Source organism: Scomber japonicus, chromosome 20, assembly GCF_027409825.1.
Source record: "Scomber japonicus isolate fScoJap1 chromosome 20, fScoJap1.pri, whole genome shotgun sequence".
NCBI lineage: Eukaryota > Metazoa > Chordata > Actinopteri > Scombriformes > Scombridae > Scomber > Scomber japonicus.
The window spans coordinates 7,778,758-7,888,771 of record NC_070597.1 but is presented as its reverse complement, the minus strand read 5'-3'; the positions used below and the strand labels follow the sequence as shown (position 1 = coordinate 7,888,771).

At 41.4% G+C, this 110,014-nt stretch overlaps 5 protein-coding genes across 16 annotated transcripts; 3 read left to right on the top strand and 2 right to left on the bottom strand.

The window, feature by feature from the left end:
* Nucleotides 1-1,004: 1,004 nt before the first annotated feature.
* LOC128381050 (calcium/calmodulin-dependent protein kinase type II subunit gamma-like) lies at nt 1,005-40,187 on the bottom strand. 10 transcript variants are annotated; one of them, XM_053340989.1, is made up of 23 exons: nt 39,969-40,187; nt 37,672-37,766; nt 30,106-30,165; nt 25,694-25,748; nt 25,428-25,493; nt 23,423-23,495; nt 21,933-22,035; nt 20,396-20,479; nt 19,828-19,922; nt 18,803-18,925; nt 18,552-18,635; nt 17,354-17,396; nt 16,475-16,537; nt 13,549-13,589; nt 12,667-12,750; nt 11,210-11,254; nt 11,022-11,076; nt 10,721-10,801; nt 8,123-8,263; nt 6,306-6,381; nt 6,031-6,125; nt 4,953-5,189; nt 1,005-3,689 (listed from the first exon to the last, which is right to left on the bottom strand). In XM_053340989.1, exons 1-22 carry the CDS (start codon nt 40,031-40,033, stop codon nt 4,957-4,959), a joined length of 1,860 nt encoding a protein of 619 aa, XP_053196964.1. In that variant the 5' UTR covers nt 40,034-40,187; the 3' UTR covers nt 1,005-3,689; nt 4,953-4,956. The 10 variants fall into 10 exon arrangements, with proteins under 10 accessions (XP_053196964.1, XP_053196965.1, XP_053196968.1 ...); XM_053340990.1 differs by having other exon boundaries at nt 11,031-11,076; XM_053340993.1 differs by lacking the exon at nt 8,123-8,263.
* Nucleotides 40,188-45,855: 5,668 nt separating this feature from the next.
* On the top strand, nt 45,856-51,325 carry LOC128381887 (NLR family CARD domain-containing protein 3-like). The gene is made up of 9 exons (XM_053341907.1): nt 45,856-45,901; nt 46,123-46,272; nt 46,362-46,415; nt 46,525-48,307; nt 49,387-49,548; nt 49,665-49,838; nt 49,963-50,130; nt 50,268-50,314; nt 50,410-51,325. Exons 1-9 carry the CDS (start codon nt 45,856-45,858, stop codon nt 50,928-50,930), a joined length of 3,105 nt encoding a protein of 1,034 aa, XP_053197882.1. The 3' UTR covers nt 50,931-51,325.
* Nucleotides 51,326-54,017: 2,692 nt separating this feature from the next.
* On the bottom strand, nt 54,018-72,295 carry sec24c (SEC24 homolog C, COPII coat complex component). Of its 2 annotated transcripts, XM_053340984.1 has the most exons (24): nt 72,162-72,295; nt 69,570-69,748; nt 68,583-68,663; nt 67,666-67,792; nt 65,849-66,018; nt 64,991-65,725; nt 64,765-64,907; nt 62,637-62,745; nt 62,334-62,461; nt 60,988-61,126; nt 60,756-60,871; nt 60,011-60,135; nt 59,473-59,664; nt 59,277-59,370; nt 58,885-59,001; nt 58,156-58,326; nt 57,809-57,905; nt 57,562-57,707; nt 57,266-57,404; nt 56,720-56,838; nt 56,208-56,387; nt 55,261-55,446; nt 54,409-54,498; nt 54,018-54,288 (listed from the first exon to the last, which is right to left on the bottom strand). In XM_053340984.1, exons 2-24 carry the CDS (start codon nt 69,727-69,729, stop codon nt 54,148-54,150), a joined length of 3,705 nt encoding a protein of 1,234 aa, XP_053196959.1. In that variant the 5' UTR covers nt 69,730-69,748; nt 72,162-72,295; the 3' UTR covers nt 54,018-54,147. The 2 variants fall into 2 exon arrangements, with proteins under 2 accessions (XP_053196959.1, XP_053196958.1); XM_053340983.1 differs by lacking the exon at nt 68,583-68,663.
* A 3,160-nt stretch (nt 72,296-75,455) lies between these two features.
* synpo2lb (synaptopodin 2-like b) lies at nt 75,456-86,562 on the top strand. Its single transcript, XM_053340985.1, has 7 exons — nt 75,456-75,557; nt 78,882-79,051; nt 79,156-79,440; nt 79,929-80,317; nt 83,515-84,970; nt 85,163-86,270; nt 86,301-86,562. The coding sequence occupies exons 1-7, from the start codon at nt 75,456-75,458 to the stop codon at nt 86,487-86,489; spliced, it is 3,699 nt and encodes a 1,232-aa protein (XP_053196960.1). The 3' UTR covers nt 86,490-86,562.
* A 4,251-nt stretch (nt 86,563-90,813) lies between these two features.
* On the top strand, nt 90,814-100,937 carry myoz1b (myozenin 1b). 2 transcript variants are annotated; one of them, XM_053341005.1, is made up of 6 exons: nt 90,814-90,941; nt 93,893-93,979; nt 98,212-98,378; nt 98,465-98,531; nt 98,650-98,836; nt 100,316-100,937. In XM_053341005.1, the coding sequence occupies exons 2-6, from the start codon at nt 93,895-93,897 to the stop codon at nt 100,548-100,550; spliced, it is 741 nt and encodes a 246-aa protein (XP_053196980.1). In that variant the 5' UTR covers nt 90,814-90,941; nt 93,893-93,894; the 3' UTR covers nt 100,551-100,937. The 2 variants fall into 2 exon arrangements, with proteins under 2 accessions (XP_053196980.1, XP_053196979.1); XM_053341004.1 differs by having other exon boundaries at nt 98,462-98,531.
* Nucleotides 100,938-110,014: the final 9,077 nt, after the last annotated feature.

Genomic DNA, 110,014 nt, shown 5'->3' with positions numbered 1-110,014 from the left:
TGCAGTTCTTTATACATCCATCCAGGACATAGAGACAGAGGAGACAGACAGTGATATAACCTTGTTGCTATACTGTGAGTCATGACCTCACACCCTGGCTGGGGGCAACACACTCACTGCCCAAAAGCATCATGAAACAGCTAAATAAGAATATAGACAAAGAGCAGACATACACTACCACAACCTTCAAGTGATGATTAAGGAAGGATTGTACATTGCTTTATTTTTTTCTTTTTGGAAAATCCTGTATAGTGTGCCTTTAATGGCCTGAAGGCTACGCAGGGTTATTTATTTATTTAGTTTAACCTAATTTGTTATGTGATGACAGACAAGTATGGAGGGCAAATATTTTGCCAGCTGTGACGCCGGAAGGTGTTCAGAGCATCGGGCCAACCACAGAAACATGTTGTGGTTTCATTGTGGGAGGATCCAGAGCCGGTTTATTTCACTCGGCTCAAATGAAAACCAGCATCTTTATGTCAAATGTCATTGAAGACACGCTAGTTTCCTTTCCTATAATCGGATATGAGTCTACATGAGCACATATTCAGCATGACTAATGAATGTTGCAGTGTTATATAATCAGTAACGTGTGCTGCATCTCTATTCCCTCCAAATTTGGTGATTTCAGGTTGAGACTGCTGCTGATTAAAAGAGTCTCAAAATCTGAAAAAGCAGAGTGATCAGGCCAAAAAACAGGTTTGTTATGTATCCCCTGGAAGTTGTTTTGGGGATACAATTTCTCCCAGACAGCAGGTATGCAGCAGCTGACAAATGTGAAGACCCATCAGTCCAGAAACTGGTGTTAAAAGCACCTTGGGTAAACAAAAAGCGGTTTTGGCAAGTCGTTAGTTCCGGGAATGGATGGAGCATATTTCAAGGGAGTAGATGCCATTCCAATTAGGTAATTATTGGCAAAGAGACAAAATGTTTCCAAAATGACAAAAAACTATATTTAACACAGAGAGATGGTGACAAAAATAAATGAGTCAAGAGAGGAAAACCAGTGCTGAAATAGTATTTTTATTAAATACTTTCAAGATCCAAGTTTGAAGAATAACAAAGCTATGATGAAGACCAACTAACACTCAGACAAACACTTGATAGTCGTCAATTCATGGTTGTATTTCATTGTACATCATGATCATGCAAAAAAACTCCAGCATCCATGTGAAGGCTGGGGGAGAAAGCGCAGCCCAATATTATATCATTACAACGCAGGGAAAAAACGGTAACATCGAGGGCCTCATACCAAGCTACGGCTCCTGAATCCATTTTTTTTTTTTAAATTAATTTTTTTTTTTTTTTTTTTTTTTTTAATTTTGCGTTTTTTAAAATATTTTTCATGTCACCTATTCAACATTCTGGATGGAGGAAATTTTTATTTCAAAAGATGCAAATATCATATATTAACACTAGCTCCATCCTTATTCAGGTAGGTACATGGTAGAAATGCGTAACTGAAACATGCATATAACTAGGTCTCCCGCTCTGGTTCAACAGTGTAGGTCACAGAAACCTGCACACCCACACCAACTCATCCTCTCTGGCTTTCAAAACTCCTGTCAACTGAGCAGGCACGATTTAAAACCACCAAGGGTAGATTACATTTATAAATAATTTAGTCCTGATCAATCCATGATCATTCAATCTGTAATTTTGTGTTGTCTTACTCCCTCTTTTCCCTTTTTTGTTTCTTATTCTTCTGTTGTTTTTTTTTTTAAATATTCCTATGTGCGAGGGAGAGTGCAGAACTCCAGCTTGGCAGATCGGCATATTACCAAACGACAAGTTAACAGCAACAGCGACGACAACAAATAAAACTTAAACCAGTAACACGGGAAACAGAGAAACAACAGAGAGAGGTACAAATAAACATCTCAAGAGCAAGAACTCGTGGGGAACATGGGAGGGGGGGTAACCGGGGTTTAAGATACGACTGTCGCGGATGGATGGAGACAATTAAGCAGCACAGCGAGGGTGGCGCCGTGGTCACACAGCAGTGGTGCAGATATGTTACAAAGCCTAAAACACACCACCAGGCGTGTGTGTGTGTGTGCATATGATATGAAGAGACGGCTCACAGCATTGTGGGATCAGGATTTTTAAGGACACTATGATGAAGGTCTTCATATTTAAAAAGTTGGTGGGCAGAGGGGGGGTCAAACTATCTTCAACCTGTTATTTCTTTTTATTCCCCGTCTTCAAAAAAAACAACAACAGTCTTACGGCCATGGGACTAGAGCTGGCAGCCTACACGAGTGTGTATTCATATTTTTTGTCTTATATTTTTCAGTGATCAAGAGCTACCGATATTTTAAGGAAGTATTTTAAGGAGGCAAACGAAACAGGTGTTGGAAAATGTTGCTCCTATATTAGATCGGGGTCACAAGAGGTCATGGGGTGGTTCCCACGCCAGGTGCACAGGATGAGTGTCTCTTAGATACATGTACATATAATACACTTTTCTACATATATCTATACATACACTGTATTTACACAGTGATTATAAACAAACCAGGCCCTTGCAGAAAGCGGAGAAAAGGAGCGGGAAGGTAGGTTAAGGGGAAATGGTTAAAGAGAGAAAAGGGGAGGGAGGGGAAGGACGAATGAGGGAGTGGCGGCGGGCAAACATGCAAAACGCAGACGCCTTTCCCGGCTCGCTCACTCCCTCCACTGCATACAGACACAACAGAACGTGTTAACACGCGCAGATAGCTTTAAACTTGCACAATAAAATCCCTCTTTTAAAAACTCAGCTGCTTTAAAAAGGAGCCTCAAATATAGGGTCAGTCAGACAACAAAACAAAACAAAACAGAAAAAAAAAGGCTCCGGTTATTCACAGGAACGCAAAGGGAACAGGACGCTAAAAACACAACAAAAACGCATCAAATCAGACCCCCCCCCCCGCTCCCACCCTCCCCAAACAACATCATTTCCATTCTCTTGGAAAACAAGCACACAAACAAAAACACAAAACACATAAAAAGCCTAAAGTTCTACACTTTGGTGCTTCATGTTTTTGATATCAGGTTTCTCTCGTCTTCAAGTTCTCTGACTGAGCCCCCACTTGATTTTTGTTTTCCCTCTAACAATTCTGACGGGGGAAATAAAATCTCCCTACATCTTTTACATCAACGTCCGGGTAACAAGCAACAACACCTTCTACCCGGTTAATCCCTAGAATGCCAAAATGTGTCCAAAAATCTCAGCTGCTAACTTCACACTCGTCTTTGTTCCTCCCTTATTAGATAGTGAATATAAATGCTTGGTTGGGTTTTGGTGGTTTCTGGTACATCTAGTCATAATTTACACAGTATATTCATAACTCATACTCATAAACTGTCACAAGTTCAACTGTTAAATCCTCTCCTCCCCCAGGACGTCTCATCTTGCGCGGGCAGAAAAAAGATGGCTGCCAGGGGAGGGATAGAGGGCAAAGACGCGCCCTCCAATCAGGCGCCAGATGCATGCATCATCCCATGGGGGCGGTGTCTTGTGTTCGGCCGGCCCCCAGCAGGTCAAAGGAGGGACAGGATTGGTTGGTATCGTGGAGAGGGATGCGATCTCGCCCGTCCGGGCTCCTGGCACTAGCCAATCCACGCAGAGGACGTGCCTCTTAAACACGCTCGCTGAAAAAAACTGCCCCCCAAAACACACACTCCAGTAGACTGGAGGCTCAGGACCACTGCGGGGAGAAGAGGACGCACATATTAGTTTTTGGCAGATAAACGAGTGGTTACCGCGGCTGGAATTAACCGAGTGCAGTTTAAAGGATGATTTCAATTTAACTTCTATCGCTAAAAATAACTTTGTACTCTCAAAGTTAAATGTGAGATCTGGGAATTAAATGATATTAGGGCTGCAACTAATTAATATTTTAATTTTAGATTAATCTGCTGATTATTTCCTTAATTCACCAATTAATAATTTAGTCAAGCCAAATGTTAAAAAAAGGCATTCACAATTTGTCAGAGGCCATAGTGATGTTGCCAATTTGCAGTCAAAAACACATTAAATGTAATGTTAAATATGATAAAGACAAATAGATGATTACATTTGTGAAGCTGGAAGCAGAAGATTTTCACTTTTGCTTAAAAAGTTAACTGTTCTTTCAGTCTTCAGACAAGACAAGACATGGAAACTCCACCGTAAAAACAAACTGCAGAGTCATTACTGGAAGTGAATAAACATCCACCGCAGTACTGAGATGACAGATCTGCTGGTTAAACTTTGACCAACATCGGTTGCACTAACAAAGTTTTTCTGTGTTAAGAGGGATCATCACCACAGCTGCAGCAGTGTTCACTTCATTTGCTTAGTTGAGATCATTTGACTCAATGGTTTCATCATCTTATCGTTCTGTTTCTGCCTTCATCTTAACTACTTTTTTAGAAATGTCTCTGCTGTTCACTTAGTGAGGAAAATGTTATTTTTACCAACAGAAACAATGGAAAAAATGACACAGTTGAGTTTTAATAAACCAGAATCAGAAGGCTAGACATTAAACAGAAACTGATTGGAGTACAGTAATCAATCAATCAATCAATCAGTAACTATCAGTAATATTTCTAAACAGGGAAGTAAAACAGGCTTATATTGATCCATATGATTAGTTAAGAAAAACACTCTTCAGTAGTATCTGTACGTCTTATTTATTGGTCAAAATTGCAGCTTTAACATTTCAACCTTAAACTGCACTTCAGACGATGTCAAATCCACTAAAATCTTTACTTGTGTTCCTTAATGTTATGTGATTAAAGCATGTTGTAAAGTCATCTGATGGCAGAGGGGTTTTACTTGTAGAAAATTACACAATGCAGCTGAAAATTGGTGCAGTCAAAGTGTTTTTTCTTTTTTTCCAGCAGATTCCTCCCAGAGTCTCAGGTCTGATCCTTGTTTTGTTCCAGTTGTCTGAAACTGTATCTGTGTGTGTGTGTGAGCTGAATACCTGATCACTGTAGTGGTGCAGCAGGAGCTCCTGAGCAGTGGAAGTGAACGTTGAGCCACTTTCCATCGCGGCGATGCCACACCCTGGTCTCCTCTGATTGGCTGGAACGAGGGCGGCCCGTGGAGTCCACAAACTGTGTGAGTCGGATGTAGGCGATGCACGCCGCATCCTCGCCGATCAGGTGAACGTGAGGGTTGAGCAGGGTGGTGTGCACAGGCTTGCTGTTCTTACTCAGCACTGGACCGATGAATAAAGAGACAGAAACTAAGTGTTCACAATCATCCTTAAATACCACACAGGACAAACACCAGTCTGAGCTGATAACAGTATTTAATGTTGTGGATGCTTGAGACAAATGAGAGACGCATGAAGCTACAACTACAATCTGTGTGTATTTTGAAAGCTGCAGTGTTGTGACTAAAGATTATTTGAATTATTGATTTGTGTGTTTAATCATAGAGTCGATTCAATCTTAATGGTGGCCCAAAAAATTGGCATTAACAATGTCTCGGAGTCGATGATGATGTCTTTAATTTGCTTGTTTTGTCTCACAAACAGTATAAAACATTAAGATATTAAATTTGCTGTCAAATGTGACAAGTTGTCACATTAGAAAAGCTTAACCGAAGAACATTTGGCTTTTCGCTTGAAATATGACTGAAACAATCCATTGATTATCCAAATAGCTGCAGATTAATTTTCTTTCAATGAACAAATTGATTAATTGACTCATTATTGCAGGTCTATCCAAATACTAAAATTTGAAACACTCACATGACTGAAAAAAGTAGCAGCTGAAAACACTTGATTCATTGATTACTTGATCAACAACAATGTTGATGATTAACAATCTATGCTATTTTTCAAGGAAAGTCAAAAGATTCGCTAATTTATGATGAGAATAATTAAGAACTATTGCTGACTTTCTGACATTTTATAAAATACAAAATAACGTGGATTTAACTACGCTGGGACATTCAGATGCTCTCAGCCAAAAAGAAATACACATTTACACCTTCTGGTGTCTGCTGTCCTATATTCTAAGCAGATTTAAATTAATGTTCAGGTGAAGACTCACAGTTTTCAAAGTAGAACTTGTGAAAGTCCATGCCCTCCACCAGGTTCCCCAGGGCCTCTGGTTCAAAAGAGGTGAGTCCAGGATCACAAATCCTCCTGAGGAAGAGCAACGAGAAAGAAAAGCAGGTGGAAAAGCAGCAAGAGAGGGAGTAAAGACATTAGAGCAGGGAAACAGTGTATGAGCAAAAACAGAGACAATTCAAATCAATTCTCTTCACATCAAGCAAAAAGCAAAGAATTCCACTGTTTTCATCACACATATGTAGCTGTACTCACGTGTAGGCATCGAAATCTCCATTGTTGATTGCTTCAATCAGTTGCTCGGTTATCTTGATGATCTCCTGTTTACGAGCTACAGAGAGAACGAGAGACAAAGAGACAAACAGATGGTAAATAATAAGCAGAACGAGTAGCTGGTCAGAAGGTGAGAAACAATTAACTATGTGCTGGTTTCTCTTGATGACATTTCCTCTCATCACTTCAGCTCCTGCCTTCCTTCAGGCTCTCTTCGTCTGCGTCTAGACTTAAACACTCGTCTTTAACGTCAACACTCGGCCCGAAGCTGTTCCACCTCGCCACTGTCTGTCGCTCTGCTCATCACCTTCTGTGCGACACACAAACTGACTGAACGCTCTCTACTGCGTGATCACACACTGCCACCAAAACCACACAATCAGTTATGCTTATAAACACCATGAGCTCAGTTTCACATAAATAAACTAAAAGGCCCACTTACTAGCTTTTTCTGAAGCTTTCAACTGCGATTTCCTGTCATAACCACTTCTTAGCATCTCCATGACAACTGACCTACCTCCATAATAAGCGAGGTTTGTTCACTAGGTTATGATTTTTATGACAATATATACTTACATTGTGTTGCATTTATGTCTTGCAATATTCCTTCACACAACTCACACAATTAAAAACAAACAAACAAAGAAGCCAAAATAAAATGTTTCAGTGCTACATATAATAACTCTGCCTTCCTACAAAGGAAAAGTCTGGTGATACTTCAGATTTTTCTTGTTGTCATTTTTCATGAAAAGACTAAAACATCAATGAATTTATCCCACTAACAAGCCTGTGCATCCAAATCCAAATACACTGCAGCGTGTTCCTCTGTTGCTAACGAGCTCCACTGTTGTCTAAAAACCATTAAAACACATAACTGAGCCACACTGTTTGATAGTCTCCTCCATTACAGAGAGTTTATTTTGAGTCAATCCCATATTTTCTGCAGCAGTAAATACTCACTAGAGTGTCAAACATGCATTAATCTGTGGCTGAAAATAGTCCCTCACAAATGCACTATTTACTCCTGTTTGAGTTTGCTAAAAATGACAATCCCTTTCTTAAAAACTCAACTATATCTTTGTAAGCCTTGTTAAAAAAAAAAAAAAGATTGACATCACATTGCTGGTTTTAAACACTGGCCTTATCCTTTAACAAGTCACTTGACCAGGTGATTAGTCCTGAAATCTGGTTTCAGAAACATTTCCAGACCTGACAATGTGTCAAACCAACAGTTATTGGTTAGTGATACATGCAGGGTGATCAGGGTCATTTCAAGATGCTTTTAAATCTTGAAACATAAAAAGGTGCATTATTTCATTATTACTGGTTATTTTGTCGATTAATCGTTTAGTCTGTGGAATGTCAGTGGAAAATGGCCGTTCTCTAATTTCCCAGATTTACAAGATGACGTCTTCAGATGCCTTGTTTTGTCTGAACAACAGTCCAAAGATTTTCCACTTATTTTCATGTTTGACAAAGACAAACATGAAATCATCATATTTGAGAAGCTGCAGCACAATTTTTTTACTGCTGCTGAATCAATCATCAAAATAGTTGCTGATTCATTTCCTGCTGATTAACTGATCGTGGCAGTTCTACTTGAAACTTAAGAAAGTATCTCAAATAAAGACTGTTAACACCTGACTAAAAAACTTGTTACGATGTTATGACTATTTTACAGCCCGTTTTCCTCATTCCTGAGAAAACTGCCATTTCAGGGATGCGAGGTATTAATGTGCAGCAGCTGGTGAGTAGACGGCAGGGAAAGCTGAGGTCAGTTAGTGCAGATGTGTTCTTACTCTGCTTAGTGTTGCTTTTAGCAGCGACAGTGTTGCTCCCTAGTGGAGCGGCAGGCATGGAGGACTGTGAGAGCTCAGAGTCGGGGCAGGAGCTGTTGCCTGTGCTGTTCCATGCCATGCGCTTTACGTCATGCGGTGGAACTGAAACACACAACGAATGGTCAACAGACAAACACACACACACACATACATGTGTGGATGGACAACAGACAGGATGATAGAAATGTACATGTGATCAACCCCAAACGTCATGCAGTTAAAAAAAAAAAAAAAAACTGAACACGACAAATGCGATGAGGGTTAGTGCGCAGTGTAATAGGAAGTAAACAACACTGCAGTTTTATGAAAGACATGCAGATGGGTGACGTGAGGACAGGATGGCAGCTGGAAGCAAGATCAGTGCAGCTCTGATCGTGATGCTGTGTGATGTGGAAGTCACTTAACTGCCTGCTCTGCTCACATCTACTCTACTCTTAATGCTCATATACATTCACAAAGCATCCTCTGATGAACTGCAGCACCCAGTGGAAAGGATCAAAGCCACTGTTTGTTATTAGCTCATGTTATGCCTGTGAGGAAACTTAGCATGTTTAGGAAGGAAGGAAGGGGTGAAGGGAAGAAATAGGGCACAGGAAAGGAGTAGAGAGGAAAAGAGGTGGAGAGGTTTTTTTGTTGGTTTTTTTGGTGCAGGTGTGTCTGACGAGAGGAGTGAGACAAGGACAAGAGACAAGAAGATGAAAGTATAGAAGGGGAGGATGATTTCTCAGGAGATGAGAAGAATGTTGTATTAGAGAGAAATGGATAATACATTACAGAGAAGATGAAATAACACAATGGACAATAATAGAGAGAGCGGAGGAGAAAATGATGAGGAGGACAAAGAGAAACATGATGCTGGATGGTGTGCATGGTTCCAGTAACGTCAGACTGGGAGGCCAGTTTAGGACACACAGCTGCAAGGTAAGCAAGGCTTCCTCCAGCTGGAGTTGTCACATTAGGAGGACGAGGGGGATAGATGCAGTGATCTCCAAGAACACACACACAAACACACGCACGCACACGCACACACACACACACACACACACACATTTCAGGGTTCCCACAGTGGCCCTGATGAAAAAAATTCCACGACTTTTTCATGAGTTTACACAATTGGGTCACAGAGTGTTTGTGGCCTAAAAGATTAGTCCTCACTGTGTGGGTTTTTTTTTTTTTTTTTCATATAAAGTTTGATCTGAGTGAAAGTCAGCTGGTGAAGCTGTTGATAGGTCTTGCTCTTCAGAAGCGAGCAGACAGTATACTGTATAATAGATGTACGCAGCAGGAAATGACTGTCTGCAATCAGTGTGTAAGAGAACTTGTAAAATGCATCCTACTAATGCTCCCTCTGTTAAAAGGGTAATTCTGGCTTATCACAGCTTGGGTCTTATTTTTTGTAGTTTTAACTGATTGGTTAGGACGACATGCCACGGCAAAATTCGGAAGAGCAAGATACAGAAGTTTAAACGGGATATAAACAAATGATTCATTGATCTGCTGGATCGATCAGGACTGATGCTGATGCTTACAAAGCGGATCGGGTGTTGGCTAGAGACAGGATCATTATAAATACAGTTATATTTCCCAGTTGTCATGAAAGTTAGTGTTTCCCTGATACAGTGATTCATACAGTGAAGTGGCTTTTCAGAAGATTTCAAATTTGTTTTTGATTGGATTGGGAGTCTTAATTGCAGATTCCCTGAAATGAGAAAGCCTTATGAACTACTAAACCAGATTATCCTAAACATTTATGTTAGTTATTGGAACACTGTAAAAACATAACTCCAGTATGTATTTTATTTTACAGGTCTTTTTAGTTTCCTACAAATTTCCTAAAAAGTAGCTTCTATTCATTCTTTCTATCAAAGGCAAATTTGGTAGTAGGTGAGAAACTGAGTCACTACACAGTTTTATGTAATATGCTAATATCTAGTCTGACACACAAACACTAAAATGGAAACAATTGTTAAGAATTTAATGTACCAGGGTGTTCTGCAAATTAACAACTATGTTTGTACCCAAATACAACGATTGGACACTTAACAACTAAACCAACACTTTTTACATTTTTCTCAAAATTTGCACCGAATCGCATCAACACCCTCTTTTTGTTTTCCAACCTGGAAGTTTGTTTAAAAAGTTGTCTATTTGCTCTTCTTTCTACCAACGCTGCATTTTAGAAATTAAATTGGTGAGAAGGACAAATTGCCAGAACTAAGAAAATAAGACCAAATTTGTAATAAACTAAAATTATATTTGAAATAAATCAAATTCTACAATGTTCCCTGACTTTCCCAATTAACTTAATTGTCTGATTTTCCCAGAATATAAAATTAAAAACAAACAAAAGTCAATATTCCACAAATTCAAAAACCAGTGGGAACCCTCAAAAAAAGCTTGGTGGATCAGAGTGAGGGAGCTTAAAGATGTAAGACGTCATTGCTGGTGACTACAAAAAAGCCAGGGTGGGAGAAAGGGGTGGGTGGGTGGGTGGGTTGGGGGTGTTAGGTCCTTGCCAGGGGCGACCGTATAGCTTCTGGTTGCCATGGATAAACTTACTGGCAGGTGAACTTTGAGGTGAGGGCAGAAGTGGGGGCATCTCCTCTGTGGCGCTGCTCTGACTCAGCGCTGAACTGTCCGCTAGAACACACACACACACAAAACGCAGCCAGACACACGTTAAAATACATACACACACACACACAACAGGCACACGGGTCAAGAGCGTGACAGACACGTGTAGTATCTCAGCACACCTGCCAGTCACTACAATCAAAAAACGCACACTTCTCTAGATGGGAGACAGAGAAAGTGAGAGCGGATAAGAACAGGAAAAAAAGAGGGTAAAACACTTGAGTACCTTTCCTACCTTTCATTTCCTCCTCATCATTGGTGGCGTTGCTCTCCGTTGATCCCTGGAGCGCAGAGGGATGAAGAGAGAGAGACACTGAAATTAACGAAGCCGGCGTGAAGTCTGAGAGGCCTGAAAGCGGAGCAGCTGGGTAACACGCCGCCTTTCAGACAGACATAACACACCCCGCATCTTACCTTGACTCCATCGGGAGGGTTGTGCACCACTGTGCTCTGAGATTCCTGCGACACACAACACAAAAGTCAGTCGGACACATCGTAATCGTGGACCAGTGCCTTTCAACTGGCTTTTCCACTGAACCTCACACGTCACCTCAGCCATGGGGTCGTGACCCAACAGAACATTTCCTCACTAATGGTTAATTTCTCTCCTAATCTGTCAAGAGCAGCTACGGTTAGGGCTGGGAGATGATTATGTTAATTATCGATTAAATCTGCAGTTTATTCTCTAAATGAACGGCTTCATTGTTTGATCAATAAAATGTCAGGAAAGCGTGAAAAATGCTCATAATCATTTCCCAGCTTCCAAATTTCCCCAAGTTTAGTTTCACAAACAGTCCATAACTCAAAAAAGGTACCAATTTTTCAGAAAGTGAAGAAAACTAGCAAAGTCACATTTGAGAAGCGTAAAACAGTGAATTTTTGTTTTGATTTGCTTAAAATGTTACTTTATCGAAATAGATTAGAAACCAATTAAAAACAAAATTAGTTACTTTGTTAAGTTTTTGTTCAACAAACTATTATCTGATAGAAAACACAGATCTTTCTATATTTTAAATGTGATTTTGCATGTTTGAAAATCTATTGAAAAAAACACTCCCCCAACCCTAGCCATGGCCTACTTTTGGGGTCTCAAATCGACAGTTGAGAAGCACTTCCTCATCACACCAGACTGTGCATTACGTAACCAAACCACTACAAGATGAAATATGTAATGCATGCTATTAAAGCGTGTTAAAATCACAACGTGCCACTACTGGATGACAACACAACAGTCAAGTTTGGCAGTATGGTAAGGGGGTTAATGACAGCAAAATAATCAGGTTAGGGTGAGAAAGATGGTTGAATGAGCTTTAAAAAAAAAAAACTAAAAAAAAAACTTGGATGACAAAGTAAGATGTTAGGATAGATGGTTGCAGGGTGGCGTTTACTTTAGAGAGAAGGTTAAAGGGTAGCTGGTTAAGCACAGGAGGGAGGGATTATGTACAGAGATCATTATAGGTAGCTGAACCAGGACTCTACAGTTCTCTGTGCTGCCATTTAAGAGGCATATAATCATAAAGAGAAGCTCATGCTCCTTAGAAAACTAAACAAGGTGCACATGTGCATCCTGAGATTCAATATTAAGGATGAGCATTTTTAATTATTTCCAAATGAGCGTTTCATATGCTTGATTTAAAATTGAGGACCACATGTGTACCTTGTGGGGTAAAATGGAGGATGGGTACTGCTGGGACAGGGAATGTTACGGTGCAACACCTCCTGGACGGCGGATGAAGGATGACAAGCAACGACTATGACGATGGAGGATGAGGCAAAACGGGCTACTATGCAACTACTGGGGGGCCGAGAGGGGGGGGGGGGGGGGGGGGCGGTTAAGAGGCGGGAACCGACACTGCGGCGGCCTACTGTACCATCTGGGCGTTGGTTGCCATGTTGGTGTCTTTCAGGGCATTGATGGCGCTCACTATACTGTTCTTACTGTTGTTGGTAGAAGGCTGGGACGAGAATGCAGACACTCAGAGTCAACACATACGGTACACAACACACACGCACACATACTCACATAGATGCATTAGAAATATATACGCCTTTTAGGGAATGGGGCTAATGTTGTGCCGAGGCTCCCAGGCTGTTGAGAGCTAACAGGGCAAATGAGAGGGTGAGTGCCACAGAATGGCCTCTAGATCATCCTTTTTACTGCCTCACTAACTCTCTATGCCTCCGCCACTTAACTGCACAGAGAGACCCCTGGGGCAGAGGAGAAAGAGAGGGAGGCAGGAGGCAGGAAGAGAGAGGGGGGAGAGATGCTTAATAGCAGCAGAGAATGATGGAGACTGCTCGGAAAAGAGAACAGCAAAACTCTGACTGAGCTTGACTATAAAGGTGAAGAAAAAAAAACAGTTAAGAAAAGAGTGAGAGAATGAAAGGAGGGACTGATAGTTATAAAAGGGATGTGAATAAAACTAGGAAAGCAACTAAAACAGTCTCAAACTTGTGAATGAGGACTACAGGAATCTGGGGTTCTATAAACACGCCACAAATGATTGAGAAACCCTGGAAAGATAAAACATAACACCTCCACAGAAATGAGGAGGACATTTTAGCCAAAAAACAGAACTCTAATTACTGAATGAAAAAGATATTGCTCAACATAATACGAGGAGGAGAAAGTGAGCTACAGGAAAGAGAAGACAGTGAGAGGAACAGAAAAAGAACAGAAGGCAGGAAAAAGGGGGTCAGCTAACAGAGGAGAGAGGACACAATATAGGAGAGCCATGACGAGAGGACCTTACCTTAGCGGAATCTGACTTCTTGTTGAGTAAACTTTTGCATGCTGTAAAAAAATAAAATAAAATATAAAAGACGATAGAAAGGGAGAGAAACAGGCAGAGAAATGAGTATCATTTGATAAGAGCATCCATGCCAATCCACCCAGTTCTTTATCAGCTTTTATTTAAAAAAAAAAAAAAAAACCCTGCAAATATAGCAAAAATCCAGATCTACAATTCTTCAGATCTACGAAATCCCAAATCCTGACTCACTATGGCAACGTAAGCTTAGATGTTGCCAGAGAGAATAACATGCATTTAATGGATTTCTTGGGCATTTTTTTCTTCCCCCTTGGCTGTACAGTTTGCTACACTCTGCAAAACCCATTCAGATCATAACCCATTCATTGCCACCTGGGGATAAAAACAGAAACCTGAGAGCAAAGTAAACTTCCTCAATCCATTTCCTGTCTGGAAGACCCCAGCAGATCTAAAAAGAGAGTGATGGTCAGACTGAAACTTCCTCCAGGACTGATGGCAATGATCTACGTTAATGTAAATCATTGATTTCCTTTAAGGACCCCGGTCACTTTTCTACTCAGTCTAAAGCTCTCAACTGTCTGTCGTTTCCTTTTTTCTCTTTTTTCCCCCCTTTTCTTTCTACTGACACAAAAACACACACACACAGACACAGAGGTTCCAAAAATCGTATCTTGTGTTTCTTACCTTCCAATAAGAAATGGGAGAGGGGAGAGGGGGAGAGAGGGGAAGGTTGAGAGAGAGGGCTTAGTATTTCAATACAACAGAGTGGAGATAAGGGGCACAGCGTTTAAAGGCAGCAAACAATATCAAGTGACAACTCATGCTCAATAATCTTGGCTGTTGCATCAATATGCAGTATCTAAGCTAGGCCTGGCCATGCAGCATCCAAAAGAGAAAAAAAAAATAAAGAAAAAAATTTCCTTCCCCAACCAGGGGGGAAAAAAAAAGAGAGCTGATTGTTGAGAGCGCAAACATCTGCTCTTCACTTGTACCAGACAGTCAATCAGTGTGCCAATAGTGACAGCATGGGACCACCACGTTCACATGCTCTCTAAATACATCCCTTCCCTCTTGCTCAAGAAAATGATCACCAATAAGATAAGTCAAGATGACCCGCGGTAAGACGGCTGCACCATTCAAGAAATACCAGCTTAGTGATGAAGAGAAAGATGGATTAGAGAGCATGTGAAGGTGCACTGCCTGAGAACATTTTATAAAAAGATATAACCACACAGGACACCCACATGCGAAAGGCAGCAAGGCAAATACCTATTTTAAAAAAAAAAAAACATACAGAAATGCTTCAAACGCACATTTCTCTCACATTTTGCTATAATGTCATTAAAAAGGAACCATCATGAGCAATCTGCCAAGCCTTGCTTCAGCCATTATCTTATACTAAACAAGGTGCAAGGAAGCATTTACAGTATAAAATGCCAGGATTTTTTTTTTTTTTTTTTACAGTGATGAGTGACATCATCAGAGGACTTAAAGCTTTAAAAATGACAAAACAGCTGGACAATTATCAAAAAGGATGAAGGCTGGTCAGTCCAGTCTGGAGCGATGATGTCACACATGATATTTTTACAAAAACTTACAAAACCGGCAACTTGGTCCAGTCTCAGTGAAGAAGCCCGCAATCGGAGGGCTCTAGCTGACAATCAAACCACCACAGACACCCCGAATCTCAGCGCACCAATCACACATAACAGGAGTAACACCTTCCACCGGGGTATGTTCCCTTTTTTTTTAAACTACATTTTACCTTTATTCTACCTAAATTCTACCTAGATCTTAGTTACTTATTACAGAGATTAATTTACACTGTAGAGCAAACAAGATTCTCCTGTCTGAAAAGGTGACGAAGAACCACGTCTGCTCTACACTGTCTATTTCTATGTATACATCCATGGAGCCACCTTCGGAATCGCCGACCGTCACCACCCACCACCACCCGGCAGGACGTGAGCACGGCCTGATTTTAGTACTTTCAAAACAAACACATTCGCCACTCCATTACGTGATGAATATGTCGCTTTGTATCTTACGCACATGGTGAAAGGTTCACTGCCACGTTGGCCTGTGGCATTCCTTTGGGGAGGCAAAGATGATTTTTTTTTTTGAAAAGTACTAAAACAGACCTCAGGAGGGGGGAGATGAGACGAGGGATGCCTTTAACCTCGTGGGATTCATTAGGAAGGCTGCACAATCGTGATTGTTTCAACAGTTGGCTCCAGTAACACGACCGAAGGCAGCACTCCCATCCTCCGTCTCATTCTGAACCTCTCCCACTCCTCAACGTCCGCCTTTCCCCAACCTCCCACCAAACCCCAGGTCTGACGATGGCAGCACGCCAACCCAACTCTTGCCGGCCCCCTGCAGTGTCAGTTCCCGCCCCCAGGATACATGCCCCTCCTCATCCCCTGCCCCACTCCGCCCTGTGTCCATTCGCACAGAGAGAGCACAAGGGTGTATGGGGTCAGCTGGAGGTCAGGATGGAGCTTGCTAGAAGTGACGCTGTAACTAATTTGGGAAATGAAATGGAGTTACAAGGTCACCGCTGAGTGGTGGCGAGGTATGAATGTGAAAAGCACTTTGGAGTGCAAGTTAAATGAATTGATTACCATTAAGTGATGCTGATGACAACTGTGTCCATATAATCTAATGCCTTCGCATAACAGCGAAGACAGCACATGTTCATAAGAGCCTAAATTAAGAAAACTTGTGTGAGCATGTATGCATGTGTGTGTGTGTGTGTGTGTGTATGTGTGTGAATATTGATTAAAATGCTGGAAGAGGCTGCATGCAGGTGTTTGGGTGTGGTAATGAGGGCCCACCCTGTACTATGAACCAAAGAAATAGCTGTGTGTGTAGAGAGGAAGTGGATGGGCGTGTCTCTGGGACGTACCTTCCTGAGCCAGTGAGGCCGTGGAGGAGGCGGCAGCAGCAGAGTTGGTATGCTGCCGGCCCACTATTGGACAGAAATGCTACAGTTGGGAGGGGCTATACAAATTATTCAGGTCTATCTCACGCTGTTCAACCGTGGGCCTAGGAAGCTACAGAGTGTGCTGGCTCCAGTCCAGATATATCTCACAGTTTGATAGAAATGGCCTAAAAGCAAAGATGTGCACCCCTGTGGTTTCCTAGGCCTAGGGTTGAAATCATTAACCATCGACTGACCAATTACTTAGAGGCTGGGAACAAGGCTTCAACGAAAACAAGTCACTCTCAGCAGGCTGAGATTAAAAAAATACACAGTATCTTAGCAGTCACCTGTTTTTATAACACCACACTTGCCCCCAACATAAAAAATCTCATTAAAGACTAGGCTTCCCTCTCTCAAAACATGCAAATGCTCCACGGGCAGCAGAAAAGAAGGACACACACACACACACACACACACACACAAACAAACTCATACATACACACACAAACACACAGGGAGAAATATATTAGCATTGACAAGGACAAAAACTGACGCCCACATATAGTCTGGAACAGTAAATGACAGAATATCACATTTAAGGCTGCTCACACATCAGTGCGCTCATTATCAATACATTATTTCTACCATGACTTGAAGGAGCTTTATGTTTCATATCAGTTTTAATGTTGTAAGCAAGCAAACTCCTGCGCACACACAAAAACATTTTGAAGATGAGTGGGTGCGTGTGTGTGTGTGTGTGATGAGGGGGTTAAAAGAGGTGCAGAGGACTCTATCCGCTCTCCTTCCTCCTCTCCCTCTGCATGTGCTGCGTGGGAGGGTGAGGGTGAAGGGCACACCCACCTGAGAAGTTTCTGGACACCAGCATGGTGGTGAGAATGGCTCCCTGGAGGAGGAGAGGAAGGAGGAGAGAAAAGTGAGGGAGGTATAATGAGTGCTGGGAGAATTGTTTTATTCAACAGGATTTCAGTATTTCTTCTGGGCTCACCGCTCTATATTCATTTCTAATGGGACACTAAAATTTTTATCTTTCTTATATTTTAACAGTGGTTCCTTCACCATAGTGCTGTTGTGTTTAACAGCCAAATTCAGTCAAGGCTGAACGTTCCTTTGTTCTTACTCACACAGTATATAATGATTAAAAAGCTCAGCATGTTGTTTTATTGGACAGATGCATAATTAACTGTAAATCTTCACATCTCCAAGTCCCATAATGTATTATTCTACGCAAATGAATTTAAATGGTGTGACAAAACAGAACAGCTGATACTTCATTAGTCTTTATGTAAGGCTGTGAATGCAAACTACAGCAACTAGAGCTGTGCATCATTTGAGATTTTTCAATACGGTTGCAAATACTGTAACACTGCATTTTTATACTTTACTTATATTAAAATGCTTTTCTATAAAACCATTTTTTTCAATAAACTAAAGTTAGATGAAGTTAAGCAACCATATTAAAACCTTTGGATGAATAAAACAGTCCAAAATGGACACATTTTTGATTACATCAGAAACTCTCTGATCAAAAAATAAACGCATCATTGATGAGATATCTGATGCCAGCTTTTGGTACTTAATAGTTTTTCATAGTTTTTTGCTATAGTACCAAAACAATCTAACGTTCAATAGACAACTCTTAACAGAAACATACATTACAAAGCTTAATACATGACACTTAATCTGTTTTTAAACTACATGCAGAGCTTCAGTGTATGTGATTTATGTTTTCAAATGGTTCAGTCGCTCACCAAAATGGCAGTGTTCTGTATATGACAGATTAGGGCAGCTGATAACTAAGATACCAAAGAATAAAGCTCACATTAAAGTAACATATCGCACTCCCATTTTTAGTAGACCAAAGAACTGCACATGCACGTTCAGAAAGATGGAGGGCTAAGGATAAGCAGGGAGAATAATTGCTTCATAGTGAAAGGAAGCCACAACAAAATAAGTAGCAATATTCTGGACAATAACAAAAGGGGAAGCGGTGATAAATTGAGAAGGATCAACATATAGAAAGGTGATAAATCAAAAGTACCTTGAGTTTTCGGCGAGCATTGAACTTGCGGAGACACTCGACAGTCTCCTGTCTGTGCATCATGGATGCCACTGTAGAACGATGCTGTGGGAAGACAAAATCAGAATTATACATATTAAAAAGTATCAGCGTGTGCATGAATTTACTTGTGCAGTATTATGGCTGTTAATTATATTATTGAGCGACTACTTATTCACACCTACTGTATCAGCACCTTCTTTGATAATGTTGCAATTTAATTGAATACTTACGCAGACCCATGGGTGTTTGAGAGCCTGTTCGGCAGTGATTCTCTTGGCTGGGTTGATAGTCAACATCTGGTTAATCAGGTTCTTTGCCTCAGGAGTCACTGTGTCCCACTCTGGGGAGGGGAACTGAAGAAAAGAGGGAGAAACAAGTCCTGAAGCACTATCCAAGGAGGGTTTCATTAAGGGCAACCAGACCTGGTTGAAGATACTTGAAAGATATTACACAGATACTTCAAGTATTTTCAAGCAGGTCCAGCTGCCCTCAATTCAACCCTACTTGGATAACATGGATGACATGGACAGGCATCTTCCTGAAGGACTTGTTAGAAGTCTGCATCTGCATGATTCTGGCTAATCCACACCATATGGGCACCAGGTATTTAGTTAATTTCTCAACTTTGGACTGATATGAAAACAAAACTGTAGATTTTGGGGGGGCTTAACAGATGCTTCTGCGTCTGGTCTTTAAACATTTTTTTCTTATGAATATATTCACTACAAACAGGTTGTCTGAGACTTTCCTCCTCTCTGGAAACTGCAACAGGACTTGATTACCACAGACTGAGAAAGGATACCCCTTCTCTGATTCTGTCTCTCTCTCCCTCTCTCTCTCTCTCTCTCTCACACACACACACACTTACACACACACACACACACACACCCCTCTGCAATGCGTCAGGGAGGCTCTGATAGGATCAATAGCTTTGGACCAGCTCTCAATTGGACACTATTAAACATTCAAAAACTGCTTAGCAAAACCCTGCAGTGCACCCTTCACAAATATACACCTCACATACACACAGGTTTATTTAGGTCACTTTTGGGGACATTGCACAGACTTACAATGTTTTTTTTGGAGACTTACACCAACACTAACCACTACTCTCCTAATACTAACCCTAACTTAAACCACTGACCCAAAAGTCAGCTTTTTACCAATTAGGGACATGACATTTGTGCCTTCAGTGTTCAGTCTAAAATGTGTCCTCGAAAACATGTAGGTCAGACTCACACACACACACACTTACATCGTATGCCCCAGCTTTGATCTGCTGATAGAGTTTGTGTTGATCTTCATCCCAGAATGGAGGATATCCAACTAACAATATATAGAGAATAACGCCTGACAGAAAACAAGTGGAAAAAGGAGGACCAGAGAGAGATAATGTTACAATAAGGCACATTCATTTCCATTCAAATTAGACAAGGCAAAGCTATTTTATCTATATGACACATTTCACTCCACGCAAACTAAATGTTCTTTAAAATTAAACATTCACACAGTGACAAGTAATACATAGAGAGAAGAATATAATAAAAAAATCAAATGCATGATAATGGAACAATAACAAAAACAACAAACATTCACAAACACGGGGTCAGCTGGAGGTCAGGATATTACTTGTAATACCCAGGTTATTTTAACACTGTTAGTTTTGACTCTGCTATAGGTTGGAGGTTTTCGAATCAACCTGTTGAACTGGTTCATTTGACTGAAGACCAATAGACAGAATCTCGTGTTTGTTTTCCCACCAATGTAGAGTAAGATGCTGACTGAAACAGGTTAATTGCACAATGGTGAGGCTTAAGACTCACCACAAGCCCAAATATCCACAGGTTTGCCATAGGGGTCCTTCCTTAGGACCTCAGGGGAAAGATAGCCAGGGGTACCCGCAAATCCTGCCAGACAGAAAAACCACGACACAATTAACAAGAGTCTTTTATTTCATTTCTGATGAGGTCTATTTCTGTGCGGTTATGTGAATGGTTCGGACGATAGTGACCTGTTTGTCTCCAATGCAACACCAGATTATGACAGTGTAGAGTCACAAGCAAATGCCCATTAATCATCTCGTCCCCGCTGGAAAGCCAGCCAAATATTCGCCACTCGACTGTTTGCCAAGACACAATGACCTAAGCATGAACTGGAATGTGTCCGTGAACCTCTTAAAGGTGCAGTGTGCAGAATTTAGTGACATCTGGCAGGACGGACTTGGCAGAAAAGGAATATAATATTTATGAGTATGTTTTATTTAGTGTATAATCACCTGAAAATAAGAATTGCTGTTTTTTCGTTAGCTTAGAATGCACCCTACATCTACATAGGTAGCAGATCCTCTTCCACAGACCCCTCCATATTGCACTGCCATTTTTCTACAGTAGCCAGAAATAGGCAAACCAAACACTGGCTCCAAGGAGGGCTTTTTGCATTTTTTGCAGCTACCATAGCTAGTCCTACACCAGGCATGTCCAAACTATTCCATAAAGGGCAATGTAGCTACAGGTTTTTCATTCCAACCATGCAGGAGCACACCAGGCTTGACTCATTTAATCAACTGATCTCAGTCTTCAGACAGCTGATTGGTCGATTCATGTGTGCTCTTGATCGGTTGGAACAGAAATCTGCAAGCACAAGGCCCTTTATATGGAATAGTTTATGCAATGCGCACACAAATATTCTCCAATATTCTTTGGCTTTCCAAGTGGGCGTGAAAATGAGTATCCGGGTATTCCTATTTGAGAGACGGTCTATTCAGCAGTGATTCACATGCTTTAAGAGTAGAAACTATTCAGTACTCAACATCTTTACAGACATATGAAAGAGAAACCAATTCAGACGTAATTCATATGCTCAAGTGTAAAAACTATCCAGTGCTAAACACCTAGATAAAAAACAGATGCACGTAATGGTCGAACATGTTTAAAAGGCATACCTACTATGCAGAATTTCTCTAAAAAAACAAAAATGACCCATCTCAATCATCACTTATCACCCACTGGGAGCGTGTGGTGGTGGACCCTGCCCTCTGCCTGTATTTTTTTATTATTCTATATTAATTATTATGTTTCTGGGCATCAACCTTTGGGCAGTGGGTGTGTCACCACCAGCCAACAACAGCCAGTACATTGCTGTGTCTGTCTCTCTCCTCTGCTCTCTGTCTGTGTGACCGAGGGCAGGGTTGAGCTACACACACACACACACACACACACACACACACAGAGAGCAGAGAGGCAACAGCGGACAGGATGTAGTGTGTGCTTTCAACTTTCAATGTTGGTTTACAAACACTGACTGACAAATCCTGCACAGCATGCCTTTAATATGTGCGTGTCACTGTTTGTGTTTTCTTACCAAACCAAGCCTGCTGCTCTCCCTGCACTTCAATAGCAAGGCCAAAGTCTGCCAGCTTCACTGCAGCTCCCTTCATCTTACTGGCCAATAACAGGTTCTCAGGCTGAGAGAGAGAGAGAGACACACACACACACGGTAAAGCAGAATGTAGGACAAGAGATCAAGACAGTGAGAGACAGATAGTGACAGGCGCTCTTCAGTAAAGCTCTTTCTCAGAAATATTTATATTTGACGTATTCGACGCGGCTTGTGTGGGGGTGGGGTAAAGGTGTGAGAAAGTGATGGAGAGACGGGAGAACTAGAGAGAGGATCGGCGGTCGAGAATCTCCACCAAGCCTTATATGGGCATGGGTTCGTAGCCATAGAAACCACTCGGGAGTCATTTAGGCAGCGCTGCAGACTGCATGCTAAATGGAAAGTGTACTTAGCAAGAGGCAGTGTGTGTGGCAGCGTTCTAAATGGCCGTTGTTTGGGCAGTAAGACATAAAGGGCCGCAGTAAAAGCCCACTCAGGATAAAAGGCCAACAAATCAGACAGGCAGCGCTGGAGGTAATAGCGTTATTCTCCGGCACCGAGCGCACACATACACATACAAAAGCCACCCACACATGTCTGAGACGTCCCTTGAGATTGTTTTTTTCCAACACGTTAAAGTCTCTGCATCAAAAGGTACGATTTAATACGTATCATTATTGTCCACCCTATCAGGATTATTATCATCACCTTAAACTAGGTTAAGTGGAAAACTGGCTGTAGCAGAGACGTCCTCTTCCTCTACTCTTTGCATTTGAGCCTATTAGCAATTTGGGGACGAGTCAAGCCCCCCCCCCCCCTTTCCATGGGTGGTGTGATGTCACAAGGGTTGTCCTGGCAACTACCGAGGTTCATCTATGCCTTCACCTCCTCTCTCATAATAGACCACCTTCACAACAGCACGAAACTGTGTGTCCGCGTGTGTGTACATGCGCATATGTGTTGGTCGAGTCCTTGTTTTTTCCTTGCCATAGGTGAGAGACGAACTCTTCCACGTGATCATGACTCACCATCTCTGTGCTCGACATGAGCATCCACGCATGTGTGGTCATGTACACACACACGTCAAGGACAGACAAGCGGACAGATGTGAAAACAGATAGAGGAATAGAGGGTAAAACAGTGGATGGAAGAGGGACACGGGGGAAAAATAAAAAGGGATAGAAGCAGAAATGCAGAGAGAGAGAGAGAGAGAGAGAGAGAGAGAGAGAGAGAGAGAGAGAGAGAGAGAGAGAGAGAGAGAGAGAGAGAGAGAGAGAGAGAGAGAGAGAGAGAGAGAGAGAGAGAGAGAGAGAGAGAGAGAGAGAGAGAGAGAGAGAGAGAGAGAGAGAGAGAGAGAGAGAGAGAGAGAGAGAGAGAGAGAGAGCTGGAGCAACCGAGAGCCATCTGTGTGTTGCCATGGCCACGAGCAGAGGTGTGTGAGTGTGTGGTTGTCACGGCAACGGGCAGCCACTCACCTTGAGGTCTCTGTGCACAATATCATGCTGGTGGATATGATTGACACTCTCCAAGATCTGACTAATGCAATGACTATGGAGAGAGAGAGAGAGAGAGAAAAGGGGACAAACGGAAAGAAAGACGAGTCAGTCGCTACCCTTTGATTACAAAAAAACATCAGGTACACATAACATAATTTGTGCATGATCTGGTTACAAAACTGATGCATTTCATTACAACATTTAGTAGGTATTATTGTTAAGGAAGAACTGACATCACTCTTGTTCACAAAATGATTAATACTATGCAACTAGAACTGTCTATTGGTCACATTTTACAGGTCGTTGAAAGGTTGGTCTAACCAAATGCTGCTTCAGACAACTTTTGTGTGTGAGTGTGTGTGTGTGTGTAGAGTGGGTAAAAAATAAACCTTTAAATTACAAAATGTAGAGCTGAAACAACTTAATTGGATGAACCATTCTAATTGATTATTCATGTGAAATGTTTGCTTGGAGAATGGCTTAAACAGCACCTTGTTACAGCTTCTTAATTGTGAGGATTTGCTGCTTTTATCCGGTTTTTAAATATATTTGGGTTTGAACTGTTGGTTGGAAAAAAGCAATATGAAGACATTACTTTGGACATCTTTAAATTATTATTGGCATTTTTTTCTTACATTTCATGGCTCAAAAAAAAAATATATGGAGAAAATAATCAGTAGATTAATGGTGAAAATCAGCCTAAAAGTAAAAACAGAGAAGTAAAATATTATCCCCTCCATCCAAAGCCAGTGGATGTTGAATTTTATTATAAGTTGCATAGCAAACATTTACTATAACAATAGCTATTCTTTTTCAAAAGCATAATACAGGCACTGTAGTTTAAACAATCAATACTGAGGAACTTGTGTGGGAGGCATACACCACACAGTCAATAAATCTCTGTCCCAGTAGCAATTTTAATAATGGGGGCGTCAATTCAGCTGCCACTAATACCATTGCCATTATTTCTCAATTCTGGCTGGTAAGCATGTTTTCACACTAGCCTGGTGAGTGTGTTGGCTCACGATGGGTCTTGTAAAAATTTCCTACAAGCCAGTACCCAACCACCTTATTAATGTCCTGCACACTGTGGTGTCAGGCTCCACGATCCCACTGTTTGAGGCTCATGCTCATGTCACGTCTCTGGAAAGGCTAATGGGTTAAAGGTCAGCTAGAGAAAGTGTGGCTGAGCCTTAATCCAAGTGGCTTGGTTTCTGTGTGTCTGTGTGTGTGTGTGTGTGTGTAGGGGTTTCTGTGTTTCTAAAGCCCCCCAGTGTGCGTGAACAGACAAAGACCCTTAATCCAATTGTACAACAGACTCCATAAGCTGCACACCACACAGCCACAGGGAAAAAAAAAAAAAGAAAGAACGGGAGCTCGAGAAAGAAGGAAGCAGCAAGGAAGGAGAGAGAGCTTAAATGTCACAATGTCAAGAAAATGTCAGGAAATAGTGAAAAACGCCCGATACATTTTCACAGAGGCCAAGGTGAGATCTTCATATTGCTTCTTTTGTCGAATGAACATAAATCTTAAAAGACAGACATTCAATTTCAAATAAAAAAACAGAGAAAAGCAGCAAATCTTCACAAGTGAGAAGGGCAGAACCAGCATTTTGAATATAACCAACACGATCGATCAACTGATTCTCAAAATTGTTGGTAATTAATGGGCTGCCAATTGACTGATTGAGTAATCAACTAATTGTTTTCAGCACTCTGTAAATGTAGAGCGAGGATAGAGAAGTGACGCATGTGAAATGTACCAGGATGGCCAAAAAGACAGAAGATAGACAAGTATACTGATGCACTTGTTGGCAGAAGTGGTGCATTTGCTGACAAAAATATGAACAAACCAATATTCACCACTGAGTGTGTTTATGCTCCCAGAATGAGGATGAGGTTTCATGTATTAAATGGGATTATGCAGTATGTTTGCAGAAGAGTGTGTGTACATGTATGTTTCAGCTACATATGGAGGTACTTACCTGGCATCAGCCTCACTGTAGTACTCCCTGGCTACAATATCTTCAAAAAGCTCTCCTCCTGTCACCCTGGGAGGCAGAGGGAAAGGGCGGAAAGAAGGAAAAGAAAGGGATGTAGAAAGAGGGGGGAGAAAAAAAAAAAAGGAAGAAAGAAAGAGACAGTGAGAGACAGCGAGGCCAGAGAGAGAAGTTGTTAGCATACACAAACAAACCGCAGTCACGCACATGGATAAAATGTCACAGTGTGTGTGTGTACAGAATATACTCACAGGTCAAAGACTAGGTAATGAAAGCCTTCCTCTGAAATGCTGTCATGGAGTCTCACTGCAAGAGAAAGGGTGAGCAGTGAGACAGAGATATAAATACTGGAGTCTTGCAGATGAACACAGATAAAAGACACAAGGAATTCTTTCTGTTAAACCATCCTCAAAATGAAGACTAGAACGAACAAAAAAATAATAATTAAGGAGAGAAATGGACAAAGGCAGAACTGGAGAAATCACTATCAACTGTGGCTGTGACGTATTGATTTTTTTTCACCCCTCAAGCGGTGATATGACAGCAGCGCAGCTAGTGGTTAGGTGGTTAACCGCCATCTAATTAAAACCCTCAGACAGACACCATGATTACTGAAGCTGAGTGATGGTGTTGGGAGTGGGTTTTGCTTGGAGACAAATTATCAGTAGTTTTTAAAATGAATCTTTAAAACAAACACCACTCGTATGGAGTTTCTATATGATTTGGAGACTGATGCCGCAGCCATAAGTGAGTGGCGGGGGATTGTAGTTTATGATGCATCACGACATGAGTGATATTCCACATGAGAGTAACCTTAGTGACGTGTTAGGAGGTTTTATGTTCTTCAAACTGCCTGTCACATACGCACCTTCATCAATCAACTCATTATGGCTGTTTCTACTTTTACCAGTCCTCCCTGCAATATTCCAATGTATTCGAGACTCTGAAGAGAAGTTAATGTAGGGGTATTTATTCAGAGTATGATCAAATGTATTTATTTATTTTTAATTTAGGGGGGAGGATACAATGACAAGGCCTTGCATATATTGATGTTATTTGGGCAACCTCCGTCAACCTTTTGCTGTGTTAGAAATAAACATGATTTTTAGGCTACATACATTACAAAAGTACATAGAAACTGGCCACCTGTAGCAGCGTCATGGCTAACTACACTGAAGCTTGCATTATGCTTTTTTGTACATCTGAGGCTGTGGATAGCACAACGGCTAGTAGATTAGTAGATTAAATAAAATGGTTTGAGTCTGCAAGTTTCCAAATTGCAAGGATAAAATGACAAGATACACACCAAAGCAGTTTTCATGGTCTACCGCTGCAGCCTCTCATACTGTAATTCCTCACACAGCTGCATGCTGTAATCACATTTTTCTTACCATGTGGAGCTAAAGTGTAAATCCATCTGTAGTAGTTACACAGCTGGGATTACTCTCATCCGTGGACACTTCTAGACTTTCTGAGTCTGGCAGCAACAGGTCCAACTGCAGAAATAGTTTATGCTCTTCCCTCTTCAGAAGAGGAGAGCAGTGAGGAACACCAGGAGTTTCTCTGGAGGTAAAAGCATTACTGTACCTCGACTTTTTTGACAGCTCTGTTACCCTTCTGCCTCCATTCTTCATTTTTCTTTTTTCAGTTGTTTTATCTCCTCTCCTGTACTCAAGCTCAAATAAATAGTTGGCCATTCAAAGTGAAATGACTCACGATCATTCTCGTAATACTACAAGTGATGATCCCTCATTGCACTTGTTTTTTTTAGTTTCCTTACAGCTTCATTCATGTGAACAAACCTGAGTGCATGGATGAATACGTGGGTGGTTCGGTTAGCCAGCAAACTGCCCTGGATATATAGATCTCTATGCAGTTAGCTATAACTGCTACTATGGCTGCTACAGGTGGCTAATTCCTGCCTTTACTTTCATTCAGACTCAGAAACAAATATTTGAAGAAATTCATGTAAACTTCATGTACACTTGACAGCAGAATATGCCTCTATAAAACTGATATAAAAGGCGCAGTCATGAATAAAGAAAAAACATGCTTTTCCATGAAACCGCCTGAATCTTAAGAAATACCATGATACAAATCATTTGGTCAGTAGTTACTGGTGTATTTGGCCAAAATGTTACGTTTGCAAGGAAAACTCTTGCTACCAGTAATGTCATCTAAAAAAAATAATGCAGTGATGACAGTAATGAGTTTAACGTAGTCAGCATGATAATACCACTATACTGCGGTAAAGTGGTAACCATCAAAGCTCGGCTGTCAACTTAACTAATCAGCTTCAGAATGACAAAGCAGGATCCAGACTGCAGGATCCAGACTGCAGGATCCAGACTGCAGGATCCAGACTGCAGGATTCAGGCGTTATAGAAAAAGGGCCTGAGATACAGCTTAGGTTTAGTGTCAGGGGAGCCACAGTTATCGTTATGTAAAATGAATATCAGTTGTATAATAAGATGAAGTAGGATGGCCCTGCAGCAAGAAACAAGAGCGACTGCTTTTTCCTCCTCCTCCCATCTTCTCGCTCTCCCTCCATCTGTCTTCTACTCCTCCTGCTTTCGTCTCTCCATCTGTCTCTTTTTTTTGTGCCCTCTTTTGTCCAAAGTTTGAATGCGGGCGATGCCAAAATGTGTCAAAAAAAAAGAGGCGAAAGGACAAGAAAAGGGAGAAAAATCTATACGGAGTGGGGAAGAGAACAGGGGAAGAAGGCGAGGGGCGAATGAGTGCCTGGGGGGGCAAAGGAAAACTAGGACATGAGAAAAAGAGAAATAAAAAGGAGCGCAGTGGGAAGGTGTCATTGATTTGGTCATTTTCCACCTCTCTGCCCTTTAACTCCCATCTCCTCTGGACATCTCCATTAGAGATGCATAATGTCTATTATTCTTTAATCATCACCGCAATATGAATTTTCAGATGACACAAAATTACATGATGAGACATCTGAATGTTCGAGAGAGTTGCGAAAGCAAAGCACATTTTTCACAAATCTGTCTGACATAGAAAACAGCTAAGACCTGTTCTCGCCAATAAGTGGTGTTTCTGTGTCAGACAACTGCATGACTCAACTGTAGCGACAAGATTCACTACAGTCGACACAAGGCTAGCAGACGTTATGTCCGAAGCTGTTGGCCTCTTGATACCAATTCAAGCAGTAATGTTTAAAAACGCTGCATGGATGAAACCCAGTGATGCCAGACACTATATCTGCTGTACAACACAAACTTCTCTCTATTACTTTGATATTCTACTATATTTACATGACTCCTAGTTTATATATTATGAGTAATATCTTGTGTCATAGCTGCCTATTGCATTTTAAAGTACTCCTCTGGATTAGGTTTCTATATAATATTACAGTCATTTAGAGGGTTTTCAATGCAGTGAGTGCTCAGGAGGGCCCATAGGTGCTCATTTGAATTGATGAATGTATAATCTTTATTTTTCTACATTATCATTACTTAAAATTGTTCAAAGTGACACTTAACATAAACAAATCATACAGGGATGATTTATTTACGATTTAGATGATCAATCATCAACCTTTTTTTAAAAATTCATCTGAAAACATTAGTTATTAGAGTAAATCTGTCACACCAGAAGGGACTCTCGCAAAGTGAAGAAAACAAATAAACGGCTGCAAAACTTTTAACTATGGTAAATATAATACATAAAATAGATCCTGAATAAACATTTTAAGGGTTACCTGTGTCTAATCAGGACAAACCTCCCTTTCTTAAGTCACTTTAAAAAACCCAAATCTCATGTATGGTTTCATCATAATATTGTAGCTTTAACTTTCTTAGGTGACTTAACAATACAACCACAAAATAACACACAGTTTATAAAGGCAAGTGATGAGTTGTAGAATTTACTTCAACCTCTAAATGCTGAAGGAATTACAAGAATTTCCCTGCAAATTTGATGAATGAAATATTGAATATTCTTTTTTTCAGTTTATCCTAAAGATGGCTCAATTTACCCGCTCCTTACCCCTAATCTGGGGCAACCTAAGCTACTTGAGAAGTCATATTTTCCGGTCCCTTTGACATAGATACATTCTTACAATTTCATTTGATCACCCTGAAATAAAAGGATGATGTTTTCATTCTACTTCAGCCTATTTATTCTTAATTAGAGAAGAACAAAATAACTTCACCCCCCCCCCTCTTCTCTAACATGGGGTGCTACCCATTGACTATATGAGAGCCATGCTCCTGTCACGCCAAACATGATCAGCATCATCACTTTTACAAACTGCATAGAATTAGTTAGGTCAAACTTTTTGGGAAATTCACTGACACCCCAATATTAGCATAGCATCAGACTACAATTGTATGCCTTTATTTTTTAAATTATTTTTAATTTTTCATTATTATTATTAGTGGGATGGGGGGGGGGGGGGGGTTAATTATATGTTTTAATGTTTGGGTTTTATTTTTATTTCTCAAATTGCATGTTCTTATGTTTCTGTTTCCAATTCTTACTGTTAAATGTTTTATGTAAAGCACATTGAGTTGCCATTGTGTATGAAATGCGCTATATAAATAAAGTTGCCTTGCCTTGATCAGTGTTGGCACATCCGTGATGGTGTGAAGAATTTTACAGTAATACAGAACTACATATCACACATTCAATCACAGCAACTCACCAATGTTGGGGTGCTTCAGGAGACGGCAGATACGAGCCTCTCTCTCCAGCTTCTGATGGTCTGAGGAGAAAAGAAGTCACAGTTTAAGACGAGTTACATCACATCATGACAGTCAAACTGCTCAGTAGCTCATTTAAACAGCACAATATTATTTTAATTTAGATGAATATATATCGTTACTGCTTTTCATTGGTGGTGCTCGACAAGATAAATGTATAACTCCACATTTAGGATACCATCACTACTGTAGAGAGTGGACAAAATATATGAAACAACTAGTAATTCCATCTTTCTGTAGTACAGCTATATAAAAATGATTCCTGGAGTAGTTTTGAGATTATTCTTTTGGTATTTCACCTTTCTTTGATTGTGACAACAGAGAGACAGACAGAGGTAGGACATGCAGCATAGGTCTCAGGACCAGGGACACTGCAGTTATACAGTTATTGTTTTAAACACTAAGCCAAAAGCCCCAGGTGCTTCAGTTTGGAGAAATTCAAAGTCTAATGTTGGTCATTTTTTTTAAGCAAAATGCCAAAAACTGCTGATTTGAGCTTTTCAGATTGTATTATTTTTTTTGTCATATGATAATAAACTGAAAATATTTGTGTTTTGGACAGTAAATCAGATTAAATAAAACATATAAAGAAGTCACTTTTAACTTTAGAATGGACATTTTTCATAATTTTTTACATTTTATAGGCAGAACAATGAATCAACATTGGAAATAATAGTTAGTTGCAGCCTTCACTATGCTTGTTTTTAATGAGGCTGTCAGAGGTTTCAATTCACGGTTATTGTCAAAACGCCCTTTCAGTCAGTGAAGATTGTCTTCCTGTGTTACCCATGTCCATTTTTATATTGTCCTATGTATGAAAAATGTTCAGTGTTCAGTGAATGCTTGCTGATTGTGATCACTTCTGTAGTTTCCTTTCTAATGATGACTTACTGCTGCACCAGTCACAAATGAAGCCAAATCATGTGAAGCGATGCAGCACGTGAATGCAAATATTTAAAAAGGTATGAGGTTATTTGTATCACAGATAAAGAACAGTTTTGTGTACACAAAGGCAAATATTGTAGGCCAGAGCTCCAACAAATTAAAAACACAATCGCTGAAGCTGTGAGGATACATTTGCCTATGAAAGGTAACAGTCAGCAGGTGCATTTAAGCGGAGCTCTGCTGATTGCATGTATGGTTTTCTTTTAGGTAATTAAGCTGCATGAGAAAATTAATGAGTCTATGTGTTGCAATGTGTGTGTGTGTGTGTGTGTAGCCCAGTTATAAAACATTGCAGTGTTTGCACTTCTGGCTGGGAGTGGAAGCTAGCAAGAACACACACACACACACACACACACACACACACAAACATGGTTGCATTCACACACTAACACACACACCCATATCCAACCCCAAGATCCTTGTTTGAGGGTTTTACTGAATGCTGTAGTATGTGTGTGTGTTTGCACGAGACGTGGGTGTGTAAACCACATGTCACATTTAACTACACTCTCCCATCACTAAGAGGGTGCGGACACCATTGTGCCACAGCCATGCAGCTGATGTCAGAGGTCGCAGGGGGAAACTGAAGTGAAGCTCCAATATGATGACCAGGTGTGTGTATTATCGTTGTGGTGAAGCCAGCACAACCTGAGAGCTCCATGGTGATTGCACCACACAGAGGCATCTCACTAAGATTTGCATTCATTTCCCCAGTGCAGCAACGGCCTCAGATAAAATTCACATGCTGCTGCTGAGCAATCAACTATCACCTCACCCAGCTGTTCTTCTACAAATGCAGTGCAGTATGTACGGGCAAAATATACGAGCACGTTGCTATAAAAAGCAACATCGCTTTAAATTATGACAGCCAGCGATCCCTCCTCCACCTCTCTGCATCCCTCCACGCTGTCATCCACTGTCATATCTACCCTTTCGTCTCATTTTGCCTAACTTGTTGCTACGTTGGTCTAGTTTTAAAGCTGCAGTCAGCTCTTCTGAAGCGGTCTTCTGTTCTCTATAGCTGAAACCATACCTTCCACATCCGCGAGTACGCAAGGGTCCGCTAGGGACTGCATGACATAAATTATATCAGAAGGTGTGCGTGCGCATAGGCTCTGTACAGATATCTGCGTACCTCCAGTTTTTGGTGACTGCAAACTACTGTGCATGTGTGGAACACGCCCTCCGAGCTGACTCAAAAAGCAGTATAAACAGAGCTACTTCACGTCTGTTCGCAGCGGTCCTGTACATGACCATTCAGGAGAGTATCAGTGGCTTAACGTGGTGTTTAACTCTCCACTAGGGCCGAGTTGGTTTCTGGTTTTGCTGGTCCGGTGGTGTACAAGCTTAAACCAGTTTAATTTAATGTGAACCAGCTGAACCGGCATTTGTGATTATGAGACGTCTAAGCGCCTCACGCGGAGTATCTGACACCGATAGCGCAGGCTGCTGCTGTCCACCCAGCGGGACACCAAAGTCAAGCTGGAGGTGGTGGCCTGACCTGGGCTAACAGCTCAGATCTCACCAATAACCCGGATAAACCCTGCAGGGCTGCTTACAGCTTCCAGCAGTCTGGGAGCAGCTTGTGTTTTTAAACCGACCTGTGGTTACGGAGGGAGGTGACTAATCATTTTACCGGCCTGCACAGCAGATAGTTGCCATTGTTACCATAGCATAGCTGTGTCATGCTGTGATGTCAAGTCAACGTCATTTTATTTATCCATAGTTGTTACACAGATAAATCAAGTGATATTGCAATTGACGCGTGATCTCATGAATTCAGCTGCCTTACAAGGTACAGGCAGCGCTCCGCATCTGAAATGCTCCCAGTGCTGCATGACAGGACAAAATCGCATCACAGTCAAAACACAGTCAAAAGTCAAGGTGCGAGCGATCAGATCTCACATCTGTACTGAGAACTCTCCATGTGTGACCGGATCACCCAAGACCCTTTTTAATAGCAGGTGTAAATAAGGCCTTTCTTCTGAAGTTCTCCCTGCAGGTATAGATTTCCCTCATCTGAGAGAAAGCAAGAGAATAAGGGAGACCTGAACCTCATTCTAATTACACCAGTGACGCAGGACAGAGACACCGACGGAGAGAAGGAGGGAGGATTACATGGAATGTCCATTCGCTAGAAGAGGATCACAGCTCCCCAGTGTGTGTGTGTGTGTGTGTGTGTGTGTTTGTGTATAGCCGTCTACCGTGGTGCAGTGTCACTGCAGCACTCACTAATTCATTCAATCTCCTTATTTGTTGGTGCAAGAGTGTGTGGTAGAAGAAGACAGGAAAGAGAGGGCTGGAGGGTAATTACTGGCACTTCCTGCTGCTCTCTAATTGGCCATCTGCTTTGCCATGGGGCGGGCCTATAGCTATCTTACATCACTGACAATCTGACTGAAAGCTTGGGGATCGAGTTCAATCTGTTTTGGGCACGTTTACATCCAAACTGGAAATGGGAAATACTGACAAAATCTAATATTTTGTTTTTGATCTGAATATTTATAATGCACCACCTTAACAGTGACGATATTTACTAGAGCCAATTATAAACCTGCTGCTATCACTTACTTCCTACAGAGAGCTGGACATGGTAACCTCAAATACTCTAGTTTTAGTACAAATACAAACTGATCCATTTCAGTATTGATTAATCTGATAATAATTTTATTCGATTACTCAAAAATGTGACAATAATAGAGAGAGTTGACGTCATGTCTTGATTTGTCCAACCAAAAGTCCTATATCCAAAGATAATCAGTCATATGACAAAGAAAAGCATTAAATCACATTTCATTATGCTAATTTTACATTGACAAATTGATTTAAACTTCTAAATCAAATATATTTGCATATTTATAGATTCTGGAATTTATAATGAAGAAGAAGGAGTAGATGTAATGTTATGGATTTTTTCAAGATAATTGAACTTTTCTTTAATGGATAAACCACTTCAGACACAAATTATAATTCAGAATATTTTATATGCATCTTAAAACTTGCCTGTAGAGGATCTTTAAGTCAGATAACATGAGATATAACAAGGAATACAGCTGGTGCTATCACGTGATAATGACAGTCTGCACATACAGTGACCATATTAACATGGTCGGGTGTATTTGTCAACGATTTATATCAAAGTAACACCCACATCAAGAGAGACACAGTATTTCAGCTTTAATATTATCATTCTCACGATGATTAAAAGAAATATGTTGATTAAATAGATGTTACTTCAATAAGTCACCTTACAAAAACCTGTACGTGTGTTGATCTCATTCATGCTTGTCACCATTTTTCACATTTGTAGGTAGCTGGCTACTTAAATATGAAGACATCCCCAACCGTAGTCCTGATTTACAAAGCTCTGAACAGTCGACTAGCTCTCCAACTGTGTAAAATAACCATCAATTAATGCAACACCAGTCCCATTTAAATCAATGAGTGAACAATTTGAGGTTGAGGCAGCAATTCAGAGGTCTGGATTTAGGCAACCCTTGCTTTAGGCATTAATACTTAAAAAGAACAAGAGGTGAGTAAGAAAGCAACTGAACTTAAGTGGAAATGTAGTTAACTGATAAGCAATAGGACATTATAGAGTAGCACAACATGGGGCAATCATACATCCCCAGATCCAGGGCCAAAGTGTAAGGAAATAAACCCTTGAGGAGGAAAAGTATTAGGATAGTGCATTAAAGTGGAAGGTCTGTCACACCCTGGCTCTCTCTTTTTCTCTCTCTAACACACACACACACACACACACACACACACACAAACAAGCACGCAGTGTTGCAGCAGACAATGCAGCAGACATCCACATTCCGGTCACTTCACTCATCAACAACAAAATAAAAATGTCATTCATTCAAGTTTACCAATAAGCAGTGATTCAACAGTGCTCTGATGCTCACATCACACTAATGGTGAAGACTCACTGGAACATCGGCTCTGTGGGTGTGACAGCGCTCCCGAGGCAAGCTAGATAGTTCCTTGCTTATTTGCAAAAACTGTTTTTCACACAACCTTTGGCATTATCAAACAATTATGTAATAATGTGTGACTGTGTTGCATAGTGCACTTTGTTTCTGATTGTGTCTGCAGTCCTGGGATCTTCCAAACTACTGCACTGATCTTCGCTGCAGATCAACAGCCAGTAAAGACTAAACTCACTGTCCTACCACTATCTCTCTTTTTCTTTATTGCCATTTAAAATTTATCATCAATATATTTGCAGAACTTTCATGTCAATTAATTTGATCAGTTCTTTTGAGTGATTGGAGTTTAGCTGTTCATCAGGTAGTTTGGGACTAATACAGCAAGTGGCTTTTCATGATATTTTGATGCATCTTGCTTTTTGGGTGATTTTTTAAAATGAATTACTAATTTTGATCTTCCAGATCTACAGCCCCTAAAAAAAGCTGTTTGGGTAACTTCACTAATAAATGTATAAAACTGCCAAAGCAAATCTCAACAAAGTAGATTCCTGAACACTTATGACTTTTGATTTTCTACGGTGAGAATTTTGTTTTTGTGCATTGGTACTTTGTACTGTGCTGCCCACTTCCAACCGCCCCCCTCCTCCTCCTCTGTAGGCTGGACTAGCCCACAGCCAACTACCTACATCCATCTCTGACCTCCCATCCTCTCTCACTTCCTTCCTTCCTTCTTTTATTTCCTTCCTCTCCCTCCCTGCCTGCCTCCATGTCCCCCTCCCCCCTCCTCAGATTACTGCAGTGTTTACCAGAGCTTTGAGAGACTTACCCACCAGGCCACGCGTGAGGTCACACTCGCCCCGTCGGGCTAAAAAAAACCCACTCAAATCCTACCAGGCAAGCTGCCTGCTCACGCACTGGCTGCCCCTGTGTGTGTGTGTGTATGTGTGTGTGTGTGTGTGTGTACGTTGTGTTTTGTGTGTGCATGTAGGTGCATGTTGCGTCAGCCAGACGGCCTACCGCAACTCTTCTCTTAGCACAAAATCCTCTTCCTTCGCTCACTGTATCGTGTCTCATTCTCTGTCTCAGTTCACCTTTCTTTCCTGGTGTGGAGTGTCAATGATCTCCTTGCAAGACTATACTGTTTAAAAAAAAAAAAAAAACCTTCTCCTCCTCCTCCCCCTCTCCTGGCCAGCTTTCTTCTTCTTCCCTGGCAAACACGCACACATACACAGGCCTACATTGTACTCCTTTGCCTCTGCAAAGAGCCAACAGTTTTCTGCTGAGCCCTTACTTTTCCTCGGTGGGACATTAATTCCAGGAGCTGCCCTATGTGGACACTTGATGGCAGGGACAGAACAATAACAGCATTACAACACACTCACAGATGCCTCACAATACAGACATGCTCTATTAGTGTAACTCCTTGCTCTCCCTGTCTCTCTTTCACACACACACACACACACACACACACACACACACACACACACACACACACACAAATGCCATCAGACACAGACAACAACAGGGCAAACAGGGAGGCGCCTATGGAATCCGTGGGGTCTTAGTGGTTGATGAGATACATTTAGTATAAGTGGATTAGCCTCAATACAAACCAATCCCCCTTCGCAGAAAGACAAGAGACAGGCAATGAGGGAGAGCAATGAGGAGAGAAAGACAGACACAGAGTAATGAGACAGAGAGAGAAAGAGTGAGTGCAGGAAAGGAGAACAAAGGGAAGCCAGGTGTGTGTGTGTGTGTGTATATATATATACACGTGTGTGAATGTCTGGGGAAGGAGCACAGGCCTAATTTGTCAGATACAAGAAAAGAGAAAGCAATTAAGCATCTCAGTCCGAAGCCAGAGGAGGTTGTGACACACTCACACAAGCTCACGTCATCGTTACAACACGGCACGCCACACCAGTCATTGTGCACGTGGGTGCGGAGCCAATGCAGAGACGCAGCAAAGTAAACGCAACAAATGAAATTTCAGGAGCGGACCGCAGAGCTAAGTGAATACACCGAGACGACAATTAAACTGATAACAGACAAGCAAAAAAATGATCCTTCGTGTCCTGCCAGTCTCATCCATGTACCCTTTTCCATGAATGCGCTTCTTCGAAATTTGGATCAATTCATCGTAGAGCAGTTGTCTAATGACACCACAGAGGAGCGATTGGGAGTTATTCAATATAATGTTTATAAAGAGGGTCATTAAACCATCAAGAGATTGCTGATGAGAACTCCCCGCAGACACGGTGATTGAATAAGAGATTTCCTCTGCTATTGGAATTATGGGACTCCTATTTCTGCGCATACTTTCCAGTGAGGGTGGGAGATACGAAGACGTACACGGTTAGACGAAAGATGGATTTTGCCACTCAAAACAGGGGCAGTTATGTTGCAAAATCAATCAGCTTGAACGGCTTTATGGCAATGTTGAATTCACAGGATTTTACATTGATTTGCCAAGCTACAAGCGGATATTTCCACTTTTTATTATGCTTGAACTGTTTCTCAGTTAAATTTTCATAATCTTACTGATCAATAATGAAGCTCCATTGAAAAAAAAGAAAAAGAAAAACATGCACATATCAGAGTGTGTCAGTGTGCACAGTATTAACATACCTCTTGCAGACAGCTTCTTAGTGTTGATGATTTTTGCAGCATATTCCTGTCCTGATGACTTTTTTACACATCTGCGCACCACTGAAAAAGCTCCCCTAAAAATCAAAAGAACACAAACAACCAAAAGATCAGTTGCATTTTCACACTCTCTGTTACACACACAAACATACAATGTAACAAGTGAAGATGTATCCACGTGTGTGCAGCAGTGGTTGTCTGTGTATTTCCTTTTGACACACACACACACACACACACACACACACACACACACACACACAAACAGTTTACAGTCATTACTATCACAGTATCAGCATATACAAGCTGAAAAGATGAGCAGTCATCAAGCAAACTGGCACCAATAAAACAAGCTTCTCCAGCATGAGTGCTGATATCAGCTCAGGTCTTGGATTATAAATGAAAGGCCACTATACTTTGGCTAATCTTTGATAGGCACTCCTCCTGCCCCCAAAATGAAATTCAGGACTAAGAATGGCCGACATTTAATACATCCACAGTTATAAATCTGCTCAAGCAGAAAAGGAAGTGCATAGTGAGCTAAGCAGTGTGCTCCATATAAAACAACTCCTATTCTGAGGAGTCTCATATTGACCTAGATGAATGCTCCATATTTTCACCTGCTATATCTGCTATGGCGATAGTTCAATTTCTGGAGCATCGCAGAACAAGTAATTATGCATATTCTCACAGCGCCTACATCACAATCTGTGCAACCTGCAGTACACCGGCTCGCTACAGTGTTCCTGAAAGAGGTGGTCCAGCCTTGCACCTCTCTGGATGATATATGGAGGCTTGCTACTTTCGAGAGCCTGCTGCACTCCCGCTCTTGCTCCCACCACTCTGCTCTTAGTTTCAATTATTTACCACTAAATTAGACGTGACAGGTGACAGAAGTACGAGTCAGTGCCTTGACGTTAATAACCTATGGCGAAGCAAAAAAAAAAAGCAAGGGGCAGAAGCATAAGCCGAACCAAGTAGTGGGAATAAGGAGCAGGCAAGCCCAGATTTCTCTATAGAGAATGTGTAGGTGTGTGTATATGTGTATGCGTGTGTTGCATTGGCTGTGCAATCAGTGCCATCGATTACTGTCAATTATTAGGCAGAGAGTGGAAATGGCAGCTGTAAATGAAGGCCGGTGTATCTTTATAAGGCTGATGTCGCCCTGCTGCTGCTGATTTGGGAACATCAGGGGGGAGGGGGGGGTGAAATGCCTTAGCCGGCCAAGAACAACAGATGCTGCTGCTGCCTCTGCTGCCTCTGCTGATGATGAAACAGATGAGGTAGTGGCCCGGTTTTCTTGTCGTCATCAAAATACCGAGAAAACACGTCATTCCCCTCTTGCACACTAAAACGCCAAAACCTGCCAATGTGTGTGGACGATTACCTCCAAACCCACCATCACGACAATGCTTTTATTGATAAGATGATGATGATCATGGGTGCAAGCATAGAGAGAGCAAAAAATAGTGCAAACATTAAATAAAAAAAACAAATAACTTCCTCATTAAGTGAGCCAGGGGTACGTAACGTTACTCAACACGGTTACACAAATCATCTGCAGCTGCTCGAAATAGAGAGAGAGAGAGAGAGTGAGAGAGAGAGGGGGAGAAAGAGAGAGAGAGAAAGAGAGAGAGAGAAAGAGAGAGAGAGAGAAAGTGGTCGGCCTAGTTAGTTAGCTAGCGACCACAGCCTCTGGTCTGCAGAGCCCGCAACGAGAGCTGTCAGAGCCGCAGGCCAGTGAAATGTCACACGGCTACGTCTCCGGCGTCTCTCGGGGCCCCTGCTGACGGATCCAGCAGAGCAGAAAGAAAAAGAAAAAAAAATGTACCGGCTAGCAAAACACGGAAGGGCTTAACAGCTGTTTAATGCACCAACTCTCTCTGTGTGCGCCGTCTATTCATCACCATTAGCGACTAAAAAAAAAAAAAGACGCAACGCTAGTAAATGGGGGCTAACTCGGGCTAGTTTATCAATATCAGCGTGGTAGCTCGGTTGGCTAGTAACTGAGCTTTTTAGAACGCCCCGTTGCTGCGGGAACAGCTAGCCGTTAGCCGCCACTAAATGCACCACGACACCAACTGACAAATTCTAACAAGCCCCCCCGTAACCCTGACAACTCTCTCGGCTATTTAAAAAAGGGTAGCAACCGCACTGCTAGCTGGCTAACTAGAAAATAATGTGAGGCGAGGTTGCGGGGGTGGGGGACAAAAACGACAAGACAAACACGATGCACAGTGTATAAAAAGCGTTGCGACTGCTTTGGCTTTGGCTTTGCTTACTTCCCGAGCTCCTCGTACAGCTGGTACTCGTCGGTGAACCTGGTGGAAGTAGCGGTGGTTGCCATGGTTGGAGCCCGAGCCTCGGGGGTAGGACGGCGGCTGGCTCTCGTGCAAAGGGGGGGGTCCGGGAGGAGGGTAGCCTAGCCTCCGATACACACTGGAGTACCTATCTGACAGGCAAGGCAAGCACAAGGCTGAAGAGGAGAGAGGAGGCGAGCAGGGGACGGAAAGGGAGGGGCTGAGGAGGAGGAGTGATGATGATGGTGTGTGTGTGTGTGTAGTAAAGGGGAGGAATCCTCGCGAGAATAAGCTCGTGCAGCATGAGACCAAGGCCTCTCTAGTTCAATGAAGTCACTGAAAATGGGCTTAAGGCTAAATTTTTTAGCGGGAGGGGGTGCAGTAAATCATAATTAGGTGACATATTGTTTAAGGGTTTAAAGGGATAGGAGCACGCGATGGTGCAGATGACACAACCCCCCCCCCCCCCCCCCCCCTCCAAAAAAGAAAGCTTTGACATCCCAGTTCCTGTCACTTCTTATACCTTCCAAATAGTGCAGATAACATCTCAGCAGCATTTTTTATTTTACTGCACTGGTTGGGATGCACCCAACCCTGGGTCACACCTCACTGCAGCAGCAAGGCAAACTGTGACACACACATTCATATACACACACACACACACACACACACACACACACATTGCATATGTACATACAGATACAGATACACACTCCAGGGATCAATATTGATTAATGCAGGTCTTGCTCTCGACACGGTAGGCCTTCCTGAGCCACAGATTTTGCCTGTGCATTGGAGAGTGTGCAGGAGGAGAGAGATAGTGATGGGCAGGGGAATAATATGACTGCCGGTATCAGGTTTCCTCCGATGAGCATGCACCTATGTTTTTCCACAGTGCGAGGGGCTGTTAGCTTGGCGGCGCTAAAAGATGGTGTCACACAGATCCAGAGTGCCTCACTAAATGTTTAATGTGGCATGAGTGGGAGGCCATCAGAGGACAGGCGGGTGGGGCTGGAGGGAGCCATAGAGCTTGAGAGTTAGAGGCCCTGTGTGTGTGTGTGTGTGTGTGTGTGTGTGTGTGTGCATGTGCGTGTGCGTGCGTGCGTGTGTGTGCGTGTGTGTGCGTGGCTGCCTGCTCAGCTCTCTGGCTCAGAGGTGGCATGGCAAACAGCACATAGACACTGTCAGAGAAAAAGAGAGCAAAAATGGTGATTTCACTTGGAAATCTTTATGCGTGGTTGTCAGCGTGGGAACACACAAAGCTGCAACACTGAAAAGTTCAAATATTATGAGGCCGTATCTGCAAGTGCAGCCTGCTGAATGCGTGATGGAGAGCAGGAAAAGGAGGCCAGCATGTGTATGTGTGTGCATGTGTGTGTGTGTTATGTGGAAGACAAATGAGCACTGCAACGTAGGCTACTGGCCCTCTCCTGCCCTCCTTTCCCTACGTGCTAACCCTGCTGCCTCTCCTCCTCTTCCTCCACCTCCTCAGCCTCCACAGAAGTTATATAATGCTGAACTCCTCAGCCTTTGTTATCTCACACCAACCACACACTACGCCTTGCCTGCTTGATGAGAGACAGAGGAGCAGAGGAGGGAAGAGGAGTGAGAGCACGGGAGGCCGAGAGAAGAGAAAGTGGGATGGTTTCAGCTTAAATCAGCTCTCAATGAGGGAAAGAAAGACAGTCTGTGTGTGATTTTCCATATTGTAATATTATTACTGTCAGACCTGTTGTCATCTTCATTGTTAGCAACCTTCTGGGCCATTATGCTCTATGCACAAGCTAACTATGACTTCACAGTGTCACAGAAAAGAATGCCAGGCATCCATATATGTCAGCCTCCTTCTTAATTCTGCAATGGAAAATAGCACACAAGGGTGGTAACTATTTACTTTGATATCACTTGGTGTTCCCATGCAACGCTGCTGTGAAAAACACTTTGACAAAATGGCACACTGAGGCTCTTGCACCTTGCAATGTGGATCTACCCTGACTGAGAGGAAACTCTAATTACGCAAGCTGATGGCCAGATAATTATGGCCCCACAGTTATTTTAGCCATGTTGAGAAACTGAGTGTGCGCCTCCTCAAGTGCATCTCACAAACTTCCCTTATTCAAACTAGCTGCAGGCAGCAGAGGAAAATTACAGTGTAGCATAACATGTCGCTTGTCTTTTTGAATGGGCTCAGCTGAAGCTAGCAGCCGTACACTCATGCAGGACTTGAAATTATACAATACCATGCCTTATTGGAGCCAAAAGAGGCTTATGTGCAAATCTGCAGAGTCAAAACATCACATTTCTGTTTGTAGCAGACTCCTGTGGCTGACTGAAGCTCTGTTTATACCCAGAATAGACTAATTGTGCAAATCAGAGCTTCAGTAGCTGCGAAATATTTAGGCATGACTTTTCCTTTGTTGTGACTAATGAGGGTGAATATGCCATCTGTTACATCATCACAACGGAGAGGGTGGATGGGGCCAAGAGCTGAGTCATGACACTCTTGTTCTTCTCTGACGACAGCGATATACTGCTTTGAAGAAATAATCTGAAAGGGGGGAAGTGAATGAGTAACACTCTTTTCCTCCTTCAACAGATACCGTTGTGATGCCCTGCAGCACTAAGCTACTGACCTCCAACTGCTCAGCAGTTACAGCAGTGGTTGTGTTGTGTTGGGCTGCACCCAGGCATTAGTGTGTATAGCTGTACACGGAGGAAAGCATGGTGTTGCTGATGAAATGCCAGTGTTCTCCGTCGGCTCGGCCAGGATAAATAAATGATCATGATTTTGGACATCACAGCAAAAATCAGAGATGGCATGTACTCAGCCCCTGTTCAAGATGATTAGTCATTCAGTTTGAAGACTCCGATGAAGGGAAGTAGTAGTTGTAGTTGTGAATGCTGTAGAGGCTCCCTGAAAGCATATCAACAATATCTGTCAAATATGTATAATAACCCACATTTTTCAAGGGGCTCTTATCCTCTTGTGCCTCTGAAAACAAGATCCATCAGCTGTTATTCCAAATTAACAATAACAAATCAAGTCTGTTGTGCAAAATGAGAATTTAACATGAATTAAACATGGCTATAAACAATGCAGGTTTCAGAATTTAAAAAAAAAGTTTTATAAAAAGGGAAATGCATTCAACATATCACTCGTACTTAGACACAAGCAACTTTAACCCATTCCTCCTCCTCTCTTTGTACAGGATTTGCTGAAACATTAAACAATCCCATGTTTTTCTGTGCAATTAATTGATTTATTACAAATGTAATTTATATATTTGCGGCACAAAATCAGAGTGTTAGCTGAAATAATGAAGGTTTTAAGACAGTTTTGATATAGAGCCCCTCTTTCAAGATAGAGCATCAGGATCAGTTATTATTAGCTTAATCAAGTATCCTATTTGGCCTGGTTGGTAGTCCAGCCTTGACCATCACAAATGTTTATTAATTCTTCTTTTTGCTGTTCTTGGGGGGGGTGTAATGCAGTACATGGCTCTCACCACCTGAAGTCAGTCGAGAGCAGTGCTGAACTGAACAACAGCTGCTGACACCAGGAAAAGTGAAACAAGTTAAGGTCATTGTTAGTTGACCTATTATTAGCAGCACCTGCACAAGGAAATGAGGAAGAAACAAGGAGGACTAACTAAATATTTGTGAATATATTGGTTTCAGTGAAAAGAACAAAGGTGAGCAACAGATGTTGCTACTAAATAATTCAAAATGTTCTGAATGATTTTGATACATCTTTATCAGCTAGCAATAGTTTACCTGGATAGATTGTACTATATTCATTAAATTTAGTAATCACTTGTACTTATGATACTGTACTGTATGATGCTTTGTTTAGTCCATATTCAATCAGTTTTGACTTGTATTCAGGTTCATTTGAGCCCCTCTGCATTGTAGGAAACTACAGAAAAGTTTCAGTGCCATAACTTGCTTCCTTGTGTTAACAGAGGTCATCTAGGTCATTCTACTGTATATATAGGTTATATTCAATCTCATCGGTTCGTATTTTTTAAATGAAACATGTGATTCCACCCTTTTGACAAAGTGAAACCATGTGCTTATATTAACTACAATTAATTAGCTGTGTAAAAGTAAAACTTAAATCAATGCGTGATTTACAAATCATGATTTCTGCCTTTCTGCTATTTGAAATATGCCATATTGACATAATCAAGAGTCATTTGAGTATGTAGACAATAACAAAATGATTCTAGTCAGCTACAAAGTGTAAACAGATTAAAACCGGCAACTTAAAGCAGCTGTAATGAATGTTTTGTATATTTTACTAATAAATTGTGACAATATTTTAGTCACAATGCCGTAATTCTGGTAATGATCAGTGTTAAGTCTTCCCTATAAATTTACCCTATAAGCAGTTTGCTTTGATTAATCTTACATACAGTTTATATTGTCAAATCTGTTTTACTAGAAACCATGTGGAAACTTCTATAAGATTTCCTTAAAAAAAAAAAAGTAAAAATGTCCTGTTCTGTACATGGAGGCAATAAATCCAACAGCAAAAATTGGACTTTGCTTCCATCTTCTGTTCAACTAGCACAACTACAGCGAGTAGGATCTGAACTGTAAAAAGAATGCAGTTGTTCACAGGACTGCTGTATTAAATTAATGATGCCATTTGAATGATAATTTATTCTCTTATGTGGAGTAATTCAATATTATAGTAAACAGAGAAGACTGAATAACAAAATGTATGAAAAGCATGAGGAGTAAATGCTCAGTAATGATGAATGTTTAACTTATAATTTGGTCTCGGTCGCTTGTCGAATAAGTATGAAAAGACATTTTTAGTGAGGCAAAAGGGACACCAAAAACAACAATCCTGGATATGAGAAATGTTGACAATTATCTAAAAACTGTTCCCCTGCCAATAAAACTTTAATATACTTTTGAATATAACTGTGATAATACATCCAAGTCAAATAAACTCTTTGCCTTTAGGAGGAGGCATAAAGACTGGAAACAAAGGGAAACAGCTAGCCTGGATTAGGGTTGCTTGCCTAGTTATCACCCTCTAATGTGTTGTTTTCTTTAATTAACTGGAGATTTTAAATGGGGAAGGATCAGTTCATCTTAAAATTTCTGTTTGGATTTGCAGTTTATTTAAAATGATGCTGGTCCTTAAGTAGTATATATGAAATCCTGATATCCTGATGCATTAATGTGTGTGTTGACATGCATGTAACACACTTCCTGTAATGAATGTAAAATGTTACGATATATCTCTGTAATATATGTTGAAATCCTTATACATTCTGTACAATCTTCCTCTAAAAGTTTTAGTTTTTGATGCAAAATCATAAAAGGTTGATGTTTGTCTGATTTGACAGTAAAGACATTTTTTTTCTACTATTTTCGAAAAGTGAGGTTCATTTTTCAGAAAATGAAACCATTACATGAGTTGGGGTTCATTCAAGGATAATTAAAAAAAACGGCAGAACGTTCAGACAAGAAGAGGAAACCCCAACTTCCTGTTTTTTTTATTCAGGAAGACAGCTTTCTTATGTCTGTGCAAACGTCCCTCTGCTCACAACTAGCTGTTGCCAGTGAGAGAATCAGATAGCAATCACAACTGTTATTGAATTAGGTAAACGTCTACTTCACCTTTGTATGTTGTTTGATTTTAGCTGTAGGCTTGGTTGAACATAGTTAGCCTTGGTTAAACTGTATCTGACTAAAGGTCAATTTCATGCAGTCTATGTTTTCCGCTATTTGACTGTCTGGATGTGAATGACTCGAAGTGTACAGGAACGTTACCCTCTCGTGTCCCAAGACCCCAGATGAAGAATATCAATCAATGGAAACCATGTTACCACGAGGGAGCTGATGAGAAAAAATGGAGCAAAAAGATGCTGCTGATAAAACAGACAATGCCTCTCCAGGTAAGAATGTCAAATTAAGAATAAAAAGTTCATATGACAGGAAATTGTACTCAGTATTGCAATCATTAAAAGTGCAAAAGTACAACTCTATATAAAAGATTTGGTGGTTCAGGTCACTATTAAGTTACTTAATCGCAAGAAATGTCATGATTTTGTAACATTAATACTTCATGTACTGTGTTTTTGTAACAAAAACGGCAGAAACTGACTTTTGTGGTCTCTCTTGGTGTCAGTTCCCTCTATTCAAGCTTGGGTTCATGATTTCCATCCCAGCTATTCCGCTCAGACTGGAGGCAGTGTGGTCGCGCCTTCCATCATCGGCTCTACGGTTGAAGGCAGCATAAACATCAATATCATCTCAATAGCCCAAGGTAGACATATACATTGAGCGAATAAATTTAAATTGGATTCGGGCATTTCTGATGTTTTTCTTCTTTTGTGGGGTCTGTCATCTCTTCAGAAGAAGCATTAAACCGTGACATTGAAGACATCTGTGTGGCTCTACAGCCACAAAGTGAGTCCTTTATATTCCCTCTTTACTTTGATTACATTTGGACATGTGAAATATTGACAGAAAATCTTCATTCTTCAAAATAACCTTCAAATTGCATTGTCTCCTCCAGATAATAAGATTGTAGGATGTCAAAAGAAACTAAAATGTACTCTAAAGAGGAGGTTTGGCCATTTGCATCAAGGGACGGCAAAAGAAGCAAAAAAAATCTCACTCAAAAAGATCTACACAGAACTCTACATCACCGAGGGAGGAAGTGGGGAAGTCAATAAAGAGCATGAGGTGAGACAGATCGAGATGACATCCAGGATGCAGGTGGCCCACGAGAAATCAATCAGCTGCAACGACCTCTATGCTCTACAGGAACAAAACCACCCGATAAGAACTGTGATCACAAGAGGAGTCGCTGGCATCGGAAAAACCGTATCTATCAAAAAATTTACTCTAGACTGGGCTGAGGAGAGAGCAAACACACACCTGGAATTTGTATTTCCCTTCTGTTTCCGAGAGCTGAACCGGATGAAAAAGGAGTGGAGTCTAGTGGAGCTTGTCTGTGCCTTTTACCCTGAAACAAAAGACACAGGAATCTTTAGCAATGGTGGAAACAAAATGCTCTTCATCCTGGATGGCCTGGACGAGAGCCGTCTATCTTTGGACTTCCACAACAGTGAGATAATGCCTGATGTGACACAGCAAACCACCATAGCTGTGCTTCTGACCAACCTCATCAGGGGATCACTGCTTCCTTTGGCACTTGTTTGGATAACATCCCGCCCAGTAGCTTCCAGTCAGATCCCTCTGGAGCACATTGATCTTGTGACAGAAGTCCGCGGGTTCAACAACCCCCAGAAAGACGAGTACTTCAAGAGGAAAATAAGTGATGAGGGCTTAGCAAACAGGGTAATCACACATGTGAAATCCTGCAGGAGTCTCCACATCATGTGCCACATACCAGTTTTCTGTTGTATGGCAGCAACTGTTCTTGAGAAGAAGTTGGCGAAAGCAGACAGCAAAGACACACCAAAGACTCTCACTCAAATGTACATCCACTTCTTGTCCTTGTATGTGGACAGCACGAACAAGAGCCCGCCTGTAAGAAGAGAGTCAAACGCTGACTACATGAGAGATAACCTCATCTCTTTGGGTAAACTGGCCTTTAAAGAGCTGGAGAAAGGTCACCTGATCTTCTATGAGAGCGACCTTAAGCGAAACGGTATAGATGTCGCACAGGCATCGATGTTCTCAGGGGTCTACACAGAGATCTTCAATGAGGAGCTGACACTGGGCGAGGAGAAGATGTTCTGCTTTGTACATCTGAGCGTCCAGGAGTTCTTTGCTGCGTTGTATGTTTTTCTCACATTCAACAACGACAACTTGAACGTCTTGGTCAAGAAGTCATCCGTGTCAAGACGTTTCCCATTCAGAGATTCGTCAGAGCTCATTCTCTACAAAGAAGCAGTGGAAAAGGCTTTGCGGTGCGAGAATGGACATTTTGACATCTTCCTGCGCTTTCTTTTGGGCCTGTCTCTGGAGTCCAATCAGAGACTGTTGAAACATCTTATGACCAACAACAGAACAAACCCAAAGACAAGAACAGAGATCATCAAACACATCAAGGAGAAGATCAAGTCAAGCCCATCCCCGGACAGATGCCTCAATCTGTTTCACTGCCTGAATGAGCTGAACGACCACTCTCTGGTGGAGGAGATTCAGAGCTTTCTCAGCTCAGGAAGTCTGAACAGAGACAAACTCTCACCTTCCCAGTGGGCCACTCTGGTGTTTGTGTTACTGACTTCAGAGGAGGAGTTGAGTGTGTTTGAACTGAGCAACTACACCAGGTCAGAGGAAGCTCTCCTGAGGCTGCTTCCTGTCATGAAAACAGCCAGAGTAGCAAAGTAAGTACTTTGTAAAAGTAGTTATGAAGCTCTACAGCTTTATTTGTCCTAGAAGTTAAAGACTTTTGACTGTGAGGTTTAGATAACTAGGTAACGCCACACTAGATAAATCTGTTTAACTTCTGAACTAGGCCAAGATCACAACTAAGTGTTGTACTTATGACCACACCCACCTGCACAGGGTTTGATAAGAGCATCTTGTCACCAGTTGGCAGTGCAAGCAAGATCAAGGTACAAACAAAGTTAAAGTATAACTGGTTAATTTTTAACCTGATTTATTTCCTGTAAATGTGGCCGCTGTGTGAGCCGCCTACAGCTCCCACAGCTTTCCAAATAAACCTGATTTTTACATTAATCATGTCACTTATTGCTGAGTAAGACCAAAAGTAAACACAGAAACTAATGGCCTGGAATAGTCATTGTTGTTGACTTTAAAGCTTGTCCTAATGCACAGTTTTGAGCAATTCCTCTAATCCCTGCTATGGAGCTGGAGAATGCAAAGTTAGCATCACCCAATGAGCCACAGTAACCACATTTATGGGAAATATGCCATATTGACATAATCAAGAGTCAATTGAGTATGTAGACAGTAACACAATTATTCTAGTCAGCTACAACGTGCAAACAGATTAAAACCTGCAACTTAAAGCAGTTGTAATTAATATTTTTACATTGACAATGGATCAAATCAATTTAATGCCAAAGATATCGCTTGTAGTTACAGATTATCCCCCGACTGTGAGGTTCGCCTCAGTCCTATGGAGTGTTTTAGCATCTTTCAGCTCATTGTTTTGGTTTTCTGGCTCGCAATTGTACTGTTTTGCTGCTAAAAAAGCCAGATATTTCTTTTGGTGTTGGGTAGAAAGTAAAAAACAGAGCTATAAGAAAACAAAATGTAAAAAAATCAGTTTTTCAAGAATGATGATACCTTTTTAAAAAAAAAAATCTGCGTAGGTGCTTTCATGAGATTATAGCCACTTGTCTCGTACTCTAAGCATGGATGGGTGTTCAGCAGTATGTCTGCTCTCAACACAATGGGGCATTTCTCTGACATCGTTCACCTTCCTCTCTTATTGCAGTCTAAATGCATGTTACCTCACTGCAAAGTGCTGTGACAGGTTGGCCAACAGCATCACCTCATCCAAAGTTAGAGAGCTGGACCTGAGTAACAACAACCTGACAGATGCAGGACTGAAGCAGCTCTCTACTGGACTGAAAAACAGCAAACTACAGACATTCAGGTCAAAACTAATTGTATTCTGCTATGTCAAACTATTTAACAGTTATAAGTATAATCTGGTGTCGGTTTTAACATTTTAATTTTTATTTTATTTTATTTTTTGCTTGTTTTGTCTAGACTGAAGAGCTGCAACCTAACAGCAGACAGCTCTGAAGTCCTGGTCTCAGTTATCAGCTCAGCCTCCTGCCAACTGAAAGAGCTGGACCTCACTGACAATGACTTTCTGGATGTTGGAGTCAAAAAGCTCTCTGGTGGATTGGGGAGTCCTCACTGTAAAGTGGAAAAACTCATGTGAGTGAAATTCCATCCCAGATGAATTATTCAACAGTATAGTATCATGCATGCAAACTCATCTGTTGCTGTTGTCATGGGGATTAATTTAATTAAATGTCTGTGTTTTTTTTTTTTTTTTAAGTCTGTCCCTATGCAGAGTGACAGAGGAAGGCTGCATTTTCCTGGGATCTGCTCTAAACTCCTCCCGTCTGAGAGAGCTCGACCTGAGCTACAACCACCCAGGTGACGCAGGCCTGGAGCTGCTGTCCGCCCTGCTGGATGACCCACAATGCAGTCTTGAGAAACTCAGGTAGTTTTGGCATCAATACTCTTCATTGATTTTTCTCAGACAAACAAATTCTCCAAGATAACCTTCTTCCTGCATATTTACCCTTACTTTTTGACACTGTAACGATCAGAAAACTATGCTCTTCTGTCACATTTTAGTGTCGAACAATGTGGTGAATCCAGAGTTCAGCCGGGTCCCAAGAAATGTGAGTGACCAGTGACTTCTTGGTTTCCTTCTTAATTCATAAAACAGCATTGTGTAATGTTCATCACTGATATTCTCAATCTGTTGGTTCATCAGACACCAGTCAACTCACCCTGGACCCAAACACAGCTCACATAGACCTCACTCTGGCCGAAGGGAACAGGAAAGCAACACGGTGGACCAAGCAGCCATATGCAGATCACCCTGAAAGATTCGATTTCTCGAGACAGGTGTTGTGCAAGGAGGGTCTGACAGGACGCTGTTACTGGGAGACGGAGTGGAGCGGAAGAGCTTTAATAGGTGTGGCCTATAGACGAATGTGCAGGAAGGGAGAGGGTGATGAATGCAGGTTAGGCCGAAATAACTCTTCCTGGGGCCTGAACTGCAACAAGGATGGTTACAGAGCTTTTCACAAAGGTGTAAGCATTGTCATAAACATCCCATCCAGCTCCAATAAGGTGGGAGTCTATCTGGACTGGTCAGCAGGGACCGTGTCCTTCTTCAGGGTCTCTTGTGGTGCACTGACTCTCCTCCACACCTTCCACACCACCTTCACCGAACCTGTGTACCCAGGGTTTCATCTTGGCTGGGTGGACTCCACAGTGTACCTATGCTAAACATGATCTTCAGTGGAACCTCATTTTGCCCCTACTTACACTGAAGACTTCTCACATGATGCTGTATTTTCTTTCCTCTACTGCATTTGAGCCTGAAACTTCATTCAAGGATCAGTTCATCCAAACAACAAAAAAAAAAAAAACACAATTTTTTTCATCTATATTAGTCTTTAGCCACATTTTAGGTTTATTTGACCAGATTTTGTGGTATCAGTCCACCCCAATACTGACGCCAGAGGCACAACATTAAGTCTGCAACCAAACAAGTTTTTAAAATCTATCTATTATTATTGATTAATGTGCTATGTATTTTCTTGAGAAATGGATTGTTCGTTTAGTCTATGAATTATTATTTTTTTAAAGTTCAAGGTGACGTCTTTAAATGTCTTTTTTTGTCCAACCAACAGTCCAAAATATTAAATCTACTTGGCATTTTTGCTTAATTTATTAAATTGTCAAAATAGTTGATACATTTAATATACATACAAGTAATAGAGTAATTGTAATTGTTTCAGCTTTACAGAACACACACAAAATTGTTTGGATGACAAGATATCTTACAGTTGAAATATAAATGATCAGTGCTCTCTGGTGCACAAACTATGTAATAGCAACACTCAGGTATCTAAATGATCTTATATATACTTTTTTTGTTGCTTATCACAGATATGGTCAATATATAGTTCTTGCTGAAATTCTGTACAAAGGAGCTCAGTGGAAATTAATTGTGGGGCTTTCAGCATTAAAAACATTTCCTTCCAGCACTATAGCTGTTGTTTTAGAGACTATTTCTTCAATAGAAATGAGTTATAATGGAAAAGTACATTTTGAATTTACGTGATATTAATGTGTACATCAGTCCCATGTGATCATGTGGCCAACTGATCATTTCCCTTTTTCTTTATTGATTATTAGTTGCTATAGCAAATCATGTTTAAAAGAATCAACTTGATTCAACATAATCAACTTTTCTTTTTTTACAGCTACCACAAAACCATTTATTGTGTAGTATTAAAGTAATTTAATCATTTCGAGGATGCCTGATCTTCAAATATAACTCTATTTCTTAAAGCTAATATTGTACAAAGGTATTATGTAACATGTGAGCAATGTCATTACATCTATACAAACCAAGTTAAGTCCATAGTTGAAGCCTGGCATTTCCCATTTTCTCATATTGGACATATGAAACCAAATCTATCCGTGTGACTAGTTTAGTTTTTAAACTAAAGAAAAAACTATTAAGTGATCTAAACAGTGTTTGTACAGCAATATGATGAATGTATTTTGATCCTTTTTTAAAAAGTTTTGTAATTTGTAATAAAGCTTTTCTCCTGTGGAATCACAAAAATAAAAGTTGGATGGGAGAAGCACGATTTTGAGTTTCACTTTTAACAATCATTTTATTAGCAGTCCCAATAGGCAATGAAAAAAAAATCGAAGAAAAATAACGGAACAGAAATTAAGATTACAGTCAAGACGGTGGTTCAATCAAAGTCAGTGAACATAAAGACGGAACAGAGGGCTACACACACACCAAACAAACACAAAAGTCACGTTGTTAAAAAAGGAACAGAAGTGATAAATGAAGAAGACTGAATTGAATCTCATGGTTAGTGTGTGTGTGTGTGTGTGTGTGTTGGCTGATCCCTCTGTTCCTCAAGAGAAATTCACCAGGACCTACCTCACATTCACACAAACACATGCACACACTCACTCTCACACACACTCACACACACATATATCAAAAAGCCAGTCAAGGCGTCCTCCCCTCTTCAGTAAAAGCCATGATTTTTTATATTTAGGCTATTTGTGACAGAGAAACCAACCAGCAACAAACCACAGCTGTTCAGGCAGGTCTTTAAAATTGTTATTTTCTATTAATGCTGTACAAGATTATATATTTTTTTATTTACACACTGAACGATTTAAGTGATGTCTATTTGTCTGCTGTTATTCTGTGCTCATTTCTGTCTGCTGCAAATTGCTTCTTATACAATTTTGAACATCAATATAAAGTCTGCAGCACTTCACTTCAGCATCAGACGATCATTTCTCATCACTGTGATTCTGGCATCAAAACTTCACATGCCTCCTTGACTTTTTTTATTTTATTAGTATTTTTTATTTATTTCACAGTGCTGCATAGACTTTTGACGAATGAGAGCTTCCTCTCAAAACAGAATCACGCCAGCAATTTAAAAATGCACAAACAGCTCATTGTTGCCATATGAGCCAGATGTTCACATTAACAAAGAACTGAAGCCGATTTCAAAAAATCTGGATCAGACTAATTACTGTAATGATAGTTATCAGCCCCAGAAATCATGTGCACCGTTATTTTATTTTTTTTGGACTTCGAAAACAGATTTTTGACTTCCAAGATATTTCTTAAATGCTTGATGCAGATAAAATATGGTCACCAGACTTCCCCCTCCTTTGAGCTGTAATCTTAGGGTTTTAAACTGATGCTCACACCAGAAAATAAAAGACTAGTCCTCTCACATCTGGGAAATAAAAGACTAGTCCTCTCACATCTGGAAAACAAAAAACGCGCACACACACACACAAACACAGATTAAGGATGAGCAGCAAAGGGAGAAGGGAGAGGGGTACTAAGGCCATGATTAAAGGGGAGAAGAGACAGAAAAACAGCATTTATTTATTTAATTCCATTTATGTCTTGGTATGTAGATGTCCTTCACTCTATTGGGATTCAATCATATAAAAGAGTTTGCTATCAGAGGGTCAATTTATGCACCCAAAACAGCCTTTCAGTGCTAGTAATACAGACAGTACACCGACTACAGTCAACATCAGCCGTCTCACTCATTCACTCACTCACTCAGTCTGTTGCATACATAATTGTTCACTTGTGTGTGTATATATATATACATTACCCTCCCTCATCAGTTATTTTTCTCCTGCTATGTTGGAGCAGTAGATTTGAGGCAGAGTAAAGCTCTATTAACATCAGATTCTCTCGCACACACATACACACACACACACACACACACACACAAAACGAGATCTGCCAGCTTGTCTCTGGTGCTGAGCTGACAGACAGCAAGGAGAGCTTTAGTTTATTAGGTAAAAAAAAAAAGAAAAAAGGAAAAAAAAGATAAAGCGCTTTTCTTTCTTTCAACAAGGAAGGGTGTGAAAGGTGACCAGGGAGGGTCAGTGGGGTCATACAGGTGAAGGTGGGAGTCTTGGGGCCCTAGCTGAGAAGCTGGCGGATCTCCTTGTGCATATGACACAAGAAGTCCACGTACGACGCTCCCCCGCTGGCGCTCTTGTCCTCGACCAGGAAGTGCCTGAATATCAGTTCGGTTCTGTCTTCCTGTTTCACCACCATCAGCTGCAAGAAGAGGAGGAGAGAGGTGAGAGTGAGGTGAGAAATAGAGAGGGAATAGATGTGAGAGCCAGGAGGAGGAGGAGGAGGAGGAGGAAGTGAGAATAAGGTGAGGAGATCGCTCACCTTCATGTATCGTGATCTCTGTGCTCTGAAGGAGTCGATGATCTCTCTGAGCCTCTGGGAGAACGGGTTATCCAGCACCGGCAGATTTGTCTGAGAGAAGAAAGCAGTGATGTTCAGAAATGATGGAAACTTCATGATAGACTGTACTGAAAACAACGTTAATACAAATATTCAAATATCATTGTAGGCTACTGTATGTCACAATATAGTAAATGTTTCTAAAAATCACATGACCCTCTCCTTTCCTTCCATCACATCACAAAGAATACCTTGTGGTTCAAAAGAATGAACTGTATTCACTTGTTTGCTTTATGTCATAAAACTCCACACGTGTTAAAAAAAAGACTGGAAACATTATATGGAGAAAAGAATTTTGAAAAAATAATAAGATATCATCACGTGATCATGATACAAATCCACTGAAATTCAATAAACAACAGTAGGGGTAGGGGAAAAAAGGAAACTAAAACAACTAATATTCATGAAAAACTCTAATTTCTGATGACTGTCTCCGTGATCCTTACAGTCCTGACAGGTCACTGAAAAATGGATAGTCATTTTTATCCACTAATAAATTAAGATGAAATATTGTATTTTATTTTTGAAGGATGATTATTGTGTTTTTTATTTATTGTATAACATCAATTGATTACCTCCCCTCCAAACTCATATAGTACTCTGATGAAGGTAAGAGTGTAGAAAAGACAGATGCTACATGAGACAGGGGTTGTGCAGCTTGTTAAATTTGGATGGCCTTCTCTTATAAACACAAACTAGGATTAAGCTGCAGGCGGTGTGCATGTCAGCCAAGTCTAACAAACACTACATGAAAGCAGATCTGTTTCCTCTCACCATGCTCGGGTCGATCTGACTGAAGCTCTGCGTGCCAAAGATGTTGAGCAGCAGCTCTTGCTGCACGCTGGCTCCTACCCACAGGAAGAGGTGAAGGCCCGTCTCCAGGAGGTAAACCCCGCCTTTCGACAGCCTCTCCTCTGAGTTCCTCAATGCCATTGGCAATGAGCCGCATTCCAACTTAGTCTGAAAAGTTTAGGAGAAGTAATAATATTAGATTTATGTATTAGCTGCAGCACCTACTCATCAAACAGTGCATTTAATAAAAGGAACTGTTGTAATGCACACAGTAGTATTTCATTTTCACTCTCTTGAAAGAAGCAAATTTCTTTTTATACGGTGCAATACAACAAATCAGGTATTGAAATAATGCGTTTATTTAAAAAATTGTGACTATGCTTTACTTTCATGCGAGAATTTCAAAACATTCATTGTGATTTAACTATTTGCGCACAGCAATATGTGCTCATGTTGATCAAAATATCCCTGCTGTTTTAAATCATTCATAAAAATCAAATTTGTCAACAATCCCAAAAGGTTTTTTTTTATGTTGTTATGTTTTTATGCAAATTGTTTTCCTTCTCATTGTTTGAACACTGCAGCATGCAAGGTTTGCAGGTTTTAGCTCGTGTGCAGTTTCAGTGAGTCACACTGAACAGTGAGGATGTAAACACTGGTACAGACTTTGATGTGCGTCTGCAGTAAAACCTGAGTTTTTCACACTGAAATTTACAAATGCTTTGAGAGCTGTTACAGATATTTTAAACCTTTTCAAACAAAGACTTCATAAAAAGCCATGATTATGTTGATTTGCTCTGCTTATATTGATTTGCTTAAACAGCCATATTAAGAATTTACAATGTATTGTATGTACATGTATTTATGTACATGTGTACAACACTAAATTACACATTAAATATTAGAGTTAAATGTTGTATGTGTCTCACCAGTGGCAACAGGCGAGGGTAGAAGAAGACGTGAGTCTCTGCGACATCCATGCAGCTGATCAGCTGCCTCAAGTAAGCCCGGTCGTCCAATGAGATGTCAGCTGCCGGCATCAGCACGTCGCTCTTCAGCACACAGTTGAGATAGACCGGTAACAGCTTCATGCACTCTGGAAGGATCAGCTGGAAAACACACATTTTAATTAATTTAAAAAGGATCTATTTTTATAAAATAAAACTAAATCTAAATGGAAGTCTCAGACCGGGGTCCAAAACCAAAATGAGTTGAATAAAGTCTGGATGACAAAATAAAATCTGAATCCAGAAATGTGTCAGAACGGAGAATATTTACAATTATCTGATGCCTCATGTGATGTGTCCTTTAGTTTAGCTAATTTTCCGTTCAAAACTAAATGTATCTTTATGTGCTATGCGAATTGTACACAACCTTTATTTAACACAAGGTAAGTGACAGTGGCTGTAATGTCTGCGGGGTGTATTGATGCTGAAGTTACCTGACCAGCTGACGAGGGGCTTGCACAGTTCTTGCGGTAGCAGGCCAGAATCTGAGCGCACTGGTTAACCAGAGTGTCCCTCACTGCCTTGGTGGGGTTGTTCAGGAGGCCACGGAAAGCTGTCACACACAAACACACATATATCAACGGTGACAGGCACAACAAATTAGTCAACTACCAGGAATTGATTATGTAAAACAGTAAGGGGCAAGTTGTAAGTGATTTATTTAAAATATGTGCAGTAAAGTCTTCTCTTGTGAAAGGTTCATGAAAAATGTTCTGCTTCAAATTTACAAAGCTGCATATTTTCCACTAAGAACAGCTGCAGCTTTCTGCTAATTTGCAGCTTAATAGGAGCAGCTGTGGATAAACCGCCTCGCTTGACAGTATTTTAGAAAATGTTGCACCGTCATTTTCTCCAGTCACACCTTATTCTGAATTTATGAGTATAATGCTGCATGTGTGAATCTGCCTCTGTTGAACCACAGGGCCAGTCATTGAATATTATAATGAAGAAACCATCCTGCTGCGTGAGCTGGTCCTCACCATATTTGGAGAAGAAGTTGATGATTGTGTCAGTCTCACAGTTGCGGTACAGGTCAGCCAGCTGAGAGCAGCAGTTGACCGCCATGTTGTGGATGCGGAGGCGCCTTTTGCCGCTGCAGCTGGTGTACAGCACCGCACACTGCAGGAAAACAATGACATGCATTTTCTATTGTTTACACATGAACTTACACTATTTTAACATCCCAGATTAGGCGACTATATGAACTAAAACTATAAAAATGTGTTCTCTTCTTAAAAAGGATTCTCCTCAAACAATCACACACAAATGTGCAGACCTGCATGAGTGCTCCAGTTTCCTCGCTGAGCTTGTCATCGTGTTTGAACTCGACAGTGATCGCCTTGTCACAGTCCAGACCTGCCAGCTCCACATCTGTGGTGTTACTCATGAAGAAGGAGCCGTAGAAGTCTGTCGCTCGAATGCCTGAGGAGAGGGGAGGGTGACGACGAAGGTGAGACGAAGTTGGTTGTCACATATCTCTCTGTGTGACTGTTTTCTTTTGATAAAGAGAGAGTGACACTCACCTGTGCTAGTTCGCACCCTCATGACAGCGTCAAACCCTACTAGTTTCTGAACGTCTCGTCTGAGGTCGTTCAGGAATCGCTCCTGGTCTGCCTGAGCCTGGGATAAAGAAAACACACAAAAATGACATGTCACATAGTGTTAAATGATGTGGCAGCTGGTGTTTTAACAACACACTTTCAGAGGTAGAATTCATTACATCTTTGTTTATTATCAAAATACTCTGAAGAAAAAAGCTGATGCAGTAATTTCCACACAAAACTTCCTTGAGCAGGTTATCTAAATATAATTACAGAATAAAGTCTGGAGCAGTTCAGAATGACATTGAATGAAGAGAGTTTTTCATCACCTGGAAGTAAGTGTATTTGTAGACTGAACCTCCAGTGGAGACAGGAACCACCCCTAACGTGGCAACGTCCACATACTGGTTGGGGAAGAGGAAGAGGTCGACGCAGCAGCCCTGGGCTACACACTCCTTAGCCAGAGTGTTGTAGAAACCCACCTGGGGCTGAAACAGAGACTGAGGATGACAGAAAAAGAGGGAGTCAATCTTTTTTCTAGAACTAGTGTTACTTCTGTTTTTCAATTTAGTCTCAACCTTGTGTCAAATGTCCTTATTAGCTTTTAATCATATTTAGTCAGCTTAATCCTATTTTCTTTTTAAGTCAGGTTTTAGTTGACTAATCATTTCTGTATTTTAGTCTGATCATAGTCAAAGAAAACTATTTATATATAAGTTAGACACTGAACATTTACGTCAATCTAGTCAAGTCAAAACCAAGTTTTTTGATATTTCAGAGATTTTATCTTATTATTAATAATTCAAGTTTTAATGACGTCAGTGCAGTCTCGTCATCGTCTCGTCATCGTCTCATCTTAGTCATGGAAAAAAAAAAGGTTGTTGACGAACATATTTAATCACTGTTTTTGTTAACAAAATGAACACAGGTTTATTTTAAGACTTTTCCACCCAAAGTGAATGAAAGATATATATAGGTGCTACAACACATACTCAACTCACACAGTGACACTACAAATGTGTATACAATAAAGCACATCTTGCCACACTCCTGTTTACCTTCTCCTTATCTGTCCCAACGAGCTTCTTGTCTTCTCTATTCTTTAGTTTTCCTGGAGCTTCAGCGATGGGCAGAGAGGTGTGAAACACAAACAGCTTCCCTGCACAATCTGCAGCCTGAGAAAGAAACACAAGTATCAGGTATCGGGATGCATTAAGACTCGTCACCTCTTTACTACGAAAATATCCCAGCAGCTGCTCTTTTCTATCAGAAATGTTCTGGCAACAACTTCAATTCAGGAAACTGTGCATCTCCAAAATTTGCTGTGTTAAATGGTAAAATGTTTAAACTAAAGATATATTTCTGGCATTTATTTATTTATTATTTAAATTTGAAATAAATGCATCAAGCCCTGCATAAGTTTTCCAGACTAAGGAAACGACGTGGTTACCTTGAGTGCTTCCAGTCCTGCCTGTATGACGGGTCCAAAGACTGTCTCTGTCTCCCTGGTGTCTGCAAACATCTCTGGAATCTGGTCCAGCAAACTGGAAAACATAAACCATCAGTGTCACCAAACTGGGCCTTAGTGTGTATAAACACCTAATGTGTATGTTAAGGTGTGTGTGTGTGTGTGTGTGTCTGCTAACCTCTCGATAACTAGCCGGCTCTCGTTTACGTTGACCAGGAAGCCGTCTAGCAGTGGAACAAACATGTCCGATACGTCAGACACCACCAACATCTGAGGCTGGGCCAGGCTCGCCTTGACGTTGTAGAAGTGCAAAACCTTGTTGTAGGTGACGAAGCCCACCCGTACCACAGACTCCATTTCTGGGTTCTCTCTGGACACAGAAACAGGAAGAAATGGGAGAATGTTTAACTTTCTTGACTGTTGTTGTTACTTTTAAATAAACTAAGTAATTTCCCACTTTGAGTAGTAAATGTTTTTGCCTTCCTTTTCATCCCTCCTTCCTCCCCGTCTCCCCTCTGATTCCCTTTGCTTCCTTTCTCCTTTACTCTTTGTTTCATTTTGTGTTTTCCCTTCATTTCTATCTTCCTTTCACCCTCCTATCCTTAAAGACTTTCTCCTTTGTCGCTTCAACTTGTCTCTTCTCCTCTCCCTTCACTCTATCTCCACTTATTGCTATTCATCCCTTCCATCCCCTTTGTGTTTATATGTGTGAGTACCTGGGCAGGTAGTCTAAGAGGGTCTTGAGTTCCTGGCAGACAATGTTGACCATGCCGCTCTTAACAGCGTTGTAGGACACGTCAATAAGAAAGATGAAGGCTGGAGGCTGAGGAAGCTTGTTGTTCTGTTGGAGACAGGAAAAATCCACATATGAAGTTCACACCTGTCAACATCAGGCTTTAAAAAAACTAAAAGGACATTTTCTGGGACCCCACTGGAAATACATTTTACACTATGAAAAGCATTTCCTCGCTTCTCTCTCCTTTATCCTGATTCTTTCACTCACTCTGGAAATGTCTTTTTTTTTTTAAAGTCTGATGCTGCTCAGAGTTTTATACAAGGATAAAATGTTCAAATGGAAACTAAAACCAGTGCTCCTAGAAGCTGAAACAGAAAGTGTAGCAGGAAGCCATTCTGAGCACACTGTAATGTGATGCAAGTTGGTGTAAACAAATTTGAGATGTAGGTAAACAGTGTTCTATGTGCATTTAGCTTGCACCACAGCCATGTGTTTAACTGTAAAAATAGAAAAGGGAAATATGGGAGATTAAAAAATTATGAAACAGGAGCACAGCGGAAGGGGAATTAAAAATACGGTACAAACAGAGAAAAAACTGGAGTTGACAAACAATGAACACAACAGCACATGTGATTTATAAAGTAGATATGTGTGCGGTAACAAAAAACAACAACAAACAACGTCCTCAGCCCTCCATATAGATTCATTTCTATCCCAGGACTTACTTTACAGTAGTCAACAGTGGCCTGGAACTCATAGCTGCCCAGTGAAAGCTCTGGTCTGTCATAGCAGTCCACCCTCTTACCAGTGTGGTCCAGATGCTGGAAATAATTTGGAGGAACTGGAGGAGGAGAACAGAGGAACAATAAACAGAGAACATTAATACAGTAAAGTTCATTTGGAAAATCATTCAACGCTGTTATTTGCTCACTGCACATGAACACTGTTGTGTCTCACCCTCTGTGACGCAGCTGCAAAAGCCACACTGGAAGCGGCGTCCTCCCTCTATGAACTGCATGTACGGACACATGTAGGCCTTACAGCGGTTGCAACGGATTGGACCGCCCTCACCGTGGTCCACCAGGTATGGAGGAGTCTGAGAAAAAGATTCAAAAGGAGTGAGAAGGAATTCTTCATCCAGATTTGATTGCAGTGAGCGTGTGTGTTTTACTTATATTACTACACACAGGACAGCAACCCAACCCCACAACTGGAGGCTAGGCGGTGCAGACCCTCGCTAACATGCTACCCAGTGACGCTTTGCACCACTCCCCTGAAAACGTTTTTTTTTTTTTTCCAGAGAAAAAGTTGATTTGTACAGATGTTATCTGCTCAATTTGTGCTTGCTTTTCATTGTAGTTTTAACTTCTTCTTTTGTTCTTGTATCTACAAAGCATAAATAAACTCTACTCTGTCTCTGCTATTACATCCCGGCTCCTGTAGCAGCTCTTTTTCTCCTCTGCTCCCATGGCAGCTCGACTTCCTCTCCTCACCTCTTGCTGTTGCTGTCTCTTGTGTGTTTAGAATGACGAATGATGAGGGAATTGTTGGAGGTTGAGAAATATTTCGAGCTAAACCCTCAAGAGCCACAATCCCATCATTACAAAGACATTGGCAGACAAACATAGTGCCTGGTGAGCTATAGATGTGCTGTTTATGGTCTTCCTGTTGACATGCTGCAGAGTGACGCTTCCTACTGGTGCATCATGTGCATGATATTGCAAACCGCAGTGTGTTTTCAGCTTTAGAATTATACCCTGTCCAGTCCAAATGGATTTTGGTTACAGATGTAATGAGTGATTGAAACAAGGTTATGCAGTCACTCCCATCTGTAATTTTTAGAAAGATTATCCCACTGACATTACAGGCATTCCTGATAACAATTACATATCAGACAGAGCTCTGAAAACTAATCTTTTTACAAATCAGGCTCAGAGTGAAAACTGTCCAACGGTTATGAAAATCGCAGTGGGATATACATCTGCAGCATAGAGCATATGAGGATGAGGAGGGTGAAAGGCAAGAGGACGAGTGATGTTTAGGTCAGATTAAGCCACAATCTATTCTACATAAAAAAGGTTTTTGCTGCAGATTAAATTCTTAGGTAGCCATCAGCATAAATGATAATATGCTTTATATATTATTATTTTCAGAGCTTTCTTTGACAGGCAATTGATTCCACCAGTTGACAACTAAGTGCTATACATATTGCATATTTTCAAATCATTGATCTTCTGTCTTTCGCTGTCTGATACTCTTCCAATGAACACAGTTATGTCTCTGAGGATACTATGTGTGCTCACCTCATCTGGCGGCAGTGTGGCGAGGGGCTTGATGACGGCGGCAAGTGGCACCTGAGACTGCTTGGCCATATCGGCTGTGCAAGGCATATTGTAGGCCGTACAGCGGACAAACCTGGGGCTGGCGTTCCCTGAATACAAACACAATTGTTCCATTGATATCACACAGTCCATTCACCTTCTCACAGCGAGTCTATATTTATGATTTGTGATCTACTTCTAATTTGTGTGTCCAGTTGGAGAAAAAATGAGATTTAAAAAAGGTCAACTTGATGAGCTCTTTTGGTAAAGAAAGTAAAAACCTACCTTGGTCTTTGACCTGAAAGTTGGTGGTGACCAGTGGTGGGGCCTGACCCCTGACCCCTGTAGTAAACGGCTCGGTGCTCTTAGCTTTGTCATCTTCGATTACTTGGATCTATGAAGGAGAGAAGGGGGACAAAAATATCCCAACTTTCATATGTGTTTTCATTGTAAATAAGTGAACATGACACATTTTTCCCCGGGTCTCACAAAGTCTAACAGAGGAGAACATCTAACACCCATGCAAAAGACTTTCACACAAAGCTACACACAAACTGAACCAGTCATCATCTGTAGACATTTTATAGTATTTCAAAATAAATACTTCACAGTCAAGGTGACACATGGTAGATTCATGCTAAAGTTTTTTTTTGTGTGGATTCACAACGACGACAAAAACAAAACTTACAAGACAGAATTAAAATGACATTTCCCGGAAAACAGGCAGGATTTATCCAGGTATGCCATTTATGCGAGGAAGTGTGGGAAACATGCAGCGCACAGAGACGGTTATGAGGGGAAGAAGTCAGAGCTTTTCCATGACTGACAAACTCTGAAAACTAAAAATTACTCTTCAGTTTGTCAAAACAAAGATGGGCTTCCTCTAAATACTGGTCTAACACACAGAAACAGTGAGGTAGGAGTGAAGTGGTGGGGTTGACTAACACGTGGTTATGGGATCCAGTGTGTAGTAATGATAAGTGAGGGGGATTGCCTTAAATGGAAAACTATCTTTGGACAATCTCTTTAATATGGACTCTGATAAAGGTCACAATAACAACCTTTTTTTTTAAAGGTTTTGTTGGCATAGACGCCTTTATTTAGCAGTAGACTGACAGGAAACATGGGAGAGAGAGGGGATGTGACATGCAGCAAAGGACCTCTGATTGGGATTCGAACCGGGGTCGGTTGCGTATGTGGCATGTGCGCTAACCACCTGCGCACCCCACAATAATGTCACTTTTATTTACAGTACGTGCTCATCACAGTCTCTAAGACATAAATATCATTCTGACACATCTTCACCAAAGTTTCGTTTGTACAGAGTATATCAGATACAGACATTTCTCATAGTATTGTTTAAATCCTACTCGATAGGAATAATATTAGTCTAGTTGCCTATATTTCTAAAAGGAGCCCATCTTTCATATCGTGACTATCACTGACTTTGAGAAGTTAGATGATAAGAGGGTGGAGGCGGTGGGGTTAGCGCACGCGAGCGGATAGGACAGAGTGAAGCAGAGGAAAAGGCAGGCAGGCACACAGGAAACTTACTGGGCTGGGGATAGCGTCTGGATCTATTCTATGTCTTGATTTCTGCACAGCCGGCATGTCAGACGCTTGCTTTACATTCAAAAGTTTGTCCAGCAAATTGTGCAAAACAGGACAAAAATACATAAATACAAAAGAGTGAAAGATATAAAAAGGAGTGTGAGAAGAGAAGACTCAGCAAGATCTGTGCTGAGTAGCAGGCAGCATTGTTGTTATTCAGAACAGAAACTGATCAGAAGTATTGATTATAGATTTGTGGTACTGTAGATTATGACAGTCAAGCACAAGTAGATATAGACTAATAATATCAGTAGCCTGTTTGACACACATGCTAAGCAGCTCTACATGTAAAGAAGGTCACACACAAAGTTAAATATTAGACTTTAGGGATGACAGAGTTGGGCAATATCAGGATCATCACAGGGATAGGTTGGATATCATTCAGTGTAACGTGTGAAATGAAACCAATTAATCTTCAGAAGTACAATACTTCTATTCCATCATTTAAAAGTCTAATTGAGAATAAAATCTGTTCTGGCCAGGAAGCAGCATAAAAATATAAAAAACATAACAGGCCAAAGAATACTGTTTACTTTATACATTCTGGTTACAACTGGTTTTCATCAGAATCCAGTTCAATATTAGGATGATATGTAATAATATTGAACTATAGCCCAACCCTAAGACGTGCATGCACACTCATACACATCGCATTCTCACACTCACTCAGGCAAATGCCTTAAAGTCAACTTTCCTCATGAATATAATGATGTGTGGAACAATTAAGGGACAGATATGAAGGGACTGGAAGGCTGTCTTAAACGTGGACACTTGGGAGTTGTTTATGTTTTTATCTGCTCACCGGGCTAGGAATGGCATCTGGGTCGAGTCTTTTCTGTGGGGCCGGAGCCGGAGCCGGTGCTGGTGCAGGAGCTCCATAGTTTGGTTGCCCCGGATAAGGGCCTGCATAGCCGGGCTGAGGGCCCCTCACCTGCCCGAATGCACCTGAAGAGAACAAGAAAACAGCTTAGCAATGGAGAAAACTAACAGCGATCCATTTAGCTTTCCTTTGGTGGCTGTGTCCTCACCGTTCTGCTGAGGAGGGTATCCTCCCTGCATGCCAGGCTGAGGTGGAGGCTGCTGCATAGGACCAGGAGGTCCTGGTGGGCCCTGTGGTCCTGGAGGCATGTGGTTGCTCTGGGCCATGGATGTGGGAGGCATCTGAGCTCTGGGAGGAGGTGGACCAGAGTGGTAGGGGGATGGCTGGGATGGAGGCGGCTGCATTTGGGGTGGCATAGGGCCTGGGTATTGAACAGAGGGGCCTGTAGCTGGAGGAGGACCTGGAGGAGGAAACGACCCAGGCTGAGAGGAAGGGGGGGTTGCTTGAGGTGGGAAGGAGCCCTGGGCAGCAGGAGGTGGGCCGGACATGAAGGCAGGCTGGCTGACAGGAGGTGCTGAGGAGAAGGGGGGCTGTGTCGGGGGGAAGGACTGCTGTGCCTGGGACACAGGTGGAGGAGCAGGAGCTTGACTAGGTGGAGGCACAGGACCCGCGTAGGAGGAAGGAGGAAACTGTTGCTGAGACGAAGGAGGCGGAGGTGCAGAGGAGACAAACTGCTGTTGAGAGGTAGGGGGAAGAGACGAGTTGAATGGCTGTTGAGAGGGAGGTGGGCCTCCGTAGTATTGCTGAGAAGCTGCGGGGCCGCTGGGAGGTGGCGGCTGGGTGGGAGCAGAGGATGCTGCAGGGGGTGAGGCTTGGGTGTAGGAGGGCGGAGGACCACCCGGGAAGGCAGTACTGACAGGAGGCTGTGAGCTGTGAGGTGGAGCTGAGGAGAGATGGACAGAAAGTAAGATTTACAGACTTAAGAGACAGCCACACCACATACCATTCATCAATCACATTAGAGTAAATAACAATGTACTTGAATATAAATCCATCTGAAGTTTACCATATCCGGGCCCCGCTGGTGTAGGGGGTCCAGAAGTGATCTGCATCCCAGTCATCTGGTTGGTGACCTGCTGCATTGAGGCTGGAGGCCCGTAGTGTTGTGGATAGGAGGGGTGCGGGGGCCCTGTCAGGTTCATAGCTCCCTGATTGTATGGCTGAGACACAGCAGGCCTGGAAACACACAAATTATTCAGTGACGTTATGTACACTTGTGTTTTTTTTCCCGGTAAGCTGAAAGTAACCCCATGCAAAGTCTTCGTCATGCTAATCCTTACATGCCTACCCCGATTACAAAAAACATTTTTGCCGTTTACATGACAGTTAAGAAGATAGAAAAGCGTCCATTGTTTCATATTAAGTGCTACCATTTGCAAATCACACTCTTTACGGCAATATTTTTTGTCATTTGGAGTACGTCCATCTTTCGTGTGGATTACATTAATAAATAACTCTTACTAGCTGTTTACTTACTAAGCTTTTATTGCACCTACGTCACGTACTTCACCTGGTTCAGTGTGTGTCTCTCCTCTGCTCTGCAACACACAGAGCTCAGCCCCATGACAGCAAAACGCAGTCGAGACAATGTGTATTTTCCTCATGTATGTGAACTTGATTCATTTCAGCTCAATGTGAGTCTCTACTGTATGTGGTGGCGCAGCTCTCCTCTGCTCTCTGTGGTTCAGTGAGGGAGGGGCTGAGCCACACAGTGCAACAGAGCAGAGACAGTGAACCAAGTGAAGTACTCAGTAAATGCTTTGCAATTATGAAGCTTAAAGAGTAATTTAATCCATGCAATACAAAACGAGAAGCTCATATCTACAAGAGGGTCTACTTCTGTCGTCTGGAGATAGTGTGGGTGTGTGCTGTATTGCGATATGTATCATTTTCTGAATATGACATGACTTATATTAGGGGATTTTGTTCCCATTGTACAGCCCTACAACAAAGCAGCCTCTAAATGTCCACAGCTGAACAGTTGACTTTTTACTATTTTTCAATTCAGACACATTTGGTCTGTCTTCTATCTGTCAACCTGTCTTCTCACTGTGCAGTCAGTCTGCTCTGACATGACGCACACACAACCACACACACACATCTAATACCTGTGGTTCAAAAATAAGGTCGTGGGCAGGGGAGAAATCTCATTAATGACTATGTGTATATATGTGGATTTACAGTAACCTAATTACTGAAGTGCATGTAAACCTACAGAACATGACATGTTACCTGACCATATGTAGTACTAAATACCTAGAGCAACAATAATAAGCTGATTAATCTATTAGCGGGTGGACAGAAAATTAATTGGTAACAATTTTGATAATTATTTGAGTCATTTTGTTCAACAAAAATGCCAAATATTTGCTAGGTGGATGTAAGGTTTTCAAGTTACACTGTTGACGTTTTTCTGTTGACATTTCAAGACATCATCATGAGCACTTTCATCCCAATCTTCTGATATTTTGCAGACAAAACTAATAAGTGATTATAGCCGAAAAACAAACAACAGATTAATCAATAATAAAAATTATTGTAGTAGCATCCCTAACGAGCACTTAATTCAGTTTGCTGAGCTAAGCGTTTCAAGCACAAGCAACTGCTGGCTATTAAAATTAATCATCTGTCTCTACCTGTCTCTCACACTGTGTTTTGAATAATTTGCTTTGGTTTGTTTTCACATGATGGCCTTGGAGAAGCACCAAGTTCTGAGGTTTCAGATAAACTAAATAAATGTCAATCTGGTTCTTATCAAAACAAAAGGATTTCAAAATCGCTTAAAAGATGTCTTAAAAAAACACTAAATAAACAAATAATTACCTGGGTGGTGCCTGTGTCATAGGTGGGGGTCCATTCTGCATGTCCCCCTGACTATGACTGTACTGATTGTACTGCTGAGGGGCTGATACTGGAGGGGGTCCAGAGGTGGGGGTGGGCCTGGCAGGACCTGAAAGGCAGGGACAAAAAAATAAATAAATATTACACACATACCGGGGAAAAACCATAACTCCTACTACAAATAATCCCAAATCCATTCTAATATCAATCTTTCTAATTTGAAGAGATTAGAGCAGCAAGCTTAACATGCCTATAGGCCGCCGTGGCACCCAAACACATTTTTAGAACTAACTGATTACCTTCCCAGATTTTGTCTCTGGGTTTAGGAGCACCGATGATAACATGAAACCCGGTTGGCAAAGCCTGTGTACTAAAAAGGCCAATCAGATTAATGGGACCAATGTTCTGATCATGGCTGGAAATAAACACAAACATATCTGGCAATTTTAGGAAGAGGGTGGGTCAGTCTGTGAAACCTTCTTCATCCTCAACTTCTCTTTGTTTTATTTTTATCCAAGTAGTTTCTGAATGAAAAGTGAGATGTAAAGATTCAAAGAAAAAGTCAAATAAGGCACAGCATATATCCATCTGGAGGCTGGAATCACAATGTGTGTGTAAAAAACATAAAAACTGACAGACAGAGGCAGCGATTGAACTTGAAAGATGTACCTCACATAATAAAAATGTAGTTCATATTTCAAGTTCATACAAAAGTTTGAAAATAAAAAGGTTAGTAACGGTTGCTAACTTTAGGTAGACTTAAAATATCACTGCCTATTGTGCTTTGAGAAAAGGACATGGCAGTATAAATAACGCCTGCAGGTACAAAGAGGATTCGATGATTGCGGAGCATGTGGAGTGTGAAATGAGCAGTAGAAAAAAGGAGAGGAGGCAGTTACCTAAGTCAAGAGGAGAAGAGAGGTCAGAGACTGGGTTGGCTGCCACAGCCTTAGAGGGAAAGCTTGTGAAAGGAGAATAACCTGAAATACAAGAGGGAAAGGAAGCAAATATAGAGAGATGTAGGGAAATGTGTAAAGCCACATGAAGCAATGACAGGGCAGCTGAGATTCAAGATTAGTATGCAAAGGCACAGAGCTTTTCTTACACATACATGAACAATCACATGGCGGGAAGAAAGTGGGACACTCCAAGGTTAAAGCTCTGTGAATGCTTGAAGAGCATCACAGCTGACAAAGTGTCCTCCTCTCTCTTTATTGTATAAGCACGCTGTAAAAATATCCAAACCGGTTTGATATTAAGCCAAATGCCGTACCGGACCAGTAATAGCGAATTTGATGACTAGATGTCGCACATGACTCTGCAGCTCCCGATTTGAATGTAACGAGAGTCTATAAATGAAACAGTCAGGACAACTGAGTGACACATTGTGTTTATATTTCTCACAATGATCACTCAATTCAACTTTTTTTTTCTTGTGATAGTGCGCTGAGTGTAGCTGCAATGTTTCCAGGTGTTAAACAGGAAACATCACAGCTAACACAAAGCAAGGCATCGCTATGCTAATGACGCCAGCCAAGCTAGCTAGCTGCCATGCAGGCTGGTAAGATGATCCATTGAGTCTCTTTGTACTAAAACACAAGCTGCTCTCAGACTGCTGGAACCTATAAGCAGCCTGCATGGGATTTATTTGGGTATTGGTGAGACCTGCAGCGTTAGCCCGGGTTAGTCTTCCTCCTCCAGCTTGGCATTGGAGTCCAGCTGGCTGGACAGCAGCAGCCAGCCCTGTGAGTGTTTCAGTCTCTATGTGAGACGCTTACAAGTCACATAATGACAAAATGCTGGTTGAGTGGGTTCACACAGAACCAATCGGTTTAAGCTGGTATATCAGACCGTCAAAACTGGAAACTGACCCGATCCTACTTTACCTTGTGGCGGAGCTCCAGGCTGGTAGGCTGAAGCAGGGCCGTTGTAAGGTGCGTAGGGAGCAGGGTATCCTCCATCCAGAGGAGCATAGGTGGGCTGACCATAGCCAGGCTGGGGCTGGCCATAAGGAGAGGCCATAGGAGTGTGCTGGTTTACATTCATCCTCAGTTCATCCCTAAATCTGGATAAAATCAGAAACAGTTATTTAATATAGTTAATAAAGACTAAACTAGTTTTCTCGACATTTTACTACTAAAGATGCTTGGAGTGTAAAAGCCTGCGAGATCGAGATGTTTATAATGACAAAGACTGCTGGGATAGCTTTGGGTTACGGCCTTTCCTCAACAGACAGAAATTCAAACAACTGACCTTAGAGAGAGTGCTTGCTGTCAACTCTTTTTTTAATGAAAAAGTGTTGCGCAATTCAGTTTAACATCCTTCAGCCCGTAGGATAGTCTTCTCTTTCCAGCTTTAAACTATTTTATCACCAAGCGCAGAAAGAGAACTGAAAGCAGTCCTAAGACGACATACTTAACCCCCGACTGAGCAGTGTGTCGGCACCACGCACCTGAACTAACAAGCAAGAAAAGCAGTTTTAAGCCCTTCAAGCCTGTACGCCTTTTGCCTCTTCGACTTTCTGCCGTCACACAAAAATCACGCTTAACTTATGGCATTAATGGTTCCTGGTTCAGTCAGCGACAACACCTTTATTGGCTTTTGGTCACACCCACAGAGTGCATCTTAGTCACAAAGTTACACACTGGAATTAACACAAGTCAAAGTTAAAACACACCAAACACTATTTGAATAATTTGAAGCACAGCAGACACAAACCCGACTTGGAAAAGTGCTTCATAGAATATAATAAATACAGTAACATGTTTGAATGCTGATTCTTGATTTAATTTTTTAATAAACACAGGTCAAATTTGTATAGTAAAAGTAAAATTGGGTCAAATTTGACCCTGGACAGTATGTAAGGGTTAAAGGTTGCATTACAATAATATAAGGCAATTTCTGAAGTATTGTAGCTGTTTTATTATATGCTTTTACCCACTTTACCCACTCATTATACCCACATTACTGATGATTGCAAAATTCACTTTGTGTCAACATTTTGTGAAAGCACAAAAAGCCATTCCTACAATACTGTCGTGGGTATTTTGTCAAAAATATTGTGATATTTGATTTTGTCCATAGTTCCAAGCCTTAGTTTCAACCCACAGATGCTATAGTAATATGCTGCAAGTGTTTTGTTTTCCTGGTTGTAAATCCTGCATTACGGTAAAATGATGTAATTGTCTCACACTAACATACTCTTGTAGCTTTTCTATTATTGGCGGCCTTTACCCACTTAGTGATAATATCCACATTACTGATGATTTATCAAAAATCTAATTGTGTGAATATTTTGTGAAAGCACCAATAGTCATCCCCAAAACTGGGTAAAAATATTCTGATGTTTGACTTTGTCCACATTGCCCAGCCCCTAATTTTAAGACCCCCAATAGTAATTCAATGAGCATGATTATTTCAGTATATATCATGTTATCTTCAACTCTGCTAACACAAGCCAAAGTTAAAACACACCAAAAACTATGTCAATAATTTAAAGAACTGCAGACACAAACCACAAGGTCTTCTAACTATTTCTTAGCTATGGGGACACAATTAAATGTTTTCTACTAAGAAGACAGTGTTTATTGAACTCCTGGACTCCAGTATCTATCTAAAATAAAGTGTTCCAGGGTCTTAGCATTGCATTTGAACATCCCAAGAGTGCAATTTGATGGGGTCAAGTATGGTTGTGTCACATGTCATCTTCAACCCAGTGGTGATGTTTACACACTAACCTCGCTTCTGGAGACTGATCTAACCTATATGACAGTGTGATGAGTATCATCTAACAGACTAAACAAGCGGGGCCTTTGAATAATTCAGCAGTGCAGGTGCCACAACGAGAAATACAATCGCTGAAGCCGCACAGCTATGTAGTATGTCGGGCCTACTGAGTGACCCACACCTGCTTGTGCTGCTTCTGTGGCTCGGCTACACAATTAAAAGAACTTCAATAGGCTTTCAAACTAAAAACTCGCAAAGATAAATATCACAGAATAAGATATGTGTTTTTTTGGGAAATAAAATGCCAGTGTGACAAAGTGTGGGGAATCTTTACGAGAGAGTACAACCTCAGTGCCGCATTAGCTCGCAACATGTCAACCAAACCCTCACAAAACACATCACATCGGGTCAACACAAGAAACGACCGAAACATAACATATTTAGATTTAACACACACACAACACGTTCAAGCTGTAGGGAGCTAACTTGAAAAAAACGCTAAGCGGGCAGCAAAGTTGGATAATGATGATGACAGCAGCAGCAGGAGGAGGTTGAAATCAGCTGTGACCAAATCGCCGAAGCTAGGAAGAGTTAGCTTTCACAAGCTAAGCTAATGACTGCCAGTTATTTAGCCGTGCTACAGCTATGAGCATTAGCTTAGCATTAGCATTAGCGTTAGCGTTAAGTTCCCCCTGTCAAACCCCGGGGGTTACCAATATCACAAATGAACCGGTTTCAAACATAAAACATACCTCCAAAGTGATGTAAATGGTAAGGCTCGGGGCAACGCTGTTAAACCCGGCTACCGACAGACTGTGAAGCCGACGTCGTCCCGGGGTGTTTCTCACTAATCCCTTCTCTCTACCAGAAGCGGACGTCCAGCGGAACTGCTGCAGCGCTGTGCCACGTCCACTTCCGGACGACGCGGAGCGACTTCCGCCGCACTCACCTCCACAGTGCTGTGATTGAGGAAAGCCACCTGGATTTGGATGGACTGGATGTGAAGTTTGATACAAAAATATAAATATACTTTTCACTCTTTATTTGGTTCAAATTTCCAATTATATTTCTAAGTACTACAAAGTTAAATGAGAAGTTCACAATTATATTAACCCAGTCAAATTTGACCCATTTTTACATTTGACAGCTGTAAAAACACCTTATACGCATTCATTTTTAGCTGGACTTTTCCTAATGTGACCCACAGTATACAAAATTGGAAATATTTTTTTCCATTTTTTCATTTTTTCAGCTGATACACATTTTTACATATGCAAATGTACAAATTTGACATATTTTTATTACAAATTTTAAAACCTTCAAAACTCAGCATTCAAACCTTGTTGTGTTTATCATATTCAATAAGATGTTCTCCCGGACTATAATATGATTAATAACGAAAGGATTAAACATTTATTAATGACTGATGGGGAATTGGTCTAGAGACGAATTATGCATCAGAATATGAACAGTATGTGAGGGTTAAAACAACAATCAGATGCCGATTTGTCCAATGAAGTTTTTTTTATTCCTGTAAAAATTCCTCTTGTTCATACTGGCTATTAAAAGATTCCCTTAATAATGTGCTGTAAGTTTATGTTGGTCCAAAATCCATCATTTTGTGTCATGTTGTACAATAATAAACTTATATGAGGCGTGAGCAGTATGAATTAGTCATATAAAGTGGATATCCACAACATTTACACTCTTTTTTTAACATAAAGTTCATTCTCTGTTCCCTGTGTGAGTTGCAGTGGAAATATAGGGCTTTTGGCACTGAAAAGACTGTAATGTTGAATGATCTACTTGCTTTGACTAATTTGGATGGCTGAAGCCTCATATTAGTGTCATACAAAACTTTTAAATACATTTTGCAGAGAAGGATGTTTGTGGATTTTGTCCCTCATTACTTACGTACATTGTTGTAAGTGCATTATGAAAGTATCTTCTAATAACAAAACTTAAGGCAAATTTATTTGTATAGCACACTTCAGAAACAAGACAATTCAAAGTGATTTACATAAAACATAAAATACATTAAGACAGGATATAAAAGGAATAAAAATAAAAAGACATTTGAGCAAGAGAAAGCTATTTCAGCATGTTCATTTGGGCACTTGTTTTACGACTTGAAAATTTGTCCTTTAAGGCAGATTGGTCCATATGCAATACTTTAGGCTGTTCCATTTGGCACTTAAAGACACTTAAAATATTATTTACACAGACCAAGCAATATGTTTTACACACTAGCTTTGCCATGAAAACTTTCTGGTTGACTGGATTTCTTGGCCCTTCTAAGTGTGCTCTAGGCTGAGAGCCAATGGATCAAAGATGTCCTCCCAGTCATGTATCAAATAATAATAATTTGACAAGAGGTAGCCATCTGAATTGGGCTAATTATGCCAAAGTGTCAGTACGTGTGGCTGTCTTCCAGCACCATCAAATGGGAGCCAGCTCTGGCCCACACATGACGGCCATATTAGAGCTAAATTTGGCAGTTTGGGCAGAGAATAACCCCCCAGCTTTTGGGACTTGGACTAATTTACTTGAGGCAGAATCTCATGGGACTCACCCCAAATTTGAAATTATTCTAATTTGCTATTCATCACAAAGCTGGCATGAATTTGATCAGGTGATCAGATTAAGGCTGCTAATGGAACACATCTTGGCCATCAAGACATGTGATAGCTGATGCACAGCAGTGTCGTACCCAAAACTGCAGAGGAGTACATACTCTGAAAAAAATTATTTTTTTTATTGGACTATCTCTCTAATGACAAGTCCACCACCACTCCTCCCATCTGTATAGACAGTATATCCAGAGATTCCTAAAATATTTCTTCCCCACCAGAAGAAGTTCTTTTCTTAAGTAAAAGTACCAAATCAGTCATGTAAAAACTATTTATTACAAGTAAAAGTACTGCATGAATAATCTCTCTTAAGTAAAAGTGCATTACACAGGTGTTAGCAGCAAAAACTTCATCCCTCTGATTTATATATAATCATACATGACATCATTACATGTTAGGCAGTCTAGTGGTTTTCCACTGGTTTCCCACTCCAAAGGGTCACCAGATAAATGTGAGGGGTCATGAGATGATTTACGGGAGAGGAAAGAAGATAAAGTTCTGATACAAAAACAGTTTCTGGACTTTTTCTCTAATCTTTGATTTTTTAAATATTGGATCATTTGAACATTTATTGAAATGAAATCATGTGAGAAGTTTAGAGTGAAAAATCACTATTTGGTGGAGCTTTTAACAACTCATAGACATCTGAAATGTGAGCCGACTACACACTGCTTTTTGTAAGACTTCAAAAGCCAAAAAGATTGGAAGCCACTGGTTTCATCTTAAACTATATGTTGTATTTTAAAAGCGTGTCATATTATCCATTACATCATATCTTGAAAGTAACTAAATCTGTAAAATAAATATAGTGGAGTAGAAAGTACAATATTTCCCCCTGAAACGTATAGTGAAGTGGGACTATAAAGAAGCATCAAACGTAAATGAACAATTACCGTAATTCAAAATTCTCCTTAATACAGTACTTGAGTAAATATATTTAGTTACTTTCCACCATTGCTCCTTACACCTGCTATAAGAGTGCTTTGGGGAGATGGAGACAAATCTGTGTTCCGCGGCTGCTAGCCAGGCTGGCTGAGCTGGGTGTTGAAGGGGGGCTAGTGGGGGTGGTTATTTCTGGAAAGCATATCAGCAAGCATCCCCTTCTGTACAGAGTGCTTAAGAGTGACATGGCATGTGTTGAATACAGGAGGATGAACACACATACTCACATCCACACACACACACACACACACTTGTGCCCCTTCTCACCCCCCGATTGCCCACCCTCCGACATAGCATTCCTGTGTAAGCAGATGAAAGCCAGCCACCCCCTGTCTCCTCATGAGTGGAGTGACTTGCCGTGGTCACGGAGAGTAGTGGGGGATACTCTCAGAGTGTGAGGAAGTGAAGAAGGGGAGAGCAACATATATACACCTTCACACACGAACTGTAGCAGGCTGTGAGCTGGGAGCAGGGATGGTAGCGGAGGAGATTGTGGTCTCCCTGTCAGGAGGATCCCCGTGGGGTTTCAGACTGCAGGGAGGAGCAGAGCAGCAAAAACCTCTACAGGTGGCAAAGGTATAGTGGAGCCTGTGTGTGTGTTTGTTACAGAGAAGACACTACTGACAAGGTTGTAACATGAGTAGACAGGTTTAACAGAGACTGCAGCTGTTAATTGCATTCTAAGGCCTTAGTGGTCAGTCTTGTGGTTTGCTATGTTTGTAATTCAAGCTTTGGTTGGAAACTTTACAATCAACGTACAGTCTAAATAAATAAATCTGTAGCTCATTACATTGTTGGAATTAAGAGCTTAAATCTCTGGTGTTCGAGGTATTTGTAGGGGGTGTAAAATAACTTATTAGAAATACTCTTATTAATGTAGTTGTGTACTGTTTTGACACACTTGAACATTTGTGATTATTTTCTATAATTAGTATTCACTGATTTTTATTGGTTTCAGTGTCACTGAAATTACGGCCTGAAATCATAGTGAAATGGTCATTATTAGGATTTCACATTTGCTTTTTCACATGAACCTTTTGTAATTAAACAATTGTTGTAATCAGAAGTCCTATTTCTACTTTTACATGTGTACTTTTGAGCTCAAGAACTGTAACAGCACTATTTTTGGAGTACAGTTTTCTCATACTAATTTAGTTTTGCAGTTGTGATTCAGTTTTGGAAGGAGAACAGAGTGAACATGTTTGGAGGATTGATCTTGACTCAGGTTTCATCAATGCATCCCAGCAGCCGTCATACAGCAGCAAAGATCAGTAGGCGTATCTTTTTAAAAGGTTAACGTACAGCACATGCTTGAGTGTGCTTGTATATATATTCTATATTATAATGATATTGTGTTTACACACACTGTTTGAGCGGCTGTGCAAATGAAGGTGTGTCCGCTCTACTGGGAAGTAGATAATGAACTTCCTTCAGATTTGTCTTTACATACATTTTAGACTTTTAAAACCATATTTAGAAATTTACTTTTACTAAGTTTGGTTCTTCCAAAGGCCTTTTGTGTCTGTGTTTATATTTGTTGACAGATCAGAATGTTCTCTCTAATAAGAAAAGCTATTCTGGACAGGAGGAATGTGACCTCGCTCACACTAAAAAGTTGGCCAGTCATAAGATTAATCATAACCTCTTATTCAAAATGGAGGTGGAGTACGTGGTTGGGCACTAAAGAGCACTCTTTACTCAGGATTTTCAAGCGGATAAGGTCATCTTAATGAGGTTTTGATCAGTGTATGCCTCCTCTCCTTGGTGTATGTGTGTGTGTGTGTGTGTGTGTGTGTGTGTGTGTGTGTGTGTGTGTGTGTGTGTGTGTGGTTGGGCATACCTCAGATAAGCCTGGTTGGGAATGGAGCACAAACTAGAGGATCAGAATAGCTCATTTGAGAGGAGCTGGAAGCAGGGCATGGAAAGAGTTTCACACACAAAGATACGGATATGCGCACACACACTGTCCTGTCCAGTTTAATTAATAAACTGTACTGTGTACTGTGTACAGTGTTTTTTATTTTCAGTTTCACCTCACACAGGCGTCTGTCTCTCCTCATCTGTCTAGGAATGTGGTGATTTTCCCGTAAGGTTTTATTTTGGGTATGTGGGGAACATATGGTGAATGACAGGCATGCCCCCCTGATCCAGACTGGTGATGCAGCTGTTCAAACCCCCTCTTTCATGATGCTCACTTGTGCTGTGTGTGTGTGTATACAGTACATGTGTGTACATTTGCTTGAGTGGAAAAGTGCAAGACAGAGTTGGTGCACTTGTCCTTCAATGTGTTTTTGGGTGACGTCGCAATGGGATTACTGGGTCAAGAGATACTTATAAAGGCAAATACTGTGTCCATGAATTCAAGTAGGTGCGGCAACACTTACTCCACTCAACATTTTTACTGTGATAAGGTGTGTGTGTTTTAGTGTGTATATGTGAGAAGAGGAAACTGTAATCTAGTGGACAAGAATAATCGCCTTCCCATCTATCACCCGACCCCCACAGACATACATCCTGAAGGATCCTATGACATCATCTCTCAGCGACCTCCAGCAACAGCTGCATGAAAGGACTTGGCTGCATGACGTCCAGAGTTATTCTGATACATGGACAAACATGGCTGCCAGTAGGGGAGGCATACTGTTCATCAGTTGTTCTAGAAGTCGCCCTAAAAATGTAGTATTTCTCCAAAAAACTGATTTCATAAGCGACAATCAATATAAAGTTTAACGCTCAATAAATTTGCGAAACTGCTTCATCAGGACTGTCAGGATTTTGGCAGCTTAAACAAACATCCTCACAACTGTCATCGTGTTTAATTTCAAATGTGTCTAAATCCTGTTTGGTGCACAGTGGCCACATTTTTTCAGCTGAGCCACACCCCCCTTCAAAACAGTGAAAAGACAAGCGCAAATAATACATAAGTCACTCAAGTGAAATCACAAGCATTGTTCCAACTTTGGTAGCAAGTGTTATTGCGGGACCTCATCACTTATAGTAAGAGGCTTATCGGAGAAATTAGTTTAAAGGGCCTTTAAAGTGACTATATTTTTGTGATTATAGCACCTTTAAAATTATCATGGCATAAGTTATTGTTTGCAGAAAAATGAAAGGATTGTGGTAAAAACTGATGAGCCCCAATTATTCTCAGTGTATTCCTGGGTTGGACCCATCTTTTGGGAGTTGACAAAGTCCAAATATTATATCCCAAACATATTTAAGTTCTGAACTCTTACTGAAGGCAACAAGATAAATATTCACCATTCTGCAAAAAAAAAAATAGTTACACACGTTTTGAGAAGCATCAGGGAAGACTGCAGTATAAACAAAGAAAAGCTGTCTTTTTTAAGGACATTGACACAATATGGTTCCCAGTTCCTACAAAGGGTCTCAAGTTAAATGTGAGGAGAGGGCAAGAAGAGGAATAGGATGGCAAAGCAGATTGAAAAACAACATGTATGCTGCAAAATTAAAATAAAACACAGGAAAATCACTTTTGGGTTAACCTAATCATGAACTACTGTATTTATATGGCAGTTTTATTCAACACTTTTTACAGTCTTGCCTCATCACTCATACACACACTCACACATTGATGACAGGCAGCAAGATACCATGCAGGTCACTGGCCTAACCATTGGGATTCAGTGGGATTCAGTGTCATGCTCAGTGTCATAACCTACAGACATACAGTACACAACAGGTGATGATGGGTCACAAGTATCACTTGTTTTAAAGGCCATAAGCCAAAAAGGAACAACTGGTCTAAAATGTGAGATAGCTAATGTCTAATGTCAGTTTTCAGGTCTTCTTTGACCTGAAAACTGACTAAATGGCTTATCTAAGGTGCCTTTACCACAGCTATGAGTATTAATGTGTTATCTCCTTTCCTCTTTTCAGGTACGCAGGCGCAGTAAAGCATGCAGAGCTGGACTAAAGGAGCATGATGAACTAGTTGCCATAGGCGACCATATGTGTGCAGACCTCAGTCATGCTCAGGCCATGGGCCTCATTGATACACAGAGCGCTACACTCAACCTGAGGGTTAAAAGGTCAGATCATGGACTCATGCATACAGTGCACTACACACTCTTTGGTTTTGTTACATGAAGCCATATCATACCAGCTGATGCATGTTTTCCATTTTCACAAGTTGTCAACTGTATGTTTCTAGGGCATCATCTTACGCTGGTCGTTCCGCATCTCCCCGCTCCTCAGCGAAGGGCCTGTCTCAAACACCGGCCCCCACGCCCTCCCACCGCTCCTCCATCCTCTCCCCCAATGGGATACCCAGGGGCATCACTTCCCCTCCAGACAGTGAGGCCTACTACGGAGAGACAGACAGTGACGCAGACACACAGTCACACACGTTCCGCCGCCAGCGCCGCACACCTCCTCATGCACGCTCACCTGCGCGCTATGACAACCAAGAAGAGGAGGAGACCTCAGAGATGAGTGGGTAAGAGAAAAGAGAGAGTGAGCACCACTTCTGGTATTTATATGGCTTCTTTAATCAACTTTTCTGAAAAGCGAGAGGATGTCTACTGCTGTAATAGATGTTCTGAGGCAAACAAAAATAGTTTTATTAGCATTCAGTTTTACCTGCAGAGATAATACAAACATCTCAGAGGATTTGTTGCCAATAAAATTATGGCTTTCAGCTTGCCTAATTTGGGACAAAACAGATCAGACAGACAGACTTTAACAACTTCCCATCTTGTTATTAGGAATATTCCTATTCTTGCTTTGTTTGGAATATACATACGTGACATTAATAAATTGACACCTCCATTTACAAAAATGGGAAAGGGGAGAGGGAGGCCCAGATTGGATTCAAGATGTCAAAGTTACATTGTGTAAGCACAACCACACCACCAAAACAACCTCTGACTTTCAACAGTTTACACATTTTGAGTGACCTATGTTCTCCTTTGTCTTTGCTCTAAGGTATGAGAGCGCCACAGATGCGGGGGTCTCCATGCCTGTGCAGTGGGAGGGTCAGCTTCTTCCTGGTGTCCCCCGCAGAGAGCTCATCTACCAGCCCCCCCAGACGGAGTGGACCACTCCAACTCACACCCCACACACTCTGACCCCTCACACACTCACCCCGACCCCTGATCAGGGTTTAGTGGAAGCGGAGGGAGAAGTGGATAGTGGCTTCCAGGAGGTCGGGGGCAGCATCGTGCTAGCCTGCCCTCCGCTTGTGTCTCCTGAACGGGCAAAAGAGGCTCTGATGCTGGGATCCAGTAACCAGCTGGTGCCCATGGTGGGACTACAGCAGACTCCCGTCAGTGAGGAGCTCTGCACTACCTACAAGGACAAAGCACGGCAAGCCAGTGAGTATACATCTTTGTACAAAGTGATACCATTAAGACAATAAATAATAATAATATTGGTGAAGTTTTCAAAAACTAAAACCAAGAATTCCAAAGTAGGAAAAAAGGAAAAAAGGAAAAAGAGACAATAATAATCCATAAACAATTTGATTAATTCATATATATATAAATATGTTTTTACATAAATACATTACCCAAATCAACCTTTGGGTAAGAATATGTTGTCAGAGGGAGTGAATCTCATTTTATCATGTTGTTGGTGAAACACATTGTTTGCACCTAATAAAGTCACAGGATAGTCAGTTCAGTGTGTGGTGGTTAATTTTGTTGTTGATGTTCCTCTGACCGACAAGTACCTGATTGAAAACACTGGCTGTGCATGAGGGTTCTGTTTAGTAAAATAACTATTTCTGTCTTGACCACTGTGTTTTTAAACTTTTTAAAATACAAAATTCCAAAGATTCTCTTGGTGCCTCAAAAGCATCAAGAGTCCTGAGGCTTTTATTTACTGCTAGATCACCCTCTAGTGGTAACTGGAGCATCCTGTTACTTTTGCAGGCTGCCTGTGATGAGGTGATATATACCAGATACTGACAGAGGTATTCCACCTCCCTCCTCCTCCTCTCCTGTCCCCAGAGACAGCAATCTATCTCTTCTGTCAGTATTCTGAGCATTTGCCTCACTCACTGTATTTATAGGTATTGAAGATTCTGATGGAGAGACTGGATGCAACTCTGACTTACAGGCCACACAGCTGAATATGTGGTGCACGGATATGTGTGTGTGTGTGTGTGTGCCAGTTTCTGGCTTGCGTTTGTTAAGATTCATGTGTGCACAGTAGCTTATGCATCAGAAATACAGTATTTTCCTGACATTTTATAGGCTGAACAATTAATTGGCGAATCTAACAGATTATTTCAGTGGTTTCCAACCTGAGGGTCGGGATCTCCTTATGGGGTAACAAGATGAATCTAAGGGGCCGAGAGAAGAAAACATGCTGCACAAAGTTGTGTTTGTTTTTCATACTTTTCTCAGATTTTGTTCTTGCAAAATATTGTGCAGTTTTAGGCCTAAAAAATGTATTGTATTTATATGTGTTTCATAAAGGTACACTTCACAGAGGGATCACAATTACATGTTGTTTATAGCCTTAGATGACTGCTACAGTGATGTTAAGGTTTAATTTTAACTCATAAAGTTTTGTTGTCTGGTTAACTTATCCTCTCAACAAGGTAATAATGATCAAGTTAAATAGCTATGCACTGACTGAGCTGTGACTTCATGAGAGTGAACACTGCACTAACGAGAAGCCTGTTGTCCAGTACAAGGGGCTGAAAGCCCAAATGACTTAGGTGAGGGCTTTACCATAGGACGAATGATGACTGAGGTGTCCAGAGACCTGCCCTTTCTCACATTACACAGGCACACATGCGCATTGCCTTTGGCTTTGGATGAAGGATTGTTCTGCTGAGTTGTGTTTCTGTGTGCGTAGTGGTTGTTAGGTGTGAGGTGTCAGCAACAGAGAGTGACATTAGCAAAGAGCCATGACCACATTTCCCTCTATAACCTATAATTGGTTATATGAACTCATACACACACAAACACATATATATGCACACACACTCAATGACACCACTGTCTAAATATCTTCTGGTGAGGGCTCTCCCCGTCCTTGTGTTTGTGTGTGTGTGTGTGGATGTGTGTGAAATAGGCCACTTTTGAGGACAAATCTCAGACTTAGGACCAGTTAATTGGGGACAGCTTGTGCAATTGGGGACAAAAGCCCCAGGGTTAGGTTAAGGTTAGGGTTAGTCAAATAGTAGTAATGGGTAGGGTTAAGGTTTGGGTAGGTCTCCAAAGTTGAATGTAAGTCTATGTAATGTCCCCAAAAGCGACCATGGTCCGATGTGTGTGTGATAGTGTGTGTGTATGAGACAGAGACTGGACAGGTGTTTGATGCCTGTCAGACAGACAGGAATAGTGGGTTGACATCATGTGTTGGTTTGGGTTACTGGACAGAGACAAAGGTCTTTACATGGGCTGTGCCCTCAGAGCAGAGCTGGAAGACAGAGACTACACGGTTCCCCACTCAGAGCAGAACTGGACACTGTGAGGGAGTTTGTGGGAGGGTCTGAGGGAGGTTAAGGACACACACAAACACACATTTGTGAGATGAGGGACCTAATATCTCGTTCAGGTTCAGACGCAGGTGGACACACAGCCTCACACACCGTGTACGCAGGTAAGACATTAAAATCCAATTGTGTACATGTAACTTTGTTTATACACAGATTCACTTTCAATAGGAAAGTGAAAAGTTGTTTTTTTTCAAATGAAGAATTCTTCCATGGCTGTACTTTGTCTACACAATAGAAAATTATAAACTAATTTTATGTTATTTTATTACTTAATAGACTTGACTCTTGACATGAAATTAAACTTTATGCTAAGTTAGAAAGCAAGTTATATCTCTAAATATGGCTGTACATATTTATTCAACATGTTTATATTTCAAGCTTATAGAGGTCTGAAACTCAATGCAGAAATTTAATTGCAGGAAACATATATTTCCCTGTTAATCTTATGTCAACTACTAGCAGAGACCGTTAAACTGAAATATCAAGTTTCATATTATAATTTTATATTTTCAATTTCATATTTTCTCTGTTTACACAAATTTTTGTTGCATCTTGATAAGCTTGGCTCATCTGTATGGGAGCTATATGTGGATATGTATGCACACAGACTGCATGAAGCTGTAGTTATGTATCAAGGATATTCATGTGAGGTGAGCCAAGATACTAAAAAGACTCAAATAGCCTTGAACTAAGCCAGGATGCACACACACACACACACACACACAGAGGCACAAACAAGCATTTGTGCAGGAGAGACACTTTGATCTAACCTTGCCGGAGTGTGTGACTCAATGTGGGAGAGCAGCAGGAATTCTTTGTTGTAAATCCACAGCACACACTCCTGTCTGTCAGTGGTAATCCTCATAGCAGCTCCTCACTGTGATAATACCGTATAAATCATCCTCTGCTTGCAGTCAGTGAGGGTCATCACACTGTTTTGTTTCCGTTATTTGTCGCCTGTGCCTTGTTATGTATTCATCAAAAATCCCATCACCAGTTTCCTCTCTCATTCATCACATTTATTTTGGTCCCTCTCTCTTTCTTTTCCCTGTCTTGCAGAATTACAGCGTGGGGAGAGTGTGGTGGAGAAGCAAGTAAAAGAAGCTCGTACTAAATGCCGCTCTATTGCCTCGCTGCTGACTGATGCTCCCAACCCCAACTCAAAAGGGGTGCTTATGTTCAAGAAACGCCGGCAGAGGGCCAAGAAGTACACACTGACCTGCTTTGGGAAAGCTGAGGGGGAGACAGGAGGGGAGACAGAAGGGGAGACAGGAGGAGAGACAGAGGAAGAAGGAGGCAGTTCTTTCCAAAGTGGCTCAGAAGTGGATGAAGAGGGATTCTCAGCGTCGTTTGACCCCACGTGGGATAGCGGCTATTTAGACGTGCTGGACAGGAGAAGCTCGGCCTGCCCTTCAACCACACCGACTACTCCGACAACTCCGACAACCAATCACAGCTCAGGGCTGGATTTCCCAGCCTATCAGACTCTGGGACTTGTGACCTCTGTCAATCAAAGCCCGGGGTTGGAAGCCTCATGGCTGGAGGACTCAGCCTATCAGGGCTCAAGGCTGGAGAGCAGCATTAATAAGCAGCCTATCAGTTCCTACTCTGCTCCTCAACCTGTACACATGTCACCCCCAGAGATGCCTCTGACCAATGGGGGGTCAGTAGCTGTTAGTCGGGCTAGTGTTGTTTTGAGTCCGCCTTCACAAATACCCCTTCCAAGTCAAAATGGGCAACATAGCAACCTTAGTCCTAACCCTAATCTTATTCCTGGCCCAATCACAGACTCAGACCATCACCTGAACAACAACTTTAGTCCTAATCCATCTGTTCTGAACCGCACTGCACGTCCCTTCACCCCTGGCCCGACCCCTTCTCGTGCAAATGTAACCTCTGTGATGTTTCGCCCTCCCCAACCCAAACCAGCAGCTGTAGCCACAGCGACCAAGCCTGTAGCAGCCATCTCCATGGTGACTATCCAACCTACTCGCCATCCATCAGGGCCAGATGCAAGGAGAGCAGTGTCTAGCACCTCTCTGTACATCCCTGCAAGAAATAACAACAGCAACACTACCCCCACTGTTAACTCTCCCCACTCTCCCCACTCAGCTCTCTCACCTCCCTCCTCTCTGCCATCTGTATCTTTCTCACAGCCTTCAGTTAATCCACCAACATTTTCTCCTCACACCCCAGTGCATGCATCTTCCTCAATCCCATTCTCTCCCTCTGCAACTCAAGGTTCCCCTATTGGTCCATCACCTGCTCAACCCTTCTCCCCTCCAGTCCTACAGTCATTTCCCTCTCCTCCTGCTCCGGTTTATCCACCTCCTTCCACTGGCATGCCTTCTGTTCCCATCTCCCCACCACATCCACCTAATGTAGCCCAGGTCTCCTTCCATGCCCACCCCACCCCTCCTCCTCCTCCTCCTCCCCCTCATCATCCTACCTTCAGCCAACCTTCTCCATCTCCATCCACCCACCCCTACATCAACAGTCAACCTTCTCCATCTCCATCCACCCACCCCTACATCAACAGTCAACCTTCTCCATCTCCATCCACCCACCCCTACATCAACAGCCAACCTTCTCCATCTCCATCCACCCACCCCTACATCAACAGCCAACCTTCTCCATCTCCATCCACCCACCCCTACATCAACAGTACAGGTCCAGTGACTCCTGGGCCGCATGCTGCCATAGCAACTGCATCCACTCCCCAGGCTCCTGCCGCTGATTCACTGGAGACACGAGAACAGCGAATCTCAGTCCCCGCTTCTCGCACCGGTATCCTGCACGATTCCCGTTCTCGTGGCAGTAAAAAGCCAATGTTCAGTGCAATCAGAAGCAAAGATGTTTCTCCAAACCCGGCCTTGATGTCAATGGTTCAAAATATGGATGACCGCTTTGGAAGAACCCCAGGTGCTGAGTCTGGAGCTGCACCCACTGGTGAGGCAGGGCATGAATCAGGACCTGAGGAAGACTGGCTGAGGCTTGGGGCAGAGGCCTGCAATTTCATGCAGGCTCAACGGGGACCCAGGCCACCTCCTGTAGCACCCAAACCACAGGCTCCACAAGTGCCACAAATGGCAGGGAAGGGAGGTGAGCTGTTTGCCCGCAGACAGAGCAGGATGGATCGGTATGTGGTGGAGCGATCTCCATCTGTTGCCGCAGTACCTTACTCTCCGGCTCAGCCGAGGGAGCCCTCGCCTACGCCTTCCCTCCCTGCTACCTGGAAGTACTCGTCAAGCATCCGTGCTCCACCTCCCATCAGCTACAACCCTCTCCTCTCTCCCTCCTGTCCTCTTAAGGCCCAGAAGAAGGTTGAGGTGGCAAAATCTGGACCAGCTAAATCTAAAGGGCAGAAAGGTGGCATGAAGCCTCTGGACATTATGAACCACCAGCCCTACCAGCTCAACTCCTCTCTGTTCAGCTATGGGGGCGGGGTTCCCCAGGACACCTCCAACTATCAGCAGCAACGAGGAATGGCAGGTGGTCCTCAGAAGACTGCACGAGTGTATGAGGTGAAGCGCTTCTCAACGCCCCCTCCAATAGCAACAGGGCCCGCCTTGAAAGTTATCGTGCCTCGATCAGCCACGACACTTGGAGAACCCCTCTGGCGTTCTGACATCACATCTTCTCCGCCCACAGCTGGCCCTGCCCCATACCAACCCTTTCAGCCTCAACCCCAACCATCCGCCACTCCGTTCCAACCTCAATGGGCCACCTCCCTTCCATCTCCCCCACCTCCCCCTGCCCCCACAGCCCCTCTCCCTCAGCTCCCCACCTTCTCCTCTCCTCTAGCTTCTAATCCTGTTCAAGTCCCTACTTTCTCCCACCTTCAGCCCCCCAACACTGCACAGGCCAACAGGCAGTTTAAGAGTGCCCCAGATCTGAGTCCCATAGGCCCCACTGGAGCCTCTGGACCGGCATCCAGCAGCACTCAACCTACCAGAGTTCCTAGGCCTAGATTCAGCACTTCCAGCATGGGTCTGCAGCCCTGTGTCTGGCGCCCTGGATCCACTTTGCACTGAACACATTCTGGTCTGGACATGAAAAAAAGGCTTATGGGAAGAAAGAACCACTTTTGTTAAATAAGTCCATGTGTTTTAGTGTGTGTAATTCAGAGCTGCGCTTTGGTGTTTTATCAGCCACATGTTTTACCACAAGATAAGTTTGGATTGGCCACCCATGTAGCACATTTGATTACTTTCATATAATCTTGTTGGCTCATTTACTCAATGCATTTGGTTATAACTAAAAGGAGCACTGTGTTTTGCAAATGTAGCATGGAAACCCAAGAAAGGTTAGAAAATGGAGATCAAACACAGATTGAAGGTGCAGAGAGAGATGTTGAGGAAAACTGAAATAAAGTTCTGTAAATATTGTTTTGGATGATGAAGAATAAGTTTGATCATAAAAGCAGAAGAATTGAGGATGTGAAAATGACAAGCCTGTGGTGACAGCGAGTTAGTCTAGGATGGGAAGAACATGAAAAGGCACTGATGAAGGGATGTAATAGAAATATGTCTAATAAGATGTAAAAAGTGCAGATTTGACTTATCATATCTGTACACATCATACAGAACCCGTGGCCATTTAAAAGTTGCTCTATAAGTCGCTAATAAGTTGCTTCACTATGGTCTAATACAAGTTGTTACTGTTTCTGTTATATATGCAGTATATGTCTTTAGGATTTGTGTTTTGTGATTTGGAGTTTTGTAGTTGCACTCTGCAGTGGTGCATGCTTTGTTTTCTGTAGTTTTTCATCAAGGCGAGGAACACGAAAAAGGGAAGCCTCTTACAGTAGATTCGATCTGTTGATATGAAACAAGAGAGGTATAACGTGTGTTTAGCTGTGATTCTTTTCCACAGAGACATGCGGCTGAATAAAAATAGACATGACTCACCTCAGCTGTCACTCTGTTTCTTCCTGTGTCACTCACGTCACCACCCTCTTCCACACCGGACGACCAGTCAGTGTTTAGTTTTTCCTTCTTCTTCCTTCAGGCTTTCACTGACTTTTCTAATTGCTGGATTTTAATCTGCAAATCTCACCATTTAAGCAGTTTTGAGATCAATGACACATATTTTGGACATTTAAAAAAAAAAAGTAATTTACACTTTCACCACATGGAGGCACTATAGGATATATTATTCAGACATGTACCCCTGCAGTTTATGTTCTCCTCCCTGGTTTGAGCTCAGGTTTTACATCAACAAATGTAACATTTATTACAGCAAAACACCAAAAATATGGTTTGGTATGTTTTTTCCTATCTTTTTATATTTTTAATTATTTTTTTAGATTATAACTGTGCATCTGGCAGCTGAGTGAAAAAATTAAAAATGATTTCATATATAATTTGTACACCCCCCTTGCCTCCCCTTCTTTTGTTTTTGCTTAAAATTTTGACTATTGCAGCTGAAGATGTCCTTGTAGGATTGTTGGCCTATATATCACAGCAGTTTAATGACAAGCACCTGATGGCCTTGTAACTCTGAAATCCAACCATGGCCTCAGAAAGGGATCTAACCTCTGACCCTTGACTCGGATCCGGTGACAGAAGTGCTAACTTTAGCCGCTAACTTTAGTCCTGTTCAGGTCTGCTGATAAGCTTAGCTGCTGCGCTAGTGGAAGGTACGACAAAAAGCTACCCCTTACCCTCCAGTTTGTAGCATATTCATTTTTCTACCAACTGGGTCACTGGTTTTTAGAAATTAATAAAAGCTCCAAATGCACTTACAGTAATGACAGGAGTGGCACTTTTAACTTTTGGCCTCATTACTGAATTAATTCTACATTTCTCCCTCTTTCTGTCTTCCTCCTATCCTCTGTTAATTCCTCTTGCGCAGTTCCAAACATGCGCGCGCGCGTGAGTGAGTGCGCGCACACACACATACACACACAGATGTGTAGCCCTTTGCACCTATTTTTGGAGCCATTAATCTCCAGTTATTTGGCCCAGTGCTAAAGTCTTAATTCTGGTGGCCTTTTTACAATTTAATTGGTGGGAGGGAAGCGTTACCTCGTGCATCCTGTGTCCCCTTCCTGCTTAGAGCCAAAGGGGCTCTTTCCTCACACCATGCTTCGAGGTCAACAGAGTTGAGTGTTTGGGGTTAAGGGTCAAGGTTTAGAGGCAGGTCAGATCATGGGTAAAATGTATTCATTCTCAGTCTCTTGTGAATTGATTATTTCAGGGTTATTATTTTAGTAAAGAGGAGCTAGGAGCTTTACTGCTTTTTTAAATTCATTATAAACTAATCTGATCAAACAGCTTGATAACAAACCTACTCACTGAATTCCCTGATGGATTTACAACCCTGCCACACACACATCTCTATCAAGGCCACCTGGCCCCTCCAATATCAAGATGGATGTGATGGAAATGTTGGTTTGTCAGTTGAGCTACCTCTTTGGTCTAGACTGAAATATCTCAACTAATATGGGATATAGTGCCATGAAATTTGGTATTGACATTCATGATTTCCAGATGATGACTCTTTATGACAATGGCGAACCCACAGATTTTTCCTCTAGGGAGAAATTTGTAATTTTGAGTTAAATGTCTTGAAAGCTATTGAATGGACTACCGTTTAATTTGGTACAGACTTTTATGTTCCCCTAAATATGTATTGCAATAACTACTGCCATCAAAATGAATAGTGGTTTATGACCAAATACCCTCAAAACTATAATGACATTCCCTTCAGCCTCAGCTAAATAGCAAATGTTAGCATCCAAACATGCCTCTTTCTTCCTATTCCAGATGACACAGCAGTGAAATACCCTTTTATTTGTCCCAGTGTTGCAACTGGACAGAAAAAGTTGGCAAACTTACTTACACAAACTAAAACTAAAAATCAAAAAGTAGAGAACTGACGAGGAACTGACTGACATCATGATACAAATAACTGCTGCCAGGCACAAACAAGGCTCGAATTTGTAATACCCAAAGGTTTCCGTGGTGGAGGAGGATGTATAAAGAGACTATGAGAGGGAGAGGAAGCACATCAACAAGAACATGAACACCCTAAGGCACATACAAACTGAGTGACAGGGAAAGAAAGTGACTGCTGAAAAGATATTCTCCTGTGTTGTTTGTCGTGTTTATTCTGTTCCTCGGGAATTAGAGTTGGTGGTACAAAGAAGAATTGTTGTGTTGAAATCTGGATGAATTTAACAAAATCATAAATTGTATAATTCAACGGTAAACCAGTGACTTTCAAGGTCAAAATGTAATATTTGGAGTCTATTCTGGTTGTTCCAAAGTCAAGCTGAAGACCAGTGGTGACCAAAACTTTCCAGAGAAGAACTTGTACTTTTAGTCAGTTTGGTCTCTAAATTTTCAGGTCAGCTTTTCTATGATTAGCATGTTTTAGAGTCTTAATGTAGTCTCATTATTTTCGAGTCTTTGTCGATACATTACTCAAATGCCCATATGGACATTGCAAGGGTTATTGATCATTGTAAAGTGCTTCTTCTTGTCCATATTTGTGTGAAGACTCCTTAGAAATATAATTTCAATGTGAGAGATGGGGGACAAAATCCACAGTCCTTATTCTCTGTGATAATGCAATAATAAAAAAAAGACCCCTCTCATGTATAAGCAATGATAGAAATATCAGGTCTTCAACAACACTTAGAGCTATGTTGTAGGTATATCCCATCTCGCTTTCTGGATGAAAAAAAGCATGATAAAATTTAGTGACTCCTTCATAGGAAACATTTATAGTTGAGATGTAGATGCTTATTACTGTGACTCCAATGTAATGCTACTAAACGAGAGGCATAAACTGGGGCTAAATCAAATGAGTATCTTCCAAAGTTAGGTCAAAACTCCTTTGTTGTATTTTCCCCAGAGTTTCCTTATTGAACTTTGACTTATAAACTTGGACTGAATTTTATTATGTATTTTTGCACAGAGTAAGGTGTGTGATATATGATAGTAACAGAAAAAATATTTAATAATTGCATTTCTGTGCAATTTTGTGGCATCTTTTGTGCTTTATTGTCTGTAACTCATTCTTATTGCTGCTTCTCTTGGGTTGGATGCTCATGACAAATAATTATTTTTAATCTCACTGAGGCTTTTCTGGTTAAAAAAAGTTTACACAAAGAACGAAAATGAAAATATGATCATCCCACAAAGACACTTGATATATAAATAAAACATGAATATATCATTATTTGTTAAATTATCACCAACATAACCAACTTCTTAAGTTGAAATACCACACCCACCACCCACTATGCCCCCTACTCATGTCACCCCACCCCCCTTCCCACCCTCCAGGCCCGGTCCATAGCACTGAAGCAGCCCTGCTGATAGGGTTTCACTCTCACGGGGGCGAAGAGGAGGGCAGGCAGTACAATACAAGCTCGGGGACACAAATTCACTCGGGAATCTATATTCCTCTTCTTCTACACACACATTCTGGGACCTTCTGGGACCTGCGTCTTTCTGTGGATACCTAGGTCTTAGGTAAGATGAGTGAATGTGTGTGACAACAACGATGCAACCCGGTGACACAAAGAAATCTCTCTCATACATGCCTTGAGTGTTTGGGGATTATCTGGCGCTGATGTTAACTGAGTTGTTAAATAATTCTGTCCAAGGAGTTATTTAGAGACAGATGTATTTGATTTTTGTGGTTAGCAGATTTTTGGTACAGCCCTGCAGGAGGAACCCTACCAGTAGACTGAAGAGGCCTCTGCACCTACATGAATAAATGTTTGAGAGAATGAGACACAGATGCTGAACAGTATATTACACAGTGGGCAATGTATTTAGCTAAAAGGTGCAGTTCTTGCTCAAAATAAGGCTTTAATATCATATCACATTTATGTAGTTTGACATTTACACTGCTGACACACAACTTCTTGAAAAGCTTAAATATCAGTTATTTATGAAAGCCAGCTGGTAGATGAATTTCCTCTCTCTTGCAACTACTTCTTCTTCCACCAGCTCTTACCTAACACTGTGGTGGGTGAGGAATGTGGCCCGCTGCAGTGGAGTTTTTAGTCTGTGAGCAGTGTGCTTGGGGATGGATGTATGTGTGTATTTGGGAATGTGCTGACTGATGCCCTTCCTCCTCAGCTGTCTCCTAGAGATTTATTTGGGAGCTATAACAGGCTGGTCATGGGGGACAGGAGCACCTTTTCGCTCAGAGAGTTGGTAACTGGACCCAGGCCCTCACGCTGCTCCCGTTGTCGGCATCAGCAGCACTTTTCTCTCCATCTTGCCTTTCCCAGAACATCCAAAAACACCTGTAATCCCCAGTTTTTAATCTACAGCCACTGACTCACATTAATCACGAGAGAAACACTATCTGAGTGCAAATCTGTGCGTGTACTTGCCTGTGTTCATTTGTATGCATGTCCTGCGCTGATGACAGTCCCACTCGCCACGGTGCTATAGAACATGGGTTCATAAAAATAGCTCACACAGGACTGAATCCCAGGCTAGGAAATGAGCTTCAATTACAGCGGATGAAAAGCAATTACATTAACTGTCTCCCTGTAGACGGGCCCTCCAGCTTTTTTCTCTTGTACTGGGACTCACCTCCAGCCTTACATAATTGCTTTCGACCTGTGCAATAGACAGCGACATACTGCCAGCCCCCATCTGAGTGTTAGTCGAGAGAGACACGAGCTGCCACTGGGAATTAGTGTCCTTAAGGGCGCGCAGGGGTATATACACTATGTTTAAAGAGTGCTTAACTTAATTAGGGAACCCAGCAAGGTTTCTGCTGGAGCTTGCTAGAATTTGGGACCCGATGTGCAGCTTCATCATAAACAAATTGGAAAACCCTGTAGACTCTGTCATGCTATAGATATACTATAGATAAGTTTAACACTTTTGTTGTATCATATTTCACTGCCAGTCTTGTTGCTAATTCTGTCATGCTCTCTGCTGGATGCCTGGCAGACCAAATACCATTCAGCATTTGGGAAATAATTCTTAATATTTGTTTGTTTCTTACGGTATGAGATCAGTTCAAATATAATATATCTATTGAGGAAATACTTGTCAAATCAGGTCAATTTATTTACAATATAGAGCATATTATAAAAGAAACACTGAACAAAGTGCTCTACAGAAAAAAAATGCTGAAAATGAAAATAAATAGATAATTGTAATAAACAGACTAAAAATCATGTTTTCTTGATAGTAATATTGTTGCAGTGAACAACTAATTGTATATGATATAATTTCTTAGAGTGAAGCTGCTTTCTACAGTTTCAGACCCAAACTCACACAACAGCAACCTGGATGCTTTTAAGCAAAAAATAAAGTTTACAAGAATCTGATATTATTATAATCAGTGATGATTTATACAATACAATACAATACAATACAATATACTTTATTTTCCCGCTTAGGGAAATTTGTCTTGGACTCAGCAACTGTGCTATAAATGCTTGACAGCCATAATGACACCAGCTATACCATCCCAACAACAATTACATAACAGTATTGCACATATACTGTAACATTGCACACAACACATACTTACACCAATGGGAAAAAAACACATGCTAAAAGATCACCATAATAAAAGCACTATAAAATTAGGTTGGAGCAAATGAATTCTTAAAACGGTTTGGGGTTAGGGACTCTATATCATCTGCCCAAGGGTAGGAGCTCATACTCTAAATGAAGAATATGGGATGGCCCAGTCACTATCCTCTGGGCTTGCCTGAGAACAGTTTGTTCATAATGCATATATGTCTGTTAAATCTTTAAGCCCACACTGATACATTTTTTGGTATTGATTTATAATGACATATGATATTATCAATTTAAAAAGTTGTTAAGGCGATTGTGTTACCAAATAGTTGCTTATTTAAACCTCCGGCAGACACAGAGAGACTTTCCTATGAAGCCATGTTTCTGGCCACCTGATTAACCTAATTACAATATTCAAGTATAAATGACTCTTTAGTTGCAAAATGTTCAAAGTATGTTCACCAGTTAGTAGTGAATATTGTCTTTGCGAGTTGCGTGCTGGGTGTGTTAGACCTTTTATGCTTAAAAAAACAGAAGCCTGCTGGAGCTGGAGGATTAATGAGAACTAAACCAAACAGTAAAATCGGGCCATAAAACCCCAAAAATGAGCTGAAGGACACTAAATGCCCTTAGAGCTGCAGCGTAGGAGCATAAATCTCTTTGAGCTACACCTTTCATATTACACACAGTAATTCCATCGTTGCTATAAAAATATTGGCGAATGCAGCTTTAAATTTTAAAATCTAAATACATTTTTATTTTAGTTAACTTTTTAAAACTTTCTTTAAAGTATTTTTCCTGACCATGAAACTTCTGTAGCAGTTTACTCAGTTAACTCAATTCAATAATGTACACTGTAAGATTTGGTTAAAAACTCTTTTCTGTCCAAAATATTGCAGTAGTCATTGTTTTTCTGTCCTTAGCCATGCCTCTGACAACTCCTGCCCCCCCTAACAAGAGGAAGAAGGCCAACAAGATCATCACTGACCTGTCCAACGTCAGCCAGAATGGTAAGACACACAAACACACACAATCACACACAGCGTAATGAACACACAATCACACACAAAATTGTAAACTGGAGACATTTTGCCGGTCCTCTTCATCCTCGTTCCTTGAAGACCTTTCTTTATCTCCCGTGTGATCTGATTATCCAGTCCAATAAATGTCAAATCCAATTGTAAGTTTCGCTCTCTGCGGTGTCTGCTATCTGCACAGCCTGTGTGTAAATCGAACTGCGTGGGTGTAAATCGTTGCATGTGGTCTTATGATATTACAATTAAATAAGGAGACACACACACACTTGTTCCTAGCAGTAACACAATATCTAACATACATGTGGCATCTCCTAGAGGGATGTGGGTCATTATTAGATGGCTGAGCAGCCACAAATCTGTCACCATTAGAGGTGACACAAAATACCAGACAGTGATTCTCCTCCTGCTATATTTGTTGGAGGCCGTGTGTAAGCAGCGACCGAAGTGGAAGAGATGCAACTTGTAAACACGTGTCTTATAGTTCATGTCTTAGCTTCCACAATCGCTTCATTTATTGATATGGTTTATTTGAGCAACATTTTAGTGTCTTTTCTGCCTCATTTATCTAAAAAATTGCTCCCTATGCACCACAGATTTTACCTATTGAAGAAAAAGACCCACCAGACATAGAGGGTTTAATGCAAAGTACATTAAATCAACTGTCCAATATCCATATGCAATTTTAAGGTATTTATTTCATAGATTATCATTCAAATACAGTATTGTACTGTTTTATTCCACTACATTTATTTAATATCTATTGTTAGTAGTTGCTTTTCAGATTCTGTTTTTACCTACGAAACATTATCAATTTATAAAACAAGATGCATTGTTCCATGTTAAACTCTATCTCAACTGGCTTAAAATGAAATGCAGCTTAGTATTATTAATGCATGGATAATCAAATCCAATACATAACAAATAAATGATCTACAGTACTTTTACAATTTTTTCACTTGATACATTAAGTACAATATTCTGTTAATTCTAAAGTTTTTAATGTAGGACTTCTACTTGTAGTGCATGATGTACATTTACATTATATGAAATTACTTTTTTTCAAATAAAGAATTTGGATACTTCTTTCACCATTGATCATGTTGCAGGAAGGTTTTTTAAATTTCAAAAAGCTTGACAACATGCAACTTAAGTACTGATTAACTATATATCAATAGATAATTATTGACCTCATTTGGCAGAATGAAGAAAGTTAAAGTTAGCATTAGCCACCTACATGTTAGCCACCACACCAACACTCGCAAATTGTTGACTAACCATTCAGAAATATCCTTCTGCATTTGCAATGTTTGAACTTCTGTCGGAATCTGTTCAGATTCTGGATGAAACATGTAGTGGTTGAACACCTGTGTTTCCGTTAGCGGCCATGTTGGTTATTTTCATGGCGCGGTGTAAACATGGGTATGGACAACAGCAACTACAGACACAGAAACAGCCTGTCCAGAAAAGGACTGAAACATGAGAGTATAGAGGCATGCAAGAATGCGTAAAATGAAAGGTATTTTCAACAAACAACTTTAAAGAGATGTTTTTGGGACCTCAGAGACCTATATTCACATGTTAAAATGAGTTTAATATGTTACCCTTTAAACAGCAACTATTAACTAACAGAGTAGACATTTATGTATAAGAAAATGTGAAAACCTCAATAAAATATTCTCACTGTTGAACCCCTGACTGCACATATCGAGCTTTTCTCTGCATGCTTATATCTGTCATTTACCCTTTTGTGTCTTTTCCTGTTTTTTTTATACCGTCCCTCTGTTGTCACATCTGCAGCCACATCTGTATCTTTCCACCAGTTTGTTTTCAGTCAGCCATTCAGGAGCTTATCCTGCTTATCCCTTACTTTGCTCCAGTTAATGCCCACTCATCTCTCCATCATCCCGGCCACTGTGTCATTCTCACGCTTGTCCCATGCCTCTGTCAGTCTGTCTGTATATTTTTTGTATGTCCACCCTCCCACACCTCTGTCAGTCTGTATGTATGTTGTCTGCCTGTCCAACCTCATGTGTGTTGTCCATCTGACCACCTTTCTGTCTCTGTCAGTCTGTACGTATGTTGTCTGTCCGTCCACCCTCCTGTCTCAGTCAGTCTGTCCAATTTCCTCCCAGTCAGCAGCCAGCTCCAGTTTCACATTCTTCTGAATTAACACTCTAATCAATATCCCCATGGGAGAGTTCGCTCTGCTCAGCAGCCTCAATTATTCTCTCTCTCTCTCTCTCTCTCTCTCTCTCTCTCTCTCTCTCTCTCTCTCTCTCTCTCTCTCTCTCTCTCTCTCTCTCTAACACACACACACACACACACACACTCACTTAACACACACCCACTTGCACAAGTCTGATTTATGAGGTACTGCTAACAGCTCTCCGCAGCATTGCAATGCCAACTCCCCGCTTTATAGATGTGTTCGTGCAAGTCTGCTTGTGTGTGTGTGCGTGTATGTTGGTTTATGGCTGGACTCCAGGTGTTATGAGTGATATCAGAGTGTATGTGGTGGATGAGAAGAGTGTTTTATGAGGAGCACTGTGAAGCAGTAAAATCCATCAGATCTCTCCATCACAGAGAAAGAAGAGAGCGAGCGAGGGAGTATTATAAGGATTTCCCTCTGTAAACAGTTCTCCCAGAAAACCTGCAGTGACATTCCCCAGTGGCCTCTTCTTCCATATTGCTTTGGCCTAGTAACCCCTACAACTCCCCTGGACTTACACACACACACACACCTCCAATACCACACAGCAGGTTTCAACCCTAATTCATCGTAACAAGGACGATATACAGCCAGAAGATAAAAATGCAGCCTCAAATGTTATGGAGGATAAACCTACTCTTTTAATTTGCAAAATGGGTTTAGTTGAAAAAAAATAGAAAATACTCCGAGATTGTGTACATCCTCCAAGTCTGCATAATCCTCCAAACTGCTATTTTAATAACAACAAATGCTTTAATTTGATTGCACAGTGATAATTAACTGTGAGCTGCACAAGCCAGGTTCATGTATAAATGCAGTATATTAGAAAGTAGAGAAAAAGTCTAATCTGCTAATGTTAACACATTCATAACACATTCTTAACCGGCTATAATCCAATATATCATAAACTAATACATATGTATATCCAAAATATAATATATATGACTCCCTTACTATATGAATGCGCAATACATATTTTAAGTCTGTTCTTTTTCCCCTTCTTTTTATTGATTTCATTTCACTTTTTATTCATTCCCTAGTGTTCCTACCACTGCTGTTTTCTGATGGTTGTCACAAAATGTCATTGTACTGCATACAATTATAATAAAGTGTCTAGTGTTCTTTAATGGAATAGATTAACATTTTATGATACTCTTATTGCCTTTTTTTTAAAACTGAGATTTAAATGAGAGAGAAGATAAATGTCACTCTCATGATCATTCAATATGAAGCTGGCAGGCGATGGTTAGCTTAGCTTAGCATAAACCCCCATAAAAACATAATCTGTTTTTTGTACACAAGATATAACGTATTAATTAGTGAGCTTCAGGAGTGCTGGGAGGCCTGACAGACTAGCTATTCCCACCTGTTTCCATTAATTATGCTAAGCTAAGCTAACCAGCAGCTGGCAGTGGTTTCATATTTAGCATGTGGTATCAATCTTCTCATCTGACTCGGGAAGGCACATACGAATACACAAATTTCTCAAAATGTTTATTGTATCTGTTAGTTTAAAATATACTATATAGTTTTTAAAAAGTAAGTAAGTTTTTACCAAATAATAAATAAACAATCAGACTGGATTAAAAACATGACCCCCGGATGAGGTAATGAATGAACATGTGGAATTGTTGCATCAAATGTTTTTTTAAGTTTAGTACTCATCTCTAAAAGCAAAGAGATTTAATGCCTTTCATTATGAAAACACTGCTGCCTTTATTAGATAGTTGACAGTACTTGATCCAGGGATGGTGGGATGCATGTTGCATGTGAATTAAAGATCTTATTGGAAAGAACATTCTAACATAACTTATTGATAATAAATCTGGTCAAAAGTGTGTTCAGTAGACATGTCTTATCCAAGGAACCTTACAGCAGCGTAACATCACCTTTTCTCTCTATATATGTGAATCAAGATCATTTGTGCAAACACCCACCTGTTATTCCATATTCAGTCTCTTCAGTTTGTCCTCCTCCTCCTCTTCCTTCCTTTCAGATGATGAGTCAGACCCCGAGGCCTCTGAGTTTGACTTGGGCACCAAGATCAAGACGCCCAAAGATGTGATGCTAGAGGAACTTTCCCTGCTCACGAACAAGGGCTCCAAAATGTTCAGGATGAGGCAGCAGAGAGTTGAGAAGTTCATCGTGACCAACGAGAACATGGTGAGTGATGATGAGAAACGGTGTGTGTGTTTTATGTATGTGTGTGTACTGATCAGTCTGTATCTTCTATTTTTGTTTTCCAGCAGAATCTCGAGAATTTGCTGATGTGCCCACCCCCCGTTCCACCAAAGCCTGAGGTCCGAAAGGAAGAAGGTAGGTGCACAAAAGCACTTTGTATATTTTCTGACAATTGTTCAGTAGTTTTAATTTAATTTGCATTTCATCTCTATGATCTCCTGTCTCTTTTCCCCTCTGCCCCTGTGTCTCTCAGTTGTGGAGGAGACAGTGGATGAGGAGGCGGAGAAGGAGAAGAGAAGGAAGCAGTATGTACGCAACTATGTATCGCCATGGGAACGGGCCATGAGGGGCAATGAGGAGCTGACATCCACCATGAAGGCCAGCATGCCAGGACCTATCTACATGCACCCTGATATGCCCCATTACAAGAGTTTCAACAGGTACACAGACACAGACACACAGAAAAAAATGAATGCAGCTGCACCTTATTACACACAAACATGCACAGAACAGATATATTGACAATAACTTATCTTGACTTAATCGGTCAGTGACTTCTGTGATTATTTGGTCTATACAATGTCAGAAAATATGAAAAGTATTTCTCAGTGTACAATAATTTATCTACCTTTGTATTTAAAGTTGCAGACCTACTCCAAAACCCTGGTTCATACACTTTCCATAATTCCAATGGACAGCATCTTTCATGTACCATATTCAAAAATGAGTATCATTATTAGTTTGTCCTATCTTGATGATAAGAGAAAGTATAGATAGTAAAGGTAAGTTAAATGACACAATAAGAGTCATTCAAGCAGATCAATTTGAAAAATGATTAAATGCTGAGAACATCAAATACCAATCTCAATAAGTTTGCTAATATAATAATGACGACTTTTAAACGTTTCTTTTATTTGAATGTTTGTTTATGCATTTATCATGTTATTTTCTATGTGTTGTATTTGCCTCTTGATTGGGAGATAACTGCTACTGTTACAAAAAAAAATGTCTGAGGAAGTTTTTACTGCAGCACCCGTTTCCCTAACTCACTCCCCACATCACTATGACAACCAGCTGTTTCCTGGCTGTGTTTCCATGGCTTTACTCAGCAATAGCTAAAGACCACAGACACCGCAGCACTGACATTTAGGAATGAACATACCTATACTTACGCTTACCGCTGAGAAAACATTTCTGTCCAGATATAATTATCTTAATCTTATTTGAACCCTTGAGCTCTGTCCACTGAAATGCTGTTAATGGTTGTTGTGGACTCCGGTATGATCAGCTGTATCCTTCGTAATTACTAATAGGTCTGAATAAGCAGTAAACAACCAGCAAACTATGTTGAACAGAGGAAATTCATTTAGGTATTTCAACAAACAAGAGTCTATCAGATTTTAACCTATGGTAATTAGTTATTATTCATATTAAAAGAGTGTGTTTCTGTTTCATATGTTCTTTTAAAGGAGCCATATTATGCAGTTTCCATTGTGCATTTCCAGGTCTATATTTTTAATCTGGGTCTCTACTGAAATATATTTGAAATATCAGTTAAAAAAAAAAGTCTTTTTTGTCTTATACTGGCCTTTTATGAAGTCCCTCAGTTCACCATCTATCTGAAACCAGCTCTAATAGCACCTGTCTGTTTAAAGCCCGCCTCCTGATAAAATTGCTCTGTTCTGATTGGCCAGCCCTCCAAAATATGAGATTGGACAAAGCAAAAAAACACGTGTAAAAATCTTACCTGTGTGTGTGTGGGAGCATTTCTCTATACAATAACCTCAAACTTTGGAACAATGCCCATTTGTAATATAGATATCCAACATCCTAACAAAATATTAAAAGCAGGAAACCAGAAATCACATCATAAAATTTGTGCTGCAGTGCTCCCTATTCTTTCCCTTTTTCCTCTCCAGGACAGCGCTGCCCTTCGGTGGTTTTGAAAAGGGGTCCAAGTTGCTCACCTTCGATATCCCAGAGATCCACCATGTCCCCGAAGAGCAAGAGCCCCTGGCTCCCCTACAGGCCGACGTCCGCTCACGCCCCTCATTCAACCGCACGCCCATCGGCTGGGTCTGCAACGAGGACAACTTAAGCATCCACATGGACGTGGACGCCATGCCCTTTGACGGAGAGACGGATGACCTGTGAACACACATGCAGACACACACATATTTAAGTACATGCACTGGAACTGATACATGAAGAATATACCCTCATTTGAGAGCATAAGATTATAAAGTACACCACATACACTGAAATACTGTTACGGCTGCTGAGTCTCACATGAAAATGTGTTGAAATGTACTTCAATTGCATGAAAATGAAATTGAAAAACAATGTCTTGATGGAAAAGGATAAAGTATCTCCCCTTGGTCTCCTTTGTGCTTTCTTACATTTTCATCTCTAACTATGAATGAGTCTTACTATGGTTTTGCATACTGTGTGCTAATATAAGGCCTGTATGAATAGAAATAGATAAAGCACTCTGCACTCTTAAAACAATGTATTTATGCAATAAAGTTCCCCTTTACAGAATGTGTGAATTTGTTCTCATGTAAAACTGCACTATACTAGTCCAGGAGACCCTCTAATATACACTCATTAAGCACTTTATTAGGAACACTTGTGCAATCTAATGCAATCTACTATTTGTAGGTAAATGTGGACTCAGTAAAACATGCAACTTAAATGAGTAGTTAGCAGGTGCTCCATAGCCAGTGTTACAGTAAATTGACGTTTTTTTCAATGAAATTTGGTGTCAAAGTTATTCACCTCTTTAAAAAGTGAGGGGCTAGATGTAGCAGCCGCTTGAATAGACTACTTCTGCAGTTAGGATGAAGTCGAGGGCATGTTTAGTCACCCATCTACATCATGGCACAGCTGTTTTAGGCTGCCCAATAAATCCTGAACATAAAAATGGTGAAAATAAGTGCTAAATAGTTATTTTCAACTATTATTTTGTAACATGTATCATATATTGTGTTTTCAAAATGAATCTGATTTTCCTTTACACAGGCTAAATACTACAGGGTGTCCATAAAGTCTCTTTACAATTTAACAAATGTATTACAAAAGCAAATGAATAGACAAATCTGTGGAAATTTAATCATTTAATACACCTCTATATGGGCACCATTATTTGCACGAAGCACATCAAGACGGTACTCGATTTCTTGCCATGTTTGCTGTTTTATTATATGCTTGTTTATTATAGCCGCATCAATGGTGGCAATGGCATCAGTGATCTTTTGCTTCACGTCGTTGATTTTTTTTATTAAACCCATCTCAACATTAGGAGGGCAGAGGTGGACAAACTCTGCCTTAATTGAGCCCCAAACATTTGTGAATGGTAAAGATGAAACCACCATCAATGCAAATGCATGTTGCAAGCTTGTAGGTTTCACAATCAACATTCTTTTTCTTTTTCTATTCTCATTTTTCAATATGCCCCTAAAAAGTTTTTAGTCCTTCAAAGCATGTCTGTGTCTCTTGCACACCATCACTGCCAACTCAACAACGTCCCCATGACCTCTCACCTGCTCTATGAATAGTCAGCGGGCTCAGGCTGTGACTAAACTGGTGCTGGCAAGTCTCCAATGAGAGCAATTATACAGATGTCCTCTGCATGTTGCTGACAGCAGGTTGCATCTGTCAAACTGGGACTGAGTGTTTGGACATGTGTGTTTGTGTGTGTGTGTGAGAGAGAGAGAAAAAAGAGGAGGCAGAGAAAGAGATTTTTTTTTTAAGGGGAAATAGAAGACATGCATGTGTGTGCTCCTGTGTGGACCTTCACTGACAAACAGGTGAGGCCACATGATTTAGTCATGGGATGACATCATCACCATCCTCGCACCCTCCTCCTCTCGCCCAGAAGGCGGCGGCATCGGGCCGAGCTAGCTGCCCTTTAAAACCGCTACGTCACACAATGAGAGCTGCGAGCTGCGAAGATGGCACGGTATCGCGAGAGTGGGGTGCCGGGACCGCAGCGCTGGACGGCGCTGGTGGGGGCTGGATGCGCCCACGGCTCGCCCTCTCCTCTCTCCCGTTAAGTCACACGGTAGTACACGCGAGCGGACGGAGACTGGAGGCGACAGCACCCGGGGTGAGTAAAAACCTGCACACTGGGCACTGCATGGGCTACATCACTGCTTGAGGGACCGGGGGGACGCTCATGTGACAGCACCGGACAGAATACACCATCAGTAGGTGTGTGTGTGTGTGTGCACGCGTGTGTGATTATTTGGGGGAGGTGGAGGGGGTTTGTCAACGTGTCGGCCAGATGTGATCCTCTCCAGATGTGTTCTCGTGTCAGTCTCTGAGGATAGCTGTCATCATCTTCCCCATCATCATCACCATCATCATCATCATCATCATCATCTCCATCATTACTATCGTCAGCAGCACCACGAACCGGGATTGATGCAGGTGCTGCTCCGCATTTGGTCAGTTTCAGTAGTTATCAGGTGGTCTTGGGTCAGTAATTCCTCCTCTGAGCAGCTACGGACAGCAGCATCCTCCCCCTCAAGTTCACCCCAGGTTGCATCTCAGTTCAGGTTCGTCCTCCTCAGTTACAGGTGTTGTTGTTCAGGCTGTCCCGTCTACATACCATAAGTGCGCGCATGGCTTTCTGCTCTGTCCTGTACTGCGTGATTTGGTCTCGTGCGGTGTTTGGTGGACAATGTGTGGACTTGTTGATGGATGGCCGGGAGACTGCAGCCTTTTACCGAGGCGGATTCACGCTCCGTTGTCATCGCTCCCGGGGGGCCCCTGCTATTGATTTAAGGTTGCGGTTTCGATCCGCGTGATTGATGACTTTGGCCCCTCACCGCCGGCCTGTACCGTCACATCAGCGCCGGTGACACAGCTCTTGCTGCCTTAGGCGCGCGCGCACACACACGCACGCACACACACACACACACACACACACACACACACACACACACACACGTGAATACTTAGTCCATAAAATGTGGAGAGCAGGGGAATTGGCCATCCCCTCATTTTCCTTGTCAACGTCAGTAAGCGAGCACGCACTTTTGTTTTGGGCACGTGTGACTATGAGGACATTACTTTTTCACAGTGATCCTTGGAGGCTTGTCCCAACCTCAACCATAGCTGTTATATGCTTAAACTCAACCATAAGCATATTAATCTAAGCCTAGATCTATCAGAGCACTTGTGTGGAGCAGCTTTTTGACCCTAGATGGATCATGAGTCCCTACAACACAACCACACACACACACACACACACACACACACACACACACACACACACACACACACACACACACACACACACACACACACACACACACACACACACACACACACATACACAGAGCTACAGCAGCACACATTCAACTTCCCAACTGGGGTGAAATATGACTTTGACATTTAAGTTCAATTTATCATCAATTTTAGTTTTTGGAGATGAGGCAGTGTCTGCTTTCTATTCTTTTTTTGTAGTTTCCATACTGTGGTTATAGGAAGAGTTCACAAAGTTTCTGTATTATCTTTAAAAAAAACCCCCAAAACAACAAGTGAGGTGCCCCAGTGAACATTGGAGCATGTTAAACTCGCTGTAATCTCTCCACTATTAAAAGATCATTTTTTTAAAAGTGATTTCACTCATCCTCCGGTGCAAAAAAATGTTTTCAAATGTTGATCTGAAGTTTTGAGTGTGAGGTGCAGCCTTTTAAGTACTTTCTGTTACTGTGGTCAACTGATGCTCAACAGACAAACACAAAGAGAAACATTAGCTTTGGGAAATGTCCTCTTTATCTGACTAATGCTGATGCCTCAGATAAGCTTCAGATCAAGCAGAACTCACAGCTTGAGGCTAAAGCCAGTATGGAGTTACCTTAAAGGGCAATATGCTACTGATGGTCGCTAGATTTGACTGCCATTAAAAAAGCATCAACTACTCTCCTATGTCAATAATTTTTGTCAGTTAGACATTGTGGTCCCAAACGCTAAATCTGTTCCTTCTTGGTGTGCTAGTATCATTTTGTAAATTATGCTTATTGTAGCTTTGACATCTGTCGTGTGGGTGTTGATTGACAGCTGTGATTGACAGTTTGCTCACCTACCGGTCTCCCTGGCTCTGGGACTTGCACTGAGTCTTGCTGCTATATACTGGTAAGCTTTATGTTACTTGATTGTGTTACTTGAAGTGTGTGCTGCTCAGTGTTTCCAGTTAGCTATATAGTGTTACGGTCCAAGGTAGGAGGGTGTTTTTTTAAGATCATGAAAAGCCACCCCTCAAACCCCTTATCTGGAAAGTCCTGGCTCCAAATGGAAAACATGGTGTCAACCACGAGCTGCAACTTTGGTCTTCAAACTGGCTCCAATGTAAACTAATGGGTGATGTCCTCTTTATATACAGTCTCTGCTTCAAATTAACTTTAAATACACTGACTACATTCAAAGTGTAATGTAAAGGGATTTTAATGGCCAGTATGAACAGGAGGAGCTTACACTGAGCAAAACCTCTCTGACTAGTGTTTCAAGACAGGCTTGGAAAAACTGTGAACTCATCCTTTAATTGTAAATATAATGGCAGTGTGCATTTATTGAACTGTATGTGTGCATGTGACTGGCTGGGAAATAACCACTCACTCTGTTTTAGATTCAAAACAACAGATATTTTAATAAGTCACGTCCTTACATACACTGTCTCCATATTTTATGGCCTGTCACTGTCGATACAGTATTCTTGTCTCAGTACAAAGAGCGGAGATGTACTGGAGGGTAAACTCACATAACCTTTACCTGCAAAATAGTTTGTCCTCAGCCCCCCTGTAGGGTTGAAAACACTGCCAGAAAAAACCTGGCTTCCCCCTTCCCTCTCAGTGGGATTTTACTTGGGGGGTGGGGGTTGTGGGCAGTGTGTGTGTGTCTGTGGAGGGGGGGGGGGGGGCGGTGTTGCCACTGGCATTATTTAAATACTCAAAACCAATCAGGACGATTTCTGTGATGTCGTGTGCTGCTGTGGTGTGGCTGTGGACAGTCAGGGGCGACTTGACACGTGACACATGGTGGAAGAATATCTCCGTCCTCAGGATTTGACTTGGCTTCAATAATCGCTGTGGAGAATTGGAGTCTATTTTTAGTTTTTCTCTTTTTTTTGTCACTTCTCCATGCGATTGTTTGGGTTTTTGCATGACACAGAGCTGATTTCAGAGTTACTTGTTGAAAACAATATCACCAGAATGCAAATAAGCCAGCCCACCAAAAAAAAAAACTGGTCTCAAGGTCTTATCGACTCATTGCGTTGTATTTGCAGACAAAGTATCATGTGGTGAAGCAATTTAGAAGATAAAACAGTTAAATTCACTTAAATTTGACTTGAATTCACCTAATTGGTTTAATACCTCAGAGTATTTCTTTCTTTTCTAGTCATGTGAGACTGATCCCGGCTTGTGTCTCGGTCTCCCAGGGCATTAATCTATTGTTGACATTTCAGTTAAAGTTATCCTGCCTTAGCGGTCAGAGTTGGCTCCACACGTATGGGATTATAAGAGGTTGAGGTATAAAGAAGAGCAGATTAAACAACAGCAGAGGATGAAGACGGAGGAGAGGGAAAGAAAGGCACGCTCATATGTCTGCTTTGACCTTTAACATCCACCGGATAGCTTTTTCTCTTTTTACCGTAACCCGCTCCTCTTTGAGTGGTTTGTTATTCAACCTGATGTCCCACATTTTCCTCTCCTCTCCTCTCCTCTCCTCTCCTCTCCTCTCCTCTCCTCTCCTCTTTTGTTTTCTTGACTTATCTCCTTTCTTTCCTCTCCTCTTGTCTTGTCTTTTTTCCTCTCTTATCCCTTTTTCTTTATGTAATTCCCGCCATTTCCTTTCATTTTCTCTCCTGCTTCACATTACTCTGTTCTTTTCTTTTTCTTCTTTTCTCTTCTCCTTTCCTCTCCCTCTCTCTTCTCCTCCTTTCTTCTCTTGTGTCCTCTTTTTTCTTTTCCTTTTTCTTTCCTCCCACTCCCTCACTCTCATCTTTTGCCTTATTTTCTCTTCTCCTTTCCTTTCCCCTCCTCCCCTCTCATCCTTTCTTCTCTCTTGTCCTCCTTTTCTTTCCTTTCTCCTTGCCCTTCCTTCACACCTCCTTATCGTTTTTTTTCCTCCTATTATTTCCTTTCCTCTTTTAATTTCTGTCTCCTCTTTCATCTCCCATCCTCTCCTGTTCTCTTTTTCTTTCTTTCTTTCTTTCTTTCTTTCCCTCCCTTCCCCTTTCGTTGCCCCTTCTCTTCACTCCCGTTTCTTTTTCTTCTCTTCTTTCACTCCCTCTCCTCTCCTCTCTTCTCCTCTATCTTTCTTTTCATCTCCCGCAAACCTTGTTTTCCCCCGGTCTCTCTCTCTCCTCTCTCTCTCTCTCTCTCTCTCTCTCTCTGACCTAAACTGTGAAAACCTTGCATGATACTCAGCATGCATCGTAAATAAGGATGGTTATGTAATAGTCTAAATATTAAGCAAATACTCACACCCTTTTATATTTTCTACTACTGTAATAGGATTGGATGTACACATGTGCCACGGTGATAATGGGTTGCATCTAGGTTATAGCATGCACGTGTGTGTGTGTGTGTGTGTGTGTGTGTGTGTGTGTGTGTGTGTGTGTGTGTAAGTGAGTGAGTGTGCATGCATGTGTGTTTTTACATCTATACTTTAATGTCACACAGTCTGAGCAGGGAAATGACCTTGAAGGTTGCAAAAAAAAAAAAAATCTTGCCAACATAGGCACACATGCAGCGGCACGTGTGCCTACTGTATGTTCACACACACAGACACACGAAACACACACATACAATACAACTTTAGATTGTTAGTGGGAAACAGGAGGGGGGGAGAAAGAGAAGCACAGAGGGGAAGATGAACTCTGGGCTCTCCCTATTGTCAACCAGGTCTATTTGAAGTTACACATAACCCAGATAGAGGGAAACCACTGTGTGTGTGTGTGCGTGTGTGTGTGAGCACATGCATGTGAAGGGAAGTTTTTTTGGAAACAGAAAGTAAAGAGACAGAGATGAATGAGGGAAAGAAATGAAGAGAATGGAGTGAATGAGAATGGAAAATAGAGGTCAGTGGAAGAAAGTGAGAGAGAGAGAGGGGAATGAAGTTGAATGGGAGGGAGAGAGAGCAAAGTGCAGCCAAGAAGGGAGAAAAGAAAGATCAAGACTTTTTACAGAGATATATAAATAATACCTCTCGTCTTCATGTTTGCTTTAGACAGTGTGAGAGACAGGCTATTGTCCTCAGGGACAGTATCAGCTCTTTGTTCAGATTGCTTGACACTGGTGTCACTGTCACCAAGCCACACTAACCCACAGCAGAGAGAGAGAAAGAGAAAGAGAGGGAGATGGTGACCATGAATTCAAATTCCTAAACAGTGTCATTAGTTTTATTTCCATCCAATTCTGAGACCAGTTTGGAATTTAAAAATGAATTCCCCTCAGCTGGGGAATAAATAGGTTCATAAAATGGAGAACAAAGAAGCATCCAGCAAAAAAAAACAAAAAAACCTAATGAGAAGTGGGCACATGCTGATCCTTTGTACTTCTGTAGATAATTTTGGACACACAGTGTCTGAAGATCAGAACAAAGGAATTTGTGACCTTTCCAGATGATCATATTTTAAATGTTGGACATAAACTATATGGACAAAAGTATGTGGACATGCCAGCCGCTTTAATCAAGGGTTGTTTTTGGGGTTGTTTTGTCCATTAGTTACAATTAAGATAAATACTAATACTACAGTATTAAGTAATATTGATGATATATTAACAGCGGCTTTCAACTGTTCGGCAACTAGGTCCTTTTCTACTTCAATATAGCAGACCCATGCAAAAAGAAAGCTCCATAAAGAAGTGGTTTTGTGTTGAAGACCTTGATTGGCCTGTGCAGAGCCCTGACCTCCATCCCATTCAACATTTTCGAGATGACTAACATCAGTGTTTGACCTCCCTAGTGCTCTTGTTGCGTATCTGGAGTAAATCCCTGCAGCCAGGTTCCAAAATCTTGTGTCAAGTCTTCCAGAAGAATGGAGACTCTTGTGGTTTTGGCATTATATAGTAATAGTAATAGTAATAGTAATAGTAAATATAATGTTCTAGTGTCTACATACTTTGTTTGTGTGTCCATATACTTTTAGCCACTTTTAGTGTATTTCAGGACATTGGTTCCTAACCTGGGGCTCAGAGCCCTGTGGTGCTGCAAGATAACTCTGAGGGAGTGACAGGATGGTTACTAAAATAAGAACATTTTTGCTGCACAAATTATCTCTATGTTTTCTTTAATCTCAATCATTTTACCTCTTCAGGCCTCTAAAAGCTATTTTAATGAAGCAGTTTGAGAAGGGAACATCACAGGAGTTGAACTGCTAATAGACTCATGACAAGGGTTTATGAGTAGACCTTGCTTAACTTGAAAGGGTCACAAGCCAAAAAGTCTGATTTAGACAAATGTGGGTACCTCAAAAGCTCCATCACGACTTATCTTAAAAACACGAACAGCATAATTGCACATGAAACCCTTCGTTTGATATAGAGGAGGCGCTTTCACACAGGCTTTCTAAATCTCTTTGAGAATACAGACCACAGTGTAACAGCCTCATGGTAAAACCAACATGAAGGAGAAATAAAACTAAAACATCCCTGCCAAAAAACACAGAAAAATGGAAGGAAAATTTCAAGGAATGAGTGAGAGGGCGATGAAGAGAAAGATTTTGGACTCAGATTAGGAGAGAAAAATGGAAAGTGCTTGATCCGTATGTGTCATATGTTATGCCGTTCCTCTCGAATGTTGATCTGATGGAGAGGCGGGATGACGGACGGATGTGGAGGGATGTTTGTGCAGAGTGTTTACATTCGTTGCTGCAATGTGGATCAGAGAGGAAGCGTCACAGTGCACCAGGGATCAAACAGGCATCACGCCATTCCTTCAGATTTCTGTCCTCGGTTAAACTCCAACAAATCTTTTGAAGTTCTGTGTGCCGCTTGATGAGCAGAGAGAAGGAGAGATGTGAAGAGTGAGTGAGTAAGGAGATGAGGAGGGAGGGAGGAAAAGCAGCTGGTGTGATAGTGACGGCGGAAAATAAAAAATTGGAATGAGAAATGGGACAGGGAACAGTGGGGAGAGAAGAAGCTGAGAAATGACAAAGAAACCAGTTCTGATTCTGATTCCTCAAAACAAATGTTTCCTTTTTGTTTGTCATTTCTCAGCCTATTTTTTTTTTTTTATCTTTCCCAATGTTCCCTGTCCCATTTCTCATTCTATCTTTTATTTTCACCATTGCTATCACACCAACTGTTTTCCTCCTTGCCTCCTTGCTCACCCTTCCATCTCTCCTTTCCTCTGAGCTCATTAAGTGACACACAGAACTTCAGAGGTTTGCAGGAGTTTAACCGAGGACAGAATCTGATGGATGGCATGAAGACTGTTTGATCCCCGGTGTACTGTAAAACTGAGGAGGAAGAAATAGCACCTGATGTAATAATGTATGTTGTAATTGTCACCACAGAACCAGCAGCAAGATGAGTCCTAGAGGAAGGAATATTAGCAGAAAGGTAAAAGTAGAATTTGTATTTTTTGACTAGTAGTTGTAGGAGTTT

Bases quoted from the DNA above. Each gene is read 5' to 3' on its own strand.
- LOC128381050 (XM_053340989.1), bottom strand. From the start codon at position 40,033: ATGGCAACCACCGCTACTTCCACCAGGTTCACCGACGAGTACCAGCTG. The intron at 23,496-25,427 runs GTAAGTACCTCC...CTCTCTCCATAG, and splicing joins TACAGTGAGGCTGATGCCAG to TCATTGCATTAGTCAGATCT. The intron at 6,382-8,122 runs GTAAGAACACAT...TTCTCTCTGTAG, and splicing joins TAAAAGCAACACTAAGCAGA to CTCGTAAACAGGAGATCATC.
- LOC128381887 (XM_053341907.1), top strand. From the start codon at position 45,856: ATGGAGCAAAAAGATGCTGCTGATAAAACAGACAATGCCTCTCCAG. The intron at 49,549-49,664 runs GTCAAAACTAAT...TGTTTTGTCTAG, and splicing joins AGCAAACTACAGACATTCAG to ACTGAAGAGCTGCAACCTAA. The intron at 49,839-49,962 runs GTGAGTGAAATT...TTTTTTTTTAAG, and splicing joins TGTAAAGTGGAAAAACTCAT to TCTGTCCCTATGCAGAGTGA.
- sec24c (XM_053340984.1), bottom strand. From the start codon at position 69,729: ATGAATGTAAACCAGCACACTCCTATGGCCTCTCCTTATGGCCAGCCC. The intron at 57,405-57,561 runs GTCTGCACATTT...GTTTTCCTGCAG, and splicing joins AAACTGGAGCACTCATGCAG to TGTGCGGTGCTGTACACCAG. The intron at 56,388-56,719 runs GTAACTTCAGCA...TGTGTTTTCCAG, and splicing joins GCCCCTCGTCAGCTGGTCAG to CTGATCCTTCCAGAGTGCAT.
- synpo2lb (XM_053340985.1), top strand. From the start codon at position 75,456: ATGGTAGCGGAGGAGATTGTGGTCTCCCTGTCAGGAGGATCCCCGTGG. The intron at 79,441-79,928 runs GTAAGAGAAAAG...CTTTGCTCTAAG, and splicing joins GAGACCTCAGAGATGAGTGG to GTATGAGAGCGCCACAGATG. The intron at 80,318-83,514 runs GTGAGTATACAT...CCTGTCTTGCAG, and splicing joins GGACAAAGCACGGCAAGCCA to AATTACAGCGTGGGGAGAGT.
- myoz1b (XM_053341004.1), top strand. From the start codon at position 93,895: ATGCCTCTGACAACTCCTGCCCCCCCTAACAAGAGGAAGAAGGCCAAC. The intron at 93,980-98,211 runs GTAAGACACACA...CCTTCCTTTCAG, and splicing joins GTCCAACGTCAGCCAGAATG to ATGATGAGTCAGACCCCGAG. The intron at 98,379-98,461 runs GTGAGTGATGAT...TTTGTTTTCCAG, and splicing joins TCGTGACCAACGAGAACATG to CAGAATCTCGAGAATTTGCT.